General features: G+C 55.3%; 2 protein-coding genes and 1 long non-coding RNA gene across 16 annotated transcripts in view; 1 reads left to right on the top strand and 2 right to left on the bottom strand.

The window, feature by feature from the left end:
- The window catches only part of LOC138808196 (uncharacterized protein C4orf50-like), a 12,124-nt gene extending 838 nt beyond the window's left edge, over positions 1 to 11,286 (bottom strand). Inside the window, exons 1-5 of the mRNA XM_069994165.1 lie at positions 11,274 to 11,286; positions 11,083 to 11,174; positions 7,520 to 9,715; positions 1,539 to 1,712; positions 900 to 956 (exon numbers count right to left, since the gene is read on the bottom strand). Of these exons, the coding sequence (XP_069850266.1) occupies positions 900 to 956; positions 1,539 to 1,712; positions 7,520 to 9,715; positions 11,083 to 11,174; positions 11,274 to 11,286 (2,532 nt within the window). The remainder of the gene's footprint in view (positions 1 to 899; positions 957 to 1,538; positions 1,713 to 7,519; positions 9,716 to 11,082; positions 11,175 to 11,273) is intronic.
- Positions 11,287 to 24,878: 13,592 nt separating this feature from the next.
- On the bottom strand, positions 24,879 to 102,761 carry LOC138808186 (janus kinase and microtubule-interacting protein 1). Of its 13 annotated transcripts, none has more exons than XM_069994138.1 (23): positions 102,555 to 102,761; positions 68,806 to 69,071; positions 66,914 to 67,408; positions 63,588 to 63,797; positions 62,592 to 62,729; positions 59,644 to 59,790; positions 59,361 to 59,501; positions 57,678 to 57,737; positions 49,792 to 49,938; positions 48,256 to 48,384; positions 46,720 to 46,803; positions 45,024 to 45,086; positions 43,876 to 43,974; positions 41,289 to 41,390; positions 40,582 to 40,635; positions 40,008 to 40,073; positions 34,759 to 34,827; positions 33,466 to 33,543; positions 32,266 to 32,469; positions 31,480 to 31,545; positions 29,414 to 29,458; positions 25,964 to 27,997; positions 24,879 to 24,987 (listed from the first exon to the last, which is right to left on the bottom strand). In XM_069994138.1, exons 2-22 carry the CDS (start codon positions 68,932 to 68,934, stop codon positions 27,968 to 27,970), a joined length of 2,556 nt encoding a protein of 851 aa, XP_069850239.1. In that variant the 5' UTR covers positions 68,935 to 69,071; positions 102,555 to 102,761; the 3' UTR covers positions 24,879 to 24,987; positions 25,964 to 27,967. The 13 variants fall into 13 exon arrangements, with proteins under 13 accessions (XP_069850239.1, XP_069850240.1, XP_069850243.1 ...); XM_069994139.1 differs by lacking the exon at positions 102,555 to 102,761 and adding an exon at positions 96,281 to 96,298; XM_069994142.1 differs by lacking the exon at positions 102,555 to 102,761 and adding an exon at positions 88,374 to 88,464 and having other exon boundaries at positions 29,414 to 29,489.
- A 292-nt stretch (positions 102,762 to 103,053) lies between these two features.
- On the top strand, positions 103,054 to 107,326 carry LOC138808194 (uncharacterized). 2 transcript variants are annotated; one of them, XR_011366436.1, is made up of 4 exons: positions 103,054 to 103,139; positions 103,632 to 103,790; positions 103,996 to 104,209; positions 107,088 to 107,326. It is a non-coding gene; the product is annotated as an uncharacterized lncRNA (long non-coding RNA). The 2 variants fall into 2 exon arrangements; XR_011366435.1 differs by lacking the exon at positions 107,088 to 107,326 and adding an exon at positions 105,759 to 105,805.
- Positions 107,327 to 108,408: the final 1,082 nt, after the last annotated feature.

Genomic DNA, 108,408 nt, shown 5'->3' with positions numbered 1-108,408 from the left:
CAGCCCTGCAGCCGCTGTCCTAGCCGGAGGGGGCAGAACTCCTGTTTCGTGGATGCGAATGTGGGGCTCGGGTGGATGTGTAATTCTGGGGAAGCTTGAGGGACTGTGCGGGTCACATTTCTGATTTAACAGCCAGGAAAATGGAGTCCCGGAGACAGGTGGGAAGTGGGGCCCCTGGGTATGACTGTCAGGACCCCCCTCCCTAGCTACCTGCTCGGAGATTGGGGCAGTCATGGGTCCGAAAATCTATCCTAAGCATGAATATCTAAATAGGTGAAGGAGCCGCTCTGTCTGTCTCTCTGTCTCTGTCTGTCTGTCTCTCTCTTCTCTGTCTGTCTGTCTGTCTGTCTTTCACACACACACACACACACTGATTCTGGGGCTTGAACTCAGGGCTTTGCACTCTCATTCCACTTGTACTCTACCACTTGAGTCATGCCTCGGCTGGACTTTTTGCTGAATAATTGGACATGGAGCTCCTTGGACTTTTGAACTGTGATCCTTTGGATTTTAGCCTCCTGAGTAGCTGGGATCACAGGCATGAGCACTAGTATCTGATGGGAGGGAGCGTTTTCTAAGGAAAATGTGCATCGTAGTGTTTGGGGGAAGAGGGGCAGGAGAGGCGAACTTGAGCACCAGACAATGGCCTTGGCCGTCAAAGCCAGCCACAGCGCATCAGGACGCTCGCCGGGCATCAGGACACCTCAAGGCTGGCCACGCCTCTGGTGCTCTCAGGAGAGAGAAGGCGGGGCTGAGCGGGAGACGGGAGGCTGTGGCGTGGCCTGCAGCCGTGGAAGCCGCTAGAAGGAAGCACTGGAGCACTCGTTCACGGGGGACTTGGGAAGCGCCTGTCTGCTTCCTTCTTTCCGGAGTTTTCCAGGACAGCGTGCCCACGTTACCTTCAGAGGCGACGTGGCCAGGCGTGAGTCCCGCCGCTCTTTCTGCAGTTCTTCCAGCTGAAAGGGAAGCAGGTTGTGGAGCCCCGCTCCGTGCAGCTGGCTCCGGGACTTCCTGCGTATCCACGGGGACTCTGGGTCTGGGTGCGTCCCTGAGCTTCTGCGCTCAAGACTAGCCCTTGAGCCACAGCTCCACTTCTGGCTTTTTGCTAGCTACTTGGAGATACGAGTCTCACAGACTTTCCTGCCTGGGCTGGCTTAGAGCCATGATCCTCAGATCTCAGCCTCCTGAGCAGCTAGCTTGACAGGTGTGAGCCACCACACCCAGCTACTTCAGACACAGCACAGAGAGGGGACAGGGGCCAGGGCCGCCACCTCCCTTCAGCCCTGCAGAGGTGACAACGCATCTTGCTGGCTCCCTCCATTGGTGTGCCCGTGTGCTGGGCCTGGCTGGCTGGTCGCTTTCCCTGTGTCCATGGCCCTGTCCGTCCTGCAGCCATGTCCTGTCCTCTAGATCTAATCATCTGAGCCAGGGCTGGCGTGGTGAGGGAGGTGTGGGGCTGGTCGCGACCTTGGCCTCCACTGAGGGGGGAGGAAGGGTGGGGGGGGTGCTGGGGCCGAGGGGAGGGCTGGCCAGCCTACCGTGGCCTGGAGCTCCTTCTGCCCACACGCAGCCCGGTCCCGCGCGGCCTGCAGCTCCAGGAGCACGGAGCCCTGGTCTCTGAGCTGGCAGCGCAGGGTCTGCACCTGGTGCCGCAGCCGCAGCACGCACAGCCAGGGGTCTTCCTCCGCCTCCCGCACTTCTGCGCCCTGACACTGCCGAGAGCAGATTTGGAGGCCTGTTGGAGGTTGCTATCCAAGGAACGCCTTAGCCCACCCCTCATCCTACCCGGTTTTCTTCTCCATCATTTTTTTTCCCCCTCATGAAAACAAAAACAACTTTAGAAAAAGCCAGGTGCTGATGGCTTGTGTCTGCAGTCCTAGCTCCGTGGGGAGGCTGACACTGGGAGGACCACTTTTGGAGGCCAGACCGGGCAGAGAAGCTCCCAGACACCTGTGAAGGCAGACGCAGGGACACACTTCCTGCTGTGCGAGCTACGAGGTGGTCACACTAGACGCCTGCCTAGACAGTAAACCAGACCCAGATCTCAACAGTAACCGGCAAACATCGGGGCTGGAGGCGAGACTCAACAAGAATGCCAGCCTAGCGGCGTGTAAGGACCTGAGCAGCTCCGATTCCAGCCTGAGTGTGAGCCTCACCATCACACGCATGTGCTCACAGAGCGGGGCCTCCACAGGCACCCGGCCCGAGTGCAGGGCCCGCTGGGAATCCTAGAACATCCCAGAACTGTGTTCTCAGCACACCACGGAATGGGGCCTGAGCACCGGGTCTGTGCGGCTGTCGGCCACCGCAGTGCGGCTGTGGGCCACCGCAGCGCGCCCGCCGAACGCGGTGCACCCGCCGCTCACGCAGGACGCTTCCTGCCGGAACAGAGCGCGCCGCGAGAGCGCAGCAGGCTGCCGCTAGCCCTCCTTGGGCGGGTGACGGGCCTGCCACGAGGGACGGAGGCGCAGGCCAGGTCACGGCTCCTAAACCTCTGCGTTCTTACCAACCCGTGTACACACGTGCGAGCACACCGGGGGTGGTTGGGCGGAAGGTTCTGGTTTTGTTGGGTGGGCTCTAGCAGCCACGCTGCGTGCTTGGATCATCACAGCCCTGCGGGGTGCAGCGGAGGATCACATCGGGGTACAGGAACAAGTACACATGGACAGCCCCCCCTCCCCCAGCAGGGAAAGGACCAGCTCAAGGCCACGAGTATCACCAAGTCCCTGCTTCACACCACTACAGAACCTCCCGTCCTGCAGGCCGCGCGCTCATGGCTCACGCCTGTCATCCCAGCTACTCAGGAGGCCGAGGTCTGAGGATTGAGGTTCAAAGTCAGCCCAGGCAGGAAAAGTCCGTGACACTCTTATCTCCAATAAACCACCAGAAAACCAGAAGTGGCACTGTGGCTCAAGTGGTAGAGCGCCAGTCTTGAACTGAAGAGCTGAGGGACAGCACTCAGGCCCAGAGTTCAAGCCCCACAACCAACAAAAAACAAAACAAAAAGTTCCCTTCCTGAAGGAGAGGCCAGAAACTCACCAACACCTTCCCCCACTGCAGGGCGTACCCCACCTCTTTATTTAAAACCCCCAGAGAGCACCCCCACACACCCCTACCTGCTGGGAGGGGGATTCCCGGCCCCTGGGAGGGAGAGACGGGACCAGAAGGTGCCCACAGCTCCGGAGGCCTGGCACGGCAGGCCTGGCACCGCCTTGCTGACGAGGGCCATCAGCACAGACTGTGACTTTTGTCTAATGACTAGAGATCCACGCTGCGTGGGCTGCGCTGTGCAGGCTGGGCCCTGGCAGGAACAGATGGGGCCTCTGAATGCTCCCCAAAACTCAGCTCAGAGACTCCAAAACAATGTGGCCTTTGAGGAAGCTTCGGGGCTGGCTGCTGCCACCGTCCCCAGCAAGGGGGCTCAGCAAAGTGTAAGGACCTATCAGCTCCAATCCCAGCATCGAGAGTGAGCCTCGCCACCACACGCGTGTGCTCACAGAGCGGGGCCTCCACGGGCACCCGGCCCGAGTGCAGGGCCCGCTGGGAATCCTAGAACATCAGTGTGACGCGGACGGCACAGCCTGCTGGCCCTTGTCCACAGCCCCACCCAGAGCCCCATCCGGCAGATGCTGTGAGCACCCCCTCCAGCCACACACTGTGCCCGGGCTCAGGGTGGTGGGAAGGATGGCAGAGGGAGGGCAGGAGGCTGGTGAAGAGAGGCTGGTGGGGAAGGCTGGTGGAGGGAGGCTGGTGGAGGGAGGCTGGTGGGGGGAGGCTGGTGGGGGGAGGCTGGTAGGGGGGAAGCTAGTGGGGGAGGCTGGTGAGGAGAGGCTGGTGGGGAGAGGCTAGTGGGGGGAGGCTGGTGAGGGGGAGGCTGGTGAAGGGAGGCTGGTGGGGAAGGCTGGTGGAGGGAGGCTGGTGGGGGGAGGCTGGTGGAGAGAGGCTGGTGGGGGGAGGCTAGTGGGGGGAGGCTGGTGGGGGGAGGCTGGTGGAGGGAGGCTGGTGGGGGGAAGCTGGTAGGGGGGAAGCTAGTGGGGGAGGCTGGTGGGGGAGGCTGGTGGGGGGGAGGCTAGCGGGGGGGAGGCTGGTTGGGGGGAGGCTGGTGGGGCAAGGCATATTCTGGACCAGGGCAATGCTAATTTTTGCACCTCTTACAGGAAGCCACAGGCAGCCGCAGGCCCCGGTGACAGAGTGACAGGAATGTGGCCACTCCACACCCTCTACCTCTCCACGTTCTGCACCTCTCTGGCTTCACCTCCACTGGCTGATTCCAGATTTCCCCACTGCAGACCACTCCTGGCCTTGCGCTCCAACCTCTCTCATGGCGGCTTCTCGCTTCCAGACACAACAGTGAACACCTCACAGTCCCGACTGATCGGTGTGCCACCCGGCTGCAACCCCACCGTGTTCACAGAAGCTCAGGAGGAGGCCTGTGGGCACCGTGACCCACTTCCCTCGCTCCATGCCCGCCAGCCCCGCCCGCCGGTCACTGGGCCTTGGATTTCCAAGTCCTCCCAGGCAGAGTAGCTGGGATGGGAAAAGCACACAACAGCGAGCCTTTGCAGGCATCGGAGGGAAAGGAAGCATGACAAGGAATTTCCTCGGTTCCTTCTAGAACATTCTGCAGAGCACAGCTGAGGCAGACAGGGCCCGTGCGGGGAGCGGTGGCAGGTGGCGGATGTGATGGCGTTCAGGGATGCTGAGATAGTGTGTGTGTGTGTTGGGGGTGGGGGTGCAGTCACATTCAGGACACACACGAGAGAGAAGGCCAGACGCTGTCCCTGGGGTCCCGGCTGCATGGTGAACTGTGCGGCCCTGCAGAGACTCCACACTCTGCAGGGCAGCAGATGCCACACAGCACGGAGAAAGCCTTGAGAACGTGTTCCCCCTGGTCCTTGTTTTCCATGTGCCTGGAGCACTGGTTCCCCTGGCCAGCAGGACGTTCAACCCCGGAGCGGGGGACACAATCACAGCGCCCTCATCCGAGAAGCAGACGGCCCTCCTGAGCAGTGCTGGCTTACGTGCTCCTATTTAAAAAAAAAAAAATCTTGCACTGAGCATCAGTGGCTCAGGCTGATGAGCCTAGCTACTCAGGAAGCTGAGATCTGAGGATCCAGGCTCAAATCCAGCTCAAGCAGGAAAGTCTGTGAAACTCTTAACCCCAACCAACCAGCCAAAAGACAGATGTGGAGCTGAGGCTCAAGTGGTAGTGTTAGTCTTGAGTGAAAAGGCTAAGGGACAATGCTCAGGCCCTGAGTTCAAGTCCCAGTACTGGAAAAAAGAATCTTACAGTGAGTAAAGGGGGCTTCTAGCTCCCCCAGACTTCAAAGCACCTGTTGCCTGGCCATTTCTTTCCTTTTCTTCCTTCTTTCTCTCCAGGCACAGGAAATGAAAACTGGAGCATTTGCAAGTGCTCCTGCTGATTGTCCATGAGGATGTATTACAAGAAGTGGGACTTTAATGTTACTGGTGGCTCATGTCTGTAACCCTAACTACTCGGGAGGCAGAGAACTGAGCATCACAGTTTGAAGCCAGCCCAGGCAGATAACAAAAAGCGGGACAGGGGTGTGGCTGAACAAGCAAGCTGAGTAAGTAGAAAGCTGTAAGTTCAAACCCAGTGCTAACAAATAAGCCAAGAAATGGGACTTTAAAGAAGAGGGATTGAAGGAAAAGAAGTTAATTTATTATTGCGATGCAATATGGTCTCAACATAAATTAGATCATGTTAGCCTGTCAGTGGGAGCTTTCATTTCAATACTATGCTCCAGCTGGATTCCTTTGGCAAAGGCTAGGGATCTGGTTTGAGGTCCTTTAAATTCAGCTTTTCTGGTAGTAGAAATGTCTTGCTGTGAAAGAAAAAGAACTCTGGCGTGTGTTTTCTGAGGACATAGGAAAACTCTCAGGGACAGCGAGGCTTTGACCTGCAAGGCCTTGGCTGTTCTGTCCCTGTCTGCCGTGCTCCCGAGGAGAGGTCAGCCACATGGACCGCTGCCCAGGTCCAGCTGACCATGTCCACATCCACGGCAGAGCCAAGCCAATGGGGAATGTCACCACTCCCAACGAGGGACTGAATCGGATTTATCCAACTAAAAACGTTGAGGTAGAATTAAGAAACTGCATGATTAATTGCTTAGAGAATTGAAACAATCAATGCACGAGTCTGTTAATTGGAGCAGATAAAAGGGTATTGCTCAGGGAGAGAATGAAAACACTAACCTGCTTCCAGGATGCTTACAGGGCCCCTGAGAACTACACTGGTGTCCACCCACATTCAATATGAGGACCAACACTCTGTGTGTGTGTGTGTGTGTGTGTGTGTGTGTGTGTGTGTGTGTGTGTACGTGTACACTCATGTGTGCCAATCCTAAAGCTCAAACTCAAGGCCTGAGCAGTGTTATCTCTGAGCTTTTGTGTATAAGGCTGGTGTTCTACCATTTGAGCCACAGCTCTGCTTCTGACTTTTTTGGTGGTTAATTCAAGTTTAAGAATCTCATAGACTTACCTTCCCAGGCTGGCTTTGAACTGTGATCCTAAGATCTTAGTCTCCTGAGTAGCTAAGGTTACAGGCGTGAGCCATGGTGCCCGGCTTGAGGATCTCTCGAATTACGGCGTCAGCACCAGATCTCCAGCCTAAGCTACAAAAACAGAAGGTGGATCCGCAGACCTCCCTTAACACATTGGTGACTTTGGACTTCGAGGCTTTCTACAGCTGGGCTTTGGTGCAAGAGCAGAAGATTAGGAGGAGTGAGTCACAGACAAAGGGGCAGAGTCCAGTTACTCGCTGAAAAGCAAAGTCAGGGAGGGCAATTTCCCCTCCCTCCATAGAAGGAAACAACCTGGGGAGACTCTGGGCAGCGGCTGATCCCGTGATGTTATAAATGCCGAGAACCAGGGTGCTGGACAGCCGAGTAACCTAAGAGGGAGCACGGATTCCGGGGTGCGCTGCCTCTGCCACAAACTGGGGAGGGAGGGGAGACATCCAGAGTGGAGAGGGGAAGGAGAGATGGGGAGGGACAGGGCTGGGGAGCAGCAGCACCGGATACCAGTGTCCAGCCCAGATGGTCCTGAAGACACTCCCAAGCACTAGGGAGCACTAGGAGCATTGCATTCTGGGAGGGCTGACCATGGTGCTGTCAGAGAGGACAGGGTCTCAGGGAGGTAGAAGCCCCCCTGTCCCCTCCCATGACCACCGCTTTGCCTGTGGCCACGTGCAAACCCAGTATGCAGAATTAGCACTTGGGGAAACTTCCCGATCAGATGCTACTTAGCACAAGCTGTCTGCCACATTCTTCCGGGCCCACGTGTGGGAACAAGCTGAGCCGCCCTGTTAGGTCAGGGTCAGCTGGGGCCAGGTGGCCAGGGCGCACATCCCGGCCCTCATTAGCTGTGTGGCCCTGGGCAAAGCCCTTGACTTCTCTGAGTCTGATACGCGGGGTCCGCAGTGCGCCTCCCTCCAGGGCTGCGGGCGGGAATGTGGGTCTGTGCGGTCCACTCCAGAGAGGTGAGAAGTTGCACTTACCTGGGCGCCCTGAGCCGCGAGCCTCCGAGCTTGTCCTTGGGCCTGTGAACACCCTGGTCTTTTCTCGTCTTTCTCCCCTCCAGCGACGCTTCCTTGCGGACGGCTGCAGGCTGTGGCATCTGTCCAGGCCGATGGGGGCGTGGTAGAATGAATATGGAGTCTGGAACTCTGCAGGTCTAAGGACAGTGCTGTCAGACCTCTTGTCACGGTCACTTCCTCCTCCAGAGGCGGCCCTGGAAGTCCAGTCACCTGGACCTTTTTGTCTGCCGAGCGTAGCTTGTCTCTGGCCATGTCGGGGTCACCGCGGGCGTGCTGTGGCCCTCCACCTGCGTCCGGCCTTGCCTGCAAGGCCACGTCCCTCTCCAGGGCTCGGACTCTGCGTAGAAGGTGCTGGATCTCCCCCTGTAAGGTCCGGATCATGTCTTCTATCCCCAGCACCAGGTCTTTGTGACCGAGCCCGCGCTCCAGCATCAGCCCCCTGAGCTCCGCGTTTTCCTGGCTGAGCTGCTCCGTCCGGTCGGGGCCTCCCCTGCGGCGCTCACACAGGGCCCTGTGAAGCCGGCCCAGATCTCGTCTCAGGGTCTCGTTTTCCTCTTCCAGCTCGGATATCTTGCGGTAACTCTTCCCATTGCAGTCTTCCAGGAGGGCGATGACCTGGAGGAACTGCCCCAGATCCACCTGCGGCTCGCCCTCCGTCCGCCCCAGCCTGCCCGTGCTGGCCGCGCCTCTGATCTTCTCCTCTTCCAGGTCCCGTGCCACGCGCTGGCCTCTCTCTTGGTCTCCCTGACGTGTAGCGCTGTCAGGTAAAACCTGGCTCCCGTCTTCCCTCAGGGCGGCGAGGAGCTGCTGGGACGTGCCCTTCGCCCTCTCCGGAGCCGCCCGCGGCGGCTGCAGAGAGCCCGGGCTCTCCCCCGGCTCGGCCAGCCCCCGGGCGGCTTCACCCCGGTCGGGCGCTGGAAGGAGCTGGCTGGTGCCCGCGGGCAGGGTCTTTCCCACACGAACCCCTTCGCCACGCTCCCGGGGCTGTGTGTGCCCAGCAGAGCGAGCGCCCGCACCCCGGCTGGCCGAGGCCTGCTGGGGACCAGCACCCCGCTGGCCACTGCGCCGGGGACATGCTGCTCCCGGGCACCGCTGCCAACGCGCGCCGCCGAGCCCCGGGAGCCCCGGGAGCCCCCACAAGCGCGTCTCCACCTCCCTCTCAAAGGCGTCCATGTGGCGGTCACTCCCGTCCTGACCGATGCCCAGAGCCCGAGGAGGACAAAGGCCCCGGTCTCCACCCGCTGCCGCCCATCTAGAAAGGCGTGGAGCAGCGGGCTCTGGCCGTGAGAAGCGTGCTTCGTGACCCGTGGGTCCCCGACCCGCACCGTAACCCCCGGGGGCGGCCTCGGGCGGCTCTTGTCGGCCTGGGCCCCCGTGGCTTTCTTCCTGCGGGGGCAGGGCTTCTCCAGCCCACCCGGGGCGGCGCCCTCTGCTCCATGCCCGGGGGCCGGTGGGCCCTGTGTCCTCCTTCATGGATGGCAGTCCTCCTGGGAGGCCCCGGCCACGCCCGGCCACCTTCAGCCTCCCGCTCAGGGCTCTGGGGCTCTCCTGCGGCCCGCTGGCCGGCGGTGGACACTCACGCTGGGCCCCGCAGCCATGCACGGGACTCCAGGCTTCCAGGGCCCCACTCCTCTCCTGCGCGCGCCCCGCGGCTCCAGCTTCAGCCCCCGATGGACGCTCGTCACCAAGCCCCCCCTCCGTCACAGCCAAAGTCCCTCTCGCCTCCTCTGCCTCTGCTCTCTCGGCCTGGCCGCCTCCTCCCCGGGCCCAGGCGTCTCCCAGCGCCCCGGGCCCTGTCCTGGGCGGTGGGGGGCTGGCGGTGTGAGGGGTCCTGGCTCCACGACAGTCCCCTCCTGTCTGGGCCGCAGCCCCGGGGCCGGGACAGGGCCTGGTGTCCAGCATGTCTGGGCTCTGGAGTTCTTCTAAGGAAGGGTCCTGGGGCAGAAGGGTTGGCAGGGAGGAGAACCCAGCCAAATCCCAGAGGGGGACTGTGGATGTCTGAACCAGGAGGAAGGGGTCTCTGGCTGGGGGGGCCGCCAGGCCCGATGCTGCCCCTGCCGAGTCTAAGGGCAGGGGCAGCTGGTCCACGCACTGCCCCGGAGGGCAGCCACACAGCAGAAGAATATGCTCATCCGGGTTGGGCTGGGCCAGGGCAACCTGTAGATGGACAGAAGACCCCATGAGAAACGGCCCCTCCCCCACAGCCCTCTCAGCCCCCGATCTCATCTCTAACGGTTCCTGACCTTCCTGGCTGAGCTGCATCTGTGTCTAGCCCTTCTCACTCTTGGCCAGGATGCTGTCACCCCAGGGCCTTTGCACAAGCCTCACTGCCCACAATCTTTTCCCCCCACCCCACCTAGCCATGTCCAGTATGGTAGCCGCAAGCTCCACAGGGCTACTGAACATATTGAATAAATTAGCACTGGATTTTGCGTAGGCAAAATCCCACTTTTTGGGCAGTCCGGGCCTGCTGCTCGGGGCTGCCATCTGGTACAGTGCTGGTATAGAAGACCACAGCGGGAGGTCTCAGTGTACAGCTCGTGTGAACCAGCCACTGCCCACAGCAGGGCCTGGCACCGTGCTGGACTTCTAGAATGTTCTGATTCTGTCTTCCCATTCACTTATTCCACATTATCCAGGGAGAAGGATGATTAGCACACACCCCAGCTGGGCTTTGGCCAGGCTCTTGGCCAACCACAGGCTGGGCCAGGTCCACCTGCGTGTCCCTGCTGGCTGCAGGCTTCATGGTGGGGAGGGGGGGCGAGGGGGCGCGGGGTGACATCAGGTGACGGAGCAGAGGTGGCTCTGAGTCACCGAGGCTGCCCCTGGCTGGGGACACGGCACCTGCGGAGCCCTTCGGGCAGGGGGGCTGGCAGTCCAGCGAGGCCGTCCGGGCCCCGGGCCCTGCCCTGCCCCGGCACCGCCTGCGGGCAGAGGCGCCGAATGCCTCCTCTGCACATCTAGCTGCTGTGTCCCATGCAGCGCACCACCCAGCACAGGAGAGCGGTGCTTGGCCTGGGGCTGTGCAGACCCAGGTTCAAATCCTGCCCTTACCCGGGAGCAATTCCTGGAGACTCAGGCTTCCTGGCTATAAAACGGGGTGCCCCGTGGCCTGGGTTCCCGGTGTGAGACGTGGAACAGTAGAGCTAGAAGCGAGCCCTGTGGCCGGGGCCCATGCAGGCCGAGGGCCGGCCCGGCATGCTGGGGTCGCTGGGGTCGCCCATCTCAGGGCAGTGTGGCGAAGGGGCGGGGGGCTCTGGGTGCACCCCCAGGGCTGCGGGATCCCTTGGGAGCCTCGTCCTGCCCTGAAAGCCGCCGCCAGAGGAGGCACAGAGCTCCCTTCCTCTGCCAGGACCCCCAACACTGCACCCATCCCCTTATAGCTCTTTCTTAGGCTTTTCTAGAATCTTCTTCCAAACCCAGCACATCCTCACCACCCCCGCCCCACACACACTGCAGCGCACACACAGTAAGGCTGGTGAGACCCGGCGGCTCCCTGCATGTGTGCAAACCTGGGGCCCCACCTGGCCTTGGCTGGACCGCGAGGGGTCTCCTGGGAGCTTGTCCGCAGCCCCCGTGGCTGGGCCTGCGATGCAGGGCTCCTCCGAGCGCCGGCCTGGAGCAAGGAGACCCGGGTTACACAGGCTCTCCCGGGAGCGCTCTCCGGACAGCCATGAGTGGCCCCGTCACCTCTGCTAGACCAGGGCGCCCTCACACCACTCAGGCATTTGAGCCCCCAGGGTCACACCCCCTGCCTGGGGGAAACCGAGGCAGAGAGCGGGGAGTCGGCCACACCCTGCGGAGCAGAGGACCTGCTCTTGCAGCCTCCTTGGCCAGCTCAGCACCCACACTGGGCCGTGTCCCCAAACCTCGCAGACTCCTGGGGTCCCCAGATGTCAGGTGGGTGATAGCCACCAGCCTGTCCTGCCCGGGCCGCTGGCAACTCCGCCCCAGCCTCAGGCTAACAGGGCTCAACGCCGGGTTACTGTGGCGGGGTAAAACTATAGACCTGAAAGATCCATTCGCTGCGCTGCCCACAGCGGCGGGCCCCTCACAGCCAGGGCTGCCGTGAGGGACAGCAGTTCACATGAGGGACAAGGAGCTTCAAGGCCCCAGTGGCTCCCAGACCTGCCAGACCAAGGCCGGCCTCCTCCCCCAGCTGTCGCCCAGGATGGGAAGGAGGCCCAGCAGCTCCTGCTGGGGCAAGGAGACTCCCCTGCCTGTCTGTGGGCACGGCAAAGCCCTGGCTGATGGCGCCCTCGCTACCTGAAGCCAACGACCCTGAAGGCGTCACGGACTCTGGCCTTGCTGACGGAGCAGGTGCCTGCTCAGCTCCCAGCGCGTAGAACGGGAGACCCCCTTGCCCGCCCCGGCACCGGGGCCTTGTGAGGACGGGGGCGGCTGGCCACGGGTGACACCCCACCCTCCACACACCGGCCCACACACACCTGCGGAGGCCCGGCGTCCACGGGCGTCTTCGCGGTGGCTTTGGCTTGTGTGAGGACGCAGAGCCTCCGTCCCGGGCCGGGGTGACACGTCTCCCCGAACACAGCCTGGGGCGCCCTTGAAGGAGATAAAGAAGTGGAGTCATGAGTGACGCGGCCGAAGGGCCCGCTCCAAGCCCGCCTCACAGTCTCCCCGGCACGGTGGGGTCTCTGGCCTGTGAGGAGGCAGGGAGGCTCACAGAGCGAAGGCTCCAGGCCACCCAGCCCGACCCCTCGGCTCTTGTCCCCCAGGCCACCCTGCTCCTAATGGCCGTTGGGCCGGTGGGAACACCATCCTGTCCTCAGAGGAGTCTGTCCGTAAGTCAAGACGCATGTGGGCTTCCTGAAGGCTCCCTCGGCCCCTCCTGTGGTGTTCTCCGTGTCCCAGGGGAGAGGAGCCTGTCTGGGAGTGCTGGATCGTCTTGTCCTGCAACTCTCCACAAGTCCCCAGGGCAAGAGGGGGCCACGGGCAGCGCCCTCCCCCCTGTTCTCGGAGGTAAGCTGCATGTGTACGCCCAAGGAGCAAGCAGCGGGCACCCGTGTCAGCCGCGACTGCCACCCGGGACAGACCCACGCCCCTGCTGCCCAGGCAGAGTGCGGGGTTGGGGGGAGGCCCCTAATGCCACCTCCTTCCCCCAGGACCCCGAGCTCCTCCAGAGATGGCCCCTCGTGCGCCCGGCGCTCGCTGGGGAGACAGCCTGCAGAAGGCAGGTGCCTTTGATCAGCATTCGACTACCCGCCAGGTGCGGCTCTGGGTTAGGAGGAAGAGGAGGGGATCAGTAAACACCCAGCGCCCTCCTACCTGTCCCCGATGGCGATGCCCGCCTTGGCAAGCCCCTGCACCCCCCTGGTCTCCTTCCCTCCCCCACGCCCCCACGCCTGCCTCTCACACCCCATGACTGTAAGGCTGCACACGTCCCTGGTCATGCTACAGATTCAGTTGAAAGCTGCAGTGAGGGGCTGGAGGCCATCCCCAGGTGGTCACCCCTGTCATGGTCACCTTGGAGTCCTGAGGAGTTGTGACCCTGACTCTGCATGCTGGTCCTGAATCACAGCAGCCTCCTCCTGACCACACCCCCTCCTGACCACACCTCCTGACCACACCCCTCCTGACCACACCCCTCCTGACCACACCCCCTCCTGACCACACCCCTCCTGACCACACCCCCTCCTGACCACACCCCCTCCTGACCACACCTCCTCCTGACCACACCTCCTCCTGACCACACCCCTCCTGACCACACCCCCTCCTGACCACACCCCCTCCTGACCACACCCCCTCCTGACCACACCTCCTCCTGACCACACCTCCTCCTGACCATGACCCTCCTGACCATGCCCCCTCCTGATCACACCTCCTCCTGACCACACCTCCTCCTGACCACACCCCCTTCTGACCACACCCCCTCCTGACCTGCCTCTTCCTGCCCACACCTCCTGCCCAAACCTCCTCCTGACCACACCCCCTCCTGACCACACCCCCTCCTGACCACACCTCCTCCTGACCACGCCTCTTCCTGCCACACCTCCTCCTGACCACACCTCCTCCTGACCACACCTCCTCCTGACCACACCTCCTCCTGATCACACCCCCTCCTGACCACACCCCCTCCTGATCACACCCCCTCCTGACCACACCCCCTCCTGACCACACCTCCTCCTGACCACACCTCCTCCTGACCACACCTCCTGACCACACCCCCTCCTGACCACACCTCCTCCTGACCACACCCCTCCTCACCACACCCCCTCCTCACCACACCTCCTCCTGACCACACCCCCTCCTGACCACACCCCCTCCTGACCACACCCCCTCCTGACCACACCCCCTCCTGACCACACCCCCTCCTGACCACACCTCCTCCTGACCACACCCCCTCCTGACCACACCCCCTGACCACACCCCTCCTGACCACACCCCCTCCTGACCACACCCCTCCTGACCACACCCCCTCCTAACCACACCCCCTCCTGACCACACCCCTCCTGACCACACCCCTCCTGACCACACCCCCTCCTGACCACACCCCCTCCTGACCACACCCCCTCCTGACCACACCCCCTCCTGATCACACTCCCTCCTGACCACACCTCCTCCTGACCACACCTCCTCCTGACCACACCTCCTGACCACACCCCCTCCTGACCACACCCCCTCCTGACCACACCCCTCCTGACCACACCTCCTCCTGACCACACCCCCTCCTGACCACACCCCCTCCTGACCACACCCCTCCTGACCACACCCCTCCTGACCACACCCCCTCCTGACCACACCCCCTCCTGACCATACCCCCTCCTGACCACACCTCCTGACCACACCCCCTCCTGACCACACCTCCTCCTGACCACACCTGCTCATGACCACACCTCCTCCTGACCACACCCCCTCCTGACCACACCCCTCCTGACCACACCCCTCCTGACCACACCCCCTCCTGACCACACCCCTCCTAGCCACACCTCCTCCTGGCCACACCCCTCCTAGCCACACACCTCTTAGCCATGCCTCCTCCTGGCCACACCTCTTCCTGACCACCCCTCCTTCTGACCACACCCCTCCTAGCCACACCTCCTCCTGACCACGCTTCCTCCTAGCCACATCCCTCCTGGCCACACCCCTCCTAGCCACACCTCCTCCTGGCCACACACCTCCTAGCCACACCTCCTCCTGACCACACCCCCTCCTGACCTGCCTCCTCCTGATCACACCCCCTCCTGACCAAACCCCCTCCTGACCACACCTCATCCTGCCCACACCTCCTCCTGCCCACACCTCCTCCTGACCACACCCCCTCCTGACCACACCTCCTCCTGACCACACCCCCTCCTGACCACACCTCCTCCTGACCACACCTCCTCCTGACCACACCTCCTCCTGACCACACCTCCTCCTGACCACACCCCCTCCTGACCACAACCCCTCCTGACCACACCCCTCCTGACCACACCCCTCCTGACCACACCCCCTCCTGACCACACCTCCTCCTGACCACACCCCCTCCTGACCACACCCCCTCCTGACCACACCCCTCCTGACCACACCCCTCCTGACCACACCCCCTCCTGACCACACCCCCTCCTGACCACACCCCCTCCTGACCACACCCCTCCTGACCACACCCCTCCTGACCACACCCCCTCCTGACCACACCTCCTCCTGACCACACCCCTCCTGACCACACCCCCTCCTGGCCACACCCCCTCCTGACCACACCTCCTCCTGACCACACCCCCTCCTGACCACACCTCCTCCTGACCACACCCCCTCCTGACCACACCCCCTCCTGACCACACCCCCTCCTGATCACACCTCCTGACCACACCCCCTCCTGACCACACCCCCTCCTGACCACACCTCCTCCTGGCCACACCTCTCATGATCACACCTCCTCCTGACCTGCCTCTTCCTTACCAAACCTCCTATTGACCACACCTCTTGACCATACCCCTCCTAGCCACACCCCTCCTAGCCATGCCTCCTCCTGACCACACCCCTTCTAGCCACACCTCCTCCTGGCCTCACCCCTCCTAGCCACACCTCCTTCTGACCACACCCCTCCTACCCACACCCCTCTTAGCCATGCCTCCTCCTGGCCACACCTCCTCCTGACCACACCTCCTCTTGACCAGACCACCTCCCAGCCACTCCTGGCCGTGCCTCTTCCTGGCCATGCCCCATGGCTTGCTCTTGGCCAGACCTCCTCCTGGTCCTGTCTCCTGGCAGCCGAGGGAGCCGGTGGCCATGGCCTGTGGCGAATGTCCCTATGCCTGACTCCCATCTCCATCCCCGCCCCTGACACACACCCAGCACGGAGCTCCATCTCTCTCAGCTCTCTCCTCATGCTGAAATGGAAACCAGATCCTCTTCCCCTCAGCCCTGCCCTGCCTGTTCCTCCCCTGCCCTGCAAGATGATACTCAGCCCAGCCCCAACACCTGCCCCGCCCGGTACCCCAGCAGGAGACCGCAGGCTGGAGGTCAGAGCTGGGCAGGGACCGGATCAAGTGGCAGCTGAGAGGCCCTGGGCGAGTCCCCATCACAATGATGCATCTGCAAAGATGTTTGCCGACAGGTCCCCCCAGGCGTGCATGTCCCAGGTGACAGGTGACAGTTCACCTGTGGGGCAGTGCTCCAGGCCCACACAGACCACCGGCCCTAACAGGGCTTTCTCTTGATCTTGCCTGATCTTCCCCCAAATCCAGCCCATGTTTCCCTCCCTTGTGGCCTCCCTTCCTCCCACTGCAGACCTGTAGCCTTCTAGTTGTCCATGCAATGTCTTGTGTCATGTCTACTTCTGCTTACAAACCAGAGACCTCTGCCCAGGAGGTGCTGTACATAGTCCCACCCGGATCTCCCACCAGCACCAACACGGGAGCCGCCATCTCAGCCAACAAAACCAAAGGTCCTAAAGCATCGGTAGGGCCTGGCTCCCCTAGACCTGTGGCCGTGTTTGCAGCCCGCTCACCTGCCTATCGTTCCTTGAGTCTGGCTCTCACTTGATCAGAATGAAATACTTTGTCCACAGTTTTAAAATCATCACTGAAGTGAAATGGAAAACATGAGAGAGAAGACGGGAAACAAGGTGAACGCAACGGAGAAGGGAGAAGAGGCAGAAAGTGGAGGAAAGAGAGCCAGAACCTCACAGTGAGAAGGAGACGGGCTGGAGGAAAGGAAAGAAGCCACGGAGAAAGGGAAAGGCTGGCGCACACTGCCAAAGCCACTCGCGCCGCTGTGCAACAGTAGAAACGGCCACCTCTGTGCTTACTGCGATCCTGCTTAGATCTCAGGATGGCAGCCAGGTTGCTTTCCCTGCCATTCCACAACACTTCCAGGCAGCAGGCCCGTGGGGCTGAGGCCATTCTAGAAGATAGCACTGTGTTGAAATGCCTCTGTCCCCTTTTCATTTTACCAGTGATGAAACCAATACTCAGAGAGGGACAGGCACTTGTCCAAGTCACACAGCAAGTCAGCAGGAGAGCGGAGCTGGCATGTTCAAGTCTATACAGCTGACATTCCCCACGAGGTATGCTGCTCCCCGCTCCTCAGCGCTGAGCAACACATGCTGTAACTCTGCCTGGCTTTGCCTGGACATGCAGTTATTTTGAAGGCAAAGCAGAACCGAGATGACAGTGGCCAGGTACCAACAGTAATGCGTTACACCAGCCTTGCCCTATGGCACAAACTCTATACATACAAGACGCCAGCTCCCCTCTGTGCACTTTTGTTTAACAGTTCACAGGGCGGGCGTGGGGGGGAGTATCTGGTGGTGACTTGTGTCTTCTGCTCCACGGGCATTTGGGCTGCTTTCCATTTGTGCCCGTTTTGAACAGTGCTGAGAAGGAGGGTACCATGCACAGCTCTTGAAGAACCTTCTGGACCTTCCTTTGCATATGTTCCCAGAAGTCACATGGTCAGGCACACCCACAGGCATGTTTAAGGCACTCATTGGTCAACCCCTGCCCAACAGACACACCCGAAGAGGCCAGCTGACCGCATGCCCGAGACTCAAAGCCTCCACAGCACTCAGTCCTATCAATATTCAGCAAAGAAGAAAAAGGAACCTTGAGGTTTCGCTTATCGGCCTTTGTGCAGTCAATGAGGCTGAACTTATTTGTAAGAAACCCGGCCGTGAATGCTACTTGTCTGTGTGGATTTCACCCGCACAGAGGAAGATGCACAAAGTGGTCACCAGGAGTCACTGTGCACCACACTGCTGGGCGGCCAGCGACCAGGGGCCCCTCTCCTCGCCACCATGACCTCACCCCTCCATGACACAGACACCTGACTCCTCACCGCTGCACCTCTGCCCCTCACTGGGCCAGGCCACAGTCCTGCTCTGTCCTCTGCTGCAGCCCTCCAGGGCCTGATCCCTGAGACGTGGGAAGAGCAGGCCCTGCCCGGCTCACAGCATGGCCCCGGTCCAGTGCTACGTCTGTGATGTGGGATGCCATCCCCCACCCACCCATACTGCCACAGACTGGCAACCAAGCCCTTCCCTCAGGGTCTTCGGGGGACACTTGTTAAAACCGTGGCACAACCCCCACCAGATCCTGGCTCTGCAGGCGCCGCTGGCAGACAGGAGAGGTGAAGGTCTTGTTGAAGGCACCCGGCCTCGGGCACCGCCCGGCAGCCATGCACTGACACACCCCTGCCCTCTGGTGGCCCTGGCAGAACTTGGACCTCTTGCTACCCAACTGCCCCTGGGTACAGAGGGAAGAAGGCTGACGCAGTGCCCCGTGGGAAGCGTTCTCAGTAAAGCGGGGTGACTTACAGCGCCCTGGAGCTGCACCAGCCTGTGTCCTCCCCAAAGCGACCCGAGTGGAGTTTCCATCTCCTGGGTCCTCCTGGCATCTCATCCAGAGGGGGCCTGTGGGCTGAATCCTGCCTCCCCCACCCTAATCCACATAGTGCCATCTCAAGGCCAGAACCTGGGGCCTTATGTGAAGGAGGGGCCTCCCACTCGTCATCCTGAGCTCCTGCCTGCCAACAGGGCAGGGTGAATCCACTATGAACGGTGTGCTCAGTAAGGAGGGGGAAATGGGACGCAGCCAGGAAGGGAAGCCTGTGTGAAGACCCAGCTCCGAGCCCAAGTCAAGCAGAGGCCTGGGGTGGAGCGGCCCTCCTGGCCTTAGAAGCCAGCCCCACGGCCTCCACCTCGGCCTCCAGAGCTGGGAGGCAAGAAACCCCTGCTCACTGGTGATACCTTGTCACGTCGCCACTGACAATGAAGACAGCACGGCCATCACCACCCCACAGGACGCACACATCCCCCGCACGTGAAGACCTTCAAAGGAGAAAGCCTGGAGCACGGAGGCGGCCAGGGTGTATGTCAGCAAAGGGCTGATGCACAGCCTGCTTAATACAGCCACGGACGAGCTAGACCTGTGAAGAACCAGTGCTGGCCCTGACCTCCAGGCCCAGCAGCGGGCTTGGGGTACAGCTGCCCTGGCCCTGGGACTTGGCTGATGGTGGTGCCTGTGGCCCCCACTCACCCTCCAGGGTGGCTGGTCCATCCGGGAGGGGAGAGCGGCCCCTGGTGCCCACGGCTGTGCTAAGGGGTAGAGGAGAGGACAGAGCCCTCCTGCTGCAGATGGAGGAGGTCATTCTCTCCAGATGACCGGAAACAGCAAGTCGCAGGGCGTGGGGTGGGTGGAGAGAGAGGGAGGGGAAGGATGCAAACTAACATCACCGCCAGCGTCGGCATGGACAGGGAAATTACAGAACGAAGCTAAATGACAGCTTCCGTCTGCGTATAATTTATTTTTCCAAGATGACAACGACGTCCCCACATTCTGTATTACACTTGGTTTCCCCTTTACCAAGGAGGAGGAGGAGGAAGGAAGCGAGGTCTAGGCAGGACACACGCCATTATCCGGAGCAGCACTAAGGTTCCAGCAAGGCAATGAGTTTTTCAGCGAGCGCCCCCTGCAGGATCTTCCCTCACTCGACCTGACCCCAGCAGAAGCCCGGTTGGGCCTCAGGCTGAGGTAGGGCTCTCTTTGCAGAGGGGCCCCTGGCACAATGGAGTCACAGCAAATTTGGGTCCCTTAAATCTGTCATCACAGGCAACGGATTCTGCCTCCCTGAGCAGGGAACAGCCTCAGATTCACCGGAGTGAGGGTCTCTGAAAATGCCCAGAGGGTGCCAGGAGCCCGGCAGGATGGACTTAGATAGGCATGCTTACACTTGTCCATCCAATGAAGAAATACATATCTGGCCAGCCTTTCTGAGTTTGAGACACTTGGCACCACCCAAAAGGGACCTGGGCCGCGAGCTTCCTCCCGGGCAGGCCCGGGGCAGGCAGGCCCGGGTCACGCAGTCACTCAGAGCCGAGGCTGCGGAGGCCGACGGGACCTGGGCCCCACAGGGTAGGAAAGCGGAATGGAAAGGTGCTGGCGCAGCCACACGGTCCCTGGGAACGGTCACGTGGGGAAAGATCTGGTGAGCACGTGAGAGTCGCTCTGTAACCCCTCACTTGGAGGGCCGGCCACTGCAGGGAAGGGGACAGACACCCCGAGCGGCACAGGGTAGTGGCTGGCCACCTCATTTTGTTGAGTGGCTGGATGAGCGTTTGGATGAAGAGGATGCAGGACCAGGGAGAGACGGGTTTAGCACAGGCACAGTGGCTGCGGTGGTCCCAGGGTTCTTTTCCCCACCTTCCTATCTCCAGCTGAACCCCAGAGTGGAGGGGGGTGAGGTGGAGAGGCCGGAGTGGACAAGTGGGTGGGCGGATGAGCGGGAGGTAGCGTGAACAGACAAGGATCGGGGCAGATGAGTCGGTGGACAGAGCAGTGGGCCCAGCGATGGCGGGATGGGTGGCATGTAGGAAGCTGGTGGGCAGGTGGAGGGAGAGCCTGAGGGGTTCACGAATGGGGGGGGACGCTGGGCGGGAGGAGGGCAGGCTGGTTTGGACTGGGCGTAGACAGAGGATTCTGGGGGAAATGATTACCAAGCGGCAGAAGCAAGAACCCTCACTCCTGTCCTGGGGTGCGGCCACTTACCCGGCTACAGAGACCTGCCGGGGTCCGGGCTCCCAGCTGTGCTCTTAGGCGCTGGTTTTGCTCGGTGAGCTCCTCCACCTGGCTGTGCAGGCCGATCTCGGACAGCTTCAGCCCATAGATGTGGCAGCGCATCTCCTCCAGCCGGGCCCGCAACCGGCGCTCGGTGGCACGCTGCTCCTGCAGACGGCGTGCCGCGGCCCCTGGCGCCCGCTCTGGGGCCACAGAGACCCGGGCCCTGCACCCCGGGGCGGCAGCCTCCAGCTGGGCCAGCAGCAGAGCCGCAGCCCGACAGAGATGCCCCACCTCATGCTCCAGCCGCTGCACTTGGGCCCGCAAGGCGCCCTCCTGCTCCCGCACCAGGCTGAGCTGGTGCCGCTGTGACCGCCGGCAGCGCTCCAGGGTGGCGGCCTGCTGCCCCAGCGCCTCGTCCTTGAGCCTCAGCTGCTTGTGCAGCCGCTGCAGCCGCCGGGCTGCCCTCTCCTCTTCCTTCACCTACAAGTTGGCAGTGGCGGTGTCAGGAAGGCTCCCAGGCACGCCACAGCCCACACAGAGCTGCCCTTCCCTGCCATCCCTGTGCACCGGGGGGGGGGGGGTTCTCTTTTGCTTTATTCTGTCTTGGGGCTTGGACTCGGGGCCCTGAGCTCTTGCTTCGCTTTTTTGCTCATGGCTGGTGCTCTACACTTGAGCCACACCTTCACTTCCGGCTCTTTGCTGGCTAACTGGAATACACACCTTCACAGATTTGTCTGCCCCGGCTAGCTTGGAAGGGCAAACCCCTCATCTCAGCCTCCTGAGTATCTAGGATTACAGGCGTGAGCCACCTGTGCCACACCATAGTGTCACTCTTATTAAAATATTGCACCCAAACGGTCTTGATTAGCGTTTGGAGAGCCAAGAAACACCTCATCCCTGGGATCACTCGTGTGATTCCCCCAGTGTCTTGGGAAGGATTGCTGTGCCCTCAAAGGGCCACAGGAGACGCCCCCGGCCCGCACGGACCACACCAGTCTGCAAACCACGACTGCTGGAGACGCCTGCTGTCCTCGCTCCCACCCCACCAGCCCCAACCTTAGCCCCTAGGCAGACCCTGCTCCCCGCAGGGCGGGCCCCTAAGTGACAGACCTGGCGACAGCGCTGCCCGCTGTCCTGCGGGACAATCAGAAGTGACTTGTGTGAAATCATAGCTAGGATTCACCATTGGAGCCTGGCATCTGATGCTCAGCCTTTCCTTTGCCCATCTGGCCACCTGCCTTGCCCTGTTCCGACACCTTGCTCCCTCCACGTCACACTGACTGGGGTGCACCTTCTTGAAAATGGGGAGTCCTCGCCTGCTTTTCGGAGTGGACTAATCAGGCAAAGGCAGTCCCTGTGGCTATGTGCTGCTGCTACCAGCCAGAGAGACCATGTACGAGGGAGAGAGCCAGGAGCGAACAGGAACGAGAACACTTGGGCTGGCTGAGAAAGTCCAGGCTGGCTCTGTGGGGCGGGAGGGATAGGTAAAAACTGGAAGGAAAACTCCCCGAAAGGTTTCCCAATGGTGGGCGTTCTATAGCCAACGTAGCCCGGAGGGCGGGTGGGCTCTGAGTGACCCCAGGTCGGCAACTGGGAGGAGGCCTCTGCGGGAACTGCTTCCGGGGCACTGGCAGTCCCAGCACACTGGACATGCATGGGCACAGAGCCGTGTCCCTCACAGGGGACTTCTAACTCCAGGTACCACCAGCAAAGGATGGCCGCTGGAGAACAGACAGGGCCGTGCTGGACCCAGCGGTGGCCGAGGGACCCTGGGCAAGGCCCTGGTTCCATCATGGTGACCCTCTGCTCTGCTTCTGGACATAGGGCTTGGTGACAGATCCATCAGCATGCACACTCACCCAGGTCGGCAACCAATAAGTCGCTACACCCTGCAGTCTCTGCACAACTATCTGAGGGGAATTACTACTGTGACCCCCACCTTACAGATGAAGAAACTGAGGCCCAGAGAGGTTACATCATTTGCCCAGTGTCACGCAGCTTGTTCAGCGTCACAGCCAGGGTTTCGCTCCAGGCTGCTGCCTCGAATCCTCCCCTTGAGCCCTGCTGTGTCTCCAAGGAGGTCTCCAATTCACACCCCCTGCTCCTAAAATGTCTCCCATACCACTAGAATGATATACCCACGTCACCATCGGACCCTGAGCCTTCTCACCTGGGACCCTAAACTATTCAGGAAGTGGGGGGTTGCTGCAGTGGCTCCTGGAACCCTTCCCTCAGTTTTCCCACCCCCTGCTCCCTGTAGGAGCACCCTGTAGGCTCTTCTGCAGGCCCCGTGCCTTTGCAGATACTGTCCCCACGCTCCATGGTCCTTTCCAACAAGGCCCACCTCTCTGTCCTTCCTCCGGAGTCTGGATACCATTACACACAGAGCACCCCCTCCTCCCAGCTCCAGCACCCTGTCTTAGCACCCTGGGCTCTAAGGAGGGCAGAGCCTGTCCCCACCTGCATGGGGCTCCGAGGATGGGAGCTGTGTCAGCCACCTACCATCCTCCAGCTGCGGCCTGGCTCAGGGGGCTCAGGCACAAAGGCTACTGCAACAGGCCTATGGCAAGAGCACATGGGCCAGCAACGCCCCGTAATCTGCTGTGTCCCCAGGAGCCTGGCAGGCAGGCAGGACGGGGCCCCTGGCCTCCTGTTTAAGTAGGATCCCGCCACCCCTCCGGGCCTGCCCTGCCCTGTGCTGGCTTGGTTCAGCCACAGCCCTGGCTTTACTGGAAGGGCAGAGCACCGTAGGACACGAACCCTGCTAGCCAGCTCCTCCTGCAGCCCCCGCAGCTGCTCTTGGACGCAGAGGGAGGCGCTCCGCTCCCGGGCTGCGCGGGCGCTCAGTTGGTCCACCTCCCACAGCAGCCTCCTCTCCGACAGCTCCAACTCCTGCACCCTGTGGATGGAGGCAGGGGAGTCACCAGGAGGTGGGGGTGGGGTGGGGTCTCTAGGGCCAAGAGGATGGAGGTGAGGGGGAGAGGGGGTCACCAGGATCAGGAAACTGGGCCAGAGGTTCCAAAGCCCCCAGGACAGTGTGCCTTCATATTGTTTGGCCATTGATATTCTGACAAAATTATGCTTTGAAAAACATGTGTATACATTAACAATTCTCTGAGCCTGGTGCTGGTGGCTCATGCCTATAATCCTAGTTACTCAGAAGGCCAAGAGCTGAGGATCACAGTTCGAAGTCAGCTCAGGCAGAAAAGTCTGCCTTAGCTCCCATTAATCATCAAAAGGCTAGAAGCAGAGGTGTGGCTCACAGGGTAGCGTGCCAACCTGAACAAAAAGCAAAGCAAGAGCACAAGGCCCTGAGTTCAAGTCCCGTAACAGCACAAAAGCGGAAGAAGGGAAGGAGAAAGAGGAGGAGGGGATAGAGCTTGCTTTCTCAAATTTCTAACAATGCTACTGCATCATCTTTATAATAAGCACTCTGAAATGTTCACCCATTGACATAAATACTCCCAACCATTTGCCACCCTGCCTGCCTGACCAAATCCATCCTGGAATGAGCCTGCTCGCTGCATTCACAGCTGCACACTCAGATCCAGGCTTCAGCTCTTGGCCCCTCTGGCTGAAGTGAACCATCCCCTGCCTCTGTTTCCCCATCTGTAAAAGATGATACCACACTCACAGGGTTCAGGGATATTCAGGCAGGAGCAACGCAGAGGGCAAGCCCTGGCACTTTTCTAGCCTTGGTTCAGCTCCTACACCCTGCTGCCCGACTCCTGCAAGATGGCACATCCCTTCTTTGAAGAAGGCGGAGGGCACAGCATACAGTACAGATGTCCCAACCTCCCTGACCCCCACACAGATGCCCCCAGCCACCGCCTCTGTCTATCTACTGACCACTAGTCTCTAGTCTTCCTGATCAGATCTGGAGGGTACAAGGGAGCCTAGGAGCAGAAAGGCAGGATGGGAAGGACGGGAGGATGGAGTGGCTCACGCACCTCTGTAAGCCCTGACCTCAGCCAGTCTGCCTGGTAGCACAGGCGACACAGCCCAGAACCCATCAGACACGCACAGCGCTCACCAGCACACCCACCTGGCCCTCAGGTCTGGCTCGTCCACAGCCACTAACAGCTTCTGCTCGGAGGACGCCGGCTGCTCCCCGAGCTCCCCCGGGGCCACACCTGCGCTGCTGCTGGCTCCTTCCGGAAGACGCCCCTGCTCCTCCTCGCCAGCCTCCTCTGCATCTCGGAATACCCAGCGCGTATCGATGGTCACGTCCACGTTCATCACGTCAAACCCATCGCTGCTGGGGGCTCTGATCACGTAGCTGAAACTCTGCTCAGTCTGTCCCTGGGCAGTGGGCTCCATGCTACCAAAATCTCAGGAATCCACCCTTGATAGAATCAGGGGACTCTGCAGCACGGGTTCTCTGGAGATTACAAGGCGGCTGCCCTGCCTTCGACTGTCCGGGAAAACGTCCTTTGGGGCAGGCAAAAACAGGTGGCTTATTCATGAGGGGACGGCACCATCGCCATGCAATATGAATGAGAGCCTCTCGCTTTACACGTCAGCTGCCAGCATCACGCGAAGCAAGGGCCAAGCACAGAGCCACCTGCAAGCGCACGCTTGCCAAACACCCACAGAGGACAGTCACGAGAGGAAGCCCACATTTCACCCCGTGACGAATGAGGCTCCACAACCCTCCCGGAGCCCAGCACATACTGACTGCAGACCTAGTGTCTGCGAGCCCAAAGTCACAGGAAGCCTAGGGCAGGGCCACACCAATGGCCTCTTTATGTTTTTTGGTGCCAGTCGTAGGGTTTGAACGCAGGGCCTGGGAGCCACCCTTCAGCTTCTTTGCTGAAGGTGATCTACTGCTTGGAGCCACAGCTCATTTCTGGCTTTTTGGTGGTTGGTTAGAGATAAAAGGCACACAGACCTTCCTTCCTGGTCTGACTTTGAACCTTGATCCTCAGATCTCAGCCTCCTGAGTAGCGAGGATTGCAGGTGTGAGCCACCGGCACTCTGCTCAGGAAGGCCATTTTACAAATGGAGATGGCCAAGTGGCAGCTCTGGATCTGGGTGACAGTTGTGGAAAGGGTCAACCTCGCCTCCTTCTGCGGGCGACGGGGGAGGGGGAGAGTGAGCCGGGGATCGGCTCGGTGGCTCTGTTCCCAGAACAACTGGGTAATAACTGCAGACCCGAGTTGTGGCTGTTGGCCCCCGAAGGCTGCAGCACACCACCCAGAGCCTGCCAGGATGGACGTCTATATTATCCACTCCCATAGCTTGGAGGGAGCTCCACACCATGGCTCTTATAACCAGGACTGTCCTGAGCAGACAGCTGGTGGCTCTGACTGAGATGATGACAAGAAGTGCTGTGTGCAGGCAGGGACGCGGGGATGCGGGCAGGGACGCGGGGACGCGGGGCTCCCTAGCAGAGCAGTGTACTCACCTTCTGTGACCTCCATCTCTCAGGCCCGAGTGGCTGTCTGGGGACCCGGTAGGATGGGCGCAACAAGGTGGCTATTCGGACTCTGGGAAAGCCATTCCACTGAGAGAACACGGCACCACTTCTGCCAGCAGCTGTGGGCCACAAGCGCCCTGCTGAGTCTTGAAAGTCTGTGTGTCTAGCTATGACCTCACCGGGGGAGACCCTGCGAGACGCATCATGGGATCTGCCACCGTTGATCCACAGGGCTGAAAGAACATCAGCCATCTGCAGGAGAGGGGTGGCCGGCTGGAAGTGACCGGATGTGCTGACTTCAAAGCCAGGGCCAACTGTCACTTGTAATCTGAACGGTGAGCTAGCAGATAGGGAAGCTGTCCTCTCTCTCTCAATAAAGACCAGGCACAGGTGACACAAAGGCCATCTCTTCTGTAAGGCTGGACCAGCAGGTGCTGCAGGGACTGGGCTGTGGGCTCCTCCAGGGCCCTCAGGAAGTCAGCACAGCCTCCACCCACCCCCATGCAGGGAAGCAGGCCTGCTTTCCCCGCCACGGATGACTTGTGCTCTGTCACTGCCTCCACTGTGGACGTCTGGCTTTCCCAGCACTCTCTGGTTCCTCGGTACCTGATTGCTAGGTGTTAGGAAATCCCAGGGCTGGCGCTGCTGGGGTTTAGGGATTCAGATGTCAGCTGTCCCGATGCTGATGTGTTTGCTTCGAATCCTGAATCCTTAGATTTGGTGCGCATGGTCTCCCTGTCTGGCCGGGTCCCCTGACAGGTGGACAGCTGTCCTGCTCCTCCACACTCAGATTTGGCCTTCCAGGAGCTTCTGCCCCTCTGTCCAGTATTTGTGTGTCTTCTCTAAAGCCCTTTCCATGTCCTGAATTACAGCTGGTCCTGTTTTCTATGCCAGTCCTTCTCAACGTGAACCTCAAGATTACTCTGCAGCGCCAGCATGGCCATGCACCCAGCCATCTGCCAGCACATCACGCCACCCGGCCCTCACAGACGTGGCATCTTCACAGACACCCTGCCCTGATCGTGGATATGGCCCCTGCCACGGATCTGGAAGGGACAATCACCCGCCAGAAAGCCCCTGACACCCACCTGGGGGCAAGGACAGGCCAGCCATCGCTTCTGTTCTCTGGAATTTCCTTCTGAGCTGGGCTGGACTTCGGGACCTGGTGTCCAGCCTGGCTCTGCTCACTGCTCGCTGCCATTCTCAGAGGTGTCCACCTACCCGATGCCTACCTGCTTGATTGAGGGCTCAGGATATGGCTGTAGGGGTTCTGCCCTGCAGAGGGAGGGAGCCCCATTCCAGTAGGCTTCCTATTCCAGCTTATAACTGAGAACTGGGACAGGCTAGGCATGGCCAAGCCAGCAGCTGTGTAGACTCCTGTAGTCTGTGACACGCTGTGGAATTTTTGCCATGTTACTCCATTTCCCTTGGAAATCTGCCGTCCGTGGGGTTCGTGTCCCGCCACGGGGGCCAGGCTGCACTCTCTCTCCAACTGCCAGATGCTGAATCCAGATGTGCATAGCCTAAGGGCGTTCCGCTCACCTGGCCATCACATGGACTTTCCCTGCAAGATAAGACTCTACGCACACACCTAGTTTGTGATTTATGTACATGGGGCGGAGGGGGAGTCTGTGTCCGGTGGGCACATACACTGTGGCCAGGGGAGGCGCACAGCATGGGGACAGGGACTCCAGCCTGTCCCCACACAGGGCAGTGGCTCCCAAACCCTGGGTTTCTGCTAATTGCACTTGGTTTCCTGGCATTTGGGTCTCTTCTCCCTCGGGCTCTTGGGATATGAGTTTGGTCCTGAGTTTGCCACAATCCCCATCGTCCCCTCAGAGTTTGACCGCTGGGGTGGCCAGGACCCAGGCCGACACCCAACATTGGAGGACCACAACGCTGTCTTCGGATGCACGTGGGCTCTGGGCTCTGGTCTTGGCTGAAGTCACTGTTGAATTTTGGTTAGAGTGGGGTGGGGACTGCCACAGGGACTCAGTTTACTCCACAAACTCTTTTTCTATCCTGTAAGGTTAGAAAATAATTCAGCATGACATGAGAACCAGGAGGGAGATGGCCGGAGAAGCCCTGGTTGTCAGTCCTCATGCCCCGCTGCCTCCTGAACCCCTAAGCTGAGCCCAGGGAGTCCTGGACATTCTAGGCAGACCAGGAATGCCCACCTTCACCCATGGTGGGACTGGTGGCCCACAGACCTGAGGTCAGGCCTTCTTTCTCTCGTGCCACGCTGAGTAGCCATCCACTAGGGCCAGGACCTGTGCAGAAGGTAGCAGGCCTGGCTCTCACGGGCAGGGGTCCGCACGAGGGACATCCCTGAGGCATCAGACAAGGCCTAGCGTCAGAACTTTGCCAGGCCATCTAGGCTTCTAGTGGGTGATGGGGGCATGTAAGCTTGTGAACCTGGTGGCCTGCAGCCTGTGGTAGTCTCAAGGAAGAACTTGGGCATCCATCTAGGGCCCTTGGAATACAGCAGCCTTGAGCAGGGCACTCCGCCCAGGAGAGACAGCCCAGGGGTCAGAACAGGGACACAAGGTGACAGCCAGTGCTAAGACACAGCACCTCATCAGTCAGAGAGTGACCAGTGGCCAGAATGGCTTCCTTCCTTTTTACAGCCTCTAAACCCAGGCATCAAAACCACACCCGGGGATCAAAGAGCAGGAGAAAGTATGGGAAAGGCAGTGTGTGTGTGGGGGGTGTGTGTGTGCGTGTACGTGTGCGTGCGTGCGTGCGTGCGTGCGTGCGTGCGTGCGTGCGTGCGTGCGTGCGTGCGTGCGTGCGTGCGTGCGTGTGTGTGTGTGTGTGTGTGTGTACTGGAGCCTGAACTCAGGGCCTGAGCTCTGTCCCTTAGCTTTTTTGCTCAAGGCTAGTGCTCCACCACTTGAGCTATAGCTCCATTTGTGGCTTTCTGGGGATTAAATTGAGATGATTTTCACAAACTTTCCTGCCTGGGCTGGCTTCAAACTTTGATCCTCAGATCTCGGCCTCCTGAGTAGCTAGGATCACAGGTGTGAGCCACCAGTGCTCAGCTGTTGGCTGCCCTTTTATGCAGTACCCTGGACATTTTGCAGGTAGGTCGGGGTCTGGCTTTTGCAGACCCCTGTCCCCAGAAGCTTCCTCTCTTTGGCCTTGGCAGAATAGTTAGCAGTTTCCATGGCCACCTAGCATCAGGAGGTGAAGCAATCTGGAAAGTCTTGAGAACAGAAAAGAGGCCCCCAAAAGGGAGAAGCCAGGGGTCTTCTTGGGACCTAGCCCTCCTCGTGAGCCCCTTCTTCCTGAAATCATCACCCTCACAGACCCAGGGAGCCGAGGAGCCCAGCACCAAGCCTCCTTCCAGGCCCCTTGGGTAAAGCACACTGCAGCCAGAGAAAGGACTGGTCCCCCCAAAAGTCATCTTTTCATCCAAGGACAAGAAAAGATACCAACCCGAGCGCTCAGCTCCCCAGAATCATCAAGGCCACAGGATGAATGCTAGTGAGAAAAACAGAAACAGGAACAAAAACTATAAAATAAGGCCAAAAGAAAACGAAGAAAAGAAAAACAGAAAGAAAGAAAAAAGAGAGAAAGATGTAAGATCGGTGATAGGCGCTCCGCGACATCTCTCACCACCTGTGACACGGGGGCGGGGGGCAGGGAGGAACTGGAAGCGAGCAGACCTCAGGAGAAGCTGCATCTGGGAAGCTGAGCTCTGGCTCTGCACACCCCTGTGGGTCATCCCAAAGTACTCCCCAAACTTCCTGCTAAGCCGGGCACCCCGGGGAGATCTGTGCATAGGCCAGGGCTTCCTGGCGAAGGAATGTGGCTGGAGGGACAGTATGGAGGGAGGCCCTGTGGGTGGTGGCTTCTACCAAGAGATGAGGATACAGTGCTACACACCAATGGGAATGTTCCTGGGTACCAGTCTGCCTACCCATCTGCCAAGAGATTCAGTGGTACTTAAAAGCCTTCATAACCAGGCACAGTGGCCACACCTGTAGGACCAGCTACATGGGAAGTGGAGACCTGGGGGTTCCCGGTTTGAGGACATGCCAGGCATGTTCTCGTCTCCATCTCAATCAAGGCTGGAAGTGGGGGCAGGCACCTGTCATCCCAGGTGGTGGGAAATGCCGATAGGTGGATTGTGGTCTAGGCTGGCCCAGCACCAAAGCAAGACCCAACCTCAAACATAACAGCTCACGCAGAAGAGCATCTGCCAAGCAAGTACAAACCCTAGTATTGCGAATATATATTTCTTTAGTGGGTGCCTGTGGCTCACACTTGTACTCCTGACTACTCTGGAGGCTGAGATAAGAGGATCACAGTTCAAAGGCAGCCCAGATAGACAAATCCTGAAGACTCATCTCCAGCTAACCACCAAAAAGCCAAAAGTGGAGCTGTGGCTCAAGTGGTAGAGTGCTAGCCTTAATCAAAATAGCTAAGGAACAGCTCTCAGGCCCTGAGTTTAGCCCCAATACAAGCATAATGCACACATATCTGCGCTTGTGTGTGCACACACGCACATCACGCACACACACACACACACACACACACACACACACACACACACACACACACACACACACACACACACAGAGTCTTTTATATCCTGTTTTAAGTCAATTTTGAAAACCAAATAAAAGAGCAGGGAAAACAAGGCCTCATAGAAATTCTAAGAAATCATACCGGCCAGTTTAAAAAAGATCATTTTTTTTCTTATTCTACTCCTGATTTGCTTTGTTCAAGTAGAATTGCTCATCATTAGCTGAAACATATCTTGGAATTGGGGCTGCTTTGGAAAATAGTTTTCTTTGCAAAGCAAGGCTCTGTCTCCCTTGTATTATTTATTAAGTAAAAAAACAAAAACAGTAACAGTAACAGCCTCCATGTTCTTTTCCAAGCCTCTGGCGACCAGAGTTGGAGGAGCTCCCGGTGTTCCCCATCCCTTCCCTCCACGCCCTGGTCAGTTACGTGAAGCTGGAGGCAGGTGAGATGTCACAGCCACAGAGACCACTGTCCCTTCCTTGTTGGCACCTCAGTGTTCCCACTTACCTCAGCCTCAGTTTCCCCTCCCACAAAATGGTCCTAAGTGCAAGGGACCTCTGGGGTGTACTGAAAATACCCAACAGGCCAGGAGAGGGGGGCCTGCTCCCCTGCTAAGAAAGGAGGCCTGTGCTTCAGGATGCACTGGCTGTTTTACATATGCGTGTCATTGGAAGTGAATGAAGCCAGGCAGTGAGTAACATCCCACGGCTGGGGATGTTACAGAGGCTACTTCACACTTGCTAGTGAGGAGGCAGCATGAGGACTGGAATATTTGTGGAAGACACACACACACACACACACACACACACACAGAGCCACACACACACACACACACACACACACACACACACACACACACACACACACACACACACACACAGCCTCTGGGATGCAGGGAGGCAGGGGCCTATTCTCTGCATGAAATGACAGCAGGAGCCCTTCCAGGGCTCCTTAGAGCCCCAGCCACTCACCTTTTCCTCCAGCTCCTTCATGTGCCGTTTCTGAAGCTCCAGCTTGTCTTCCAAGTCCCGGATTCTCTGAAACACAGGACTGTGTGTGTCACAAAGAAGATCCTGCCTGGGGGAAGAGGATACTGCCCAGGGGGTGGCAGGGAAAGGGCTCCGCAGCCCTGCTGTGCTGCGGTCAGGGAAATCTGTTCCTGCTGCTGCAACGAACCGTGGACAGAGGCTATTCTGCAAGTGCAAGGGCTATTGCTCAGATACTGCATGGGTAGGGATTCCAGGAAAACCCTAGGCCGCACATGCTGAAAAACAAACCGAGGACCTGATGGCTTTTCTTTTACTTCTTTTTTTTTCTTTTTTCTTTCGTTGGTTGTGGGGCTTGAACTCTGGGCCTGGGCACTGTCCCTCAGCTCTTCAGCTCAAGGCAAGCTCTCTACCACTTGAGCTACAGCACCACTTCTGGCTTTTTCTGCTTATGGGGTGCTGAGGAATTAAACCCAGGGCCTCATGCATGCGAGGCAAGCGCTCTACCACTGAGCTACCTTCCCAGCTCCTGGCTTTTCTTTAAAAAAAAAAAAAAACACAGAGCAAATCACAAGGCTTATCTACCTTCAGGGAAAAGGAAGGCCTGGAGTCCACAATGCCTGGAACCCACAGTACCTGGAGATTCACCCTGTACACATACACCTAGGACACCAGGTATCCTTCAAGGTCAGCATCCTAGCAGAGGCCAGATGGCACGATGGAGCATGCGGTGCGGAGGAGAGGAAGAGACAGTGCGGCGGCCGCCCCTACCTGCTGGGCCTGCTGCAACAGCTCCATGCGCTCTCGCAGGATCTGGCTGTCGAACTCCCGGCTCTGGCGCAGGATCTGCCGTCGCACCTTCTCCACAGCGGCCTGCAGATCCTCACGCTGGCCCGCACTCAGGGCCTCGCTGGCCCTCTGGCCTGGCTCCTGCTGCAGTGCGTTGTACAGAGTGGCCTCCAGGTCCTGGATTTTCTATGAGGGTACAGAGAGGTGGGCTGGGGGGGTGGGGGATTCAGGAGGGGCTGGTAGGCAGGGAGGGGCCAAGCCTCCCAGGGTGGTGGTGGGGAGCCCTTCAGCCCCTGCACACACTGCAGCTCAGGCATCTTGGGCATACCCGGGGACAAGGGCCAGAAGAAGTAAGCCCAACCTCCAACCTCCAACCTCCACTCAGCCTAAGTCAGAGAGGGCTGCCACTCTATTGGGGTTTTCTCATATTTGGCTTCCAGTTCATCTTTATTTTTTCCCCTCTTTTTCTCTTTTGTGTCGTTACTAGGGCTTGAACTCAGGGTAGCATCCCTTAGCTTTTTCACTCAAGGCTGGCACACTCTCAGTTGAGCCACATCTTCACTTTCAGCTTTTTGGTAGTCAACTGGAGATAAGAATCTCACAAACTTTGCTACCCAGGCTGGTTTCGAACTGCAAGCCTCCACCTCCCGAGTGGCTAGCATTACAGGTGTGAGCCACTGGCACCTGGTAACTCTCAACTTTTCTAATGTTCTAGTGCATAAAGCATCCCAAGTACAAACATCTGCCCAGTTGCGCGGGGAAGATGTCTATCCCAGGGGAACGGGGACAATGTTCTCATTCCTGCCTCCTTCAAGCCAGCAGGTCACCCTTCACTGGCAAAGCTGGAGGAGACCTTACAGGCCCACTGGGGCACCCTGTGAGGCTCAGGGTTCAAATCACTAAAGGAAGTCACTGCCGGACACTAAACATAGCTACCTCACCTTTGGGATTGTAAGTATAAACATTTACGTATAAACGAACATGTAAGAAAGCTTCTCCTTCATTTCAGGTCATCAGCAGTGGCATGTAATAAATGTCAGAAGAAATCATCAAGGTCATTAGATAATTTTGCAAATCACAATTGGGGACAAGTGACCGCCTGCTGCCACCCCGCTGCAGGGAAGGTAGCCTGTAATGCAGAGTCTTAAAAAGCCAAAGGGTCAAACCCACTTCCGGTCCTACCAGGTGGGCCTGGTCGAGGGCTTGCTTCCTGTAGTCCAGCTCCTCCTCCAGGTAGCCCTTCTGCCTGCTGAACAGGTCCTGGAAGAGAGGGCAGCATCGGTCAGGAAGAGGCCCAAGAAAAGCCCATCTACCTGCCTTGTGCTAGAGCAGCCATCTCGTGGGGCTGCTATGTTCAGGCAGAAGGGGCTTTGCTGGGCCCACTGCCCCAGCTGTCCCAGCTGGGTGGGGGAACCTAGGACAAGGTCATCAGACTCCTCCAGTTCCTCATCCTTTTGGGGTCCCTGACATCAACGAATGTCACCACCTTCCACTACCATCCCAACCCAGATCAGAGCAGCCCTTCCAGGCTGTGTCCTACAAGCCCCTAAGCTGGTCTTGGTGGTTCCGCGTGTGGCTTTGCCCCTGCTCAGGCTGCACCACCTTTCCTGGGTGCTGTCACACTCACTTGGTTGGTGCCGCTTTGAAAGCCCTTCTTCTCAGCATCCAAGTCTCATCAAGCCCCCTCTTCCCGCCCCCCCCGGGGGGACCTGACCTGGCCTGAACCCAGTCACACTTCCTATCACCAAATTGAGGTCTCAGCTAGACTTCGTTCTGCAGCAGCGTCATTTTACTATTGACAAAACAGAGAGGACCTGTGTCTGCCCTGGAGGCCACGGTTCACCGGTGGCTAGGGTGGGACCAGAACCCAGGCCTTCTGGTGCTTGGCTAGGCACTCCATACCCTGCATGGGATTACTTCTGGGCTCTGGGATTCTGCCCAACATCCCCCACCCGCACCCTGACCTCCCATACCACTGGGAAGACTTGAACTGGTCTTGGTGACTCAAGAACCAAGCCCTCTGGAAGGACTGGGTACAGCAGTCCTGTCTACCGTGGTCTCTGGTAAATAACTGAGCCCTCGCCTTTTGTGAGAGCCCTGATGTTCCCAGCCCTCTACAAGAGCGGGTATCTCCCTAGCACCCCTCGTGGTCACAAACCAAGTGGACAGATGAGAAATCAGGTCCAGGCCCCGAGCTCTCCAAGCCTGCAGATTCCAGCCTTCTGTGCCTCTAGAGCCACTGGCCTGGGCATCGCCTCTGGGTCTCTAATGACCTCAGGTCATTCGGAGCACTGGACCTCAAGCCTGGAAGCCTGGGTCACAGCACAGGCAAGTGATGGACTAAGAGGAAGTGGCTGCATGAGGATTACTCAGAACAGCCATGGCACAAAGGCTACATTTAGAGCTGCGTGAACATAAAGCAAGGCTGGAAACACAGCCCTCCTCCCTCTCGCCATCCTCCCCACCGGGTCTTACCTTCTCCTTCTCCAGGTCAAGCATCTTCTGAGTCAGGGCCGCCTCGGTTCCTTCTATCTGCTTCAACCACTAGAAAACAGCAGGGAGCAGGTGTGGCCGGGTGAGAAGTGGGTCTGGGTTCCTATTCTGCGTGGACAGCTGTTTCATCCATCCATGGCAGGTGTGAGCGAGGGGGTGGGGGGGGCAGAGGGCACACAGGCCTGTGGCTGTGGGTGCCCATTCAGGCAGGTGCCGGGCGTGGAGCTGACACGTATGTGACTGGCCAGGAAGCATGGGTTCAGTGTACTACTGCACCATGGAGCACGGCGTGTGCCAGGAGGCTGGCAGCTGAGTGACTGAGTCGCCCTGTCTGACATCGTGGAATGCTTCCTGTACTGAGGGCATCACACCTGACCTTGTGTCTGACCTTGGCCTCGTCAAGACCTTGGTGGGGGGAGGTAGGCTGGCAGAATTTCCCCCCCATTTCTCAGATAAAGACACGGAGGCAGAGCTAAGTCCCAGTCCAAGACCACAGGGTGGGGAAGGGTGGGGAACTGGCCTGCAGGACTCAGAAGCTGCTTCCCCACTACACACACACACACACACACACACGCACGCACGCACGCACGCACGCACATGCACACACACGCACATGCACACACACGCACGCAGGCAGGCGGGCGGTTGGGCAGGCAGGCGGGGGGGGGGGGATGGTGTCATGCCCAGGGCTAAGCCTGGCACAGGGGCCAAAGCAGTGAGTGCAGATCGCCCCTCAGATATGCCAGGGCTGTGGTCGGGAACACAGGGTAGGGTTACAGGAACAAAGAAAGCCTGGAGACCATACTCCTTCCTCCTCCTAGGGTCCCCTCTGCACCATTTCTCCCTCCCCCCCCCCCCCCCGACTGAGCCGCCCTGAGCTCTGCTCCAGCTCCGCCCCCTCCCCTATGCGCTTTGGTGCCTCTGTCTGGCCCGCGTGCCCGCCATGCCTGGGTACCCCTTGTTTCTCAGACCTAGCCCTGCACTCCTCCGTGACCAGCTCCTTCTTGCCTCAAACACACACGTCTCCAGTGGTGCTGTGGGGTCCTGCTCAGAGCTCTCCCCCGTCCCTCGGTGCTGACAGCAGGGGGGTGAGGCCGGGTGGCCCACCGTGTGCTCTGCAGCCTCTCCTCCTGCTTGGAGTCTGGACTCTACGGTCACCCCCAAAGGCAGTTAGCACCTCAGACAAGACAAACCTCCCTGCACCTCTGGGCCTTTGCCCAAACTGTACATGCTTCCTGGAATATCCTCACCTTCCCAACCCTAGATGCCAAGCGCTCGAGCCCCACTAAAGCTACCTCCTCCAGGGGGAGCCCACCCTGCTTCCCATATGCACACCTTCTTACAGTGCTCTCCCTCCCACGGCGGGGCCAGGCTGACTCCTGTGCTATCCCCTGCCCAGCACAGGGCCTAGCACACAGAAGGCACCCACTAAACATGTGTTGGGGAGAGGAGCCTGGCGGGCTGGAGGCCCAGTGTGGAGGTGAGCCAGCTCCACACGGGAACCAGCCAATCACCGAGGGGTGGTGAGGCCATATCAGGAGGCGCTCTGACACCACCAAGGAGCCCTGGGCGGGGCCAGCAGCCCCAAAGGTCTCAACTAAACAGATCCCTAATGACAGACAGCAGCGCCCCTGGGATGACGACTTAACAATGCTTTACTTTTAAAATCCTAATGCAAGCAATCACAATATGAATAAAACTACGAGAAAACCCCCAGCTCTGACACCTGTCATAGACTATACTGGGCAGTTTCTGTGGGGTCCCTCGGCGGTGGAGGCTGGGGGGAGGGGTTGTTAGAGACACAGACTTGTGCACAGGGAGGACAGCCCTGGCTGGCCATGCCATTTTCAGCACCTGGGGCAGCAGGTCAGGGCCAGGAGGCCAGGAGTGTGCTTACGGAGCCTCAGGCACTGCCCAGGGCTCCCTCACCCAGGGAGAGGTCTGGTCAAGGGAAGAAGGGGGTCCCCCAGGTACACAGCTGCTGGGGGCTGATCTCCCCCATTCCTTCTGGCCAGGTCCCTAGACCTGAGGCAGACTCAACTGACTGAGAGCTTCCGCAGCTGTAGCCTATAGGCCTCAGTCTCCAACTCACTGCTACCCGCAAAGACACAGACAATGAGGCAGTCCCCTCCCTGAGCTGGCCGGCTGAGTGAGTGCCTTTGAACCTGAGGGAGGAGAGGCATCAGTGATGAACACAAAGCCTCATGTCTCAGGCGCCAGTGTCCCTACTGGCCAGGTGTCCTGTGCTGCAGTGAGCCGAGGCAGGGGTGACCTGGGCAGGGCCTTTAGTGGGGACAGGAGGAAAGCATGGGTGAGGATTGCTGGGGGGGGGTCATCCCAGGCCTTACTGACCAGGGTAGGGGACACGTGATGACACAGCATGGACTGTGCCCAGGGCACTGCATGCTGGGCTCAGATCAGGGTATTTCACACAGGGTTTTCTGGGGTTTGTGACAGAGCCACCTCCACAGCCAGGCCCCATCTTCTCTAGGTGCTCTCAGCCCCCTACTGACTCACCCCTGCTTGTCCTTCACTGTCTTCATTTTGGCTGAAATTCCCACCTCCTCTCAGAATCGGTCATCCAGCTGTCCCATCAGCATAACCCAGGGGTCCCACTGACCTGACCCCATGCTGCTCAGTGGACACCTTTCCTTCTTGAACATTCTCTCTCAGCAAGGAAGACACATGCAGCACTCCCAAACTGACCTAGCCTTTGTACACAAATAAAAGGCAGAACCAGACCCGAGAATCAGGTCTCATTCCAGCCCCCAAGGATGGCAATGAATGGGAGCTAGGTGCATCTATACCACACTCGGAGTTCAGGGGTCCCATGAGTGTCACACCCTCCCCCCCACGTCCTCCTATTCCTACAGAACTTGCAAGGAGCTGCCAGGTCGAAGCAGCTGGCACAGCTCTGCACTCAGGGCACAAAGTCTATGTTAGGCTGAGCAGTGTGAGGGCTCCTGGTGGTCAGTGGCAGATGGGCAGCAGCTGGGAGCAGGCTGGTAAGGGCCGGCAGAGCACAAGCTGGGAAGAAGGCAAGGGGGGCAAGAATCCAAGCAGGCACGACCCAGATGCCAGCCAGGCTCTACTCTCTCCGCTGCAAAAGGGCAAAAGATGAGGCACCCCGGAGGTCTGGCTGGCACATGGTCAAGGGTCAGATGCGGGAGGCACATGTCAGGAACATCTGGGGAGCTGTGGGCCAGGGGAAGCTCTACCAGCTGACGGCTGTGCCAGGGAAGCACCCCTCACCTCAACAACCTGTGCTCAGAAAGTCCAGAATCTCCAGGGGCTAGGGAGACAGACCTCAATGCCCAACTCAGGACCACTGTGCCCAGGGGCTCGACCCACCAGACCACACTTAGATAGGAGCCATGCCTGGCCCCGGGGCATATGTCCTGGTCTTGAAACGGGTCCTACTAGCCTGGGGATGCTCAGTTTGGTGAGTCTAGGTGATTGATTTACAAAACCCCATCACCAGCAAGACCCTTGGCACCTAGAAGCTCTCCTTGGGTAAATTTAGATGGAGTTTAATCATGAGTGGCATGGTTCAGTCAGCGCTGAAGGGATGCTGGTGGGGAGCTGTGCCACGGGAGGCCGGACAAACTCATTCAGTTTTGCTGTCGACAAAAAGTTGTGTGCTGAGCGTACCTGACACTGCTCCAGATGCCTGCCTCTCGGGGGCCCCCAGCCCAGCGCCTGGCACCAACCCCACCGTGCACTGGAGGAAGCAAGCTCAACCCGGGCAGAGGTGGAGCCAGGGAGGGCCGAGTTCCTATCACCCTTCCCAACCGTGTGGTCTTGGTGGGACACTGTCAAACCCTGTCAGCCTGGAGTGCCCTTTACTTGACTGGGGCGTGGGGGTGGACTGATACCAAGGGCAGAAAACTATGAGTATTTTCAATGTCTTTCTACAGATTCTGGAAGGAGGCCTGTGGAAGATGACAAAGATCATATCATTCTAAAATGATCTAAACACAGGACTTCATAAAAAGTTGTGTATATATCTAAACCATCCTAAACCAAAATAGAAGGCAAGCAAACTGGGAATGTAATTTGAAAGAATAGCTGAAAAAGTCCCTCTTTAATAAACACACTGAGAGGTTAGTAAGAAAAATAATTACAACAAATGCTTATTTATTATGGGATTGAATCAATGAGTGAATGAATGAACCAATGAATGAATGAATGAACCCAATGGAAAACCCTCCAAAGAAATGTGATTATGAGTCACAAAGAAGGAGGGGGGGCCACACATGGGAAAGCTCACTATGACTAGCACCCGCATAAAGAAAAATGGAGACAATGTCATCATCGTTTTCTACTTGCCAAATTGCTACGAAGCCTCTCCATGGGACACCTCAGGGTGACCATGAGGCCAACTACACACAGGACTGCCGTAGAAACGTAACTGGCACCGGTATTCTGGCGCCTGCGCTGTCAGAGTCTGAGCCCTGCGCCCAGCAATTCATCCTCTAGAAGACAGCCTACGGAGGGAGGGTCCCGATACAGATGATGCCAACAGAATGTGGGTGGACAGGACACAGCAAGGCACCCGGGACTGAGTAAGGACTTTGCAGTGCAACTGAGTGACACACCGAGGCAGGACCATTTTAAGTGGCTTCCAAAGCAGAATTTAAAAACTGGATGTTGGCTGGGTGCTGGTGGCTCATGCCTGTCATCCTAGCTACGCAGGTGGCTGAGCTCTGAGGATCAAGGCTCAAAGCCAGCCCAGGCAGACAAATTCAGATTAATTACTTCAGATTAATTTTTAAAAATCCAGAACTGGAGCTGTGGCTGAAGTGATAGAGCACCACCAGGCTTGAGTGAAAAAGCTAAGCAAGAACCTAAGGACTTGAGCTCCAGCCCCGGCAGCTGGCACAAAATAAGACCAAACAAAAAGCTGGATGTTAAATATGATTTTTAACTCAACATCAGAAAAAAATAAGAAATGGACATGGGAAAGATACTAGGAGGAAGCAAATAGACGTCCACTTGTCTCCTCAATGGGCAGGGAAGGAGAGCGCTGCCTCCGGCAGCCACAAGGTTCTGCAATGTACATAATCGTGTGTGACGTTCTATCCAAACACCAACGGCATGCTGTGCACATGCAGACAAAGACGGACGGACGGCACGCATGCGCCACACAAAGCAAGACATCAATGTACAGTTTCTTGTATGGTGCTGGGTGCTGGGACAAGATGTGAGCAGAGGAATGCCGCTGAATCTACCTTTTCACACAGAGCAAGCACAGTTCCAGCTTGGATTATTGCAACCTGTTCTTCATTTCTCAAATTCTAAAACACAAGAAACGGGCAAGGGCGGTTTATACCAGATCCAGTGAGCAGCAAGCTCCTCTCTGAGCTGCACCCCAAGGATGAGCCCCCACTGAGGCCAAGCAGAAGGTGCCTGTCCTTTGGGTTGGGAGCAGTCACACAGTGGCACTAAGGTGCTGAGAAACTGGGCTTCATTTAAGTCAATCTTAGGAAGGCAAAAATATCCCTTTCACACGTCACTCAGGATGAGTGGCTTTGCCTTCCTTCTGGATATCCTCAGATTTTTTTTTTTGTCCCCTGTTACTCACAGGCTGTAAGGACAACCTCTTCTCAGAAGCCCCACTCTGCCAAATGCAGACCCAACCACCCACATAGGAACACGGCCATACAAAAGCCTTACATTGTTACTTATTCGTTCTCTGAACTCAGAGAGAAATTTTAAAAAATAAAGAAAAAACAAGAACAGATTCACACAGAACACACCCAGATCAAAACAACACAAAACCAGAAACCGATCGCTCATAGTTACCCCATTATCGCCAAGGATATCTAATTTCTTCATAAGTTCAGAAATATTCACATCCTGGAAGAGATTTCCAATGTTCACTTTTCTGTGAGCTGTAAAGATCATCTATAGCAAGTCCCAGAGCCACGGCTGCCACGCTTCTCCTTCCCTTAGTACCTGCAGTGGGCCTATTCTGGACCTTTCTTTGGGGCACGGGGAAGGGGGCTTATTTCCTGAGTTCCACATGTATGCCACACACACACTGGTCTCTTGGCCCATAGAATCAGGGGAGTCTACATACTACACACAGGCGCTCTGGGCCAGTGGCAAACCCTGGCTGTTATAATCATCAACACAGCCACCATGTGCAATGCCTGTCCTGAACACTGGGCACTGCTAAGCCCTTTCTAATTCACATCATTTTAGCTCCCCAGGTGAGAGCAGCCGCTTGGGCTTCACAGCCAAGAGACTGAGCATGCCGAGGCTCCCAGTGATCTGAGCCTGGCAGGAACTGGGACAGCCTGGTCATGCAGTCAGGTTCCGCTTCCCGCTTTGTAGGTAAACAGCCACTGATACAGGGACTATGTCTTCTACATGGAGCGGACACCCAGGGGCACCTAACTGCAGCTGAGTCTGCCCTGACCCCAGGACACAATCCCCCATTGGCATGAAGCCTGCTCAACAAGCCATTGGCAGGCGGTGGGGTCAGAGGGCACCCCCGAGCACGCTACCTTCACTCCTTCTTGGTGGCAGAAGAGCTGGAGGGCGCTGCTGTGGCTCTCCGGGAAGGTGGTGATTTGGAGGTTAAAGGCTGGCGACCTCCGCTCTCTCTCCTGGGGAAAAGATTCGGTTTAAGGACAGAACTCGAGTGCATTGTTAACCACTTGACACTTTCCCTTATCAGCCAAAAAAAAAAAAAAAAAAAAAAGCAAAAAACAAAAACCCCACATTGCATCGGAGCTGGCCCAGGCATAACAACACGGCCTCCCAAACCTCGGCCGTGAGGATGTCTTCACGCCTTCCCAGGGCAGGAGGCCCACTGAGGTAGGAAAAAATGATTAGCAGGGTCTCCAAACCCATCTGCTTACAAGATGAAGACCCAAGAAGTCACAGCATTACCAGATTGGGAAAAAACAAAAACAAAACCCGATGACATTAAATTCAGCCGGAGAACGGGAGCCACCGCTGTGCCGGCCAGGCCCACTAGCCCCGTCTGACCCTCAGGCAACCCCAGAGGCAGCTGCTATTGCTCTCAGTTTGTAGACAGGGGCTCAGGAAGGCTGGGCCCAGGTCTCACTGCTGGGCCAGGCCAGCCCCCACTCTACTTTCTATCCTCTATTATCAGTTGCTCAGAAGGCCTTTGAGCCACACTTAATAAAGGATCATTCTTCTTGATTTAGATTTCTGATTGTGTCAATTACAAAGGAAGCATTTCCCAGTAGAGGTGCTCAGGAACCCCCTCCCTGACAAGCATTGGAAGAAGCCAGGAAACACCTCACTGCCCTGGAGGACGAGGCACACCCCTGGGTCTGACTGCCTCCGGGCCATCTTAATGTGCTTCCCACAGAGCTGGCTTGAAGCCTGTGGCCCTGGAAGACATAGATGTATGAGGACCCCTGGCAAAGAAGACCCTTTCCCACTGTGCCTCAAATCAAGCTGCGATGATTTTACAGCATTACAGCGTGGTAAAATGGCTTGCCTGGGACCACTGCAGACTCTGGCTTCGGACCCAGTGGGTTCCATTAATAGTTCAACTAAGGGGAAGTCACAGAGGTGCGAGTTTACAAGACAGCCTTAATTTGCTGGCCTGCAGAAGGCTAGAGAAAAGAAGGGGCTATTCTTTCAGTGGATTTCCAGCAAGCCCCAGTCTGGCTAACCAATCTCACAGGAAACAGTTCTATGAGCAAGATAAAACTCGAGAAGGTTCACTTCTGCCCGTCCTTTCCCACCAGCCATGCTTATTTAATGACGTTTCCATGGGAGTGGAGATCCAGGAAGCTCAGATTTCCTATGAACAAGACAGAAAACTGGCTTCCAGTGACTCTGAAGGCCGGAGGGGTAGTCCACCGAGCAGTGTTTGTGGAGGTTCTCGCAAGAAAGGCCCATCTATAACAGTGACTGGTGGAAAGGCTTCTAAGGGGCAGAGGTGCTGACCTCACATGACTTCAAATATAGTACTCAGGAAGAGCCAAGTGACAGGGAGACGCTTGAAACCACTCCCTACCAGAGCACAAAGCTAACACAGACAGAGCTTGAACTGAAGCAGGAGGGGCAAAGAAAATCAGAGAAGCCACAGACAGGTGAAGGTGCTTACTTCCACCCAAGGGGACACACATGCAAAGGTGTCAGCTGAGAGAGCAGAGCCATGTCACAGAGCCGACAGAAGCAGCTCATCACCAACCTAAGTGATGTCCACAATGCTAATGACTTTGAAATAGAAACAAAAGGGGGTTATGAAGTACCATGAGAGCAAGCGATACAGTAACACACCCAGGCAAGACTTCAGTCAGAAACAATGTGACCATCAGTATTCTCTGAGTCCCACTCGGTGCCCTGTGCGTGTTCCTGGAGGAAGTGAGCAGCGTCCAATCTCCCTCCAGTATTTCCGAGTCGCATTTTGAGATACAAATAATAATTTCTTTAGTCCAAATTGCTGCAGTGCACGGCTCTGTAGTTACTGGATTAAAAAAGTTTGCACAACATAACTAGGTTCTTAACTGTCTGTATACAAATGCAGACTTCCACCCTGCCTCCACTTACCTGGTGTTTACCTTGGCAAATAGAAAACGGGCTCAAACTGGAATTAAACACATTTAGAGAGGCAACAGCTGGCTGGGGGCAGACCTTGCTGTTTCAAAAGGTGAGATTTGCCACATGCAAGTTCACTTAAAAAGGTGTGTGATTAATTGCAACGGTGCCTCTGTCTGCGTGTACAGAACGCACCCCTGTTGGCTATGCATGCAGGAGAGAAGTAGTTATGGAAATGAAACACAAATAAAAAAGGCAAAATATTGCAAAAACAAATTATTTTATTAAGTGCAAAACAAGCCATAGGCAATAAATATATTAGCTCTGGTACAGGTCCACAGACATCGCGAGCCTCCTCTCCAGAACACGTTAAGGCAGTGAAATTATTCTGAACATACAGATTTAAAAAAAAAAAAAAGAGGAAGAGGAGGAGGAAGAAGGAAGGAGTGAAACGGTAACACGTCCCTTCACACATGCTTGGAAGCGGCAGGGAGCTTACATGAATTTCAGTTTGGGCTCAAAGAGAATGTCTGCTCCATGGGAGAGCTTACAACACAGAGAGTCTCTTACTTCGAGTTCTAGCACTCGGAATTCTAACAGCTCATTCTGGTCCTTCGCGTCTTGCATTTCGCTCTTCAGCTGGTTCTCCTCCATTTCCAGCCTGTAAATCTGGAGCAAAGACACCTGTGCGTTAACGGGCAGCGGAAGGCGCTGGTGCACACCAGGGTGCCCTGATCCCACCCCACCTCAACTGCCAATCTGCAGTGGGGGTTCAAGTCTCTCTCATAGGAACCTCTGTGGCAGCAGCGACCCCCAAGCACCCAGGCAGCCTGGTCAGACTGCCTGCATCTTGGGTCCCGCAGGAGCTGGGGACCTGCGTCTAACTGCTCTGCAAAGTTGAGGCGCCTCCTGGTCCCCATTTCTCCTCCTCTTCAGGGCCACCGGGGACATTTAGAAGTGGTGGGTTTTCCGGGGCCTCAGGACTTAACAAGGGCCATGGAGCTTGCAGGACAGTGATGTCCCCGCCCAGCTGCCTGGAAAAGCACCAGGTGTGAGCCAAGCAGGCTTCCCAGCAAGCTTCTTGGAGGAGCAGGCCCAGGCTCCCCCACATAATTAAGGAAGCTTAAAGCCCGGGCCCATGTAGGGCGTGGCCCACCAGCAAGGCGATCCAGAAGAGGCGCATAGGGCAATCTGATGGGTGCCGGGCTGGATGGAAGCGGCTACACACATGGGCATGGAGCTCACCAGGGCTGACTGCTGGAAAAGCCCTGGGGGAGTGGAGGCACAGCTGTAATTTACCTCAAAGATAGTTTAACTGTACACACACACACACACACACACACACACACACACACACACACACACACACACACACACACACACACACACACACACACACACACACACACACACACACACACACACACACACACACACTACTATGAGCCAAAACACTGGCTCTTCACCCGACTCCAGAGAGACCTGCACAAGGGCTCAGCTCCCAGCGTGGGTCTGCTGGCACAAGGGCCTGCCCAGACACAGGGCCTCTGCTGTCCTCCGCACAGGACAAGGAGGGGCGGCCTTGCCCCTCCCACAGCTGTCCAGGGAGATCGGACTCTTCCCCTCACTCCCCTACCGCTGACCAGGCCACTTCCAGCGTCAGGGCTGGGGCCCCGGTCCCTGCAGCGGGCCTGTGATGCCTCCGGAGGTGGACCTACCTTCTCCAGGAGGTCCTGGTTCGTCCTGATCAGAAGCTGTTTCTCCTCCACCCACGTGGAGTCCTGCGGGAAACACGGGGTGGTGACTCTCACTGGAGCCACAGGAGACGGGCAGCAGCTGTGTGCACCCCCCCACACACACCCAAGGAGGAGAACGGCAGGGCTGTCACCACCCCTTGCCCTCTCCTGACCCCTCAGCTGGCCCCTCCTGCCATTCCCCCACTCTCCATGGTGACCCAGCCTGCACCCTCAAGGATCGCCCATGCCCTGTGGACTTGCCCTCTGTGGTCCTGTGCCCACTCCCACTCACGCATGGTCCCTGAGCAAAGGGCAAAGAGTCTCTCCATAGCCCAGATTCTGTGGGCTTCCTAAAACCAGGCCAGGGCTATACAGAGCCGGCTCCCCCAGAATCCCAGAATGGGGAGAACAGAAGACAAGCAATGAAAGTGGGGAACTCTCCCTGCTCTCCTTTCTCCTTTCTTCTCCTGATACTCAGCTGCCAGGCTGGGCCCAGGTCCCTCCCAAGGCCCAGTGGGTCTCCCCCAAGTACTCATGAGGAAGGAGGGGAGACATGACTCTGGGGACCTGCTTCTGGGGTCCAGAGGTCAGGCCAATTGCTGAGGGCCACGTGTGAGATCTAAGCCCTGGCCCTCTAGTGCCTTTGAATTCTGGCCACCCTCAGAGCCCTCACCTGCTCCCCAGAGATGAGTCAGCACTGCCTCCAAGCCGTGGGCTCCAGAGCGCTCTCCAGAGCAACCCACGACCCTGCAGAGTCTCTTGTGACCCGCACCCCTGTCTCCCCACTCCCAGGGCCTCAGTGTGACTTGGGACCCGTGGAAGACTTCACTCCCTCCTCGGCCCCCACGCTCCCGGGCACTGTGGCCTTGAGGGGCCACAGGACTGGCCAAGGAATTATGCTGAGTGAGCAGACAGCCTCACCCTGCAGGGCTGAGCAGAGGCAAGTGCTGAGTAGTTACAAGATGGGGCCTCCATCACTGGGTCCCCAAGCAACTGTGTGGAGCAGATGACTGTCTGTCCACAGGGAACAGGGGTAAGGGCAAGAAGCCAGCCTCATCACACCCTCTTAAGGGTGAGATGTGAGGCAATCTGTGTCTGCAACCAGGACAGCACCTTTCTGACAGAGCCTGGCCAGCCTGGGCCTGACCGCTGGGCCTCCTGTGGCTGCAGCCCTGGGACACCACTTTAGAGAGGCTGGTTCCATCCAGAGCCCCGCCCCCCTCCAGTACACCATCTCCACCACCCTCTCTCTCCCACTATCCAGCAGGCCCTACAGAACCAAACTCAAGTGTGAGCTTCAGGAGGCAACTCTAGAGTGAGAAGCATAGGTGCTTTTCTGTGACAAATCAGAGTCCAGAATCTGCTCCTAGAGAGCTGCCTGGTCCCGTGGCCTCTGCAGTAATTGAGTTTGTGGTAGGCAGATTTTGACAGGCACCTATTCAGGCTCCAGTCAAGACTCCATTACAACTTTGCTTTTGGAGTTACCGCCTATTTTTTTTTTAACCAATCTAGGGAAGGAAAAGCCATGCTGGATTCTGAAAATGTGCAGCAAATGATCACCTAGGTTCTGGTATTTTCTCCCTACTGTCCCTAATGCTGTGGGTACAGCTCCACAGAATGTCCCCCTGGGCACAGCGGGAGGCCAGACACAAAGCTTTGCAATAGCACTGCCGCCCACCTGCCCCTTCTCCACCAAGAGCTTCTCCAAGTCTTCGATTTTGGCCTGGCACCTCAGCAAATCAGCCTGCAGCTGCTCTCGAGTCTGGAATGGAAAAACCAGGATGTGAGCAGGGGACCTCGTGTGGTGACAGAGAAGCAGAGCGAATCTTGCTGGGTGTGTTCAGCAGCAGATTCAAGATGGAGCTCCCGTGTGGAGTGTGCATTCACTCACCCACCTGGTGGGGCTGAGGTTCAAGTACCAGCTGCCAACAAGAAGTTAAGGAAGAACTGGAAGGGTGGGAGGTGCTCACCCACACCCCATCTCCTAGACCAGCAGGCGAGTGCCCAGGGAGAAAACCAGGGGCACAGGGCATAAGTCAAGTCTCTCCAAGCTCTCCCTCAATCACCAAGCGCTTTCCTACTTGTTTAATGCCATCTACATCAAGGCCTGAAACCAAATACCCTGAAGACCATGCAAAGCATGTAAATACAGAAAGCCCACCAAGCATGAGGTGACAAGGAATCAGGGGGACTGTGGCAAAGTGAAGGCACCTTATGTCACCACCAAGGATTAGGCAAAAGGTCCCTTGAGGAATATGTGACCCCCCCCCCACCTTTCCCTGAGTGTCTCTTGACTGAATGTGGGCAGATAGATGACATTAAAAAGCAAAACCGATTCAGCCCAGATAAAGCCGCGCGTCCCCTGCTCTCACCCTCCCAGGGAGCTCACTCCCTCTCACTCCTGCCCACCTTCTTCCCTGGCAGTGGCTCCTCTCTCATCCGCCACCTGCCAGAGTCCTATAGTGTCCAGCCACGGAACACCTGACCACCCTCCAAGTCCCACATGGGCTCAGTGCCACCTCAGAGCTTTTATCACAGCGGCCGGCCTCATCCCCGGCTCTGTCTGGGCCCTCCTGACACCTTCAGGCCTAAGTTTCCTTTAGTAGGCAGGGCTGATGCCCTCACCTAACGGGCACTGGGAACAGAATAGGTGGTGTGGAGAGCATCAGCCATCTGGGTGCCCTCTGCACTTTCAAAAGGAAAAGGAAATCCAGGTCTCTGTGCCACCAAGTGGGAGAAGGGCCAGAGGGAAGAAGTTTCTGGAAGGGAGAGCTCAGCCCTATATGAGAGACGTGTAGTCTGGACTGCAGTGGTCAATGGGCCCTGAGCGCCTGTGAGCCTTCCATGGGGTGTCCTGGGGTTCTCAGACACAGGGCCATGGGTCTAAAGCCCGCAAAGGTATCCCAGTCTGTAGCCTATCACTATCGTAATTCTGACAGCACAAGGACAAGAGTTCATGCAGACAGCATCACTGACAACTAGAAGCCATGTACAGTACTGGCTGACCCCAGCTGCCAGTCCAACCCCCTCCCCCCATCAGCCCTGCCCTAGCCAGCAGCCTACCTACCACCACCCCCAAAACCACACCCACCAGCCCCACATCTGGCAGCCAGACCTCTGTGTTCAGGTCCCCTCCTGCTGACCACATATTCACCAGCTATGCCCCACCAGCCACGCCCCTGACAGCCAAGCGGAAACCATTGCACTCACTCACCCGGGCCTCTCTCTCGGCATCGAGTGTCCCCCCCACCTGCTCCTGAAGCAGGGCATAAGCCCTCTGCAGGGCCTGGTACTCCCTGGTCAGCTGGCAGAACCTCAGGTCCGCCTCTTCTCTGGTTGTGGTCTTAATGTAACGGAGAGGAAAGCAGTAATTAGGACAGGATTTTCCACAGCAGCGCCCCTGTGGGAGCTTGGGACTGCTGTAAGTGAAGGTATAAACAGCAAAGGCCCTCCTCCCACCTCCATGTCTCCTGGGAGTCCTTCTGCAGGCACACTAAGTGACAAATGCAGAAAGATGGCCACCAGAGCCTTGCTTAGAGAAGTGGGGGAACCCAACACCACAGAGATGACCATCCTGAAAGTCCTGTTAAACACAGCACCTGCAGCCCTGTGAGGCACCCATCCCCCACAGACACAAAATAGAAATCCCAGAAGGTTCCATGACCCCTCAGTGGCAGGAAGTAAGTAAAGCCCAAGTCTGGCTGGTCTTACTCAAGGTAACCTAAGGAAATGTAAAAGTAAAACTCCAGGTTGGAGGGAGCAGAGGCCTATGGCAAGAGCAAAGCTGTGTCCAGACCCCCAAGCAGGACACTCAGCGGGCAGGGTAGCGGGGAGGAAGGCGTGTCTTCCTCCCACAGGAAAGAGGTGTCAAGGGGACTATGATGTCTCTCAGAATTCTAGCGTAAGAGGTCAGGGTCGTCCTGACCTCCCTGGGGACACACCTGCCAGTGTCCACCGCACGTGCCTTGTTTTCCTATGGACAAGCAGACCTTGGAAGAAGCCAGCCGGAGAGGCCATTCTAGAAGGTGCCTCAGAAAGGGCTGTCGGGAGGAGGGAAAGCCTGCCCTGGTGGGTGTGGCCAGCTGCCCAGTGTGGGATGTGAGGGCCCGGGAGTGGCCACGTCCATGCCCAGCCCAGCCCGCCCAGAAGCTGCAGAGGGATGCCCCTGCCCCCAGGGAGCTGGAGAGAGCAGCCCTGGGCCGGCCTGAGGCCTCCACCTCTGCCGCACCCTTCTCACCCCCTCAGGATCAGGGGAGGGCGGGCAGGGAGGAAGTTAGAGAGCAGCCCAGTCTGGCACACAGCGGGAAGTCTGTGCTAGAAAAGTAGGACTTTTTAGGTGAATATGCTTCTGGGAGAGCAGAGGAACCGCCCCGCACACCCAGCCAGCAGCACAGCACTGGGCCTGCACCACACAGGTGGGCAGGAGAGGGCAGAGCAGCCGAGGGGAGCAGTGGAACCTTGGAGGGGGCCCCACCTGCTTCTACACTTGGGGTAGCTTGGATTTTCTCCTAAGAATCACCAGGCGCTGGCGCTGGCGCTGGCTCCACTAGGTGGCGTGCGTGCCTGTGTGTGTGCAGGGACAAGGGAGGGTGACGCAGCCATTTCAGCCAAGGGCTGCGCTTAGCCGCAGCAGCCACAGGCTTCTCTGATAGGAACAGGAAGGCCAGTGCGGGGGTCACTTGTCCTCGGCCCCAGGGCTTTGGGAATGCACACCGGGGTGGCCAATGGGCGGGGTAGGAAGGCCCTGCACCTGCCACGGCTTGCTTACGTCGTCCAGGTCCTCCTCGGGCGTGGCTGGGGTCCTGTCCGTCCTGTCCGTGTTGTATGAGGTCTCTGACAATGTTTCCGAGTCCACAGACTCCTCATCAAATCCAAAAAATGTCTCCACAACATGCTTCTGCAAGAGGCAAGGGCAGATGTCAGGCCCCGGGGGGTGGGGGAAGGGGGCGGCAGCCGCCGCAGCCCCTCCGGCCGCCAGGGCAGAGGGGCGGCAGTGCAGGAGCCTCAGGGCAGCACAGGACGTGGATGGTGGGCTGCAGAACTGCTGGGGACTTGCAGCCAGTGTGGACTGGGCCTATTTGGGAGTTGATGACCTCATGGTGAGTACAGAAACCTCCAAACCCAGCCCAGTTCCTTCTCAGGGAAGGAAAAGAGAACACACTCCCCCTCCCCGCCCTGCATCTAGGATGTACTTTTCATAGCCTTCCCCTCTCTTCTGTTCTTAGTTTGACCCACATGGAACAGGAACCCATTCCTGAGCCCCAGACTCAACCGTAGGCCATGCTCTGGACAATGGGAGCTATAGGATGACTGACTTACCACCGCGACCTGCTCCTTTCAGTGCCCGGCCTCTCAGTTGCTCAGGTCCCCAAACCAGGGAATCTCCTGACTTTCCCCTCATCCCTTGTACCCAGACCACCAGGAGGAAACCTTATTAGATCCAACTGCAGCACCCAACTTCCCTGTATCAACCGAGTGGCATTCTGCCTTGGTCTAAGCCACCTTCAACCACCTCCACTGGTCTTCCTCCCAACCTACTCTTGCCCCCCAACCTGGTGGCCAGAGAGGGTCCACGCCGGGGACACATGGTCTTCAAGGCCCTGCATGGTCGGCCTCTCCCTCCTCTCCTCTACAGTTACCACAGGACCTTTGCACTGCTAAGACAGTCTTTCCCCAGAATTCACAGGGCTCCTCTTGGATCTTTGCACAAATGCAGCCAGACCAAAAGGCTTCCACATCCCTGTGACTACCCTGCCCCATCTCCCTCCCTCCTCACCATTCCCCTAGGCATTCTGTTTACATCTCCCTGGCTTCCCTCTAGAGTGGAAGCTTCATGGGGGTCTGGGGTTGGGGTCTTCTGTCCCCCACTGTAGCCCACAGCCCCCCTCACAGAAAACACTGCTTGTTAAGTGAGTCTACCTGCATGTATCTGGTAACAAACGCAAACCAAACTACCACAAGTGTCGGGTCCAACACTACCAAACACTACCCAGCCACCCTCCATATGTAAAGCTGACCTGACTAGGGTCACTGGAAGTCCCACGCCTATGCAGCTGCGGGCTGACAGCAATGGTAACCCCACGCAACGCCCGGGCAGTCTTCCAGGCTCCCTGTCATCTCCCCCCAACTCCAAGCCCCTGATGGGCCAACCTTGTTTCTGATAAACACTGCTAATTGCCCAGCCTCTGGGGACAGCCCTGTGTTTGCTGACTGGCGCCCTGGGCCACCAGGAGGCCCCTGGAAGCCTCTGGGTCACATTCCTGGCAGGCAGTCCACACTCAGTGTGGGGCTCCGTCACCCACATGTCAGCACAGATTGCCAGGAGGCTCAGGAGCAACAGCAACCTGCCAATCGCATTCGGAAGCCCCGTGGGACTCATTGTAGAACCCCAATAGCTTGTGGTGGTAACTGTGGATGCTGGCCAAGCTGCCTCTGTATACAGCCTACCCAGAGCCAGGCGGAGCCTCAGGCAGTGGACTGGGGCGGGGGGGGGGGGGGGGAGGGGAGAGGGGGAGGGTCCTGGGAGCCCAAGACCACTGAGACCCACACAGCGTGGACAGAGCGGGAAGCACCTGAAGCCACTTAGAGGCACAAACCTGACACAAACCCAACACAGAAGTGCTCTGCACCTTGGTAACAAGGAGGAAGCTGGGCAGCACAGCCAGCACCAGTGCACAGCAGCCAGGAGCAGCGGGATCCAGTGCCCATCTGGCTTTACCACAGCCCAGCCGGTCAGCGTGTCTCCTGAGTGACGCACACTAGCAAAGCCCATCTGTAATGTATCTGCCTGTGCTTTCCAGACACAAAACAGAAAAATCTCCTTCCTGTTTGACAAACACAGTGGCCATCTTCTTCCAAGACAAGGCAATTTGGACACACACACACACACACACACACACACACACACACACACACATGAATGGGCTTGGAACTGGGCACTGGTGGCTCATGCCTATAACCTTAGCTACTCAGAGATCTGAGGATCACTGTTCAAAGCCAGTTCAGGCAGGAAAGGATGGGAGGTACTCTTATCTCCATTAACAATTAGAAAACCAGAAGTGGCGCTGTGGCTCAAAGTGGTAGAGCGCTAGCCTTGAGCAAAAAAGCTCAGGGACAGTGCCCAGGCCCTGAGTTCAAGCCCCATGACCAACAAAACAAAAGAAAAGAGAAAGAAGACTGGGCTTGCGCCAATGCCCAGCATGAGAAGCTGTCAAGTTTCCTGCATCTCTATTCCTCTAGATCCCCCTGTGCTCTCCGCCGAGATGCTCAGGCATGGGAACCGAGGCCTGGGCCTGGGCCACGTGAGCAGGGCACACCGCCATGCCTCCCCTCTCCTTGAGAGCCACAGCCACCAGCAGGCTTTTTTGTAAATGAATCCAGATATGTAAAATGTAGGCTGGGCCTAATGGACTTCAGAGAAACTTTCCTTCCTCCTGGACAGTTCCCAGCGGGCTGAAGGGGACAGAGGGGAAGCAAGGACTCTCACTTAGTCCCACCATACACACATGTGCACACAGAGCCCCTCCATGGAGTCAGCCTCAACCTGCCAACTCGCTTCTCAGTTCCTCAGCAATTCATCAGAATCTCCTGGAAAATGCAGCAACTTCTGAGCCCTGCTGGGAACTCTCAAAGAACCACCCACCCCACCCCCCGTCCTCAGCCAGCCCTGTACCTTCATGCTTATAGGTCATCTCCTGGCAGCCGGAGAAGTAGAGGCACACGAGGGTGCAGAGACACAGGAAGAAGGAGAAGTACAGCACAAACAGGATGTACTCCATGACGCGCCGGCCACACGCAGCGCTGCTATCTGGTGGGGGCAGGCTGGGCTCCCTCTCCAGTCCCCAGTCCCCACCAGGCGCTGACCCTCCAGAAAGCTTCCTCCTGTCCCTCACACCTGCCCCTGTCACCATGGCTTCCTGAGAACTCATTGGCTGCAGAGGCCTGAGGGCGGGGAGGCCCCAAAGGTGCCCTCTTGGTAACGGGTGTTGCACTGGGACAGCGCAGCACCTAGATGCCAGTGATGCCAGCTGAGAGCGGAGAGGAGCCCGTCTCCAGGGTGGCACACTGCGCTCGTCACAGAGGACAGCTTCCGAGCCAGCCTGACCCCTGGGACCTGCTTGGAAGGACTCAGCCTCCCTGAGCCTGGAGCTGGTGTCAATGGCCCAGCATAGGTCCTGGTACCCGGGGTGATGAGGCCCCCAGGTACAGCAGTGGCAAAAGAAGCTGGGAGAAAAACCTTCTGCTTCAGGACCAGAGCCCTAGAATGAGAAGGTGGCTCCAACCTCCATGCCTGGGAAAGGTCCTGGCAGATCCGAGACCACCATGCACACACCCTGGGCGCACCCACGCCATTGGCTCTCCTGCAATTGTTTACACAGACGAGGATCACCGCTGAACAAGCATCACCCATCCAACAGAGCCCCCAGGCCTCCAGCTAGGCCCACATCTGCTGGGGAGGGTCCAAGGCCTGACATAAAGAGCAAAGACCCTCATCCCAGGAAAAGTGCAAGTCTTCTACCACAAGAGAGCAAAGCTTCTGTGCTGTGGCAGACAGCAAAGCCACATCAAAAGTGCTGTCCAGGCACTAGTACCTCATGCCTATAAACCCAGCTATTGAGGATGAAATCTGAGGATCATGATTTGAAGCCAGCCCTGGAAATTCCACAACTTTTAGCACCAATAAATCACAAAATCAAGCTAGAAGTAGAGCTGTGGCTCAAGTGGTACAGTACTAGCCTTGAGCAAAGGAAGACCCAGGAACAGCACACACACAAAAAACAAAAACAAAGAGACTGCTCAGCAATTGGTCTCCTGAACACTCTACTGGGAGTTTTATGGGGTGCATCATGCCAACCATATCTAGTCAATAGGACAGGCTCTATCCATTCCCTTTAGATGTTAATGTCTGGGGTGAAATGGTACTCACTACAGGCTGCTGTACAAAATGACACAACTCTTCCATACATCAGTAGGGGGCGCTGGTGCCCTGGTCAAAGTCTGTTTCTCCCCATCCCTCCTCATTCCAGACACTCAGCATGCCATCCGTGGGAACAACCCAGCTAAAGGGACACAGCTTTCTGCACAAAGGACTTTGCTTTGGTGATATTTACAGATGCAAAAAGAGCAACACTGGTAAAGGGTAGCTAAATTATTGAATGATCAGTACGTAAAATGTCCCACAGTCAAGGCATAAAATATAGCTGGCCCCCAAAGGCCAGCTGTGTGGGCAGACACGCTTATTATAGCATTATTCCCAGCCCTGAGGAGCTGCAGGCAAACATGCCCTGCGGCTGCAGGACGGAAATCAAATCTAATGGCCCATCTACTCAGCACATTATACAGCGGTAAAAATTGGTATTTACGATGAAGGGCATATAGCACACTAAGTACTTAAGAGTCTAGTGTTAACCAGCAACTCAGGGTATCACAATGTCTTCTCCAGTCACAGCAGGGGGGATGCATCCAAACGCCAACACCCAGTGCCCAGTGGAGGCACGGGGTGGGGTTGGGGCACTTTTATCTCCCAGGTCTGGCTGTTATGGCCATGAGAAAAGCACAGAATTCAATAGACACTTCTGCCAGAACAACTTCCTGTTTCTGAGATGCCAAGGTTATTAGTATAGGTAGACCGGTTTCTACCTGGGTGTGGTAGACCCTGGGCCTTTCACTTTAAGTCTACACCTTAGTCTTCTGAGTGGGTCTTGCATTGCACACACCTGTGTCTCCTGAAACTGGTGCTGTGGACACTACAGTGGCAAGCTTACAAGGCAGCAGCAAGGATTAAACGGAATGAGGTAAACAGCCGGCCATTCGAGCACTGGGGACACCAAAAACCTCTGAGGGCTGACTTCTTCCTAGCAGCCCCAACCCCAACATGCCTCAGGAGCAGAAGGGGGCACCCGTGGGCAACATGTACCTCGCAGATACATTGTATTTGGCTCACAGTATTTGAGATGTTGGCACCAACATTTAAAAATCCTGAGATCGGGGCTGGGAAGGTGGTTCAGTGGTAGAGCGCTTGCCTTGCATGCCTTGAGGCCCTGGGTTCAATTCCTCAGCACCACATAAGCAAAAAGAAAAAAGCCGGAAGTGGTGCTGTGGCTCAAGTGGTAGAGCACTAGCCTTGAGCTGAAGAGCTGAGGGACAGCGCCCAGGCCCAGAGTTCAGGCCCCATGACCGGACCCCCCCCCCAAAAAAATCCTTAGATCCCAGGGATGGGAGGGGAAACTGGGGGAAAGCAAAGGAAGAGGAGATACTGTCAAAAGAAAGCAAGGAAGGAAGGAAGGTATTCGTTACCTGACACATGAAATGATAATGCCTTGGTACAACATCTTTATAACAATAAAAGTATGTTTTAAAATCCTTAGATCTGGGGCTGGGAAGTTGGCTCAGTGGTACAGCGCTTGCCTTGCATGCATGAGGCCTGGGTTCAATTCCTCAGCACCACATAAGCAGAAAAAAAAAAAAAAAGCCGGAAGTGGCGCTGTAGCTCAAGTGGTAGTGCACTAGCCTTGAGCTGAAGAGCTGAGGGACAGCGCCCAGGCCCAGAGTTCAGGCCCCATGACCGGATCCCCCCCAAAAAATAAAAATAAAAAAATAAAATCCTTAGATCTTACATAAAAGTGTCTAGTTTTAGCAGGGCGCTGGTGGCTCACGTCTGTAATCCTTGCTACTCAGGAGACTGAGATCTGAGGCTCTGGGTGCAAAGCCAGCCTAGGCAGGAAAGCCCATGAGACTCTTATCTCCAATAAACCACTAGAAAACTGGGAGTGGCGCTGTGGCTCAAGTGGTAGAGTGCTCGCCTTGAGCTGAAGAGCACAGGGACAGAGTCCCAGCCAGAGGTTCAAGCCCCATGACTGACCAAAAAAAGAGTTTCTAGTTTGAATTGTGTCCTCCCAAAAAGAGTTGAGTCAGTTAGCTTATGCCTATTATTTTAGCTACTCAGGAGGCTGAGATGTAAGGATCAAGGTTCAAAGCCATCCTGGGTGGACAAACCACAGAGACTGTTATCCCCAACTAACCAGCAAAAATCGGGAAATAGAGGCGTAAAACGCCAACTTTGAGCAACAAAGACAAGCAGAAATACTCTATGTCCTGAGTTCAAACCCTAGTACCTGCACAAGAGAGAAATGGGCATGTGTACACTCATGTGCACACACTCACAAGATGTTGAAGTCCTAACCATAACTCTGCAGAACACAGCCTTCTTGGGAAACAGGGTCATTACAGAGGTGATCATTAAATTAATGTGAGTTCATACTGGAGAAGAGTCCAAATTCACTGACCCATCCTTAAAGTGACAGTCACATGAACACACACCACGGGGAACAGCCTTCCAACAAGTATGGCAGACCACAGTTATGCAGCAGCAAACCAGGGACTGCCAGAGATTGCTGGGAGGGACACAGAAGAGCTCTGCCACGGTCCTGATTTCAGACTTCAGGCCTCTGTGACTGGGACATACATCTCTGTCCGTCTAAGAGACACACTTTCTGCCACTTTGTGAAGTGAACCCTAGAAATCTGATCTACAGACTCAACTTGAAAGTATGATGTCAGACACCTGCTAGCCCACCTTCTACCAACCAGTATTCTAGGCGTGGTTTGGCCCAGCCCCCACCATTCCCTACAAGTCACCCTGGCTTCAAGGCTGTACGTCCTTCGCCATTCACTGTCCCAGCTATACAGCTGTGTTACCTACAGAAGAGAAGGACTACGCTGATACCATCTATCAGAAGAAAACACAGGTAGGAGCATGGTTCGGTACAGCAGGAGACCCATGTCATTTGCATGTGACATGACCCATGAAGAGGATTCCCTTCTTTCCCATTTCTTCCAGTCTGTTCCCTTCCACCCCAGATTGGCCCCGTGGGCATCTGAGCTCACAAAGCCCCGATTCTCCACTTCAGGACATCTGGACACCAACACTGTGAGATGGTGGACCTACATTCTGCAGAAAGAGAGCAGTTCTGGGCCCAGGACTAGTGGCTCAGGCTTGTAGACTTAGGCAAGATCAGGACTGAAGTTCTGGGCCAGCCTAGGCAGAAAAGTCTACAAGACTCCATCTCAAAGGAAAAACAGTGGCACATGCCTGTCATCCCAGCAACAAAAGGTAGCCCAAAGTAGACAGATCACACCTCAGGTGCACCCCGGCCAGGCAGCAGGACCTTACCCTAAAACTAACCAGTGCAAGAAAGGGCTGGAGATGTGGCTCAGAGGCACTGTGCCTGCCTAGCAGAGAGTGCATTTCTGCACTGTCCCAAAACACACAGCTCCTGGTTTTTCAGAACAGGAAATTAGACTGCACAAGCCAGTCCGAGTGTCCTGAAATCCTTCAAAAGGTCTGAAGATATATGTTTGCAATTTGGGTGAATACACCCAAAGCCTAAATACAGAATTGCACCAGTAAGTTTTCATGAATAAATTACCAAAACTGGGTCACATCACACAACCATAATTTATGCTTGAGAGATGGGGGTAGCAGGGCTTCATCACCCAACATGCACACATATGCCCCTATATGCCCCTACATGGCGCTCTCCTCGCCCTTCCCTTCCTTTCCCCTTCCTTCTCCTCCCCTCTCCTCCTGATGCCAGCTGACCCCACAGCTCCATGGTGTGGCACCGACCAGGCTCACCTTAGGCGGCTTCAAGCTTTTCCCTCGATGCCTCTTGGAACGCAGCAACCGTTCTCTCTCCTGAGAGACAAAACACAATTGCACCAGTTATGGCTGTCAGGCCACGCTAGCTCTCAGGGAGCGCTCCCTGACTGCTGCACCCGTCCACCTGCCTGGCTTGGGCGGGTCAAGGTCCGCAGCAATAAGCCCTTTACACAAGGCCCTGTCCCACCCATACCACGCAAGCCTGTTTTCTGTGGGGGTCCGGTGACCGTCCACCCGAGTAGGTGGACAGCCCCTCAGCACAGCAGCAAAGTGTGGGGCACCTGCGGCCTTCACCTGACCCCTCATAGTCTGGTTCTTCCTTTGTCACACAGGGCTGGACCCTGCCCTACAGAGCTGCCCCAAGAAAGAGACAGGAACCTGGGGCCACTAGTGGTGGAAACAGCCCCCGTGGGACAGGGACGGGAGGATGGCACTCAGACAGAACAGGGCTGTCCCTTCTGGCACAAACCCCACTGGTCCAGCAGGACATACCTGGCATGCAGCCTCAGCCCACCGTCCATCAAGTCTGTCTCTATCTTCCCTAGTCTTAATTTCATTTCTTCATCTAATCATCTCTTTAATGGAGGTATTTTTTCATCCTAAGATGCACCTTTTGTGTAATGAAGTAAAGAAAAAAATGAAGATAGGTAGGTAGGTAGGTGGGTGAGTGGATGATGGATGGATGATGGATGGAAGCAGGCGGCAAGGAAGGAAGGATGAAAGGGGCAGAGTTGACAGAGTGAACAAGGTAGTTCTGGACAAATCCTTTCCTACAATTCTGTTTACCTATTCTTCAAAAACCCACGGAGGGGCCTCAGGAGCCTCCAAGGCAGGCAGACTGCATTCTGCCTCTACAACCCAGCTCAGGCCTCCTGTAAGAGTACCCCGCCCACCTAGAAGAGGTCTACTCCCTGCTTCCCCTTCAAATATCTACACCCCAACTGTCATGAAACACCACACACAGCTTCAGCAGGGCCTTTCAGCTCTAGTCTGATCACAAGGTCTGGGTTTGCAGGCTCAAGTTTACGATACCTTGGTCATGAACTGAGTGTGGCTCAATGGTATTTTGTGCCTGTCTAGCAAGTACAAGACCCTTAGTTCAAACCCAAGGAAGGAAAGAAAAGAGGAAAAGGTGGGAGGGAAGTGAGGGAAGTTCATGCCTGTAACTGCTAAGTTAAAAAAAATGAATAAACTACAAGGTCAGTTGCAGGGCAGCTTGGGGAACATAGCAAGATTGTGTGTCTGAAAAAAAATAATTAACTAATCAGGAAAGTCAGGAATTCAAAGACTTCTCAGGAACAGATCAGGCTGGATTTTCTTAAAACCCTGGTGTCTCTTAACCGCAGCCAACAAGGAGACAATTGGAGAAGCAGGAGTTGCCATGGAAACTGTTCCCAGGTAGCCGTGGTCTCATTCTAGAGACGCCCAGGCTGCACCAAGTAGACGTGGGCACTGCAGGGAATGGGAGGGGGGCTGGGAACTCCTGATCGCACCTGGCTGCCCACTCCCTCTCCTGACCCAGACAGGCGCCCACGTACCAGTGAGAGGTCATCGATGACGTGAACCCCACGCCCTCATACAAGTGAGGGCTCATCAATGATGTGCCTGCCCCCCATTCCCCACAAGGCCCCCTCTCTCCTGAGCCCCATGCCCTTGTACCAGCGAGAGGTCTTCGATGACGTGCTGCTGCTCCAGCACCTGGAGCCTCAGGAAGGCGATCTCCTGCTCGTCCCGGGTCAGGCTGAGGTCGTCCAGCGACGTGTGGCGCCTCAGTGAGCTCTGGGCAGACAGCTTTTCCTTCTGCAAAGCATGTGGGGGGGGGGGGTCAGCTGAACACACTGGGGACAGTGCTGAAGTGTGGGCTTCCGGGGTGGAGAGGGGGTCGGTGACCCCGCCAGCCTGGAGATTCTGCCTCGTGAGGAGGAGGCCGGCAGGAACTTACCACTTCCACGTTCTCCCTGGTGAGGTTCTTGATCTTCTCCTCCATGCGCTGGATGCTCTGTAGCAGGTCCTCGTTCTTCTTGTTCATCCGCTTGTTCTTCTCTACCAGCGGCTTCAGCTGCACCTCTGTCTCTCTGGAGCGCTTGAGCTGCAGTGGGACACACACTGGTCAGGCAGCCTGAAGGCCCCGGCATGGCCAAGCTCCGGCCACACCTCAGAGACTCCACAGCTCCCCCAGCTCCCAACACCAGAGCTTATGTCCTAGACGGGGCAACCCCAGAAACACGGGACAGCGCCTCCCCAGGCTGAACCTTGCCACACCTCGATGACGATGATGATGATGGTGATGATGATGGCCTGGTCAGTGGTGACAGGAGCAGGCCGGTGGCCTACAGATGGGCTGGGGTGGCTGACCTGTCTGAGGTCGTGGGTCATACATAGGAAGGTCAGCCCTGTCACCTATGCTGACCTTCCTGGCCACCCAGCCCCAGTCATCACACACTGGCTGCGGCTCCACAGTCTTCAAACCACAGCCCGCAGTCCGCCAGTGCCAGGCTCAGTGCTGGGCAGTGCCGTCATGCCTCCTGTCCTGTGTCCTTCCAACCTCACGGCTCTACCCCCGGCCTCTGGAGCCCCTCTTGTGCCCCTCTTGGCTATCCTGCCTCCAGCCCAGCCCCTGGGGAGAAGAACCTGGTGGTGATGGATTCAACTTCTAGAACAACCCATATGGAGGACAGATCAATGAGACAGACTGGGGAAGTCATGGTTGGCTGCGGTGTTACACTCTTAAGGCACCTTCCTTTTCCTTCTGAGCACAGCACCCTTGGGGCAGGCTCCATTTCCGGCTGATTATGGTTGACTTCTCAGCCTCCATTTCCTTGGCTATAAAATGGCAGCACCCACCAAGATTGAAGTCAGAATTGGTGATTTTATGAGATTTTAATGGACAAGGTAAACAGCTCCAATGTCTAGTACTGTTGCAAACATCACAAGGACAGTCAAGGTGACACCAAGTCCTCATCACGAACCTGAATGGGCCCTGGCCCCTGCCTTGACCAAGGCAAGCCACACGCGACACTCCACAACCTGAGCATGGAGGAACACCTAGCAGGCTTACTAGAGCTCGTAGCCAGCATGAAGCTGGTTAGGAGCCGGCTGTGTTCAGACACTGGTTGTGAAACTGACGGTGTCTGAAAACTCAGAGTTGTGTAGACACAGTCCTGCATCTAGAAATCCACCCCACGCAGAGGAGGCCCCAGCAGCAGAGCCGGGCGTGGACTTCCCCGTGGGGGTGTTCACTGTGAGCACAGGAACAGGAGCAGCCTGGGCACTCCATGTGGGTTACAGCAGGTAGAACCTCAGGTCCCTACGCATGCAATGCAAGATGGACAGAGCTGTGCAAACCAGCAGGGAAGATGTCGCCACTAAGTCTGGGGGGAGAGAAGTAAACTGCAAAAATATGCAGAAAAAAATCCCTCGCTGCAAAACACAACAGCCAAACAAAAAGAGGGCTGGTGGGGGTCGTGTGGCCGCCCCCAGGTTGGAGACCATGCTACGAGTGTGCTGGCGTGGTCTGACTGCTAGAAGCTGCCAGTGTCTTCCCTGAGTCACCCAGCAAGCTGTCATTTGGCTTCTGAGTGTCTCTGTGCTGAGTGGAAATAGGTCAGATGTAGTAGTGATTAAAGCCAACCTGCCTTTAAAACCACTGGAGGGAAATGAATTTGTTTTTATCCTGTTAAAACCACAAAGAGCCAGTATAGGTGTGCATACTTGTATTCCCAGCTACCTGGGAGGTGGAGGTAGGAGGATTTTGGTCTAAGGCCGCCTGGGCAAAACCTCAAGACCCTATCCCCAAAACAAACTGAAAGCAAAGAGAGGGGTCATGGCCCCAAGTTCAACCCTCCGTAGTAGTAATGGTAATAATAATAATATAAATGTTATCACACCAACTATGAAAGGAATCTTCAATATTCGGATTTTTATTTTTGGGGTAGGTTCTCCTTATGTAGCCTAAGTTGCCTCAGGCTCCTGAGAACTGGGATTACAGACATGAAACACGGTGCCCAGCCCTGAAACTGAATTTCCCGAAACTAGCCATGCCCCTCCCTATTCTGGGCCTTACTCTGAGATACAGAGTGAGCTAGGTGGATGCTCAGGGGTTTCCTTCTAGATGGGTATCAAGGTGGGCAAGAGGGAACACACGAGCAATTTGTGTTTAAATATGCCTCTTCACTATCAGAGGAAAAGGAAGTGGGTTTGTAGGTCAAATCGTCGAGACCAGCGGTGCTCAAGGGCCCTCGGTAGGCCAGCCACTGATGACTATGGGGACTCCTACATTTCGCACCCAAAGGCTCATCGCTGCCACGCAGGGACCAGGAGGTACCACATGCTCTGCACGTGGGAGACCAATCACTGACCATGTAAGGCCCTGAGCCACGTTGGCCCCTCCCCCCTGCAGCCTCCCATCTCCTGGGCCAGGTGCGGCGGTAGCGCTAAACCTAGCCAGGGCTCCAGCCTGAGCTCTGTCCCTGGTAGTTTCCAGAATGATGGCTGTTAATCTTTGTTCTGAAAACTGCTTCCATCACTTAATATACTGGGTACATACTTCCTGCCAGCTAACTGCTCTTAAGGACTGACGGTGTGCAAAGCTTCCATGGTTCCTGGGCTCAGGGTCTGAGAATGGAGCCGCTGTGTGCTTAGTTGTTCTTGGTCTCCACTATAAACAGCGCTGTGGCAGACATGCTCACACTGCTCGCTGCCTTCTCTACCTGCTTTCTGAGGATGATGTCCTGCAGAAACAACAGGCCATGGCAGATTTCTTTTAGGACCAGGTGTTAAGACTTTCTGAATCAATAGGAAAGCAAGCAAGCTAGGAGGCCTCTGCGTTCACATCATGTTTGAGGCGTTTCCTGGCCCCAGAGCCCCTCCCTGGGTCCCTCCATACACTACCAGTCTTGGCCTGGTTACCAGTTCACTCCTCTCGTCTGCCAAGAGGGTGTTTCTGTCTTCCAGCTTCCGTATCACAGAATTCAGTTCAGCGATTTTTAGCTGAAATCGCCTCACGTCTCGCTCATCCAGATGTTGATCCTAAAAAGAAAAAATTAAAAAGCAAGATTCATGTGTGTTTTGAAGAAGCTGAACTGCTTCGAAGGGCTCTGTGGAGCCTTCCAAAGCCCACACAAGGTGTGGCAGGTGACACACATTGAGAGGCCGTGTGGGGCGGGAAGGTAGAAAGCACTCCAAGCCTTCTCACGTGCTTGTGGGGTATGCTTTGCCTCCAGGTGACAGAGATTTGAAATCCTCCTAAGGCTTCCCAAACACCCAGTCCCTGGGGACCTCAAGATGAAGCCCCACCCCCGCTCCTGCATCTCCTACAGAGGCCCAGCACATGCCAGAATAAGCCGGGATCCCTCCGTGGCAGATTGTCTACACTAGAATGCCCACCCCTCCTGCAACATGCAGCACACATCATTCACTAAAGATGCCCCAGCAGCAAATGAATGAACATGGATGAATGTTCCTCTGCAACTTTGCTAAGAGTCCAGTAATTGCCCCAGTGCCCCTGCATTTGCTGCTGGGGGGGGGGGGGAGCAGCTTCTACTGGTCTTCAGGACTCTGCCATTGTCCCTCCCTGTCCTGCCTGGGTTCCCTCCAGAACGCCCATCATGTGCCCCTCCTCCGAGGGCACCATGTCTTCCTCGGCAGCTGAGCTGTGGCCACAGCAGGCAGAGGAGGTCTGCCGCTGGTGCTGCATGCTGGGCCTGGCCCACACTGAATGCCAGTGAGCATGGGAAGAAAATGTACCAGAGAAAGGGATGGATGGGAGGACAAGGAAGCTCAAGGATGGAGGAAAGGCCAAAGAACGGCAGGCGAAGGAGGCAGGAGGAAGCGGTGGCTGAGCAGTCCGCCCAGCAGCCCGGACACGGTGGAGGCCCGGGCCCTCACCTGGCTGCCCATGAGCTCTGCCATGTCCCCGATGCCAGGCGGGAGCTCCCTCTTAGGACTGCTGTGGTGTCGCTCTGCCTCTTTGACCTGAACCAGCTGCTCATCCAAAGCCTCTTTCTGCATAAGCAGCCTCTGCGTCTGCCCGGCCTGCACGCCCAGCTCCTTCTCCAGGGCCAGGATCACTCGATCCTTCCCTTTGATTTCATCCATCTGAAAGAGAACAGGCAATGGGGAGCAGGCTCCTTACCAGGAAACTGTGCTCAGGACCTGGAGCCTGAGGCCAAGTCAGGTGAACTGGGCATGCTCAGGACCCATAGCTTCTAGAGCCCACAGCCCAGGCCTGAATCCCCTTTATTCCCCTGAGGACAGAGAAGACAGAGCTCTGGGTCCAAGGATCTATGCAGGCAACCAAACCCAGCCTGGATCTCACCTTCCTCCCCTTAACAACTCACGTGAGTCCTGACCTCTCAGTCTACTTGAGCTACACTGGCTGTTGTGTTACTTTGTTCATTTGCACTCACTGACTTCAGGATACTGCATCAACCATTGTATTCACCAAACAAATTCAGTCGCAGTTTACTGGCTTTCTGTGTTGTTGCACTTGATAGCTTCTTATATTCTCACATCTGTGTTTATGAGAAATGAGTCTGCATTTTCTTTTCTTGTAATAACAACGGGAATCAGTTGTGTTGACTTTATAAGTAACTTAGAATGTATCAATATGTGAGAAAAACTCTTTTCTACAAAAGCGTGTTTCTTAAAAGTTCCTACTTTGGCCTAGTAGCTTGGCTCTCTGTAAAGAAAAGAAGAACTGCTACAGGATAAGGAAGAAACTTTGAAATGTAAGTTTTGCCTTAAACTGGTTTCTTTAAAGATGGAATTAAGACCTCAGACTGTTCAATAAATAGCAGAGGGTCACTGTACAAAAGGAAATGTACTATTACCTGACTCAGGTAATAATAATCCCTCTGTACATCACTTCTATAAACTAAATATGATGGCAGAGGGTGTGAGTATATTGAGATTGTGTACAGTTAGTCTTATTTCAAAGTCACCTTATGTAAATACATTTTACTCTATTCAAACTAGGCAATCATGAGCAGACTGTGAACCTGAGCTCAACCAATCAGAGCAGAGGGGCGGGGCCTGCTGCACTGAGGATAAATATTGGAGCAGCCCACTCTGTGTGCTTGCTTGGCTGACAGCACACCCTTCTGCAGAAGTAAGTTTTGCCTTCCTGAGACAATGCTTTAATTTCATGTTTACCATTGTGACTCCAATGGCTCCTGGAGAGCTATTTATAACAAATATTGCTCTGTTTTCTGGAAGATTTGGGCTTAAAATCTTGGCAAAGGACTCTGGGTCTAGGCTTCTCTTTGTTTAGAAAAGTTATTGCAGACTTAGTTGGTGGGTAACTATAGGACGGCTCAGGGTTTTCTCTTTCTTGTGTGTCCGTTCTGGAAAGTTACACTTGTTGCAGAAGAATCCCCATCTCACGCACTGTCACATCATTTGTTGGTGACACAGCCTGATGTCCCCACTGCCTGTAGGGGCTGTGGCAACCCCCCCTCCATTCCTCACACAGGGACCTGCAGTCACTGCCGCCTGCATCAGTGTTCCCAGGGGCTAATTGGCTCCTGAAATTACAGATTGTCTTTCTAGAGTTCATTGTGATTCTTGCTGGTTATGACTTCCTTCAGCCTTACTCTGGGAGTTTAACTGGCTATACTTTTCTTTCATCCTGAGATGGTGGGAAAGCAGCCAACTTTGATAAAAGTGTACCACGTTCTTTGAAATGCAACAGTCCCCAGTGCTGGACTGCAGCTTTCGGTCAGGGTAGACCACGAAGCTTAAGTCTCCATGTCTGTATTCACTTGCTGTGCACATATTCCAATGCTAGCTGACAGGAGTGTGCTCATTTCCAACTCTAATTGGCGCTCCACTTCTCCTTTTAGTTTTTTTCTTTCATACATTTTTAAGCTCACTATTATTACTATTGGTGGTGGTACTGGAGACTGAACTCAAGGCATTGTATTTGTAAAGCAGGTGCTCTACCTCTTGAGCCATGCCTCCTATCCTTTTTTCCTTGGATATTTTCAAGACAGGGTCTTGATTTATGCCCAGCAGAACTTGGGCTGCTACTTGTGCTTCCCTGTATCTCTGAGGATGACACCATACAACCCCCGGCCTCTGGCTGACGTCAGGGCTCCCCCATGGCTGCCTCCCATGCAGCTAGGACTACAGGTTGGAGCCACTGTGCTCTCCTACTAAGCTGAGCTCACTCTTTCTTTGTAACAAGTATCCCCCCCCCCATTTGTCTCTAGGGAAAGTGGCATGGACACAGCCAAATGCCCTTTACTGCCATCTGCTCGCAGCCTTCTCTGCTTCCCCTCACGACCCATCCTCCACGGGTAGCTCTCACTGCCACCACTGTCGAATCTCAGCTCACCTCGGTGGTTTCTGCCTCCAGCACCACGCGCCTTCCATCTGACCAGGGTGGCCGTGTGTGGCAGGCCCTTCCTCTACTGCACTGCCTCCTAAGTCCAGTAACGCAGTGGAGACGTCCCCCTGCCTACGCAGCCAGGCTCACTGGCCTACGAGAGTACCCCACGACCCACAGAATACTCCACGGAGCAGGCTGGCCTAATCTGGGGGATCCCCTTCTGAGACGGCATAAGCATCGGCTGACCTTCAACCCTGGTGGAGCCTGGCCAGGGGAAGGGTGATCTCCGCCCTGCCCAGGGGGCCTGGCTGTGACCTGGTTCGCCTGGGGAGGGCTCCTGGAGGGCTCTGAAGAAGCCTGCACTCCACATTTCCTCCCACGTGCTGCGGGCACCACAGCCCGTCCCAGCCTGCCCCACCGTACCTGCAGGAGTATTCTGCTCCTGACTGAACATCCAGAGGCTGGGACCACAACCCCGACTCCTTCTTACAACACTTCTACCGTATCTACCATGACATTGAAGCCACACACCAAGAAACAAGGGCCGTGCCGGCGTTGGCGGGAGCCCCATGCCCGGCTTCAAGGTCCCCGTGTGTTCGAGGAGAGGAAGAGTGCTGCAGGGGGCGAGGAGAGGGCCTGTGGCACGCAGAGCGTGTGGAGCAAGTAACACACGGGCGCACGCGCAGAGAGGGCAAGCGCGTACCAGCAGACATGCCCACGGGGGGGGGGGGGGGGACGTACTACGTGGGGACACGTACCACGTAGGGCGCGCAGGGAGGGCCCGAACCAGCTGGGGCGCACGCCAGCAGGGCACGTGCCACACAGGCCGCGCGGGGAGGGCACGCGCCACGCGGGGTGGGGGGCGCGCGGGGAGGGCACGTACCAGCCTGCGGATGTCGCGCTCGCACTCGCGCTTGATGCGGTGCACCTCGTCCTGGTGCGCCTGGTGGGCGGCGCGCAGGTCGGCGGCCTTGGCCCGGTCGGCCTGCACGCAGTGGCCCAGCGCCTCCTCGGCCTGCTTGCGCGCCGCCTTCAGCTCCAGGATCTCCTGCTGCAGGCGCTGGCGCTCGCCGTCGAAGGCCCTGCGCGCCTCGTCGCGGGCCTCGGCCAGCAGCGCGCCCTTGACCTTGTCGGTGGCGCCGTCGCGCAGCGCGCCGAGCGCCGCCTGCAGCCGCAGCAGCTCGGCCTCGCGGACCTTGGCGGCGCGCGCCGCCTCCTGCTCGTGCTGGCGGATGAGCGCGTCGCGCAGCGCCTGCAGCTCCTTGGTCTTCTCCTCGTGCAGCTTGGCCTTGAGCTCCGAGATGTAGGCCGTGTGCCGCCGCTGCTCCTGCTCGCGCTCCAGCTTGGCTTCCTGCAGCCGCTCGCGCAGCTTGCCCACCTGCACGGGCGCCCGCGTCAGCGTCCCCGCCGGGCTCCCGCCCCGCGCCCAGCGCCCTCCCGCAGCCCCGTCTAGCCTTTCTCACTGCAGTGGTGTTTTATTGGTTTGCTTTTTCCCGCCTTAATGTTGGAATAACAGGGGAGGGGGCTGCGGGAACCCGTGTTGGAGCCCCTTCCATTCAGATCCACGAGGAAGGGCCATCCGTGGCCCCCAAACACCCGAGCAGACTGTCAGCCAGCCAGCCAGCCAGCCCTGCACCCGGCCACGCACTTCGCCCCTCTCGTCCTGCTCCCTTGTTTATAACCTACGCAAAGCCGCCCCTGACCTCGCAGGTCGGTGCAGGGTCATGCACCGCTAAGGGACCCGGTGCTGTCTGCTCTGTGGACACAAAAATGGCTGCACCACTGGCTTGTGCCTGTAGTCCTAGTTCCTTGGCAGGCTGGAATCTGGTGGGTTACACAGTTCAAGACCAGCCCAGACAGAAAACGTCTGTAAGATTCTTCAGAATAACCAGGAAATACTGGTCAGAGGCATGCTCAAGTGGTAGAGCACCAGCAGAGCAAGCAAAGCTGAGCGATCATGACTCCCTGGGTTCAACCCTGGTACTGGGGGGCCAGCATCACCAGCAGGTACTGCTGAGGGAGCCTAGCCTCACAGGACCTGGACCCCCAGTGCCTAGGGCTGGAGGCATCCGTGCCTGAGCTCTCAGCCTTGTCTGTGCCCTTTACAGAGGTACGTGCCCAAGCACCAGGCTGGGTCAGACAGCCCTGGCTGGCTCTGCCCTGAAGTGAGCTATGCCAAGGAAACGGCACAGTGGTGCCAGCACACTGGACACCATGGGGCTTTCCACTGTTTACTTCTGGGCAACCCTGAACTGGACCCTGACCAAGTGTGGCCTGAGCTGAGAACACGGGCGTTCTGACACTTCTAGTCGCTTGTCTGAGGTCCTGAAGCCAGGCAGGGGCCAGCCAAGCAAGGGCAGACACCAGGTCTACACAGTGTCCAAGCCCAGGCTCCACCCTGTGACAGCCTGTGCCCTGTGCCCAGCCCTCAGCCCCGCATCGTCCCCACTGGCTCCAAAGCACAAGGTAAAAGCGCTCACAGCACAGAACCAGGCCTGTTCCCAAATGGCCCAGCCCTACGTCCCGACCCAGCCCTGCTGGGGGGTCACTCCGCCTCATCTCGGACACACTAAGACTCTCAGAGCCTGAGATCACAGCCATCGCATGGCAGGCCGTGAGTGAGCCCCGCAACCTCTGCCATGCTGCCTGTGTCCTCAGAATGGATGAGGCGCAGGGCATAGAGACACCCTGGACCAGGCTCTCCACACGGCCCTGTGATGGGCACAATGGCCTCTCAGTGTGCCCATCCCCGCACCCCACCCTACCCCACCCCACCTTGCTCTTTTCCTGCTGGAACTCGATCTGAATGCTGGTCAGCTTGGCCCGCAGCTCCTCGTTGGCCATCTGCACCACATCCGTCTCCATCTCGGGCTTCTCGCCCTTGCTCCGGCTTTTCTTAGACATGCTTCCTCTGGGGTTGAGCCACTGGGGTCCTGAGGTTCACACCCGCCCTCCAGCAGGCTCAGCTGCCAGCTCTGCCGTGCTAAGCAGTGGCACAGGGCTCCACTCCTCTTCTTTGTAACCCACCATCACTTGAGATTCTGGGAGAGGGAGGGAGCAAAAGAAGAGAAGGAGGGAGGGAGCTGTGTTAGCAGAAGGCCTGACGTCTCCCTGGAGGATGCTTCTTGCTTGAGCAAAGAATCCCCTGAGGTACTAACAGGCAGGGTCTTCTCCCCCCACAAGCCAGCCTGCACTTCCTGGGTAACCACACCAGGCCTGGGTCCGCTCCCAGCTCTGCTCCATCCTGCCTCAACAGGTGAAGACACCACAGCTACAGCTATGTGACCCGTGGGCCATGGTCTGTGAACATCTATGAGTGGGCCTGGTCTCATCCTAGACTTGAAGGACTTGGGGACAGGGAGTCTTCTTGCACATGCTCCGTCCACACCCCCAGCTACTGGGGCAGGGTCACAGGTCAGAGAACCACACTCTGAAATGGACTCGAGGCCTCTTAGGGTGAGTGATCTCTCCCCTGCCAGGTAGATGCCACCAGGTTACAGATGAGGAAACGGAGATGCACACAGACTGAGAGATAACCATGGCACACAGCTAATAAGAAACACTCTGCGTGGCTGAGTGGTTCCATCTCTGGTCCCAGTCTCCTTGCCACAGAGCACTGTACTCTGTGTCATTTGTGCCACCTGCATTTGTCAGTTTTCCCTCCTCTGGGACGTCAGTTCCAAGTCCCTAAGACCTGGGTTTGTACCGTTCTGTCCTATCTCCAGTACCTAGGACAGAGCCTGGCCTGTAGGTGGCGCTACCGTACATGTTGAATGTTGACAAGAAAAGGTCATAAGGTGCCAGTCCTGGGCCAGGGGCCAGGGATCCTCTCCTAAAATCCTTGGAACACCCTTGAAGGTAGTTGGAGATGAGCACTTGGAAGCACAGAGATGTCAAGTACAGCTGCCTAAGGCCACACAGCTAGAACGTGGAAGAATGTCAGCCTTCAGGGCCTGGCAGAAGAGATAAGACTGAAAAAGAAGTCTGGGTTTGGAGCCCTGGGAGCCCAGGATGCTGGGCAGAGGCAACGCAAACAGCAGCAGCAGCTCCTGTGCACCCAGAAAGCCTGGAAATTGGTCACTGGATACCGGAGCGAGAAAGCCCTAGGCTTGCAGCTGAGCGCTCAGCAGATCATGAATGTGTTTTTCCATTTTTCTTTTTTGTATCATTACGTGGGCCTGGACTAAGGAGAGTCTGGACGCTGACCTTGAGGGGCTTTTTTTGCTCAAAGCTGGTGCTCTACCACTTGATCCACAACTCCACTTCCAGCTCTTTGGTAGTTAACTGGAGGTAAGAGTCTCACAGACTTTGTCCTGTCCAAGCTGGCTTCAGATCTCCATCCTCAGAGCTCAGCCTCCTGAGACCTAGGATTACAGGCGTGAGCCTCTGGTCCTCAGTGAATGTGCTTTTTACAAGTGGAAAAAAATGATTAGATACCATCTCCAGATGAAGCCCAGCCTCAAGAGCTAACTGGCAGCCTGGGCCCGCCCCTCCATTCTCCCTGCCACTCAGTCCTCCCGTGCACCACCCGAGGCTACCAGAAGACCAAGGGTGCCCTGTCTGCAGGGCACTGGCATCCTCTTGTGCATAAAATTCACCCTGCAGAGGAAGGCTGCTGCCACTCACTCTTCCTCATCTCTGGAAATTGCACTGGTGGCATCTTAAACATGGCTAGGGAGGTGTTGATGGACTTTACTAATGGTGGTCATTCTTGCTCCCAGAAAAGCAGCATGGAACCAAAACACATGCAATGTGAAGGGCCCGGTGACAAAGTGACTGTTGGTGTCCCTGAGGACGGTGCGTCCCCAGGCTGGGGAAGCAGGGAATGCACCCAGTTATCCATCTACCAGAGATTCGGAGGCATAGGCCTGCCTGCCGCTCCAAGTTTGGAGGGGCAGACAGGACTATGTGAAGAAGCATGACTTCCTTGACCTCCACAGAACACAGTCAGGTATGTTCCACCAGCCAGGCATAGTAAAAGGTGAAAACACATTGAAGATTCACAGCAAGGATCACATTTAGACTCAGCCACCCTAGTGATACTGAGATGATCAGACTGGACTTTAAAATAACTGTGACTAGCCAGGCGCTGTTGGCTCATACCTGTTCTCCTAGCTACTCAGGAGGCTAAGATCTGAGGAACATGGTTCAAAGCCAGCTGGGGCTGAAAAGTTCCTGTGAGACTCAAACAAACTCCTTAGAAAAATCCAGAAGTAGCATTGTGGCTCAGTGGCAGAGCACTAGCCTGAACACAAAGGCTCAAAGACAGCATCCAGGCCCTGAGTTAAGCCCCAGGAAAAGCAATAAAATAAAATATCTGTGACTGACATGCTAAGGGCTCCAGAAGAGGCAGGTAACATGGAAGAACAAATGGCTGATAAGGGAAGAGCTGGAAGAAGACCCCTGTGACAGGAATGAAAGTCTTCGATGGGCTCATCAGTAGACTGGACACAGCTGGAGACATCCAACAAAGCATTTCCAAGCCAGAATGCAATGGGAAAAGATGACTGAGAGAGAGGGAGAGTGAGAGGGAGGAGAGAGGAAGGGGGAAGGGAGAGGGAGAAAGGAAGGAGGGAAGGGAGAGGGAAGGGATGCAGAGGACAGACTAGTCCAAACTGCAGAACAACAGCAAAAGACATAGCACACACAATGGGGACAACAGAAGGAGGTGGAAATGCTGAGGAAATATTTGAAGCAAAGTCTAATGTTTCCCCCTTATCAGACACAAAATCATAGATCCATGAAACCATGAAAGAAAGCAGGAAAGAGCAATATTGAAATAGTTACAGTTGAAAGAGAGAAAAAGAGAGAGAGAGACTATCAATCTATAATTCTCTATCTTGTGAAATTATACTTCAAAAGTGAAAGACAGACACAGGGGCACACACTTATAATCCCAGCAGAACAGGAGGGTAGTGAATTTGAGAAAAAAGTAGAGACATAAACACTTCTTCATATAAACAAAAATGGAAAGACTTGGGCATGTAGGCTTGCCTTGAACAACAACAACAAAAAAAAGGTTAAAAAAACTTCATTGGAGAAGAACAAGACAGGTTAAAAAAAACAAAAAACAAACAGAAGGAACAACAAATGATAAAAATTTTAAATTTAGATCCACAAAGCATTAACTAAAAGATAAACTCTTGCATTTCTCACTCTTCACTAATTTGCCAGATTATTCAAAGCAGTAAGTGCAGCAAGGTGTTTGTGATTTAATTTATGGATAGCTAAAATGAATAAGAGCAGTTTTATCCTGGCTAAGAGACCCAATACGTTACACATGAACTAGTATACTGCTATTTGAAAGTGGACTTAGCTAGTTATAAATGTATTTTGTCCACCCTTGCATCACCCTAGGGTAAGGAAGTTTTTAAAGAGGTACAAACTCCTCATAAAGAAAAAGTGGAAACATTAGGACTACAGAGGCAGGAAGCAGTCAAAGACAAAAACTATAACAAAGAACAAATAGCAAATAGTATACAGCATCAGAGACAGTAATCTAAGCACATCAATAATCACTTTAAATGTCAGTGGTCTAAATGTATCCAAAAAAACAAAAACAAAAAAACACCAGAATCTCAGAGCAGATCAAAAGCAAAAGCCCAAGATTCACTGTAATAAAGCACTGAATTTCCAGACTTGTATGCACTAAAGCCAGACAACTCATGCACATGCACAGATAATTAGCAAGATGAAAGCACAAAGTAATTTCTAGCCACTGCTAACTAATCTGTCATTGATAAAGTCACTAAACCATAAGCAATCCAACAAATCCTTTCCTTCTGGGGTAAAGGAACTACATTTAAAAAGTATACTGAGAGCTGGGCACCAGTGGCTCACGCCTGTAATCATAGCTACTAAGGAGGCTGAGATCTGAGAATCACTGTTTAAAGCCATCCCAAGCAGGAAAGTCTGTGAAATTCTTATGTCCAATTAAGCATCAGAAAAGCTGGAAGTGGTGCTGTGGCTCAAGTGGCAGAATGCTAGCCTTGACCAAAAGAAAGTCAGGGACAGCACTAAGCCCTGAGTTCAGGCCCCAGAACCAAAAAAAAAAAAAAAAAAAAGAAAGAAAGAAAGAAAGAAAGAAAGAATCTCAGTATGTAAAATTATGAAATACTGTAAAACACAGAATAGAATACAATAGAACACAGAAAAATCACAATCACGAATCTGAAGGAAAATCTCAGAGGCAGGGATTGTTCTCCCAGGGATTGTAATTAGCTGGGCAGGAACTCTAGTCAGTTGGACTCTTGAGTATTTAGGAGCCCCCACTCCCAGCTACTCCTCCCTCAAGGCCAGCCCCCCTCCTCTGCCATCAAGGGAACAGTGGCTCTGCTCCCAAGTTCTCTGTAAGGCTCACAGGACAGATTCTCTCCCCTATTTTTTTTGTCAGTCATGGAGCTTGAACTTAGGGTCTGGATACCGTCCCTGAGCTCTTTTGCTCAAGGCTAGCACTCTACCACTTTGATCGCAGCTCCACTTCATTTTCTGAAGGTAAACTGGAGATAGTAGTCTCACAAACTTTCCTGCCTGGGTTGGCCTGGAACTACAATCCTGAGATCTCAGCCTCCTGAGTAGCTGGGATTACAGGTGTGCGCCACTGGTGTCCTCTGTAGACAATGCAAGATCGATGCAACAACTTGTACCTGTAGCCTCCAAATATCCCTTACGAGAACATCCTTAGCGCCGGGTCCCTGAATGTTTCCCACGCTGCCATCTGGCTACAAGACCTGCTCCTCTTTCTAGCTAGTGGCTAACGGGTCAGAAACCCTTTGCTTCTGAGACCCCTGGGCCTTGAGTTACTGCCACAAGCACCTGCTACCTGATTCCAGCCTGCTCCCAGCTGACACCTGACTTCAGGATAATGGCTCCATGGCTTCCAACCACAATCCTCCTACCTATGTCGCTCACATAGCTGAGATCATAGCAGCATGCCACCACACTTAGATTATTAGTTTATATGGGTTTGGAGAGTTCAAAAAAGCAATGCAGCTCTCTAGAACACACACCCAGGAAACGGGGCCAGGGTCTGCATTTTGCCCAACTGGACTCTGGAGAGCTGTGGGATGGGGCAAAAGCTCTGTCCATGGGCATCTAGGTCCTAGTCCCTCCCCCCCCACCAGCTGCCTACAAAGCTCCAGCATTTGGAACAGGTTGAGGCTCTGGTCCAGCCACAGGCTGGAGCTCCTGAGCAGTCCCACACCTGCCCCTAGTGGGCCAGGGACCAGTGGGCAGGGGAGAAAACCAAGCGGACTGCTTATCATCATCTGAATAACCTCCATGATGATAAAAACAAAATCAGCCAGGTTTGGTAGCCAACAGCTCTAATCCCAGTAATTGAGGCTAAGGAAGGAGGCCAGCTCAGGGTCCATGAGACCTTGTCTAAAAAAGAACCAACAATAAAATCAGGGGGGACTGGGAAGGCGGCTCAGTGGTAGTGCACTTGCCTTGCATGTCTGAGGCCCTGGGTTCAATTCCTCAGCACCACATAAGCAAAAAGAAAAAAGCCGGAAGTGGTGCTGTGGCTCAAGTGGTAGAGCGCTAGCCTTGAGCTGAAGAGCTGAGGGACAGCGCCCAGGCCCAGAGTTCAGGCCCCACGACCGGACCCAAAAAATAAATAAATAAATAAAATAAAATAAAATAAAATCAGGGGCTGACACACGGTAGTGAAGAACTGGCCTGGCATGTGTGAGCTCCCAGATTCAATGTTCAACACCCCAAACTTTTTTAAAGCCTCACATATACACAAAATCATGGAAGCTGACAACAAATACGAGTGGTACGCAAGACAAATTCAATTCACAATGCCACCTCCACGTGTAACCGTGGGTGTAAGGGGGGTCTTGATGGGGAGGGGAACAGCCAGCGAGGGACAGACTCCCCCTCCCGGCGCCCACCCCATTCCAGCCCTCCCACAGGCCGCTCTGCCTGACGCTCCTGCCTCAAGTCTCAGGGACTCTCAGGACACACAGAGGCAAAAGTCAAGCTTTGGTGAACTGAAGCCACAGAACTCCAAACCCCAGGGAGGAACTACGTTAAAGCTGTAGAAAGAGACCTGATTGACTGGGAGCTGGCTACACAGACAGAAAGAATGTCAGCTTCATCTGCGTCCCAAAGATTGAAATACAGGCAGAACTTTAATGACTTGATTATATATGGAAATACATACAACCATGACAACTAAAGTGTAGTATATGCGGAGGGTGGAGAGGACTGCAATGGTGAAGCTCCTCTGAACTAACTTGCAGTGTATCAGTCAGTATCAGGAAGCTGGAACGCATGCTGGGCGGGGAAGGGAAGGAGACAGATGAATGGCGAGAGGAGGGGTGGGCCAAGGCAGTCATAATTTCAACATACTTACGTGAAAATGGAACCAGGTAAATGGAGGGAAGGGGCGGGGTTGGGAGAGGTGGGTCGGATGATGGAGGGGTGACACTGGTGGAGATATACTATACCCACAAACTGACATGTTCATCTGAACCCCCCTTCATATGACTATTGAAGGGTTTTTCTAAAATAAATAGTTGTTTAAAAAAAAACAGTATCAGCCGGGCACCGGTGGCTCATGCCTGTAATCTTAGCTACTCAGGAGGTGGAGATCTGAGGATCACTGTTCAAAGCCAGCCCGGGCAGGAACATTCGTGAGCCTCTTATTTGCAATTAATCACCAGAAAACCAGAAGTGGCTCTGTGGCTCAAGTGGTAGAGTGCTAGCCTTGAGCTGAAGCACGCAGGGACAGTGCCCAGGCCCAGAGTTCAAGCCCCACAACTGACCAAAAAATTTAAAAGATCAGTATCCATATCTTCTAACAAACTCCAAAACTTGTATTGAGTTGTCTTTCTTTTTTTTTTTTTTTTTCAGTCTTGGGTCTTGAACTCTAGGCCTGGGCACTGTCCCTCAGCTCTTCAGCTCAAGGGGAGCACTCTACCACTTGAGCCAGAGTGCTACTTCCAGTTTTCTGGTGGTTCATTGGAGATAACAGTCCCATAGACTTTCCTGCCCGGGCTGGCTTTGAACTGTCATCCTCAGATCTCAGCCTCCTGAGTAGCTAGGATGACAGGCGTGAGCCACTGGTGCCTGGCTGAGTTGCCTTTTTATCTTTACAGTTTTTTCCCCTCAACTTAGGCAGCAACCTGCACCTCCTACCACCAGCTCACCACCACAGCCACCAGCAGGCGCTCTTGACGCCCAGGCTCCCAAGCCCCACCTAGAACCCGAGTGACAGCCTGAGGCTGGCAGGCACGATCCTACGCACGCACGGCTCAGCCAGCAGTGTTCCCAGAAGCCAGCCATTCTGTTCCCCAGAACATCACCGCGCTCTTCCTGCAGCTCCACACCCCTCCACCCCAAATTGTCCCAGGCCAGGTACACACCAGCAAGTGTGGGGAGCGGCTGCCATCCACCTCACCCTGGGGATGGCAGAGAAGCGAGATGGGCAGTGCCAAGTGCTGCTTTACCCGGCCAGCAAGTCCCCCACACTGGGGAGGGCACGGGGCAGCACGGATACTGCGTGCTGCACACATACTGGCTCAGACTCCTCAGGATGCGTCCAGATCCATGCTGTCATTCTCTGCAGCCCACGCTTAGCGACAAAATGGCCAGAAGTGGCCTCACAAGCCCGGGCCACTACCTGCCACAGGCTCTGTTTAAAACCCATCTCGGCTTTACACATCCAGGTGGGCAGCATCCAATGCCCGCTGGGTCCCCAGGGCCCTGCCCGGAGCCTGACACAGCAGTGTTTTGACACCCAGGAAGAAATACCTGCTTCACGTGGTGCCCGCTGCGCTCAGCCAGCCTGGGCGTAATGAACAGACCCACCGCAGCACAGCACCCGCCACAGCCTCTGCCCGCCTGCCCCGCCCGACGTCCCCCAGCAGACTCCCTCTGGGCCCAGGAAATCGCTCTGCTGCCACTGAAGGGAAGAAAAAGTCTTTCAAAGTGTCTTTGAAGATGCAGGGCTCTCAAGTCAGCTTCCTAGGCCAGCACAGAGAAGAGCTTCTGTACAGAGCCGCACCCCAGCGCCCTCCATCCCAGCAAGGCAGCTCCACCATCTCCACACAGAAGTGGGCAGGAGCCAGGAGCAGGTGCCCTCAGCGTGCTCCGGACACCCACTCACAACTGTGCCCTGGCCCTCCTCCCTCCACCAAGCCTCGGACTGATGGGATCTGCCCAGCCCCATCTAATACCGTTCCTACATCCCGACATCTCAGAGCCCTGGCCCCAGACTACTGCCTACAGCGCCCCCTTGTGGGCCTCCAGCTCTGCCTCTGCTGGCCTCACCTGGAGGTGGAGGCAAACATGCGTGCCCAGTGAATGTCAAAGACATCTCTCCAGTGTTGGCTCTAGAAACTCCCACCGTGCCTCGCTGTTCCCACAACCCTCCAGTCCTCCTCCACCTCGCCTTACACTCTTATGTATTCTGAAGGCGGAAGGTAAGAGGAGGGCTGGACACAAAATGGTTATAGCACAGAGCCAGACAAGAAGGGAAAGGGAAAGAAGGGGAAGGAAAAGGAAGGGAGGGGAAGGAAGAGGAGGGAGAAGGGGAGAGGGAAGAAGAGGAAGGAAAAGGAAGAGAAGGGAAGAGAGGGAGGGAGAACAGGAGGGGGAAGAAGGGGAAGCACCAGTTGGGGAGGAGCCAGGTTCTCAGTGACCATCCTTTGTCCAGTGTGCAAAGGAACCTTTTTTTTTGGGGGGGGGGTCCAGTCATGGGGCCTGAACTCTGGGCCTAGGCGCTGTCCCTCAGCTCTTCAGCTCAAGGCTAGCACGCTACCACTTGAGCCATAACACCACTTCTGGCTTTTTTTTCTGCTTATGTGGTACTGAGGAATCGAACCCAGGGCCTCATGCATGCAAGGCAAGCGCTCTACCACTGAGCCACCTTCCCAGCCCCTGCAAAGGAATCTTGTTCACCCCAACAGTGGAACAACCAACACACCCAGGCCCAAATGGTGGGGACAGCCCCCTGGGAAGGGTGTGAGGTACACAGAAACTGGACCTGGGACAAAAAAATTGGTTCACTATCATCAAATACCCACGGGTGCCTGACCGCCCTGCCACAGTAATCCTGGAGGACCTCACAAGGTGTGCCACGCTGACTGAGGAGAACACGGCCTTCCTGACTCCACAGGCAATGTCCTTTAGTCCCAGCACCAGCACCATGGTGATTCACCCAACCCTGCCACGCATCGGCTCTGTCCCAACACTCTACATTTAATTCTTCTAATAGCCTAAACATAGAAACCAGTCTTATTTCATGTCAGGAATTAAAAAATGACAACGGGGCAGAGGAACTTGCCCCAAAGTACTCTTTTCAGGTTATTAGAGACAGTAACACAGGCAGGCTGGCTCCAGGTTGTGGCAGAGGTGAGGAAAGCTAGAAAACTCCTACTTACCCATAGCAACCCACCTGAAGCTCAGGGGACCCCAGTGCCAATCAGAGGACCTAGGACTGGGGCCCAGGACATGGAGCTGGGGCTCAGGAAACGGAGCTGGGGCATGGGAAGTGGAGCTGGGGCACAAGAAGTGGAGCTGGGGCTCAGGGTGATAGAGCACTAGCCTTGAGCAAAAGAGTCCAAGGACAGCGCCCAGGCCCTAAGTTCAAGCCCCACAACAAAAACAAAAACAAAACAACCAGGGACCTGCACATGTGTATGTCTGCAGAGACAAGAGGGAAATCAGAAGACACCTGAACCAACCACAGATCCATACACGGAGACATGTGAACCTTCCACAGAGCATCCACACAAAGCAGACACGGGACCACCACGGAGCCTCCACACAGGGGGACCATACCACGTCTTCACGTCTACAGTCCTGGTTCTGTCCATTGGTGATTCAGCGCCCCTGTCCCTGCCTGGCTGGCAACCTGAGTTTCGGCACCATGAGAAGTGGCACTGTGGCTGGGATGGGTGCCCCCCTCCAGGAAGAGTGCTCGCTCCGTGAGGAGCTTTGCCCACTGCGGCCTCACAGGAGGCCTCCCGAGTGAGCGGGCGATGCACAGGAGTGCTGGCGCTTCTGAGCCGTCCTTGCGCGTCTTGAGAGCCAACAGGTTCAGCAACGTCTAATGACTCTGCAGGGCCATGGGGCAGGCAAAGCACAGGGCCAGCTGGGAGAAATGGCCTACCGATAAACACAAGGGCAAGCTCACTGCACAGACCCCACCCAGCACATTTGGCTCCTTCTGAACACGCATGCTGTCAGGTGACTTATCACTGACTGACAGCTTTCCCCTTCCTTTAGGAGGAAAGCACTGATGTGTCTCTAGTAAGTGAAGCCATTGATTTAATGAAACACAGTGCCTCACACCGTTCATAAGTCTAATTCAAAATATAAATGAGAGCCAAGCACCAGTGGCTCAGGCCTGTAATCGTAGCTACTCAATGAGATCAGAAAGTTCAAAGCCAGCCTGGGCAGCAAAGCCCACAAGGCTCCATCTACAAAATGACCAGCAAAAAGCTAGACTGGTGGTGTGATTCATGTGGTGAATACCATCCTAGCAAGCATGAAGCTCTGAGTTCAAAGCCCAATACGCGCGCGTGCGTGCGCGCACACACACACACACACACACACACACACACACACACACACACACACACACACACACACACACACACAAATCAGGTATCAGTATAGCTAAGAGATTGCTGTGCACTTCCTTCCTTAGGATTTGCAAAACTAAATCCAGCGCCAGCTGCCAGGAGCTTTCCCCTCATCCTGTTGTCTAGGTACCCAACGCCCCTCAACTGAGATGCAAATCTCAGACCCAAGTCAAATGAAGGGCTCTTGTTGTGTCTTCCTTGCTGGTGTTTCTGTATGCTCTCCTTCCTTGAAGCCAAAGGCACCGCGCTAGGGGTACGCCCCAACTGCACTGTCCCTGAGGTCTGACCTTGGGGCTCTCAAGGCCATGCCTGACACCCAGACTTCAGTCTGTATGTCCCTGACAGCTGCTGGCCAATGACCATAGCCCCCCTTCCTGTCACTGGTCCCATGACCAGCTAGCCCCACAGTGCTCTTTGGGGTGGGAGTTGAGCTGAGGCTAGGCCAGGAATGTGGCCCAAGACTCGGGAAGTCAATCCCTGTGTGAACACAGGTGACTCATGATCATTAAGCAGCTACAAACACAGAACTAACTACGTCCCAGAAGCCTCAAGTCGCCCCTTGGAACCCCAGCCTTTTCTTCCCTAACCCTTAAGTCCTCATTAACCCCAGAAGCCAGGAGCTGGGCAATGGAAGCGGCGGCCCAGCAACCCCTTCTCACGAGCTGGGTGCCCCCCTGTGTGGTTCTGGGCATCTCTGTTCTCAGTCACTGTGCCCCCAGGCCAGCTCTCAGGGAAGAGCCAGCCCTTAAGTGGCCTGTGGAGGGGATAGAGACACCCTCAGGCTTTGTGGTCACCCACAGTGCTGGTCCTCCTTGAGGATCATTTTGTCCCTTGAAAGAACAGAGCCACGGAAATGACTATAAGCTTCGCAGGAATTATCTGGGCCCTCGATGAAGAACCATGCCCCAGGCAGGGCTCTGGCATCCAACTCTTTCCCCTGGGTGGCCCTGGTCATGTCACCCCGGCTCATCTGCCTCCCCATCTCCCTGGAGGTCCAGGGAGCGGAGGCCACACAGTGTCCCACATAGCCAGCTTCACCCTGCGGATCCACCAGCCCTCCTGGTGGTCAAACAGCTTCTACCATGGGGTCGGGGCAGAAGGTTGCAGGGCAGCTGCCACCACCCTGCTTCCAGGAAGAAAGCACACAGGCTTCCCAGCGAGCGCCTGGAGATTACAGCCTCTGGACACAGGTCTCCAAACTCACACACACCCGAGTGTGCATGTGCCACTGAGCAAGGGCCGCCCGGACCCCCAGGAAAAGCTCTGTCTCATCAAATTCTTACTCGCAACATTTGCCACATAAAGTAATATTCACAAGTTCCAAGAACTAAGGTCCTACCGTGGGGGGAGGGGCATTATTCAGCTTCAACAGTTACCAGAGTTAGACACCTGTCTCCACCGGGGTCCTAACAGAAACTTACGCAGCTGCCCCTCTGCAGTGGCCCTGCCCCCCTCCGCCCTGGTACTGGCCAGCCATCCCCTCGCTCATCTCCGTGCCCCTCCACAGCCACCTTTGCCTGTTGCCAGCAAGAAATTCTTCAGTACTTCCCAAAAACTGTGTAACTGCTCCTAAAGACACAGCTTCAAGGGGCAGAGGTCCTGAGCCCCGGGGCTCCGGCCTCTGCCAGCTCACTCCACCAGCGAACACAGTGCACCCTCAGTCTGCAGGGTTTGTAGTGTCACCTGCCCGAGACACACAGGTTCCTGGCTCAGATATCTTCTTTTTCATCAATGAAGCACAAGCAAGCTGGCTTGAGGACTGACCGCTAACTAAACACAGAATGCTCTGGTTTAGAGCCCGCCCCAAAAGAGAAGGGCAGAGCCGTGGCCCCACCCAGCCAGATCCCTGACACCAGGGGGGCCTGATCTCCACACACCCCTGGGGGCTCCCAGGGACCAGGAGAGGGGAAATGCAAACCAAAGCCCCCACGGCCGACTGCCTTCAGTCCTGCCAGCTGGCTGTTGACGAAGACAAGGTCGAAGAAACCTGACCCCAGAGCCAGCGCTGTGAGTGGATTGATCGGGAAGTGCTGTTTTGGGAAATGGTTTGTCCCTACCTTCGAAATGTCAAACCCTGAGTTACCAGGTGACTCAGAATAACTCTAGTGAGCCTATCAAGTAAGGGCTGGGCACATGTGCACACACAAATGCCTAGGACAGCACTATCCTTAAGAGCCAAAAAGTGGCAGCAGCCCAAAAGCCCATCAACTATGAAGGGACAAAAAAAATGGTATCTAATGTTCTATATGATGGAATATTATCTGCATGTGAAAAATGATGACTCCTAATTTCATGCTACAACTTGGATTAAAATGTTAAGCTAAATGAAGAAAACTAGTCATAAAAGCTGATATATTTACATGATTGCATTTTTACTAACTGCCAGGGCCCATGGGGAAGGAAGGAGGGAGGTGCCCGCCTAGGGGGTGGGGGTTCTTTCTTCAGAACAATTAGACTGTGAGCAAATGAGACTCTAACGAGACTGTGATGTGGCTGCCCAGTCCTGCCAGCGCACACAGCACCCTGATTTTTACACTTTACAAAGGCACATTTTATGAGATGTGAATTCTATCTCAACAAAGCTACTGTGTAGGAAACTACAGTCGTACATTTATTGGGCTGAGTAGTATTTCCTCCAAACTCCACATCCTTCCTAGCACCTCCGGTTGTGATCTTATTTAGAAACAGGATCACCTCAGGTGTCCTTACTTAAGGGGAGGAGCGACGGTTTGGGGAGGCCCTTAATTAACCAGTGCGACTGATGTCCTAAGAAAAGAAGAGGCCAGGGCAGATGAACCATGGTAACAGGGACAGAGACTAGAATAAGACAACCACAAGCCAAGGACCCCATGTGACAGGAAGGGCACCCCCCCTCAGAGTCTTCCGAGAAACAGGGTCCTGCCAACACCACAACTGTGAGAGAACACACTTCTGTCGTAAGCCACCAGAGGAAACCTGTGCATGTGCATGTGTGTGTGTGCATGTGGATGCGCACATGCAGATGGATGGATGATATATACACACATATATTATGAGTCAACAAGTTGACTTGTGATTATCAGACAAATACACCAAACAAAAGCCAAGGGCTGTCCAACTGGAGATCTGAACTAAGGTTCAGAAAGAAGCCTGGGATGCAGGAAGAAGGCAGCATGTTTCATATTCGCCTATGTTTGAGTCCTGGGTGTCCTGTTCATTTGAGCACATGTGAGAACGAAATGCGCCCCCTTTCCCTGCCCGTCCCGGCCTGTCAGCGTGAAGCCAGGCCACTCACAGGCCACAAGGAGTGAGCAGGCCAGAGTTAAACGAGCCTGGGCTCGAGGCTCACTCGGCTGCTGAGGGCGGGCAGTGCAGGAGAGCCTCCTGGCCGGCACCCTGCCTCTCCTCTCCTGGCTCTGATCCCAGGGATGGGCCCAAGAATGGCACCGCCATCCACTTGCAGGTGATGCCAGGCCACTGCTCCCCAGATCATGCCGTAGGTAATCCTGGCTCAGAGGGGCTGTGCAGCCCCAAGTCTACAGTGCGCCAACTGTGGGGCCTTCCGGGGTCTCCCCTAGATATGGGGTTAACAATGATGTCCTCCTGGTAAGTGATTACCTGACAGCAATAGGGTTCACTGAGTAACTACAAGGCACCCTGCAATTTTACAGGTTTTACTATCACCACCAATACCATCACCCCCTTGTCCATCAGCCCCTGCCTCCTGACCACCAGACTCACCACTGTCATGTCAGAATCACTACGACCACCTCTGCTACCACCACCATCACCACCATTATCACCATCACTACCACCCACCACCATCGCTACCATCCATCACCACTATTAGCATCATCACCACACCACCATCATCAATATCATAGGCATCATCACTACCATCACCTCCACCTCCACCGTGATCACCATGCTCACCACCACTATTATCACCACCATCACTATCAATAACCATCATCACCATCATTACCATATCACCTCCACTATCACTACCACCATCGATATCATAGCCATCATCATCGCCATTACTACCATCACCACTAGCCATCATCATCACCTCCACCATCACCACTACCATTACCAACATCACTATCACACCGCCACCATCACATCAAAACACCACCACAGTCTAGGTGGAAAGACAGGAAACAGAGAGGGCTCTGAGCCCCGACTCCTTAGGCTCTGTTCAGTATAGAAGGCCAAGAGCACAAGAACAAAACAGATGACACCATCTTCATACATGTTCTTTCTTTTCTGGTACAGGGATTGAATCCAAAGCCCTGAACTTGCTAAGCAAGTGCTCTGCCATTAGCAATAATCCCACTACCTCTATCTTTGTTTCTGAGATAGTCTCACTACCTTGCCCAAACTGGCCTCACACTCACAATTCTCCTGCCTCTGCCTCCAGAGGAACAGGAATTATAGGCATACCCCAACACACCTACTTGTTCATGTGTCTTGAAGGTTGACGATTTTAACCTCCAAAAACTATGCAGACCAGGAGGTGCTGGTGGCATGATGGGCTTTGCCCATCTCAGATTCCATTTGCCAGCTGGGCAGGGCTCATCGGGTGACTACAGTCGCTGCCTTGAGCAGTCCATCACTCCATTAAGTGGAGTCACAATGCTTGTCTGACATCTCAGATATGCAAGTTCCCATAAAGCCACAAGCAACAGGGAAGCACAATGTCCTCTTTTCCTGAATGACTCTGATGACATCTGCCAAACAGGCTCTGCCCAGAGCCCAGCTAGGACCTCGTCCCATGCCCCTCCCTGAAGGAAGAGCTGGGAAGGCTCGGTGGATAGAGTGGGCCACGCCCCCAGGGCTGACTGGGCAGGGAGCTCAGGAAAGCTGCTCAGAGCAAAGGATGAAGACTGGCCCAATGCACTGACCAAGACGCCAGCCCTTGGCTGCACATTGGCTGAACTTTCCACTTCCCTGGTCCCTTGACACTGACTAGATGATCTGCAGATAGCATTGCTAAATCTCAGCTGTGAAAACAGGGTCTCTGGTGAGGAAGGAGAGGGGCTGTGGACAGAAGACATGAGGCCAGACTCACACCTAGGTCCTGGCCCACTCCTTCCTGTCATCCTTACAACTCCATGTGGATCCTGGAGAGGGGACGAGACCCAGCCTGGCCCATCTATCTGTAGGCAGCTCATGGACACCCACCAGCCCAGTCCACATAGGGTATTCGTGCCAGGGCATGGGTGGCTGGGACAGCAGTGGGCACACTGGCCAAAATGACTTTCTTGTCCAGGTTCTCAGGCACTTTGAGATGCCGGGCAAGAAAGCTGCTTTTACACACCCACATGGTTGCTCGCTCAGGCCGGCTCCCCCTCATGACACATGCTGACTGTGCCTCTCCTGGGCCCCCAGCTCCAGCAGGGGCGTAGAGAGAACAGCTGCCCCCCACCCATCACCTGAGCGCTGGCAGAGGAAGTGACGCAGAATCAGATGGCTGCCCTGGGAAGAGCTAGTGTCTCGGGGCCTTTAGCTGAGCCCTGAGCTGAGTCTGGGGAGGCCAGTCAAGGTCACAAAGGGCAAAGAAGAGGCCCAGCTCATGCCCTAAGATGCACATGTATTTTAGTAAGTGGATTTGTCGTAGGCAGAGCCTGGGCAAAGGCAAGAAGGTATGGAGGCCTGCCAAGCCCATGGATAGGTCTGGAGGGCTGAAGAAACAAAAGCCTGTGAATTTCTCTATCCCCCCTCTCTAGCTGAATGGTTTCAACAATAACACCTCTTTAGGAATACTAAAAGGCAATGCAATTAAGAAAGATGAAGTGGAAGGGAGGAAAGTTGGTCTAAACAGAAGCGTTTGAAAGACGAAGGTCTCCAGGGAAGTGGATTTTGTCAAAAGCCTCAGCCTTCGGCTCAAAACCAGCCCCAAGTAGCTGCCGGGAAAAACTGGGGGTGTGTCCCCCTCAAGGCAAGAGTCATGGAGGGGCTGACCACAGAGGGATCAGGAGCACAGCCGCACACTCCCGTGGATGCCACAATTATTAGCGAATGCATTTTTAAAACGTTATCTTGCAAAGCTACAGAAACGCTCCAAGAATAGCACAACGAGCGCTCATCTGGATTCACTAACTGCACCAATTTTCCCCCACCTGCCTTACCCAGTCAGAAAGACACATTTCCATATAGACGCATCTAGTTCTACAGAATTCCACGACATTGCACGCCAAAGGCTATGACTTTGATGTCTTAAGACCAAGGACCTTAGAAAAATCACACACCCAACGGTGCTCTTTATCTGTGGGTTCCACATGGATCAAGCGTATTTTTTAATGCTTGCATCTGTACTGACATATAAACCTTTGCCTGACCCTCATTCTCTAGGACTGCAGCCCCGGGCTCTTCACACAGCTGGGTGTGCCACATGACCTGGACATAATTTGAAGCACACAGAGGCACTTCCCTAGGTTGTAGCCCAATGGTACACACCCTTATAGGCAGGACCACAGGAGGCTTGAGGTTGGTCCTGAAAGTTTTCTGGAACTCATCCCCTGTGGATACCAACAGAGGACTGTACAGGTATCAAAATCAGAAATTTTACATTGATCATTTGTCACCATTCAAATGTCACCACCTATCACAACTGTCCTACACAGCAGAATGATTCCTCTCCATGTTGCAGGTCCAAGAGCGCTACTGAAGAGCAGCTGTACACAGGATGCAGGTGTCTGCCAGACTCACTCAGAATAGCTAAGTGTAAACGGAGAACACAATTCGATCAAGAATGACCACCGCCATCGGAGAAGGCACTGTCCTTGGTAGGAAGAAGGGAGCCTGGGACAGCGACAGAGAGTTAGGAATCCTCCACTGATGCTAGGCCTAGTCTTTGGCTCAAGTTTAGGAAATGGGAAGCCAGGAGACGTCAGGCACGACGGCCTTCCATCCCTGGGAACAGAGAGAGTGGAGCAAAGCAGGCCCACAGTACAGACAGCTAGGGACTGGGCTCTCACCTCTTCCTGCTGAGTCACAGTGGAAAGGCCGCACTTGCTGTGAGCCTGTGTCCCCATCTGAAAAGCCACAGCTTTACATCCAAACCTTTTGAAGCAGCGAAACATGCTTCCAGTTAGCACAGACTCTGCTGACAGTGTCCTGTGCCCATCTTCATTTCTCTGGTCCCTTAGCACCCATGAACTAGACCCTTACCACCCAACACCCAGGAGGCCCCAGCCTGTCAAGGATCAGTGCTTTCTGTGCTCCATTCACAGGCCTATGTGGTCCACAAGTCCCTGGCCACTCCCTCTACCTCGTCCCTCCCTACCCAGCCCCACGTGTCCTTGACCTTGACAATCCCCACAGCTTTTGCAGACTAAGCCTGGGCCCCTTGCTGCCCTGAGGTTAAGGATGAGGCCTTCCTTCCCTCCACTTCCCTTACCATAGGCCCACACTCTCAAAGTCTTCCCTGCTGCCAAGACAGTCAAGACGAAAGCAATACCAATAGTGGGTATGGGGCATTCTGCAGCAGACTCCTGAGTCCACAAAGCCTCAGAGAAGGCAGGGCACTTGCCCAAAGTCACATGTGTGATAGAACCTATTAAGCACAAAGTATTTGACCAAACACTAAAGTCATAGATAAACAGCAGGCTTGTCCACCTGAGACCTAGTGAAGAAGATTATTGAATACTGACCTCCCACCCAGGAGAGGCCAAGAGAAAAGACCAGTTTATTCAGAGCAGTAGCTCCAGGATCTACATGTTGAGCTGCCTGGAAGGGAGTATGGGGGCAGAGAGCCAGGAGGAGGCCTGAGTCTTTGATGGGAGATAAAGAATATGGTGAAGCTGGATATGAACGTTGTAGGAGGTGGTTTGGAGCCCACCAGAATGGGGACAGGCAAATTCCTATGCTTGGGTTAAGTTGCATTGTACATCATTATCTTTCTAAGATCCTTATCACCCCAGCCAGGGGTGACTCTTTCACAGAAAGAGGAAGCTGCACCCTTTCAACTCAGGATGGGGTAGCAGGGTCAAAGAGATCAGAAGCTGGCAGAGGAGATACTATCTCCATGGTTACCAGCAGAGAGAATGAGGCTCACAACAGGGAGATGATTCCACTAAACCCAGCCTTTAAATACAGATGTGCCAGGCAGCAGAGCTCCGTGGGTGGCGAACCCACTAGGTGAACTTCAAAGCAGTACTGACAGCCAGGAAGGCTTGGCCCATTTTTAAATAGGCAGCAAGAACTCAGGCCTTGTGCTCACGAGTGGCTGCCCTGCCTGGGCACTCACCAACATCCTGAAACCACAAAGGGAACTAGCCCTGGGGAAGGTACCGGAAGACAGGTGTCAGTCTTAACAAAGAGGGAATTACTTTAAGAACCAGCAAGGAACAGAACAGAGTTGGAGGGGATTTTAAGAAAAGCCCAAGTTCTGCTCTGTACAAATGGTCATGGAGGCTGAGGTAATGTCTAACACCAAATACCCAGAGAAGCAGGATTTGAACCCAGCCTCTGAACTCCCATTGTTCACACTGGTCTTCCTCATACCTTGTCTTGTGAAGGGCATTATCACTGACCCGTGCAGCAGAACAAGGACCTGGGACTTCTGTGCGGGAGGCAGTCAGGGCCCATCCACCCAGCCTGCCCTTAACAGCTGTGAGGCTCTCATGAGTGGTGTGGCCTCTGCGTCCTGAGGGCCTGCTCCGTGACAGCCCCACAGCCCAGGCTGGGGCTGCCACACTGACTGCTGGGCTCCGTGGACAGCAGGGACCCCTGGGTTCTACCTCAAACGTCACAACCTACCTCCAGGCCCCCATCTTCACCAGACCAGACAGCCAGGCTCTGACCTGCCTCAGGACGCCACGTACCAGCCACACCAGGACCTTCTACCCACGCCGCCTCAACCCCAAAGTCAGTCACAAGCACAGGACGGAAGATGACACTGAGACACCACGTCCACTTCCCGTGCACGTGCCCACCCCTAGACACCAAAGTCACTGCAGCCCTGCCCCTTCCGCCTCTGGCCCCGCCTTGAGCCCATGTCCTGGCCCCTCCCACTTCCAGGGCCCGCCCACCTCCTTGCCTTCTAGCCCCACCCTTTGGCATAAATAGCCATGCCCCAGACAGGGACTAAACTCATGTTCTTTATCTTTGTGTGGGTGAGTACCTGTCCCCTGCCTTGGACTCAGGGCCTGGGCACTGTCCCTGAGCTTTTGTGCACGAGGCTGGTGCTCTACCACTTGAACCACAGCTCCACTTCTGGCTTTTTGCTGGTTAGTTGGAGATAAGAATCTCACAGACTTCCCTGTCTAGCTGGCTTCCACCTAAGAGCCTCAGATCTCAGCCTCCTGAGTGGCTAGGATTACAGGGAGCACTAGCACCCAGGTATACCTTATTTTTTAATTGAGAGAACTGGTTACCGTCAGGTAAGCAGCTTTTACTACCACACTCTCCGGGGAGACCTCCACTCACCTCGCCTCCACCCAGCTCACATGCCCGTCTCCTGCCTCCAAGCTCCTTGTTCTGGACCCTAGTTCCTTCCTATCATGAGGGAGGGGCTGTTCATAGATGCCCCCTCACTACCTGTCTGGGATTGGAGAGGCCACTCCAATTATCCATTGGTTATCAGTTGTTAATTCAATGAAATCAATAAATCATCAATACAATCAATCAATGAAAACCTGGTTTTTCAGGCCAGAAACCCATCCCAAGCCAGCCAGCAACTGGTGAAGACTCCAGAATGGTGCCTCTTCTAATCAGGTTACCAAGTTGGTACAGTGTGTTACCAGGAAAAAATAAAACCAGAATGTATATTCAGAGGATTCAACAAAAACGAACATTAAAAAGGTGTTTTAGAAACCTTTTGATCTTTTGCATGAAATGAAATCTTGCCAGGAAATGCCCACAAAGCTGCCTCCCCCTCCTTTCCATTCCAGGCTCACTGTGACCCTTCCACAACCATCGAACCTCTCTGCCTGCTGGCTTCCTCCTCCTGACCCTGTGTGTGAGAAGCTGAGGAAGTGTGCGCATACACGCAGGCAGATGCGTGTGCGCACACATACAATGCTCAGTAAACTCAACATCCCGGAGGGGAGGGATTGTCTGAGCCCCAGGAGTGAGGCCCCACCCATCTACCACTACCTGCCCCCTTGCCCTTCTTGAAACCCCACAGACGCTGACAAGAAGACAACATGGCAAAGCCAGAACCCCACAGGAAACTAGGCCTCTCACCAACCACCACTGCATACACAGCCCACCCCTGCTCATTGTGCCAGCGACTAGGGACAAGGAAGTGGCCCAGGTCAGGTAGCATGTGTTTCCTAGGCCCAGAAGTAGCAGCTGAACAGAGAGCTGTCATTTAGAAGAGCCCACTTTGTGCCAGGCATGTGCTGATCATGCTTCATCTCACTAAGCCCCCTTGTAAAACGGGTCCCCATTGGACAGATAAGGACACTGAGGCTCAAGAAGATGAAGTCACGGGCTGGGAAGGTGGCTCAGTGGTAGAGTGCTTACCTTGCACGCATGAGGCCCTGGGTTCAATTCCTCAGCACCACATAAGCAAAAAAGAAAAAAACCAGAAGTGGGGCTGTGGCTCAAGTGGTAGAGTGCTAGCCGTGAGCTGAAGAGCTGAGGGACAGCGCCCAGGCCCAGAGTTCAGGCCCCTCGACCGGACCAAAATAAAAAAGAAGAAGAAGAAGAAGTAGATGAAGTCATTTGTCCAAGATCCAAAGCTTGAAGTAAATGGCATGGTCAGAAATTTAAGGTCTCGCCGGATGCCAGTGACTCACACCTGTCATCCTAGCTACTCAGGAGGCTGAGAGCTGAAGATCATGGTTCAAAGCCAGCCCGGACAGGAAAGTCTGTGACATTCTTATCTCAAATAAAATCAGAAAACTGGAATTGATGCTGTGGCTCAAGTGATAGAGCGCTAGCCTTGAGCTAAAGAGCTGAGGGACAGCACCACGACCCAAAAAATAAAAGAAAAAGAAAAGAAATTTAAGGCCACTTCCTAGCTGCCCAGAAAAGGGCATCTGTTCTGTTTTCCATCCCTCAGAGTGGCATAAGGGCTGATTTGCCAGAAGATTTCCAAGAGTGTACACAGCGGTGACTAGCCAGGCTCCTTCCTGAACACCAAGCCCAAGCCTCCAAAAATGAAGCATATTGTCAAAAATATCTGTAAATCAAGAGTTTCGCCATATTCCAGTATCATCAAAAAAACCACCCACTCCAACTCCCCACCACAAACACAATTTCTGATAAGACTGCTACTTATCACATGTTCAGACTCCACATAAGTTCTCAACAAATAAAGAAGTCAGAGTTGTTTATCAACACTCAAGAGAACACAGTGACACTTCCTTAGAACATGCTGTACATATAGAATGCTGTGTGTGTGTGTGTGTGTGTATGTGTGTGTGTGTTGGTAGAGGAGCTTGAACTCGGAACCTCAATGCCTTCTCTTAGCTTTTATGCTCAACTCTTGTGCTCCTTGTAGCACACCTCTACCTTTGGCTTTTTGCTGGTTAATTGGAGATTAAGAGTCTCCCTGACTTTCTGCCCCAGTTGGCTTCAAACCATGATCCTCAGATCTCAGCCTCCTGAACAGCTAGGATTACAGATGGAACCATCAGGAATTTTGTTTACTTTCTTGAGCTTTTCACTGTAAAATCTTACCCAGTGCTGAAAGGGAGAGACACCTTGAGGTTTGGATGGGCAAGAGCTCTCCTGCAAGAAGAATTAAGTGCCATGATAGAACCTATTCCCTCAGGGCACTGAATTCCAACAGAACCTAACACAATTCCACAAACATGTACCAAGCAACAACAGTCACCACTGGTATAGCTCCTCAAATTGCTCAGAGCTCTGCAGCAGGGCCCACAGGAACAAGTGGCCCCTGGTCGTATCGTGGCAGGAAGGGGAGAAATGCTTTGGGCAACAAAACACAACTAGCAAGAGGTAGCAGAGGGCACAGTCAGGCAGCAAGACTCTAGGGTCTGTGACTCACCTGCTCTACTCTGTGGCCTCCAAGTGCCAGCCAGGACTCGAGGACAGAGCCACAAAGGTGGCCCAGGTAAGAGGCCAAAGTAACTACATTACAGACCATCAAGTCCCAGCCGTTCTGCATACCTGGGGGTAGGTGGCCGGCCCTTCCCAAGTGCTATGACATCCCGTGGGCTCATACACATGAATTTAGCACGCCCACTACCAACTTTCTCCATTCCATCGGAAGAAATGCCGTTTCCAGCCGCTTTAGAACTTGTTCTGAACACAAAGCTTTTGCCCTTTCACTGCTGCTTGCTGGCTCTTGGCGAACTGCCTGTGCCATTTAGGAATCTTCTTTTGTTTTACTGGGCAAAGGCCCCTTAAGAAATCTCCAAAACAGTCCCAGCCATCAGTTCATTTCTGTCTCATCTTATGCCGAAATGAGTCATGAGGCTGTCAAGTAACCACTGTAGAGGACAAGCTGAAGTTGTTTGGTGACTTCCAGGAAAAGAGCCGTTTTGTTGGCTTCCACATGGTCCTGACACCAGCATGGCCTTGTGAATTCGTGTGCCGGGGGCAGTCATCGGCGGGTACCTGCCAGGCACCTGCAGTGGACCCGAGCTTTGTGGGACGTTCTGAGATGGGAGCACTTGAAGAGAGCCCTGGCAGAGCAGAGCTGCGTGGCGGCCTCAGGCCAGCCTCCTAATGTCTGAATTCATCCCGATGTGGTCAGAGTTCTCTTCTTTGTTTTCACTGCTTTAACTCTATTGGGGCTGAATGAGGGGACCTAGTGCAGAAATGTCCTGGAGAATGGCTCCTGTGTCACTGGGGAAATGTCTCATCTGGAGGGGTTAGTGCTCCTCAAGTTTTCTATGTCCTTGCAGTCCCTCTGTCCAGATGTTCCATGCACAACTGATACTGAAGACTAAGCTGAGGGTCCAGCTCTGTGCCCCCAATCCTACCTAGCATGGGTGAGGCCCAGGACTCCAGCCTCAGCGCCGCAAATCAGAGACTGAAATATCCAGGTATTGTTGGAGTATCTATATTCCCTTTGTACTCTGTCAGGTTCTGATTTGGGTATTCCGGTGCTCTGTCAAGATGCAAATATTTTTACAATTGCTAAGAGTCTTGTATTGACCCTTTTCTTTTGACATTATTAAATGTTGCTCTTTATCTCTCCTAACATTTCTTGTTGTTGTTCAAGGTCTTATATTGTTTCTAGCTGTATCACTTGAGCTACACCGCCAGTTCTTTTTGCTGGCTAAATGCAGATAAGAGATTCTCAGATTTGTCTGCCTCAGTGGGTTCAAACCTCAATCTTCAAATCTCAGCCTCTTGAATAGCTAGGATTACAGGCGTGAACCACAGTGCCCAGCTCACTCTGGCTTTCTTATGGTGCTATTTGCATAATCCATCTCCATCACTCTAGCTGCACTTTGAATCTAAGTGCACCTCCTGTATTTTGGTGCTATGGTCTGATATCTTTCTCCTCACAGAGTCTGTGTGCTGAGTCAAATCACAAGTGCCATGGCATGAAAGGTAGAACTGTTGGGCTCCACCCCTTTAAATGGGATCAGGGAGAGGCCCTTCGGCAGACACTGAATCTGCTGGTGCCTTGGTCTGGATTTTCCACTTCACAACTGTGTGAAACAAATTCCTGTTGTTTATAACCAACCGCCCAGTCTATCATGGGTTTGCTATAGCAATCCAAAGCTGGATCCAGTCTGACAATATCGACTGGATTAAAATCCAGTCACATTTGGGGTTTGGGGGAAGGGTGGCTTTTCTATGGTTGTTTTGTTTTGCTGGCACTACAGGTTCCAAACTCCTCACCTTTTACCTGCTAGGCAGGCACGCTACCTCTTGAACTACGTCTCTAGCACTTTTGTCTTTGTTCTTGAGACAGAGTCTTGCTAACTTTGCCCAAGCTGGCCTCAAGCTCATGATCCTCCTATCTCTGACTCCTGAGTGGCTGGGATTATAGATGTATACCACTGTGCCCACCTATTTATTACTTTCTTTTGCATTAAATAAATTGTGTATTTCATCTGGATTTTAATTCAAGGACACATACTTCCAATGAGCTATTTCTATTTGTTTTAGATAGAAAAAAATGCCTCCCTAACAATTTTAAGCTTCTGAAATGGCTCCTTTTCAAATCAATCATTCTTTTTTCTCTCTGGCTCCAGTAAATGGAAGTTAATCGATTATTCATCTCACATAAGACAGCACGTACAAACTGGAAGGCAGAGGTAGGTGAGAGGATGGGGATCCAAGGCCAGCCTGGGCATAAGTGCGAGATTCTTATTTGAAAAATAAATCAAAGGGGGGGGTGGGAAGCATGGTTCAAGTGGTACAGCATCTGCCTAGCAACTGCAAGGCCCTGAATTCAAAGCACAGTATGGCGCATACAAAGATACTAACCACCACCTTCCTGAGGGAGGATGAGAGGCCTTACAAGTGGCCACTCTACAAGGTGGGGGCAAGATGGAACTCCACGAACTCGAGTCCTGACAGCTTTGTGCTGCAGACCAGGCAGGAGGGAAGGTCCACTGCTGCCTTCCACAGCCCCCGGGGGCTTGTGCCACTTTATGAGGGCACAGCCACCTCCCATGACCCCCTGGAGGGGGCACAGTGCTGGACACCTGCAGGCATGTGTTGGCAATTAAGACCAAGAGGCCAACACCTCCTGACCCTGACAAACTCAGGATCCATCCTCCTTCAGCATCTCTTCCCTGGAGGCCCGGCCCCCAAGACACCCCAGAACTCCAGAGCACCCAAGGTGAAGGACCGCTACTCTCCCTCACAGCTCAAGGCTGGATGATGGAAGCAATCCTCTCCAGTAAGGTAGGAAGCAATGGAATAAGGGTCTTAAACAGAGAAAGAGCATAAAGTAGCAGAACAGCCTTGCCACGCCTTAGAACCAGCTGGGCAAGCCAGGCCAGAACAGCAGCAGTGATGCCTGTACTGGTAGGTCCTGCAAGAGGTCTCTGGAACTCAGAACCCACAGAAAGTGAGGCTCAAACTTCTAAGACCTGGTGCAATTTGTACTGCGGGAGGATGCATAAGTTGGGGACACCAGCAGGAGCCACTACAAGCAGAAGTGGCCAGATGCTCCTGGATCATACCGAAGTGAACGCCTTGGCTGTAGGCTGGTGAGAAACAACTGCACGACCTCCCCGATGGCACACAGAGAGAAACCTGGCTGTCACCAGCAGGTGTGCACACAACCCCCTCCCTCAGAGAACTCACACCAGCTTTAGAAACAGACTTCTTCTTTATTTAGATGGTGTGGACAGCATGTCTCCCTCCCTAGGAAAGTAAGCCACTGCTGGGGCAAGCCTGGACCCCCTCTCTAAGCCCGCCATCTGGGGCACCTGGGGCACCAGGCCCTAGCAGGACATGAGGAGCTCTGCTAAGAACAAATGTACCTTGTCACTGTTGGACAGCAGACTGAGCTTCTTTACAGAGGAGAAAAGTGAAATGCAGAACACATGCAATGGAGGGCAAAGCTGCAGTGTGAGCCCTACCAGCCACCACTGAGCCTGGCCCTGCCCACGGGGGGACAGCCCCCCACAGTGCTGCCCACAGGACTGTCACATAAGCCAGCATAAAACTGTGCTGATGGAATTCAGGGCCTTGGGCATGCCAAGCAAGTGCTCTACCACTGAACTACACACCCCCAGCTGGTAATGTGAAGTTTTCTAGTAGTCATATTAAAAAAAACTTATGTACAAGTGCAATTCAGAAGCCTGTGACACACAGATCCTCTCAAGGTCGCATCCCAGTCTCCATCCACAGTCACACTGGGCAGCTCAGGACAGGCACCCGAGTCACCAAGCTTAGCGCCATATCTGGGCTCCAGATTACTGGGGCAGGGCTGGGAAGGTGGCTCAGTGGTAGAGCGCTTACCTTGCATGCATGAGGCCCTGGGTTCGATTCCTCAGCACCACATAAGAAAAAAGCCAGAAGTGGCACTGTGGCTCAAGTGGTAGAGTGCTAGCCTTGAGCTGAAGAGCTGAGGGACAGCGCCCAGGCCCAGAGTTCAGGCCCCATGACCAGACAAAAAAAAAAAAAAAAACCAGATACCTGGGGCAAGCTGCAGTCCTGGCCTCAGGGCACTCACGGTCACCACGGCAGAGCCTCCTACACCTCCCAGATCAATGCCAGGGAATTAGCGGTCACTAAACATGACCCTGCTTTCGGCCCTCTCCTATGCTAATTCATGTGTTACCCACACAAATCCCATGGGCACAATGTCCTCTGGATTTCACACGAAAAAGTGGAAAAAGGCTCAAGCCCTGTGCCTTGGTGGCAGAGCGAGTCACATTCACCTGCATGCAGCAGTTAACTGTGAGCTCTCAGGGAGCACCTATTCCCTGCCTGGTGCCAGGAGGCAGGTTCATGATGCTTTGTTTTTCTGGTGATATTGGGGCTTGAACTCGGGGCTTGACAGTTGCTAGACACATGGTCTACCTTGAGGCCCTCTCCCCTTTGTCTCAGTCATATTTCACATAAGAGTCTTGTACTTTTGCCCAGGCTGGCCTTGGAGCTCGATCCTCCCACCCACCTCAGCCTTTCAATGATTACAGGTCTGTGCCACCACACCCAGCCCCTCAAGGTACTTTATTCTAGTTAGGGAGGAGGGGGAGCTGGTGCTAAATAAGGAAATAAAATCATTTTGTCACTTGCAGGTGCCCAGGGCAAGCGGAAAGTAGAGCCCCTACCTGGAACAGCAATTCAGGTTGATGTGTGGAGATGGAAGGGAGCCAGGCAAGTGAGAGCATGGAGCATTTCGCCTAGTAAACACAAAACACTAAACCAAGAAGAGAGTCAGACTGTTCCAGGAACCCGCAGAAAGGAGGCCAGGGCTCCCTGCTCATGCCAGCTGCCTCCCTCAGCCAGTCCCTCGGCCCCCACTTTGTCCCTTCTGCTCTGGGGCGTTCCCACGCTCTTACTGGGAAACAAGAGCCAACAAACCAGCCTCCAGCTCTGAAGAAAAGTGTGGACGAGTATGAACGCTCCCAGCACAGTGCCGGCACAAAGGGGGTAATCACAGCTGTTTGATAAGTGGCCGAACTGATGAATGAATGAGCAAAGAGCGAAGGAAAACTAGAGCACTATAGATACCAGTCATCATAACCAAGGGTGGCAACAGCCCGGATGTTCGCCAAGGGATGAATAGAAACCACACACCATGGAATATTAGTCAGCCACCAAAAAGAATGAACCCCAAACACCTGCTAGGATTCTGATACACCTTGGAAACATGATGCCCAGAGAAAAACTGGCCAACAAAAGCCATGTAGTGCACAGTTCCATGTTTATGAAACACACAGCAGAGGTCAGTCCACAGAGGATGAACACAAAATAGGCCCAGTGTTTCTGACAAAGAAGGATAAAAATGTTTTTGAAACTAGATAGAGGAGAATGTGAATGTACTAAGTGCCACCATGCTGTAAAATGGTTACGTCTTATGTTAATTTCAACTCAAGTGTTTTTTTTTTTTCAACTCAAGTTTTTAAACAGAGGAAAGAAGGTCAGGTGTGGTGGTTCACACCTCTAATCTCAACCCCTAGGGAGGAGTAGATTGGGAGGATCGCTGTCTTGAAGCTAGCCCATGTTAGAGGGTTAGAGGCTCCCCTCAGGAACTAGTGGAACTCAGAGCACAGGGCAGCTTCCCCCCACCCCGCCACACACACACCCTGCACACAGTCCTCCATGCATCAGGCATGGTGGTTACATTCCTGTCATCCCAGCTACCAATGATCTCTGCATAGAGGTCAGAAGGATCTGTTTTTGGCAGCCAGCCCTGGCAAGAAGTTAATGAGACCCTATCTGAAAAAATAATTAGAGTAACTAAAGCAAAAAAGGTCTGGAGCTATGGCTCAAGTGGTAGAACACTTTCTTAGTAAACCCTAAGTTCAAAACCAGTAGAGTCCCCGCCCCCCCCCCAAAAAAAATAGGGAAGTAGAAAAAGAGAATCAAAGAATGCTTTTGTGGAAGACAGACTGTGACCACACTAAATAACACTCCAAGTCAGAGCAAGCAGACACTGTGCCCGCCTCCAGAAGCATCAGAGAAATTGAGAGAAGACAGAGGTCCTGGGCTCAAGAAAGGTGAGCCACATCACCAGGTCCCTCCGAGGCTCCACGTGTGCTTTCCCCTCCCCGGCAGCGGGCACCTCCAGCCTGGAGGAAGGGACCAGAGCCGGTCCCAGGCCAGTGAGTGGAGCCAGCATGCCTCTGACCTGGCATACACAAGAGCATTAGGCCACAAAGAACAGCCCTGCGGCGCACACAGAGCCCCTTTCTCTCCCGACAGTGGCCCTTCAGCCAAGGCTGGGCCAAGGGAGCGAAGGATGGCAGCCTGCACCCAAGCTTCAAGACACAGGAGGGGTCCTGAGCACAGATGTACACAGTTGCTGAGTAAGGCTGGCTTCCTCAGAGACCAAATCTTGTGGCTGCTATGGGGGTAGGGGTCACCCCATTCCCCAAAGAGGTGTGAGGGGCATCTGAGGGCTACAGACACCTGACAGCTTAGCTGGTACCCAGGAAGGGGAGGAGAAGAGATGATATCATCACCTTGCTGGCCCAACCAGGAGGCCTCAAATTTGCTTTGCTCTGGAAAATTCCCACCAGACAGCAAGAGGCAATCGATGATGAAGAGCCTGAGCTGCCAGACTGGGATGATGGAACGTTCTAGAGATGGATGGCAGTGATGCCACTGAGCTGTGCACTTAAAGGGGGTTGCTATATGAGCCATTATTAAATATTAAATACACACATAAAAATACATCTAAAAATTGGTCAGATGCTAGGCCATAAAGAAATCGTCAACAATATTTGTTTTAGGTAGACATTATGCACACTACGTTCTGAATCTAGCAAAACTCAATTAGAGATGATAAGATAGACAAATCTCCGGGATTGGAGGCAAGCTTCTTGCCTTCACATCCTTCTCTGGAACTGACCAGCTGTGCTGCCCTCTGCAGGCTTCAGACCTTCTCTAGGCCCATGGCTTAGAGGCTCCCCTCAGGGACTAGTGGAACTCAGAGCACAGGGCAGCTTCCCTCCCACCTCCCTCCCACACACACACACACCCTGGACACAGTCCTCCTCACCCCCCACCTCCATGCATCAGGCAGTAAACATTTGGAGCCTCACAGATGCCTGCCACCACTGCTGAGTTCTATCAAGATGATGCAAAGCATCGCTCAGCCATTCAAACACAAGCGGGTGTGGCTGTGTTCCAATAAAACTTTATTTACAAAAACAGGCAGCAAGCTTTAGCTTTGCCAGCCCCTGGCAAAAACTTCAGTGCTGGGTAAGCACTTTACCAATGGAAACTGATTTAGAAAGACCACATTTCTCCATTCGCTTCTGCAGACTTAAAAGAACCAAAATATCTCCTGGGGTAGTCTTGTAAATAAATACTCCAAAGGCCAGATCAGAGCTCTGTTCCCTTCCCTCCCCCCCAGAATGCCCGCCCCACCTACTGCCCTAGGAGTCCACCTTTTTTTTCTTTTTTTTCTAGTCCTGTAGCTTGAAATCAGGGCCTGGGCACTGTTCTTGAGCTTCTTTTGCTCAAGGCTAGCACTCTACCATTTGAGCCACAGCACCACTTCTGGCTTTTTCTGTTTATGTGGTACTAAGGAATCAAACAAGGGGATCATGCATGCTAGGCAAGCACTCTACCCCTGAGCCACATTCTCAGCCTCTGACTTTTTTTTGTCAGTTGTGGGGCTTGAACTCAGGGCATGGGCGTTGTCCCTGAGCAATTTCACTAAAGGCTAGCACTTTACCACTTTGAGCCACAGCTCCACTTCCAGTTTTCTGGTGGTTCACTTGACATGAATCTCATAGACTTTTCTGCCCAGGCTGGCTCTGAATCATGACCCTCTGATCTCAGCCTCTTGAGTAGCTAGGATTACAGGCGTGAGCCACCTGTTCCTGGCAAGCCCATCTTCTCCCTTCTGCTTTCCAACAGGATCCTGCCCCGCTCCAGTGTTTCCTGGACATTCCCAGTCAGGCTCCAGCCCCAGCTCCAAGAGGGAGGAGCCTCCCAAACCTGCACAGCACAGAACCCCAGACCATTCATACGTAAGTGGAAGTGTGCCAATAAAACTTTATTTACAAAAATAGGCAGCAAGTCCTGGCTGGCCGGCCCCTAGCAAAAGCCCAGGTGCTGCCAAGCACCAGTGGCTCACGCCCGTCATCCTAGCTACTCAGGAGGCTGAGACCTGAGGATCGTGGTTCAATGCCAGCCCAGGCAGGAAAGTCCGTGAGACTCTTATCTCCAATTAACCACCAGAAAACCAGAAGCGGTGCTGTGGCTCAAGCGGTAGAACGCTAGCCTTGCGCTGGGTAAGCACCCCTCCCAGCCTAGCCCCACCCCTCCTGCACTGCCCCTGTCCCCAGAAAGGCTGGAGTAAAGAACACCTTCTCCAAAGGCATAAGGACCAGAGACAGGACAGGACAGGAAAGACCCACTGCCAGTCCGGAAGTGGGGGGGGGGTCCCCCTCTGGGCCTCTGACTGCGGCAGCCCCAGTGGCCGTGGCCTAGTGCACCCTGCCTGGGGTACCAGCAGGTGCACTGCCTAATCTCACATACTGGCGGCCTCGCAGGAAGGTGCTTTTCACTGTGGGTGTGGGCCATGGCAGTGAGCCAGGGAGTGCCTGCCGAGCACTCTGCCCTGCAAATGCTCCTCCCTCATCAGGTGCTCCATACCTCAGCGGCTGTGCCACCGTGCCTGGCAGGAGTGGGAGGTGAAGCAATGAGCACCACAACTCCTTGCATAACCCCAGCTCCCTTCCTCAGACAAAGCCACTGAACACAGACAGTCAGGCCCTGCCGCTCTGACCCAGCCCCACTCTCTGGGCAGGTGGCTGCTGCTATGTCACTAGCTCCACTGTTGGCTGGAGGACAAAGGGGGACCTCCAATGTGACACTCGCTTCTGACAAAGTTTAAGGAAGTGTGTTGTTACCACTCATCACACACTTCCTCTTCAAAAGAGCCACCCATGCCCAGCCAGACCACTGCCCACTGGTTTAGGAAATGAATGCTCAGAGAGGCCAACCTTCTTACCTAAGACCACACAGCAGTCAGAAACAGGACACAGGTTAGTCTAACTTCAGAAACCTTGCAAGTTGGTCCCCTACTGTGGAGGAAGAAGCTGACCTAGGAGAATAGGGACATGTGGCAGCTACCCCCAATTCCTCCAAGGGAAAACCCCCATTGGGTTAGAAAGCCCAGAGGACAGGCACTCCACAGGTAAGTGAGAGCAGGGTCTGGATGTCATCTCTAGCTGGTCTGCAGATCCGGTCCTCAAGCAGCCAGGAAAGAAGGGTAAAGCCCACTGTGTCCCTCTCTGCAGCCATGACACTGCTCATGACTGTCTACAGAAATCAGAGGATTCCCACAAAGGCAGGCTCGGGCCTCGGACCTCACTGTGTCCCCAGACACTAGATCTGCTTAAGGGGGGAGGGGAGGAGCAGATGCATACTATGCTGTATCTATGTGTAAAGTTCTGACAGGTACCCGTGAGGGAACCACCAATCTGGCCCACTCAAGAAAAACTGAGTGTGGGACCTTACTGTATGAATAGGAGTTCTCCATACAAACAAAGGAAGAGACAACCATCCCATGTATGTGAACAACCAGTGTAAGGACCCATCCAGGAGCCTGCGGGGAGAAGGAAAGGGTGGCCCTGGGAAGCCAGGATGTGGTACATGCCGCATAGATTATGGGCAGTGTGAGCTAGGGATGTTTTATGCAGAAGTGAATTGTCTCACTGTGCTCAAGCATGCTTGCGGGCTCTTGCTGGTTAAGGACGCAGGTGAGAGCTCCCTCCAACTCTGGAGCAGGGCGCCTGGCACTGGGAAGCTTGTAGGAGCATGTACAGCAGCATGCGCCCGGGGAGGGGTCCTGACCACTAACCCCGCCCCCATCCCGGAGCCCTCATGGGGGAGGTGACATTCGCCGTGCGTGGAGAGGGGAGAGGTCTGAAGCTGCTCCTGGCAGAGCTTCTGACCTGGGAGGCACAGGCCAAAGGACATTAGTGCCCCACCCGGTCAGATGTACGAAGGGAAGCCGTGGCCTGGCGAGGGACACTCCCTGACCTTGGCCAGGTGAAGGAAAGGCGTTCCCACGGAGGGGATCTACCGTCCAAGGCCCGGGGGCAGTGTGCCAGTGTGTGCACAGGGGGAGGGGGCGGAGGAGCGCCCGCCCGAGATGCCGACGGTACCGGGGAAGGAAGGGCTGGCGCCTGCTGGAGGCTGAGCCGCGGCGGGCGGGCTCTGGAGCAGGGCGGCCGGTGAGGGTGGGCTGGGAGGGGGCTCGCAAGGCGAAGACGCCGGCCTGGCCGGAGCGGGAGTGGGGGGCGGGCGGCGCGGGCGCGCGCAGGGCCGCGGAGGCGCCGGGCTGCGCGCAAGGTGCCGGGCCGCGCGGGCCGCCCGCCCCCGCCCGCCGTCGCCGCGGGCCCGGGTGGAACCCGCCTTTCTCCGCATCCCGGCGCCCCCTCCGCGGCGCCCACGTGGGCGGAGCAGCCCGCGGGCGGCGGCGGCGGCGAGGGCCGTGCGCGCGGTGCGGGGCGGCCCGCACCGTTCCCGTCCGCCACCCCCCCCCCGCGGCCGCCCCCGGGCTCCACCCCCGGGGCACCGGGCCCGGATCCCACGGTCCTACCTACGGCCGAGCGGCCACGCCCCCCGCGCGGAGGCCGGGGCGCGTGAGGAGAGCGGTGGAGACCGGGGTGTCGTGAGAGGGGCGGGGCGGGGCCGGGGGGAGGGGAGCGGAAGGGCGGGGCCGGGGGGGCGCGGGGGGGGGGGAGCGGCGGCCCGGGGGGCGACGGCCGCGGCCGGGAGGGTGCCCGGACGGCGGGCGGGCCGGGCGGGCCGGGCGGGCGGGCGGGCAGGGCGGCCCCGCCGCGGCGCCTCCCGTCGGCCCCGAGTCCGCGGGCCCCGCCGCCGCTCGCCGTCCCCCCGCGGCGCCCCGGCACCTACCTGCTCGGCGCCCCGGGCCGGGCCGGGCAGCAGCGGCGGGCGTGGCGAGCGCAGCCCCGCGCCGCATCCTCCGGCCGAACCGCCCCGCCCGAGCGCCCGCCGCCGCCGCCGCCGCCGCCGCCGCCTTACGAAGGACTAACCGGGACGGAAAACGAACGCGTGCAAAACATCAAATAAGATGGGCGGCGGCAGCCGAGGAAAGGCGGGCGGAGGCGCACACGCTGGGCGGCGGCGGGGGTCGCGAGCTCGCGCGGGCGGCCGGCGCGTGCCGGGCTCGCGGCTGCAGCTCCTGAGGCGGCCGGGCGCCGGCTCACCGCGCGGCCCCGCCCCTCCCCCGAGGAGCTCCTCCTATTGGCGCGTCGTCCCGCCAGTCAGGGAGGGAGCGTGGTTCCCGCCCCGCCCCGCCCGGGGCCGACGCCGGGAGCGGTTCTGCGCGAGGACCCCGCGTCCGGAGCGTGCGCACTGGGTCCCGGCGGGGCCAGGGTCCCGCCGCCGAGCACCCCCCCCTCGGGTTCCCCGCGCCTCGTGTGACCACGCCGTGCCCGGGAGGGACTTCCAGAAAGGCCCACTGCGGGAGTCTCCCGGGTATGTTTCACGCGGAGTGCCCGACCTGGGCGGGGACTGGAACCTCGAAGGACCCGAGGTTAAGCGGAGAGGTTCGAGGACACGGGAACGAGCACGCCGTGGGCCTGAGACGCCGTGGACGCTCCCCGCGTGGGCCTGGCCGGGAGGGGCGTGGCCGGGAGGAGGGGCGTGGCCGGCCCCCGGGCTGGCAGGTGCGGGGAGGAGCCTGTGAGGGCTGACTTGCCCGAAAGCAGCACCTGTATCAGTCAGGGTAAGCCGCGTGGAGCCACAGTAACAAATAAGCCCCCAGCGTTCCAGGCTTGCTTCTTGCTTACACTCCTCCTCCTACCTGGGCCGGTGGGTCTCTGTTCCCCAAAGTCAATCTGGGGTCCACCTTGGGGGGGGGCGCTCCTCCAGCCGAGTACCCACAGTCCTCTAGGGCAGTATGGAGGGCAGGGGGCAAGTTGCACTGGGTGGGACGCACGGTGCAGGGCGTACGCTTCATTCCTCCAGGCAAGTCACCTGGCCATGGAGAATCACCGCCGGCCTCCCTCGATCCGAGGCTGGCGAACTGATGCCCTGGCTGGGTGGGGCGTGCGGGCCGGAGGAGACTAGCGTGGACCCCGGGGGAGCAGGAGACGATGGTGAAGGGGAAGCAGAGCCACAGAGGAGGTAGGATCTGCAGGCCCTGCTCCGACCTGGACCCAGCGGGAGGGAGAAGGCCTTGGGGATGAGGATTTGCATAGGTGTCTCACTCTCTCCCATTGAAGGAATACTTGTTGAAATCCTAACTCCCCGAACCTCACAATGTGACCTTGTTTAGAACTAGAATTACATTGCAGATGCAATCAGTTAAGAAGATGTCATACTGAACTAGGTGACCTGGACTCCAGCTTCTACAAAAATAGGGAATTGGATCCAGAGGCACATAGGAGAAAACGGCCATGTCACACGCAGGCCGAGGCTGGCTGTGTATCAACTAGTCCAGGAACTCAAGAAGACTAGCAGCAGCCATAAGAAAGAAGCTGGGAGCCCGGCTTGCAGCAGAACTTTCCCTGCACCCTCCCAGAGAGCCTGCACCACTCAAGACAGTAAGTTTCTGTTACTGAAACCACTGGGTTTGTATTACTTTGATACAACTATCAGTTAAGGATTGCATTTGGCTGTGAGTCTTAGAAATCTCCTCTGCAGTGGCTGGAACAATCCCCAAGTCCACGGTGGCCATTCCTCACTTTATCTGTCAGTCACTCCTTTGTCTACAGCATGTAATTTTCTTCCTTCTGGTGTCTTCAAGGTGCCAAGATGGCTGCCTGCCTTCCAGCATTCATTGTTATTCCAGTCAAGGAGAAAGGTCCCCTGTACCCCTGAGTCAGCTGGTTTTAACTGCTTTTCTAGAGACTTCTGTCTGGTTGACCAAATAGCATTAAATGGTCACCTCTCACTTCACAGGCAGCTGAACAAAACCATTTTTTTAACTGGAGAGGCATTTTTCAGATAGATTAAAAATTAGAGAATTTTGTTAGTGAGGAAGAGAGGAAAAGTTGGTTTCCAGCAGGGAACTGTGTTGGATCAGGGCTTCACAGAACCTGGCGTTTCTAAGTCTCCCTCCTTGAGAAAAGGAATTTTAAAAATCACAAGCCGGGCACTGATGGTTCATGCCTATAATCCTAGCTACTCAAGAGCCTGAGATCTGAGAATCGCAGTTCAAAGCCAGTTGGGGCAGGAAAGTCCATGAGGCTTATATCTCCATTTAACCACCAAAAAATAAAAAGCTAGAAACTGATCTGTACCTAGCATTGTGCAAAAAAAAAAGGCTCAGGGATAGCACCAAGGCCTGAGTTCAAGCCCCAGAACTCACACACACACACACACACACACACACACACACACACACACAAAATTACAAATAAAACTTTGGTATACAATGAATACATACTTAGAATAACAATAAAACGTAACAAATTTTAAGTGTTTCAAGTTGACAAATATCTCTGTCATTACACAATTCAGAAACAAAATTATTTATGAACTAGTAACTTGATGTCCACATTAATACTTTTTTGTGTCTATTTTTATTGTTTGTTCCTTCTCTTACATCACTTCTTGCTAGGAAAAAAATGATTTTATAGTAATTATTTCTCTGTGGAGAAAATAGGTAACTCAGAGTTACTAATGATGGGGGAAAAGTAATGTATGTGAAGAAAACTTCCTCATTTTCTTCACCCATCGTACCACCTACATTTTCAACATCGTCTTCAAGTTGGGGAAAACATCCATCTTTCATAAATGGAATGCTAAAATGATAAGAATTGCATTTCATTGATCTTGTCTTTTTTGTGGTGCTAAAGTTTGAACGCAGAGCCTTGCGCTTGCTTGGCGAGTATTCCAACATTTGAGCCGTGCTCCCAGCCCTCTGTAGCTTTAGTTAGTTTCAGATAGGGTCTTGTGCTTTTGTCTGAGGCTATCCTTAGATCATAGCCTGGGCTAACTTGTATGCACCACTATGCTCAGTTTTCTGGTTGAGATGGAACTCTTGTTTCCCTAAGTAGCTGAGATTACAGGTGTGTACCCCAGGTTCCTCCGTCTTTCTTACTGTGATTTCATGAATATTCATGATAAACGGCCGATGTGAAATTTCAGTTCAGCACAGCACTTCTTGACCTCAGTACCCACGTTGGACTCCCTGGGGGACAGCTGGGGGAAAACGCAGAAGTCTGGGTTCCTCTCCATCCAGCTAAAAGGACCCCCTGAACAGCAGACCCAGGAACTGCCTTCTGCTGAGTGTTCCCCTTGACTCTCGCACCTGCCTGAACCCAGGACTTGGCGGATTCTAGATCAGCTTGCACTTCTGAAGATCTGCAGACCCCACGCACACTTGGGAACCCTGTGCCTCTTCCTCCTCATGTGCTGCTAGTGCTGAGCACTGTGGTGCCTGCTTCCAGATGCTCCCTGTGGGCACCGCTGGCAGCCCTAGCACCTGCCAGTGAGCACTCACTGGACAACACCAGTTGGGTCAACGCATGCACACATACCCCACAGAGGCCGTGGAGAAGCCCCAACCCCACTTCCATTCACTACACACCCCAAACACTCTGAGCCACTGCGGCTCCCACTGTGAAAGGAAATAAGACAAGGTTTTGGAAGGAAAGGGACACAGTTGTGCACTGCCCCCCCCCAAGTCCCCTCTGTCCAAGTGCTGCTACATCTCAGAACATGACCATGTTTAGAGATGGTGCTCACAGAAGCCGTAAAGGTAACATTGATCATCAGAGAGGTCCTCATGCGGCCTGCCTGGGGTCCCCAGAACAGGTGATCATGACACACACGCAGACCCTGGCAGGAGGCAGAGAAATGCCATGGCAGAGCAAGGAGACCCCAACGAACCCCCGATCTTGGCCTCCCAGCTTCGAGACCCATGAAACAAAAAGGCTGGGCTGCACGTGCACCTGCTCTCCAGTGCTTTCTGTGGCAGTCCTGGTGGCAGCTAAGTCAAGAGTGGCTCAAATGGCTTACTTTTGCACAGTGTCCCCAAATATAGGACCATGTGAGCCAGAGCTCTGACCTTCCCAGCCTCTGAGCAAGTGTCCCGGCTGGCAGTGCACTCCGCCCCCCTCCATGAGCTCACTGGAGAACCCTCGGGACCAGCGCCACTGCGATGTCCCTGCCAGGGTTCAACCAGCACACTCTGGAGTGTCTGCATCCAGAGCGGCCTCCCTGACACCACATGGCCTGGGTGTGCCCTCCCCACGTGACCCAGGCCCCGAAGGCCAAGCAGGTGCGCCTCAACCCACATGAGGCAGTCTTCTGAGGGAGGCCCCTCTCCACAGAGTGGGGGGCACTCCCTCCTGGGGTAGGATGTCCACTTCTGGGGGGCAGGGAAGTCATCCTCCATTTTGCTGTGTTACTCGGCTCTGCAGTAACAGGAAGCTCAAAAGTGAGTTAAGGTTTGGATCTGTGTTCTTTTCCTAGGGCTGATAATAAGTTATCACTTACTAGGAGGCTGAAGACAATAGAACTTCATTCTCTCAAGCTTTGGCAGGGCAAGTGTGTGACACCCGGTGTCAGAAGGTGGCATCTCCCCCAGAGGCAGAGGAGGCCCTACCTGCCTCTTCAGCTTCTGAGGGTGCCAGGCCCCCGCCTCCGTCTGCCCACAGCCTTCCTGCTTCTGTCGTTTGTAAGGACATTTGTGACTGGATCGTGGAAGCACTCAGATTGTCTTCAGTGATCTTGTCACAGGCCTTACCAACATCTGCAGAGAATCTTGGTCCAAATACATTCCTCTATCCCAGGCTCCCAGATGTGGATTCTTTGATTACTTTAGTTACAGTTACTGATCCACAGCTGGGATCATTCCAACAGAAGAGGAAAGGGGTGAGAGGCGCCAAGTTTGGCCCGGCCTGAGGGGCAGGCATCCCCTGGAGGTTGGCTTGGGTATTAGCCAGAAGACGAAAAGAAAGAATGTGTCAGCAAGAGGAAATGTGGCTTGAAGTCCCAGAGTGTGGATTCAGTCTTCCGTCTTGAGAAAGAACGGAGTGGCAGGGTGACGGGTTCTGGTGGGCATGTGGGGAGGGCTGGCATCTGGGCCTGACTAAGTGAAAGGAATGGGAACAAACCTGAGAAGCAGTTCTTTCTGCCCTCTAGAGCTCATGGATGGGGAAAGAGGGAAGAGAAAGAAAAAGAGAGGTGGGGATGGAAGAGAGAGAGATCATTGTGATGGAAGCCCATGGTTGCAGAGGTGTAGATAAGGATCTGTCGGAGGGCTTCCTGGAGGAAGAGCACTTGGACTGAGAAAAGACTGGGTAGGGAGGAGGCAGGCACCTACGCAGAGAGCTCAGCTCCTTTGGAGAAACTGGAAGCAGCAAGTTCCCACGGACATCTCCCATCACCGCCCCTAGGGGGCAGGCAAGGTGAGCCCAGCTGGCCAGCCTGGATGCCAGCCTTGCAGGCTGCATTGGAGCCCTGGTGGGTGGGTAGCGTGGTTTGAACCTTGTGGATTTGGCTGGGTCTTCGCAAGGGAGCTAGGTGGGAAGGTGGAAGGAGGCTGGAGGTTTCTGAAGTACAGGAGGTGAGAGAGGCTGAGGACCAGAGCCAGGGTCGGCCTGGTGTTGGGCTGTGATTAGCAGTCATATCTGCCCAGCCATAGACAGATAGACACACATCCTGCAGGCAGCAGCCTCAGGAACAGAGAAGCTAGGGAACCTGCCCATAACCACACAACCAGCAGAGACTGGATCGGAACCCTGCAGGATAACTGAAGATCCCATCAGACAACAGTAGCATTTACTGAGCA

This window comes from Dipodomys merriami, unplaced genomic scaffold (genome assembly GCF_024711535.1).
Source record: "Dipodomys merriami isolate MVZ:Mamm:240054 unplaced genomic scaffold, mDipMer1.0.p SCAF_446, whole genome shotgun sequence".
Lineage (NCBI taxonomy): Eukaryota > Metazoa > Chordata > Mammalia > Rodentia > Heteromyidae > Dipodomys > Dipodomys merriami.
Note: the sequence above shows the minus strand (reverse complement) of the source record. Positions and strands in the feature narration are given on the sequence as shown.

Coding starts and splice junctions, on each gene's coding strand:
- LOC138808186 (XM_069994138.1), bottom strand. CDS start 68,934: ATGTCTAAGAAAAGCCGGAGCAAGGGCGAGAAGCCCGAGATGGAGACG. Junction 45,087..46,719: donor TCTTGGTGGAGAAGGGGCAG/GTGGGCGGCAGT, acceptor TGTTTCCCGCAG/GACTCCACGTGGGTGGAGGA. Junction 32,470..33,465: donor CCCTCGACCAGGCCCACCTG/GTAGGACCGGAA, acceptor GTACCCTCATAG/AAAATCCAGGACCTGGAGGC.